The sequence below is a fragment of the Peromyscus leucopus genome, chromosome 7 (assembly GCF_004664715.2).
Source record: "Peromyscus leucopus breed LL Stock chromosome 7, UCI_PerLeu_2.1, whole genome shotgun sequence".
In the NCBI taxonomy this organism is placed as follows: domain Eukaryota; kingdom Metazoa; phylum Chordata; class Mammalia; order Rodentia; family Cricetidae; genus Peromyscus; species Peromyscus leucopus.
This window is the reverse complement of record NC_051069.1, coordinates 35,521,381-35,664,359: the sequence shown is the minus strand read 5'-3', so window position 1 is coordinate 35,664,359 and position 142,979 is coordinate 35,521,381. Positions and strand designations below refer to the sequence as shown.

The window sequence follows — 142,979 nt, the reverse complement described above, 5'->3', positions numbered from 1 at the left end:
TGTAAGTCTGAGGCTTCCATCAATTGGCCCACATCTAAAGGGAATCACCTTCATATGTATGAGGCCTTAATGATGTAAGATGATGGCCTTTATTTATCTTACAACACTTGAAATCTTAATATATAATGTTAATCCATCCTCTGTTCTGGGGTTCATTTCATTCAAGCAGGATCTATGGATCCCAGGCAACTGGAACACTCTGGGGAACAATGCTAGACTTATTTTAAGAACAGGCACTATTGCCAGTAGTGGAGTTATTTGTAAACCTTTCTCTAAGTCTTCCAAATCTGAGTCTGTGTGAAAGTAAAATTAGTATCTTCAGGATCATCATAGGCAGAGAGACATTCAGACAGAATGAATATACATCTACAGATAGTTTGTGGAGACTGCAAATGCAAAAAGTATACTTTGGTAGAAAGGGTAGAATTTCACCCCCCCCCAAAATGGCGTTGTGGCTATCCCTGTTTATATTCATCTTGATAGGGTGGGTTTTTCAGGCAATCAGTTGCCTGCCTCGCTAACATAACAATTTTGCCATGCATTGGCACATCAACACACTGGGCTAGAGTTGGATGTTAGGGAGTGAAGAAAGGACAGACACACAGACACATGTACAGAAAGACGGGGTCAGAGTGTAGGGTTGAGGTGTAAACTCTGATGCAGGGCATCTACTAACTCTAGCAACCTGAAATTTTGGTGTGTGTGTGTGTTAGGTACATCACAGGGGGAGTGACTGGCTGCTTGCTGGCAGGAAGTCTCCACAGGCAAGCAGTGTCAGGCCTAACCTTCCAGACCAGGAAGATGCAGCTGCTGGTTTTTGTACACACTGATCAGGCACCAGTAAACACTTGCACTTGAACAAGAAGAAGACTTTGCCGACTTCCAGCCTGGTCCACCTGGGAGAAAGGCTTTGCCCATTTCCCCTGGGCTGTGCCCTTGTCAATAATACACACTTGCTCAGGACTTCACTCCCTCAGGGCTTCTTCTGCTCCTACAAACAAGCCAGTGGCTCAAGGGGGAAGCCCTCGTCTTTGTGAGGCATTACTTGTAACACTGATCTTAAAAGGTCTTATAATAAAACATCCAGAGTCAGATAGTGGAGTGAAAGCTGAAAGATCAGAGAAGCAGAACAGCCAGCCCCTAGCTTACCTCTATGAAATCCTCAGCCTCAAGAGAGCAAGTTCCTGTTTCCTCACACCTTATGTACCTTTCTATGTCCTGCCATATTGCTTCCTGGGATTAAAGGCGTGTGTCACCACTGCCTGATTCTGTTTCTCTCATGTGTAGTCCAGCGTGACCTTGAACTCACAGAGATCCAGACAGATCTCTGCCTCCTGAGTGATAGGATTAAGGGGGTGTGCCACCACAGCCTGATAGCTATGTCTAATTTAGTGGCTGCCTCTGTCCGCTGATCCCCAGGTAAACTTTATTAGGGTTCACAGTATTTCACCACACTAATAATGTAAGATGGTGCGTTTTCTAGACCTAACAGTACAAGACATTGTCATAGACGGTGCTATTCCTCCCAGAATTCTCAGCTCATGTCATTCAGAGAGTCTCTGTTCACCATGGTTGTGCAATTGGAACGTTGTAGAGATATTACTGACCTTCCTTAGGAGTGGACACTGACTATGCGCTTAGGCAAACATAGGAATTATTTTAAAACTTTTGATTCTGTCTGTTCAACCCAGCCCTGTGTGAGAGGACACTGCTGTCATGTTACGAAGGATATATGCAAGAACAATCGCTTTAGAGACAGAGATGTAGGCCTTCTGTGGGACCGTGTAAGGTCTTTGGCAGAGCATCCTGCCAATAACTAACTTTCCTCAGCACTTCTATCCTGTGTCTTGTGTTCATTAAGTCACTCAGGAACAGCACAGATGTGTGTCCATTTTCAATTAAGATCTGCATTTCCTGTGCAGATTCAAAGAGACACAATGATGAGTAAATGAAAACAGCCAGTGCTGTTCTGTGAAAGGGAGAATGGGGGACTCCAACGTGTGGGTCCAGATTTGGAGGCTCCCCTCTGCTGTCATTAGCCAGATAAGAGGTTCTGTAGTCTGTGTAAATTTCTGGATTTCCAAAGCCTTTGTGAATGCATATGATAAGGTAGAGTTTCAGGTAATATGTTAAAGCATAGCCCAGGATGGGCATTGCTGCAGGAATCCTTTTCTCATCACTGTGGTGATGTCAAAAGCACATAGAAAGAACCAATGGTGATACAGAGTGTTGAGGCTCACAATTTGGGAAAAGGGAAAACCACACCCTATAACTACCATATCTCCCCTCACCCTATGGTAAGGCCATTTAGAGCTCTTATCTACTAAGACCCCAGTCAACATTAAGTTATTTTATTTACTTATTGATTGATTGATTGTATGTATAGTATTCTGTGTGCAAGTATGCCTGCAGGCCAGAAGAGGCCACCAGATCTCATTACAGATGGTTGTGAGCCACCATGTGGTTGCTGGGAATTGATCTCAGAACCTCTGTAAGAGCAGCTTGTGCTCTTAACCACTGAGCCATCTCTCCTGCCCCCAACACTAAGTTACTAATCTGGTTTCACTCATTCTATTGACCATAAATATTTCAGGGAATCTAGACTGTGTCTCCACAAAATACTTGCCCTTACTGATGGTCTGTCTCCATGTTGGCTGGTAAGGGAGAACATGGGGAACATGTGTACTCAGTGGATCCACACAGCCAGCATTGACAAGTCATCATTTCTAAGATGCCTTTTGTTCCCTGAGGCATATCTATGTGATTAGGCATTAGGTAAAGGGGGGCTTTGGTTAAGGGAATGTGGGACTATCTTGCTCTTGGGTACAGTATGAACAGAAAATTTTGTAGAGCAGAAACTGGACTCTGAGAAAGGAGCAAGAAAAGTTAAGTACATACTTTGAGCTAGAAAAGCCATTGCCCTCGTCTTAGGCATGTGTAGTCCAGGCAATATAGATAGCACTGAGGGCAGTAGTTATAAAGAAAGTGGTATGTACAGATGCAGTCCATTAACTCGGCAAAGCATCCAGATTTGTCCCAGCCTGTCAGTCAGGATTCAGGGCTTATGTGGGGTTTGTTGACTGAAGGGAATCTTTACTCTCAGTCATCACGTGACAAGTGTTTCAGAGTGACTTGGAGTCAGACTCCTGGTGAGGGCCTTCTCCTAGTGTGGTTGTCTGATCATTATAAATTTGTACTGAGAGAAGCCTAACATTGTAGTGATAAATTACTAGTCATTTGAACTAACCTGGTTCCTCATATTGCTTCTTCTAAAGGAAATGGTCTTTTATTTATTTATTTATTTAATTTATTTATTATTTTTTATTTTATTTATTTTTTGAGTCAGGGTTGGAAAAGTAGAATAGCGATCCTTGTTTCAGTTTCTTTGTTCTGTCAGATAATTCAGTCTGTAATCTTTTTTTTTTTTTTTTTTTTTTTTTGGTTTTTCGAGACAGGGTTTCTTTGCATAGCTTTGTGCCTTTCCTGGAGCTCACTTGGTAGCCCAGGCTGTCCTGGAACTCACAGAGATCTGCCTGGCTCTGCCTCCCTAGTGCTGGGATTAAAGGCTTGTGCCACCACCGCCCGGCTCGGTCTGTAATCTTAAAGTGATTATTACAGTGTCCTCAGACAATAACAGGAAGTAGAGATGGTCCCTTACCAGTGCCTCTGCTTGTTGGTGATCTTATATATTTTACACGGATTGTAAAACATCATGTTATGTGAGGAATGAAAAGTGGTGAAGCAAATAAAAAGGAAATTTAATATTTCAAAAGAAAGAAAGAAAGAGAAAGAAAAAGAAAAAGAAAGAAAGAGGAAAGAAAGAAAAAGAAAAGATGCAACCACTTCCCCTGACCTGGCAGTGTACATACACTATCTCTGAATCTGACTGTGGCCTCTTGCTGATTTTTCTGGCCTTTGGCAAACCCCACAGAGCTCCCTTTTTAGTGCTAGTGATTTTCTTTGGGGCTTGACATTCATTTACTTTTTTAGATTCCTCAGGCTTAATGGGAGTCCTTAGGAAGTTGTACTGTCAGGTTCAAGAACAGAGAAGTGAGGAACTGCACAGATTTCACTGTGTTTACATAGCTCTTAAGATAATTTGGATGCTGGCCATTCTGCACACTCAGTCAAATGCTCTTCTGTCAATACTGTCTCATCTACCTGGATTGAGATCTTACATGCACTGACCATGTTGGATGTGCTTTAAATGTTCACTGATGTCCTTGATCTTCCAGAAGTGACATTCTGAATTAAAACAATGTGCTTACAAATCAGCAATGAGATCAAATGTTTATCATAGAACAAAGACTAATTTTCCTTTTATTTTAATATTCACCTAACCTATTTTTGGTGTGATGCTTTCTAGTTTGTGCTACACAGAAAAAAATGGCTTTCACAAGTACCAAGGTTCCTGAACAGAGTGACATACCTCAAGAAAAGACCTTGCAAAAAGTCGAAAAGTCCTGTAGCACTTATGACGGTACTGTGGAAATTCAAGTGTGTGTTTTAGATTTAAGCAATTTGAATGTATTTGACCTGCCATGTATGTTGGTACACATGTTGCCTAGTACCAGTGGAGGCCAGAGAGGGCATTGGATCACCAAGAATTGGAATTACACATGGTTGTGAACCACTGTGTTGGTACTTGGAATCAAACCCTAGTCCTCTGGAAGAGCAGTGCTCTTAACCACTGAACCATCTCTCAAGTCCCTAGTTTGTTATTAACAGTAGCTGCAAATAAGATGGTATCTCCTCTGTAAAAAGAATGAACATATTTTGCAGTATTTTTTTTTTTTTTTTTTTTTTTTTTTTTGGTTTTTCGAGACAGGGTTTCTCTGTGTAGCTTTGCGCCTTTTCCTGGAACTCACTTGGTAGCCCAGGCTGGCCTCGAACTCACAGAGATCTGCCTGCCTCTGCCTCCCGAGTGCTGGGATTAAAGGCGTGCGCCACCACCGCCCGGCTTTTTTTTTTTTTTTTTCTTTTTTTTGGTTTTTTGAGACAGGCTTTCTTTGTGTAGCTTTGCGCCTTTCCTGGAACTCACTTGGTAGCCCAGGCTGGCCTCGAACTCACAGAGATCCGCCTGCCTCTGCCTCCCGAGTGCTGGGATTAAAGGCGTGCGCCACCACCGCCCGGCTGCAGTATTTTTAATATGTGAAGTGTTACTTTATCTCATGAGTAGAATGTCTATTGTGGTTCTCAGTGAGTGATGTGAACCAAAGAAATGCTGAGTTTGTTTTTGTTTGAGGTAGCAAGCTTCACCTACCTAGTCACCAAGGTATGAGTCATTCACTCACTCTCTCCACTTTCTTCCTTCCAGACATCGATGATATGGAGGAGTACAACAATGATGATGACTTTGGTAAGGAGAACAACCTTCAAAGTGATGCTCTTGGTTGTAGTAGGTAATGGTATTCCTGGCCACATCCACCTCTCCACTGACTTCCATGTATCAATGATAGTGATGAGGATGACTCTGAAGATGACTTGTGTAAGGAGAACAGCCTTCAAAGCAATGATGTTGTTGGTGGTAGGTCATTCCTGGTCAGATCCATCTCTCTACTGACTTTCATCCAGATTTCAATGGAATGGATGAGGACAACATTGATAATGACTTGGGTAGAAAACCAACCTGCAAATGCTGAACCTGTTAGTGGTAGGTAAAGGCATTCCTGGTCAGATCCAATGAACAATCTAGCAGCGATCAAGTTATTCCCTCTGCTTGGAAGGCAGGGGAAGAAAGTCCACTCAAGGGTCCTTCAGTGGACAGAAGTATCAGCCAGGGTCCATTCCCGAATCATCGTGTTTCAGCTCCTTTTCTCATTGCTATGATGAAATAAGTGACATGAAACAGGTTGATGGAGGAAGGGTTTATTGTGGCTTATTGTTAAAGTGGATCACTGCATCATGTTGGTGGAGATATGAAAGCTGGCAGGGAACTCAAAGGCTTGCAGAGTTGTAGCTCTCAGACAGCCACCCACAGCGTACAGGCCTGTCTTGGAGGCTCATGCCAGCTCCACTCCAAAAACACTGCCTTCCACATCCTGCCATCTCTAATATGCTGAGGTCTCCTAGTAACCGAGCCTGGACATCCACCAATGGCCTTGCCTAGCCTCTCTCTAGGGACTCTGGCCCTTCCACATGGTGGCAAGCCTCAGCTTCTTTCCGTGATCCCTCAGTCCTGTAGTTTTTCTTCCACCATAGCAAGTAGCACATAGGAGACTCTGACACATCACCAAGTTTGGGTGCCAGCTTGGGATACGGCCTGGCCCCGCTCTGAGCCAGAGCTTCTGTGTGCGGATGTGAAGGAAATAGTTCTAAGAAGAGCTTGTGTCTGTGATGCTGGTCCCCTAGTCATCTGATTTCCCAGTCCTGGATACCCAGTAGCCATTGTCCCAGTAAAGGACAGAAGGTTTCACTTCACAGATTCTTAACCCAAACTTCTCACAAGCAGTTCCCAAGAGACGTGGCTGCCCTCTCCCCCTCCACAAACCAAGACTCGCTTGTCTACCTTCCTTTCACCATTCTTGTTTTCCAAATTTCTACATGCAAGCTTATTCAGTTTTGAGCATTCAGTGGATCTTCTGTGTCAAAACACCACATTTCCATAATCCTCCCCCAAGCAACATGATCAGGTCCGTCACAGCAATAACCCATCTTTCTGGCACTGTTTTCTGTATTAGTTGTTTTGTTGTTACTATAATAAAACACCAGAATCACAATGGAAGAAAACAACTTTGGCTTCAGTTGCGGTGATACGGTGGATTTTGGCCAAGGCATGGAGTAGGTGATGTTGTCAGGCATGGAAGTGGTGCACATACATCCATACAGGCACTCATAGATAAACAAACAAACAAACAAACAAACAAACCCAACGTGTTTGATTCCCAGATTACATGAAGAGAGAAGAAATTCCACAAAGCTGTCCTCTGAACCCACACTGATGACATGGTATACACACACACACACACAATATTAGTACATAAAAATGATTTTGAAAATCATATGTGGTTAATGCATCTAGATAGATGCTGGCCTATGGGGTTAAAAGAGGTTTGACTGATATCTAGAAAGAAGTGCCAGTTGTCCTGACTTCAAAATGTTCTGAAGAAGTAAGAGAAAGCAGACATCTATTTTTTTTCTCTTTTGGTTTTTTTAAGACAGGGTTCTGTGTGGTCCCAGATTTGTCCCAGCCTGTCAGTCAGGATTCAGGGCTTATGCGGGGTTTGTTGACTGAAGGGAATCTTTACTCTCAGTCATCACGTGACAAGTGTTTCAGAGTGACTTGGAGTCAGACTCCTGGTGAGGGCCTTCTCCTAGTGTGGTTGTCTGATCATTATAAATTTGCACTGAGAGAAGCCTAACATTGTAGTGATAAATTACTAGTCATTTGAACTAACCTGGTTCCTCATATTGCTTCTTCTAGAGGAAATGGTCTTTTATTTGTTTATTTATTTATTTATTTATTTATTTAATTTATTTATTTATTATTTTTTATTTTATTTTTTCTTGAGTCAGGGTTGGAAAAGTAGAATACCGATCCTTGTTTCAGTTTCTTTGTTCTGTCAGATAATTCAGTCTGTAATCTTTTTTTTTTTTTTTTTTTTTTTTTTTTTGGTTTTTCGAGACAGGGTTTCTTTGCATAGCTTTGTGCCTTTCCTGGAGCTCACTTGGTAGCCCAGGCTGTCCTGGAACTCACAGAGATCTGCCTGGCTCTGCCTCCCTAGTGCTGGGATTAAAGGCGTGTGCCACCACCGCCCAGCTCGGTCTGTAATCTTAAGGTGACTATTACAGTGTCCTCAGACAATAACAGGAAGTAGAGATGGTCCCTTACCAGTGCCGCGCTTGTTGGTGATCTTACATATTTTACACGGATTGTAAAACATCATGTTATGTGAGGAATGAAACATGGTGAAGCAAATAAAAAGGAAATTTAATATTTCAAAAAAAGAAAGAAAGAGAAAGAAAAAGAAAGAAAGAAAAAGAAAAAGAAAGAGGAAAGAAAGAAAAAGAAAAGAAGCAACCACTTCCCCTGACCTGGCAGTGTACATACACTATCCCTGAATCTGACTGTGGCCTCTTGCTGATTTTTCTGGCCTTTGGCAAACCCCACAGAGCTCCCTTTTTAGTGCTAGTGATTTTCTTTGGGGCTTGACATTCATTTACTTTTTTAGATTCCTCAGGCTTAATGGGAGTCCTTAGGAAGTTGTACTGTCAGGTTCAAGAACAGAGAAGTGAGGAACTGCACAGATTTCACTGTGTTTACATAGCTCTTAAGATAATTTGGATGCTGGCCATTCTGCACACTCAGTCAAATGCTCTTCTGTCAATACTGTCTCATCTACCTGGATTGAGATCTTACATACACTGACCATGTTGGATGTGCTTTAAATGTTCACTGATGTCCTTGATCTTCCAGAAGTGACATTCTGAATTAAAACAATGTGCTTACAAATCAGCAATGAGATCAAATGTTTATCATAGAACAAAGACTAATTTTCCTTTTATTTTATGATTCACCTAACCTATTTTTGGTGTGATTCATTCGAGTCTGCTACACAGAAAAAAATGGTTTTCAGAAGTACCAAGTTTCCTGAACAGAGTGACATAACTCAAAAAAAGACCTTGCAAAAAGTTGAAAAGTCCTGTAGCACTTATGACGGTACTGTGGAAATTCAAGTGTGTGTTTTAGATTTAAGCAATTTGAATGTATTTGACCTGCCATGTATGTTGGTACACATGTTGCCTAGTACCAGTGGAAGCCAGAGAGGGCATTGGATCACCAAGAATTGGAATTACACATGGTTTTGAACCACTGTGTTGGTACTGGGAATCAAACCCTAGTCCTCTGGAAGAGCAGTGCTCTTAACCACTGAGCCATCTCTCAAGTCCCTAGTTTGTTATTAACAGTAGCTGCAAATAAGATGGTATCTCCTCTGTAAAAAGAATGAACATATTTTGCAGTATTTTTAATATGTGAAGTGTTACTTTATCTCATGAGTAGAATGTCTATTGTGGTTCTCAGTGAGTGATGTGAACCAAAGAAATGCTGAGTTTGTTTTTGTGTGAGGTAGCAAGCTTCACCTACTACAGTCACCAAGGTATGAGTCATTCACTCACTCTCTCCACTTTCTTCCTTCCAGACATCGATGATATGGAGGAGTACAACAATGAAGATGACTTTGGTAAGGAGAACAACCTTCAAAGTGATGCTCTTGGTAGTAGTAGGTAATGGTATTGCTGGCCACATCCACCTCTCCACTGACTTCCATGTATCAATGATAGTGATGAGGATGACTCTGAGGATGACTTGTGTAAGGAGAACAGCCTTCAAAGCAATGATGTTGTTGGTGGTAGGTCATTCCTGGTCAGATCCATCTCTCTACTGACTTTCATCCAGATTTCAATGGAATGGATGAGGACAACATTGATAATGACTTGGGTAGAAAGACCAACCTGCAAATGCTGAACCTGTTAGTGGTAGGTAAAGGCATTCCTGGTCAGATCCAATGAACAATCTAGCAGCGATCAAGTTATTCCTTCTGCTTGGAAGGCAGGGGAAGAAAGTCCACTCAAGGGTCCTTCAGTGGACAGAAGTATCAGCCAGGGTCCATTCCCGAATCATAGTGTTTCAGCTCCTTTTCTCATTGCTATGATGAAATAAGTGACATGAAACAGGTTGATGGAGGAAGGGTTTATTGTGGCTTATTGTTAAAGTGGATCACTGCATCATGTTGGTGGAGACATGGGAGCTGGCAGGGGAGGGAGGGCTGTAGATATAGGGGACAACAGTAACATCTTGTGGAATATTATTTTAGGGTGTGTTACTTTTGTTTATTCTCTGGAACACTTGTTTAATGATGCAAAGCTGGTTTGCATTCTTTTATGTTGCATTTATTTAACTCTGTGAGGTTGTGTTACTTTGTCTGTCTAAAACACCTGATGGTCTAATAAAGAGCTGAACAGCTAGGCAGCAGAGAGAAATGGGTGGGGCTGGCAGGCAGAGAGCATAAAAAGAAGAAATCTGGGAGAAAAAGAAGAAAGAGCAAGAACAAGGAGAGAAGGATGCAAAGGGCCAGCCCCCCAGCTGCACAACTAGCAACAGAGTAAGACAGACAGACAGACAGACAGACAGACAGAAAGAAAGAAAGAAAGAAAGAAAGAAGAAGAAGAAAGAAAAAGAACGAAAGAAAGAAAAAGAAATAGAAAAGTAGAAAAGCCCAGAGGCAAAAGATAGACTGTAGTTGACATATTGTGCACCCCAATAAACTTATCTGGGGGTCAGAAAACAGAACAGCCACTATATTAAACATAGGTTTAGGCAGTGGTAGCACAGGCCATTAATCCTAGCATTCTGGAGGCAGAGATCCGTTTGGATCTCTGTGAGTTCAAAGCCACACTGGAAACAGCCGGGCATGGTGATAGATGCCTTTAATCCTAGGAAGTGACGGCAGGAAGCATAAATATAAGGCATGAGGACCAGGAATTAGAGCTGGTTAAGCTTTTAGCTTTCAGCAGCAGTTCGACTGAGATCCATTCACATGAGGACTCAGAGGCTTTCAGTTTGAGGAAACAGGATCAGCTGAGAAATTGTCAAGGTGAGGTTGGATGTGGCTTGTTCTGCTTCTCTGATCTTTTCAGCATTCACCCCAATACCTGGCTCCCGGGTTTGTTTTTTATTAATAAGACCTTTTAAGATTCATGCTACAATAGACGGGTTAATTTAAGTTAAGAAAAACTGGTTATAAACAAGTCAAGCTAAGGCTAGTCATTTATAATTAAGAATACACCATTGTGTGTGATTTATTTGGGACCTGGGTGGTGGACCCCTCAAAAGAGCAAAAACCAACAACAACATTAACATTGCATTCACATCCAAAATCAGAAGGCAGAGAGTTAACTGAGGTGGGAATGGGGTCTTCCCAGAACCTCACTTCATCCAAGGATGCTCCACCTCTAAAGGATCCAAACCCTTCCCAAACAGCACCACCAGCTCCATACTACATGTTTAAACACACAAAGCTATGGGGGACATTTTACATTCAAACTAGAACACATAGTCATCAGTTTATGGTCTTGTATGAATTATCCACATCATGTCATGACTGTGAATTGTAAAAAAGAAGACTCACTTCTTCATTTATTCCTTCTATTTCATCTTCCTCAAAAGCATCTGAGTACAAAGACATTGCTGTGTTTCTGTTTATCCTTATTTAGTTCCTCAGACTGAATCCCATTTTCTCCTGTGTCCTTGACCTGACAGTTTTCAGTATTATGTATTTTAGTTATTTTCCATGTGCCACTTCTTACTGAAACAGAAGGCACATATATCACCCACGGTATAGGGAAATGCAGAGGGGAGGAACGTATATGGTATAGAAGATAGAGATGGAAGGAACATGTATCACATATGGTATAGAGGATGCAGACAGAAGGAACATATATCACATATGGTATAGAGGATGCAGACAGAAGGAACATATATCACATATGGTATAGAGGATGCAGATGGAAGGAACATGTATCACATATGGTATAGAGGATGCAGACGGAAGGAACATATATCACTTATGGTATAGAGGATGCAGATGGAAGGAACATATATCACTTATGGTATAGAGGATGCAGATAGAAGGAACATGTATCACTTATGGTATAGAGGATGCAGACGGAAGGAACATATATCACTTATGGTATAGAGGATGCAGATAGAAGGAACATGTATCACTTATGGTATAGAGGATGCAGATGGAAGGAACATGTATCACTTATGGTATAGAGGATGCAGATGGAAGGAACATGTATCACATATGGTATAGAGGATGCAGACGGAAGGAACATATATCACTTATGGTATAGAGGATGCAGATGGAAGGAACATATATCACTTATGGTATAGAGGATGCAGATAGAAGGAACATGTATCACTTATGGTATAGAGGATGCAGACGGAAGGAACATATATCACTTATGGTATAGAGGATGCAGATAGAAGGAACATGTATCACTTATGGTATAGAGGATGCAGATGGAAGGAACATGTATCACTTATGGTATAGAGGATGCAGATGGAAGGAACATATATCACTTATGGTATAGAGGATGCAGATAGAAGGAACATGTATCACTTATGGTATAGAGGATGCAGACGGAAGGAACATGTATCACTTATGGTATAGAGGATGCAGATGGAAAGAACATATATCACTTATGGTACGGCAGATGCAGAAAGGAGGAACATATATCACCTATGGTATAGGGAATGCAGACAGAAGGAACATGTATCACATTAACAAACTCCTGAGATTTATTGTGCATGTCTAATGACTTAGAAACTGAACATAAAAACTCCATTTGGTAAACCTGTCAGACTTTATGTCCTTTATGCCCCTTTTGAGGGCTGTGTTGGTAGCTCAGGAGATGTAGTGCTTACCTTGATAAACTGGCCTTTCCTATGAGTTGTCCAGTGGCTAAACATAGTAGCCCTCATATTTGTGAGGCATTAAGAATGTATGATGGTGGGGCTGGAGAGATGACTCAGAGGTTAAGAGCACTGCTTGCTCTTCCAAAGGTCCTGAGTTCAATTCCCAGCAACCACATGGTGGCTCACAACCATCTGTAATGAGATCTGGTGCCCTCTTCTGGCCTGTGGGGATACATGCAGACAGAACACTGTATACATAATAAATAAATCTTTAAAAAAAAAAAAAAGAATGTATGATGGTCAATTTTCTGTAGCCATAGTAGACCTTCAGTAGAATTTCAGTCTACTCAGTGTTTCTGAGTTCTCATTCAAACAGGATATAATAGCCATAGTTAGGAATTGACAACATTCTGGAGAATAATGGTGGCCTATGTTAGAAGTAGATTCTGAGGATGCACTCAGGCCAAATTAGGAACTATTTTAAAACCTTTTTATAACTCTGTCCAAGCCAAGTCCATGTGAAATTAAAAACGAACACTTTCACAAAAAGCATGGTTATGTTCCAGAAGAACAATTGCTTGAGAATGTGTTACCCGTGGGTTTATGTGTCTGTGAACCAACTAAGTTGTGAGGTCTGTGGCAGCACATTCTGCCAATAACTAACCTTCCTCAGCATTTACACCACATGCCTTGTGTTCATTGAGTCACTCAGGAACAGCACTACAATATGTCTTTAGTTATTCACATCCCCTGGGTGGAATCAAGGACACACAATGATGAATGGACCCAAACCTGTGTTGCTTTTAGGTGAGAGGGCTGAGAGGGGAATCCCACACAGAGTTCCAAATTCTGTGGCTCTAAATCTCACTATCTGTGCTCATTATTAGGATCTGGGATCATTAACCATCATACAAGAGGTTCTGTAGTCTGTGTAAATTTCTGGATTTCCAAATCCAATAAGAATGCATATGATAAGGTAGAGATTGAGGTAACATAGGCCAGGGTAGTCATTGCTGCAGGAATCCTGATCTCATCACTGTGGTGATGTCCAAAGCACATAGAAAGAACCAATGGTGATACAGTGTCAGGCTCACGATTTGGGAGAACCACACCCTGTGAGTACCAGATCACCCCTCACCCTGTCTTAGTGCATTTAGGAATGGGAAGATGCTTTAGTGATAGGTCAAGGCAGTGTAAGTGGCATCTAGAAGTTGTGAGGCTGTGTGAGCTGCACACCCTGGGGCAGAAATAGATAACTACTCAGAGTAGCACTCAGTATTTACCTAATGCCTCACTCTTGTGAAAATTCTCATTTGGAACTTTGTTTCCAAGCCACGGTGTTGAGCAGGGTCCAAATCACCATTCTTGCTCACCTTAATGTCAGTTTGCTGGTCTGAACCTGGACAGATACTTTATGCAGTGAATACAAATGATTTCATTATAAAGGAAAACCAGAAGGAGGAATAAATGATACATAGTAGTTGGTTTTTAAGTGTAATAAGTATTACCCACTCTCCAATAAGCTATCACTGTATCACAAAGAGTGAATACTTCAGTATGATTACATCATATGCTTGGTGGTATGTTCCTTTTTCTAAAACAGTGTATACTCTATCAAGATTTAAATTGTCTAGTGAAATGGCTTCCTTAGTAAATGTACTTGCCTTTTATAACTGGTGACATGAGTTAGGTTCCTGGAACCTCCATAAAGTTGAAAGGAGAGAACCATCTGCTCCAAGTTGTCTTCTGAACCCCACACATGTGCCATGGCATGTACTCTAACACATACTTCATGTACCTACACGGGTATAATGATAATTGTATTATTAATAATAATATAAAAGCAATTAAAAATAAAGGCATATTTGGTTAACAACACAATATATAGAATTTGATCTGCAGTGGAGAAAAGCAGTTTGACTGATGTTTAAAATAGTGCCAATTTTCCTGGTTTGAAAATGGCCCGAAGAAGTGATAGAAATCTCTTTTAATTATAATACTTATTTCAGTAATTTCCTGGTCTAAGAGAGATTGTTTCTGTAATTACTTTGAGTTATTTAGAGTAATCATATAATATTTTGCACTTTATAAGTATATGATGTTTTATAATATTTTTTACTATGTTAAGTGTACATTATGTAGTCATCAGTACAACTACAACCACAGGATTTTCAAATGTGTTTTAACACCCATTTAATCCTATTGAATGATATGAATCAAAGGAAAGCTGAGGTGGTCCTTTAGTGAAGCAGTGTGGCTTCCCCTGCTAGAGGCAATGATATGTGTGTAAGTTATTTTCTGTACTCACTTTATTCCATACACTACAGACTCAAAGAATGACGTGGTCAGCTTGGGAAATACAGGATACAGGAGTGGTAAATAATGCATCCCTGGTCAGATTCAATGGGAAAGGACCCGGGAGTGAAGAGTTTGCACCTCTGTTAGGGGCGGCAAAGGGCTGGGAGAGTCCGGTCAGTGGTTTTCAGGTGTGTGGAAGCAGTGCTCCGCCTGCGTCACTGGAGCAGAGGGCTGCGGTCCCACGCTCGTCTAGAGTGGCATTGCACATCCCATACTGTGTTGTCTAAGCATCAACACAGGATTTCTCTTTAATACTTTGTTCCTTGTCTTCCTTCAACACAGGAAGATAGTGTGTTCCAGGAAGAAAGTAACGCCTGTGTTATCTGCCCAAGATTTTAAAATAGTTTGTTATTATCTAAATGGTCAAACCCAGTCAAGTTTGCTTTCCTGTCTCCTGGTCCTCTCTGTTCTTGCATTTGTTAGAATTTTAGTTATTTATTACATGTTGTCTTTGGTGGAGAGTCTCATATAGAGAGAATATATTTTGACATTGGAGAAAAGACAATGAACATGCATCACTGAATGAAAAAAAAAAATCTGTGAAGCCCTAAAAACCATTTTGTATGTCTGATGGCATAGACATGGGATGCAAAAGCAAACCTCTGGATGTTCTTTTTCGCATCCAGAAGACAGGAGCTAGGAACGTGCTTGTGAGAATTGGAGTTCAGCTCTAAATTTTCACGTAAATCTAGTGAGCAGCAGTTTATAATACCAGACATCAGGAAGTGCAGAAGCCCCATGATTTTGACCTTTGAGAATGAGACCAGATCTCAAGGGTAGCAACTTTAGGGAGAGTAGCCAAAACCTCTGACTCCTCATCATAGGGCAACAAAAGGGTGTGTAGACTAAATGCTGTGAGAAATACTTGAGTACATTTTTGATGTTTCATTTTTTAAAATTTTATCTGTGTGTGTGTGTGTGTGTGTGTGTGTGTGTGTGTGTGTGTGTACCCCTGTGAGTGCATGCCACATGTGTGCGGTGCCTGTGGAGGTCAGAACTGTGTGTTGGATCCCATCCCTGGAGCTGAGATCACAGATGGTCGTGAAATGCCTGAAATGAGTGCTGAGACCTCAACTCAGGTCTAAACTGCTGAGCCATCTCTCTAGCCTCATAATTGGTCTTCTAAATTGTTGTATGTTGGTATTTCAAAACTCCATTGATAGTCTATGAACCAGAGGAAAACTGAAGTTGATCTTATGAGAGGCAGTATGGCTTCATCTGGCGAAGACAGGAATGTGGGAGCCAGCGTCTATTCTTCTTGACAAGTAGAGCAGTTATGGTACATTGGGATGTAAGGACCCTGAATAGGGAGGAGGAGAATGGGATAAAGTCAACACATCCCTGTGGGATGCAGTAAGGGACCAGGAGCAGCCAGGTCACCTTGTGCTTCAGAGGCTGAGGGAACAGAGAAGAGGCTGAGACGTGTGTGGGTAGAGATGCTTTTCCTTTCAATGCACTAGGGTGAGCAGCGCTGGCTGTGGATGCTGCCGTGCGTGCTGCAGGCTCCGCCATTCAAATGGATCTTTGCCAGAACATCTGCTCCCTCCTGTCTCCTTTGTGGTGCTCACTCTAGTCAACTGTGTCCATCAAAGTCTGGCATTGGGATGCTGACCTGTGATAGAGGGATCTACTTGGTGGGGCACAACTCTCTCATGGGCCCGTGGCACAAACCTGCAGACATGAGTCTTAGAGATTGGGTCCATCAGTGATAGAGAAGAACGTGTCTTTCTGGTCTGTGCATACATGTGCAACCACATGCAGGTTTCCTTCTGTCCTGTCAGTCACACTTTAAAGGGCCCACGTGCGGTGAGAACAGAGTGATTCTGCCTCTGCTCTGCTCACCGTGGAGCTGGGAGGTGAGCACAGAACTTACTTTCACCTCATTTTCAGCCTGTGCTCTTTACATGTGAGGTGCTATCGGGTACCAAGCAAGGGAAGTTAGAGCACTGCCTGTCCATCTGGGAGCCTCAGACCTAGTGAGTGATGAGGGATATGGGCTTTTGATCTGGTTTTGGCCTGCATTTCAAATATTCTTGCATGAGTACTCAAGATGCAGAGGGTGGGCCTTGCAGTGACGTCATAGCCTTTGCTCATCACTAGATGTGATGACCATATTCTCTCATTGTTCATGCATTGGGATTGTCCTGTGTGTCCTGCCTAGAGCATCAAGAGCCCACCTCCCTGGCTACATCCTTCAATCACACTTTCTCTGATTACCTCTTCTTACCCAGAGCCCACTCCCCTCCTCCTCCAGTTGCCCCAGGCCATTTTGGCACTGAGTTCTGTACCTGGCAGTCCATGGAGGCTTTGGGATCTTTTTCACCCTCTGCTTGCTCCTGACTTGTGTCCCTGGCCTCATTGCCCACATGACCTGACCTAAACCTCCATTGTTTCCCCAGCCTCAGAACTGAGTGTTTTATTAATAGCTCTTCATTTATCTGCTATGTCTCCATCCGAGTACCTTGTCCCTTTCTCATGAGTCCCTCACAAAGCTGCTCCCACAGACTTAAGCCCAGTGGTGAGAAGGAATAACTGAGCACTTCTTAGGAATATTCTTAGAAAGACAGTCATGTGAGACGTCTCTGCTTTGGTCCTTTTACTGGGGAGCAGATGTGAAGGTTGCTGGTGACAAGCAGGAGAATTGCCCCAAGAGGGAAGAGCTCAGTGCCCTAAGAAGTGTTGTTCCCAGCCTGAGACAAGACACAGAAAAAGAATCAAAAGCAGCAGAAACTTTCCCCAAACACAGGGCAGCAGGGATGGGACCTAGGGTGGTCACCTCACCTGGATCTGTCTGGGCAATACCAAACATTGTAAAAAAAAAAAAAAAAAAAAACTTGGTCAAAACCTCATCCATGTCTCCTGATGAAACTTATTCTGTTTCTAGATCCAGCTGAGCTGGAAACAGCCTCTGTCGGACCTCCACGGGCTGCATGGGAGGAATAAGAGGAATGAGCCATGAAAAAACATGCCTGAAGGAAGATCTGGAGGCCCTCTACCCTAGGCTCTGAGAAGGAAAAGAAAACATAGTCCTGCCCAACTCCACAACAAACTGATGGGGCAAAGACACAAACACACACAGACACAGACACACAAACACACACAGACACACACACAGACACACACACACACACACACACACACACACACACACACAGGACCGGGCAGAGTACCCCGGACACTGAGGAGTCAGTATGGTCCAGCGCATCAGCAGACAGCTGGATGAAGGTATACACACATACAGGCCCGGGGCAGAGTACCCCAGGCACTGAGGAGTTTGTATGGTGCTGCTCAGCACATGGACAGACAGCTGGGCAAAGATAAACATGCACACAGGCCTGGAGCAGAGTACCCCGGACACTAAGGAGTCAGTATGGTCCAGCGCATCAGCAGACAGCTGGATGAAGGGATACACACATACAGGCCCGGGGCAGAGTACCCCAGGCACTGAGGAGTTTGTATGGTGCTGCTCGGCACATGGACAGACAGCTGGGCAAAGATAAACATGCACACAGGCCTGAGGCAGAGTACCCCGGACACTGAGGAGTCAGTATGGTCCAACGCATCAGCAGACAGCTGGATGAAGGTATACACACATACAGGCCCGGGGCAGAGTACCCCAGGCACTGAGGAGTTTGTATGGTGCTGCTCGGCACATGGACAGACAGCTGGACAAAGATAAACATGCACACAGGCCTGGAGCAGAGTACCCCGGACACTGAGGAGTCAGTATGGTCCAGCGCATCAGCAGACAGCTGGATGAAGGTATACACACATACAGGCCCGGGGCAGAGTACCCCAGGCACTGAGGAGTTTGTATGGTGCTGCTCGGCACATGGACAGACAGCTGGACAAAGATAAACATGCACACAGGCCTGGAGCAGAGTACCCCGGACACTGAGGAGTCAGTATGGTCCAGCGCATCAGCAGACAGCTGGATGAAGGTATACACACATACAGGCCCGGGGCAGAGTACCCCAGGCACTGAGGAGTTTGTATGGTGCTGCTCGGCACATGGACAGACAGCTGGGCAAAGATAAACATGCACACAGGCCTGGGGCAGAGTACCCCGGACACTGAGGAGTCAGTATGGTCCAGCGCATCAGCAGACAGCTGGATGAAGGTATACACACATACAGGCCCGGGGCAGAGTACCCCTGGCACTGAGGAGTTTGTATGGTGCTGCTCAGCACATGGACAGACAGCTGGACAAAGATAAACATGCACACAGGCCTGGGGCAGAGTACCCCAGACACTGAGGAGTCAGTATGGTCCAGCGCATCAGCAGACAGCTGGATGAAGGTATACACACATACAGGCCCGGGGCAGAGTACCCCAGGCACTGAGGAGTTTGTATGGTGCTGCTCAGCACATGGACAGACAGCTGGGCAAAGATAAACATGCACACAGGCCTGGGGCAGAGTACCCCGGACACTGAGGAGTCAGTATGGTCCAGCGCATCAGCAGACAGCTGGATGAAGGTATACACACATACAGGCCCGGGGCAGAGTACCCCAGGCACTGAGGAGTTTGTATGGTGCTGCTCGGCACATGGACAGACAGCTGGGCAAAGATAAACATGCACACAGGCCTGGAGCAGAGTACCCTGGGCACTGAGGAGTCAATACGGTTCTGGCATGTGCTGAGAAATAAACCTGTATATTGTGGGAATATATATGGCTATGATTGGTTTAATAAACAAGCTGACTGACCAATAGCTGTACAGGAAAGTTAGGCAGGAAAGCCAAACTCAGAATGATGGGATGAAGAAGGGTGGCGTCGGAGAGAGCTGCTGCTAGATGCAGAGAAAGCAGGACATGTAAAAAATAAGGTAACAAGATACTAGGCAAAGCATAGATAAGAAATATTGGTTCATTTAAGAGTAAGAGTTAGCTTTTATCAAGCCTGAACTACTGGCCGAGTATTTGTAATCCATGTTAAGTTTCTGTGTTGAACATAATTGGAAAACGTACAGAACGTACAGAGATGGCCAGCCAAACTAGTGGAAACTCATGAACTGTGGACCAATAGCTGTGGAGCCCCCATGGGAGTGGACTAGGTCCTGTGGATAGGCAAGACAGTTGTTTAGCTTGAACTGTTTGGGGGGCCCCCAGGCAGTGAGATTGGAACTGTCCCTGGTGCATGAGCCAGGTTTTGGGAGCCCAGTGCCTATGGTGGGACACCTTGTGCAGCCTTGGTGCAGGGGTCAGGGGGAGGGGGCCTTGGACCTGCCACAACTGAATGTACCAGGCTCTGCTGGCTCCCCATGGGAGACCTTGCCTTGGAGGAGGTGGGAATGGGGGTGGGTTGGGGAGGAAGGCAGTGGGGCAGGAGGAAGGAAGAGAGAGAGATCTGTGGTTGGTATGTAAAATGAATAGAAAATTTCTTAATAAAAATAAAAAATTAAATTAAAAAAGTTTCTGTGTTAATTATTTGGGAACGTGGGGTAGGGGGATCTTCAGCTTACAAATGGTGCCCAATGTGGGGTGGGGCCTGAATTTCCTTGAGAAACCTGAGAGAGCTTGGAAAAGGATTCTAGGCGTACATGAATGGAATCAAACTCGGCTTCTTGGTAACCGTTTTTTCTTGAGTAAGCTCTGCTTTCTAGCAGTGAGCAGAGGCACAGCTCCTTTAAGAGATGGCTTCTTGACTTAGCATTAGCATCAAACACTGGGCATCTCACTACTTGGTGGCAGTGTGGACCCCAAAACTCCCCAGAGTTGGTGAGGTAACCATGGCTCCCACAGGTACCTCCACAGTAAGGCTAAGTTCTCAGGGAACCAAGTTGGGGAGGAGCCAGCCACCAGCACACCTTGATCAAAGTTCCACAACAGTTTGGATTTTGCTCATGCAGACAAAAAAAGGTTACAGATGCACAATAAGGACAGATTCAGACAAAGAGAGCCTCTAAAAGGGTCACACTGTCTTTTAAAATGTGCTCAGGAGTGAGAAGAGAAAATTATATAGTTTTAGAATAAAAAATATAGTTTTAAAGTACAATCCTTAAAAACGAAATATATATACATATATATTATATTATAAGCCACATAAAGATGAAAAAATACACAGAGTGTGGATACTGTATGTTGTGTTGTCTTTGAACCTTTTGACAGCTGAGAAAGGAGTGATATCTACTAAGACACCCTGGATTGTGAGGGCTGCTGGATTTTACCATGCTATATTTTTTTTAATTTACATACCAGCCACAATTGTCCCTCCCATCACTCCTCCTGCTCTCCCTGCCACCTCCCCACCCCCACTCCACCCCCATCCACTCCTCCAAAAGGGTAAGTCTACATGGGAAGTCTACAAAGCCTGGTACATTCAGCTGAGGCAGGACCAAGCCCCTCCCCGTTTCGTCAAGGATGAGCAAGGCATCCCAGCATAGGGAATGAGCTCCAAAAAGCCAACTCGTGCACCAGGGATAGATCCTGATCCCACTGCCCGGGCCCCTCAAACACACCAAGCTACACAACTGTCTTCTGTATGCAGCAGGTCCAGTTAGGTCCTATGCAGGGTCCACAGCTCTCCATCTAGAGTTCGTGAGTTCCCATGAGCCTGATTCAGTTGTCTCTGCAGACCTCCCCATCATGATCTTGACCCTCCTTACTCATACAATCCTTCCTTTCCAGCTGGATTCCTGGAGCTCAGCCTCGTGTTGGCTATGAATCTCTGTGTCTGCTTTCATCAGTTATTGGATGAAGGCTCAATGATGACAGTTGGGGTATTCACCATTATGATTACAGGAAGGCCAGTCCAGGCACCCTCTCCACTATTGCTAGTAGTCTTAGCTGGGATCATCCTTGTGGATTCCTGGAAATTTCCCTAGCACCAGATTTCTCCCTAATAGCTCCTTTTATCAAGATATCTCTTTCATTGCTTTTCCCCTCCATTCTTCCCCAAGATTAACCAGCCATTTCCTCATGTTCTCATGCCCCATCATGGGTGTACCACCCCCACCCCCAGTTTAACCTATTTACCCTTCTCAGCATGATCCATGTGTCCCTCTTAGGGTCCTCCTTGTTACCTAGTTTCTCTGGAGCTGTGGGTTGTAATCTGGTTACCCTTTGCTTTACATCTAGTTTCCACTTATGAGTAAGTACATATCTTGTTTGTCTTTCTTATCCTAGGTTATCTCAGGATGATATTCTCTAGTTCCATTCATTTACCTTCAAGTTTCATGATGCCATTATTTTTTACAGTTGAGTAATACCCCCATTATGTATATGTAACACATTTTTAAAATTTATTCTTTGGTAGAGAGGCATCTAGGTTGTTTCCAGGTTCTGGCTATTATGAATAATGCTGATATGAAATTGTTGAGCAAATGTCTTTGTGGTATGATTGAGTATCCCTTTGGTATATGCCCAAGAGTAGTATTGCTAGGTCCCGAGGCAAATTGATTTCCAATTTTCTGAAAAGTCACCATACTGATTTCCAAAATGTCTGTACAAATTTGCACTCATGCTGTGGTATGTCTTTCTATATGCTATGAATATGTGTTGCTTCCATTGGCTAATAAATAAAGCTGTTTGGGCCTATGGCAAGAAAACTTACAGCCAGGCAGGAAATCAGAGAGAGAGAAGAAAGGCAAAGTGAGGAAAGATGATCCCGCCACACAAGGAGGAAGACATGAAAGTACCAGTAAGCCTTGAAGCCACATGACAAGACATGGGTTGAATTAAGTTGAAAGAACTAGCTAATATAAATTAAAGCCATAGTCTGTACAGTTTGTAAATAATAGAAGCCTCTGTGTAATTACTTTTTAAGTGGTCCCGGGACTGCGGATGGGAGAGATTTGTCAAACCACGGGGCCAGGTGGGACCATGACCACCTACAAATGGCACCCAATACGGGGCAAGAGTTTCCACCTAAAACCTGAGAGAACTTAAAAGGAGATCCTAAATGGAGCTAAGAACAGTTTCCTAGTTTGTGTATCTCATTACTGGCAGTGGTACGGAGAGACGAGTCCCTTGGTCACGGCAGGCTTCAGCGGCTACACAGTGGGCTCCGGTGGCCTCTCATGGGCCACAATACAAAGAGGCTTCTCTCAGCTGCTGCCTGTGGGCTTGGGAGCACAGCCTCAGGCTTAAAAACACAGGCATATTGCTTAATACTGCTTCCTAGAATTGGGGGTGTGAATGTGACACCTTGGTACCCGAGGTACCCACGCCATGTTGAAAAGCCAAGCAGGGTGGAAGCAGCAGCCAGGGCTGCCGCCGCTTTCATCCTAGCCACGCAGCTTAGCAGGTTAAAATCTCTCCTGGTCAGAAAAGAATCACAGATACACAAGAAGACAGATTCAGATGGAATAAGTCTCTAAACGGTTTACAATGTATGTAAAAATGTGCGTAGGCTTAGAAGACAGAGGAAAATGAATATAGACAGTTATATAAAGAAATGAAATAGTTTTTAAAAATAAAGTCTTTAAAGAGACAATAAAAATAATATAAAAATAGCCATGTAAAGATGGAAATTACAGAGTCTGGATTATGTATATTATATTTTCTTTAAATTTTTGACTGTTAATGAGCTGACTGCAGAAAGACATTTGATTATAAAGGCTGTTAAGTTAAATATATATATATATATATATATATATATATATATATATATATATATATAAAGGTTATCTTGACTTCAAAATTTGGATCTAAGAATATGTTTCTTTGGAAAGGAGGCTCTGCTTTTGTGTCCACAGGAAGCAAGAGGATGCTTTTCAGCATCAAATGAGATGATCATGTGTTTTTTTTTTTTTAATGCCCAACCTTAGCTTGACTTGTTTCTAGCCAACTTTTTTTTCTTTTTATTTATTTATTTATTTTTACTAAGAGATTTTTCTATTTGTTTTACATATCAACCACGGATTCCCCTGTCCTCCCTCCTCCCACTCTCCAGCCTTCCCTCCCAACCCATCCCCAATTCTCACCTCCTACAAAGCAAGGTCTCCTCTGGGGAGTCAGCAGAGCCTGGTACATCCAGTTGAGGCAGGTCCAAGCCCCTCTTCCCTGCATCAAGGCTGAGCAAAGTGTCTCAGCATAGGCCCTAGGTTCTAAAAAGCCAGCTCATGCACTAGGGACAGGTCCTGGTCTCACTGCGTGGGGGCCCTCTAAACACTTCAAGCTAAACAACTGTCTCACTTATCCAGAGGGCCTAGTCCAGTCCCATGGGGGCTCCTCAGCTATTGGTTCACAGTTCATGTGTTTCCACTAGTTTGGCTAGTTGTCTTTTTCCAATCATGGTCTCGATATCTCTTGCTCATATAATCCCGCCTCTCCCTCTCCCTCTCCCCCTCCCTCTCCCCTCCCCCTCCCCCCCTCTTTCATTGATTGGACTCCTGGAGCGCTGCCTGGGGCTTGGCCATGTGCGGCGAGCTCCTCGGCCAGCGAGGAAAAACGACCACCATGCGAGGATCCGTCTCAGAACACACTTTATTGGAGCGCCTCTTGATTAAGGGAGAGCGGGAGGTGAGGGGCCCCGAGGACTAAACTGCAGCTGCTTATATAGGGAATCAGGCAAACGTGCCGTACTGTGATTGGGTCCCGCCAGAATGCTAGCACGGGGAGCCACGGGATAGGCTGAGGACATAAGGCCAATTACCATACTCGTGCATCATAGCCAAATATGGAGTTGTTTACAGCTAGGCTACCAGGAAGCCAGCGCCATCTTAGAATAGCGGCTCCCTACATCTCCCCCCTCTTTATTAATTAAGCCGCAGGAGAGAGTATAGGTCTGATTTCTGCAGCACAAGTATTTCATCCGATCAGGCCCCCACCTCATGATGTGTTGACCGATGGAGGATGAGTTAACTGTGCATAATTGCCTGCATACCTTCCCGTGTGCAATGGACTAACCAGTCCCAGGGGTGCAAAGGCTATGCGTGTGACAATGGTCCACATACCTTCCCAAGTGCAATGGACTAACCAGTCCTAAGGGTGCAAAGGCTATGTGACTCCATATGCAGTCAGACTTGGTCTCCTTGAAGGAAGGAAAATGTCCTACACTTCAAGTGCAGTGCATGAGCCTGGCATCCTGTGCTTAATTGTCCACACACCTTCCGGAGTGCAATGGACTAACCAGTCCTGGGGGTGCAAAGGCTGTGTGGATATTAGGTATCTGGGGGGAGGAGCCACACTCCAAAGCGGCCAATGCTTGAGTGATAATGTCCTTGTCCTTTTTGTACGTGCTCGCAAACGGCAGACCAACCACAGACAACACGCATCCTCCAAGGCAGCATGCCGAAATTAAATTCTATCTCCCTTAAACCATCCATACCCAGCCTTAGTCAGGGGGATACAATCCCCAGACTGATCTAACTGGAAACATAAAGATCCTCTCTCAGGAAAGATATGGTTTTCTCCTAAGGTCGCTTATACCATATCCAAATTCAACAAAAAGGAAGATTAATTGCACTATTGGGAGTAAAGTATCTGGGAAAGACTTTTGCGTTATGTTGTATCGGCATCGGCTTCGGGAACACAGACAGTATCCCCCATCTCTGTTCCATCATCCCTGGCTGTAGGCTCAGCAGAAGCATCAGCAGGCTCAACCACGGAGGCATCCTTGATGACTCGCGTCAATCGACTCGGTACCCAAATTGGATCCTCCTTGTCCTGTGGAAGAACACAAACAGCTCCCCTGGATCTCGATATTACGGGATCCGGTCCATGCCATTTGTTATTTAACACATCTTTCCACATCACTTTTTCCTCCTGACAAGGAGGTGCCACAGTGTGTCTGTCAGCCGCTGAATCGCCAGCATCATTCAAGATTAAAAAATTGAGAGTAAAGAGTGCGAGAGATATTTTCTCTCTGGGAGAAGCATGCTCTGCTATCCCCCCGTTTTTGTTTTTGAATCAGTTCTTTAATACTTCTGTTGGCTCTTTCAACAACGCCTTGGCCCTGAGGATTATAGGGCAGGCCTAACGTGTGCACTACTTGAAGTTGTGCACAGAAGGCATGGAATCCGCGAGATGTATACGCGGGGCCATTGTCTGTTTTCATACGCTGAGGCTTTCCCCAGGCTGCCCATGCTTCTAGGCAATGAGTCTTGACATGAGTTACCTTTTCTCCCGTTAAGGGTGTGGCACGAATGACTCCAGAATAAGTGTTAACGGATACATGAAGATATTTTAACCTTCTGAATTCAGGAATATGAGTAACATCCATTTGCCATAACGCATTCGGTTTGAGTCCTTTAGGATTCACACCCACATGAGGTGGATGAAGGAAAGTAACACAGGAAGAACAGGATTTTACAATATCTCTTGCCAGATGTCTGGGAATGGAAAATTTCTGTCTTAACGTGTTTGCTGGCACATGATAAAGTTTATGGAATTCTCTAGCAGACTCTACGGGATCCGTCACCACCAAGGCCAAGGACCGAGTAGCTCGATCAACCAGATCATTAGCCTGGGACATAGGCCCTGGGAGCAAGGTATGAGCTCGAATGTGCCCAATGAAGAATGGATGCTCCCTATGCAATATACAAGTCTGTATCTGGTGAAGGATGTTAGACACCGTGCTAGTATGCTTACCTCAAGGGAAGCAACTGCATTCACCACATACTGCGAGTCTGAAAACAAATTAAAAGGTTCTGGGAATCTATTAAAGACTTCCAAGACAGTCTGGCACTCAGTAATTTGCGGGGCATCAGGCCGAAAATGAAAAATAACAGGTTTTTGTCCTTGAACAACAAAAGCACCTTTACCAGTCTTAGATCCATCAGTAAATATTGTTAATGCAGAAATTATTGGCACCTTGGAGGTGATCTTTGGAAAATAAACTACATTATTATTAACAAAAGTAATCAACTCATGTTTTGGGAAATGGTTATCAATAACATTAGGGAAGGCACAAGTAAGTATTGCCCAATCATCTACTGTACCAGCCAAAATTTCCACTTGATCCTTCGTATAAGGAATAACTAATTTATCAGGCATTTTGGAAAAATGTGCTAAGCTATATTTCAGACCAGTCAATGCCTGAGTAGCAACCAAGGTAGGATAATGTTGGATAGTTTTTGCACCCAAGGAATTACCATGCAGCCACCATAAAGGGCCATCTTGCCACAGCACACCTGTAGGATAATTTTTTGTCTGTAATATACACAGAAGCAAAGGCTGAGCAGGGTCAAACCTGCGCAATTGAGCCTTCATCATAGCCTTCTCAATCTTTTCCAGAGCTGCCTTAGCCATGGGAGTTAATTCCCTTGGAGAATTTATATCTGGATTACCTTCTAAGACTGTATATAGTGGTAATAATTCTGATCGAGTGACATGTAAATATCCTCGAACCCAGTTAATATCTCCCAGCAGCTGCTGAAAATCATTAAGTGTCTTTAAGTGGCTGGTTCGAATAGAAACCTTTTGAGGTGCTATAGTCGAGGGATGAATAATTGCCCCCAGGAACTTTACCACTGTAGACTGCTGAATCTTATCTGGAGCTACAAACAGTCCCTTTTCCTCTAAGGCGGTAATGGTCATCTGAAACGCCTTTTCAAGAGTTTGTTGTGAGGAGGTGGCCAACAAAATGTCATCCATATAATGAATGATCCTCAGCATAGGAAACTGTTTCCTAATAGGTTGTAGGGCCATGTCAACATATAACTGACACATAGTGGGGCTATTAGCCATTCCCTGGGGGAGGACCCTCCATTGGTAACGCTCATCAGGTTGCTCATGGTTGGCAGATGGTAAGGTAAGTGCAAATCTCTCTCTATCATTAGGATGTAACGGAATAGAGAAGAAACAATCCTTGATATCTAATGCCATAATGGGCCATGCCCGGGGAAGAGCAGACAACAGAGGTAGTCCCCTCTGTATGGCTCCCATAACTTGCATTTGATTATTCACTGCTCTTAAATCATGTAGTAACCTCCACTTTCCTGATTTCTTCTTGATTACAAATATAGGAGTATTCCATGGGGATATAGAGGGCTCCACATGCCCTAATTGTAACTGTTCTAACACTAACTGTTTTACTGCTCCTAATTTTTTCTGTGATAAGGGCCACTGCTCTCTGACCCGAGGCACCAGACCCCTCAGTCTGACAGCCAGCCAGAAACATTCAAAGACTGGAAACGCGGACACTAGCTGTGTCCAGGTGTCTCTCCTGATAAAACGACAACTTTCACCTGTTTGCAGATACGAAGGTGTTGCCGGGGGTGGATGTGGTCCCGAAGGCGCCGTTGGTTCCACATTCACCCCAGCAGAAACATTATAAAGAGGGGGTCGCTGCCGCCCATATCTCTCTTTTTTATATTCAGTGGCAGCTTCCTCTAAATTTTCCTCCTCATCTGGATCCAATTCATTGTCAGCCTCTTTAGGCCTACTTAAGTTCTCCCCTTTAAAGTCTAATTCTGATAGACTATCCTGGTGCTTAATTAATGCCTTGTGTCCCTTTCTAATGATTTCCACATTGCGTCCTTCCTTAAGACATGCATGTAAAAAACAGCAAAGAAGAACAGCAATTGTCATAAGAATGAACACAAGAGCAAACACAAACAGATTAATCCCAGCAATCAGCATACCTGGAGAACTTACTGACGTCATCGCCGTTCCTGGCGAACTTACCGACGTCACCGTTCCTGGAGAACTTACCAACGTCACCGCTCCGTGTGTTGAGTTCTGAATCCTCTTCGACCCCTCACCTGGTGTCCGAAGTTTCCGTCCCGGGTTTCGGCACCAGTTGCGGCGAGCTCCTCGGCCAGCGAGGAAGAACGACCACCATGCGAGGATCCGTCTCAGAACACACTTTATTGGAGCGCCTCTTGATTAAGGGAGAGCGGGAGGTGAGGGGCCCCGAGGACTAAACTGCAGCTGCTTATATAGGGAATCAGGCAAACGTGCCGTACTGTGATTGGGTCCTGCCAGAATGCTAGCACGGGGAGCCACGGGATAGGCTGAGGACATAAGGCCAATTACCATACTCGTGCATCATAGCCAAATATGGAGTTGTTTACAGCTAGGCTACCAGGAAGCCAGCGCCATCTTAGAATAGCGGCTCCCTACAGCCATGGATCTCTGCATCTGCTTCCATCAATCACTGGATGAGGGTTCTATCATGACAGTTAGGGTGTTTGGCCATCTGATCACCAGAGTAGGTCAGCTCAGGCACCCTCTTGACCATTGCCAGTAGTCTATAGTGGGATCATCTTTGTGGATTCCTGCGGACCTCACTAGCACTCTGTTTCTTCCTATTCCCGTGGTATCTTCATTTATCATGGTATCTCTTTTTTTGTTCTCCCACTCTGTTCCTGACCCAGCTAGGACCTCCCACTCCCCTAAGCTCTCTTTCCCCCAACCCTTGCCCTCCATTACCCTGCTTTCAGTTTGTTTATATGGTTGATTACATTGACAGATTTTCATATGTTGAACCATCCCTTCATTTCTGGGATGAAGCCTACTTGATCATGGTGGACGATTTTTTTGATGTGTTCTTGGATTCAATTTGCCGATATTTTATTGAGTATTACTACATCAATGTTCATGAGGGAGATTGGTCTGTAATTCTCTTTCTTTGTTGCATCTTTGTGTGGCTTGAGTATCAGTGTAACTGTGGCCTCATAGAAGGAGTTTGGTAGTGTTCCTTCTGTCTCTATTGTTCAGAACAATTTCAGGAATATAGGTATTAGCTCTTCTTTAAAATTCTGGTAGAATTCTGTGCTGAAACCATCGGGCCCTGGGCGTTTTTTTTTTTTTTTTTTGGGGGGGGGGGAGACTTTCCTTAGGGTTTATAGCTCTATTTCAGTTGTTTGTCTGGTCTTGATTTAATTTTGGTATCTGTTACCTATCCAGAAAATTGTCCATTTCTTTTATATTTTCCAATTTTGTTGAGTACAGGTTTTTGAAGTATGACCTGATGATTCTCTGGATTTCCTCAGTGTCTGATGTTATGTTCCCCTTTTCATTTCTGATTTTGTAAGTTTGGATGCTCTCTCTCTGCCTTTTGGTTCATATGGATAAGGGTTTGTCTATCTTGCTGATTTTCTCGAAGACCAACTCTTTGTTTCATTGATTCTTTGTATTGTTCTCTTTGTTTCTATCTTATTGATTTCAGCCCTCAATTTGATTATTTCCTGGCATCTTCTTCCTGGGTAAGCTTGCCTCTTTTTGTTCTAGAGCTTTCAAGTGTGCTTTTAAGTTGCTAGTGTGAGATTGCTCCATTTTCTTCAATGTAGACACTTAGTGCTATGAACTTTCCTCTTAGCACTGCTTTCATAGTGTCCCATAAGTCTGAGTATGTTGTACATTCATTTTCATTAAATTCTAGGAAGTCTTTAATTTCTTTCTTTATTTCTGTCTTGACCCAGTGGCAATTCAGTTGAGCATTATTTAGTTTCCATGGATTTGTAGGCTTTCTGTAATTCGTGTTGTTGCTGCATTCTAACTTTAAGACATGGTGATATGATAAAATACAGAGGGTTATTCCAATTTTTTTGTATTTGTTGAGATTTCCTTTGTGACCAATATGTGCTTAGTTTTAGAGAAGATTCCATGAGATACTGAGAAGAAGGTATATTCTTTTGTGGGGGTGGAATGTTCTATAGATGTTTGTTAAGCCCATTTGAGTCATAGCATCTGTTAGTTCCCTTATTTCTCTGTTAAGTTTCTGTCTGGCAGACCTATCCATTGGTGAGAGTGGGGTGTTGAAGTCTCTCACTATTAGTGTGTGGGGTTTGATGTGTGGTTTAAGCTTTAGTAATGTTTCTTTTATCTATGTGTGTACCCTTGTATTTGGGGCATAAATGGTCAGAATTGAGACCTCATCTTGATAGATTTTTCCTGTGATGAATATGAAATGTCCTTCTCCATCTCTTTTGATTAATTTTAGTGTGAAGTCCATTTTGTTAGATATGAGGACAGCTACACCAGCTTGTTTCTTAGGTCTGTTTGATTGCAAAGTCTTTATTTTGAGGTAGTGTCTGCCTTTGAAGTTGAGGTGTGTTTCTTGTATGCAGCAGAAGGATGGATTATGTTTTCATATCTATCCTGTTAGCCTGTGTCTTTTTATAGGCAAATTGAGTCCATTGATATTAATGGATATTAATGACCAGTGATTGTTAATTCCTGTTATTTTTTGGTGGTATGTGTGTTTCCCTTCTTTGGGATTTGCTAGTGTGGGATTGTCTATTGCCTGTGTTTTCGTGGGTGCATCTAACTTCCTTGGCTTGGAGTTTTACTTCTAGTGCTTTCTTTGTACTGAATTTGTGGACAGGTGTTGTTTAAATCTGGTTTTGTCATAGCATAGAATATCTTGTTTACTCTGTCTATGGTGATTGAAAGTTTTTCTGATTATAGTAGTCTGGGAAGGTATCCATGGTCTTAGTGTCTGCATAACGTCTGTCTAGGACCTTCTGGCTTTCAGAGTCTCCATTGAGAAGCCAGGTGTTATTCTGATGGGTCTGCCTTTATATGTTACTTGGCCTTTTTCCTTTGCAACTCTTAATATTCTTTCTTTATTCTGTATGTTTAGTGTTTTGATTATTATGTGGCAAGGGCATTTTATTTTTTTGTCTAGTCTATTTGGTGTCCTGTAAGCTTCTTGTACCTTCATGGGCATGTCCTTCTTTAGGTTAAGAAAATTTTCTTCTATGATTTTGTTGAATATATTTTATGTGCCTTTGAGATGGAATTCTTCTCCTTCTTCTATCCCTATTATTCTTAGGTTTGGTCTCTTCATGTTGTACCAGATTTCCTGCATGTTTTGTGTTAAGAATTTGTTGGATTTAATATTTTCTTTGATCAATAAATTTATTTCATCTATTGTATCTTCAACACCTGAGATTCTCTCTTTCATCTCCTATATTCTGTTGGTTATGCTTGCATCTGTAGTTCCTGTTTGTTTACCCAGATTTTCCATTTCCAGAATTCCCTCAGTTTGTGTTTTCTTTATGGACTCTATTTCCATTTTTGAGTCTTGAACTGTTTCCTTCACCTATTTGATTGTTTTTTCTTGGCTTTCTTGAAGGGATTTATTGATTTCTTCCATTTTTTGTTTGTCTTTTCCTCCATTTCTTTAAGGGAATTTTTCATTTCCTCATTAAGGGCCTTTATCATCTTCATAAAGTTATTTTTAAGGTCATTTTCATCTGCTTCATCTGTGTTGGGATGTTCAGGTCTTGCTGTTTTAGAACCACTAGGTTCTGGTGGTAGTATATTGCTCTTTATGTTGCTGAATGTATTGTTGCACCGGTGTCTACCTGTCTCTTCCTCTAATCAGTACAGGTGGGGTCTGTGGCTCTGGGGGTTGCTGAGGCTTCTGTGGAAGGTTGGTGGGGGGCTGGGAGGATGCTGCTGCCAGGTTGCTTGGGGCTCTTCCTCCAATCAGTGTAGGTAGGGCCTGTGGCTCCAATGGTTGCTCTTCCACCAACATGGGACTGAGGTGGGTGGGAGAAGGGTGAGGGGTGTGCCCCTGCTAGGACCTAGACAGCTAGGCTGTCCAGCAGGTGCTAGGTCATTTACCTCTTCTGACACTCAGGTGCAGGTGGGGACCATGGCTCCCGTGGTCGCTGATGTGGTGGGGGATAGCTGGGGAGGCGGGTGCTGCTGCTGCGGAGTTGCTGAAACTGAGGTGGGAGGGGGAGGAGTCTGGGATGTGTCCCTGGGGGCTAGGACCTAGACGGTAGGGGTGTCCAGCCAGCATCTCAGACACTCACCTCTTCTGCCAATAAATACAGGTGGAAGCTGTGGTCAATGATACAGTGGGGGATGATTGGTGGGGGGGATGGGGATGCTGCTGCTTGGGTTGCTGGGAGTCTACCCTTCTTCTCCCTGTATCTCCATTTGGCTGTCCCTCCCAGCCTTATTCTGCCTGGCTATAGGCCAAAAGATGGGTTTCTCTGTGTAGCTTTGCGCCTTTCCTAGAACTCACTCTGTAGCCCAGGCTGGCCTCGAACTCACAGAGATCCGCCTGCCTCTGCCTCTCAAGTGCTGGAATTAAAGGCGTGAGCCACCACCACCCGGCAACAACTTTATTATCAACCAATGAGAGAAACACATATTCCCAGTGCACAGATGGACATGCCCCAGCAGACACATGTATACTTGCAAGCACTCATACATATACATAAAATCAAAGCAAATTAATATTGGTGAAATTATTAAGGCCACTTCATGTAGTTAAAAGGGAGATTTATTTAGTGGCATAACTTACAAATGAAGGGATAGGTAGGGTGCAGGGTCTGGGAAAGACGCAGTGCAGTCGGGCGGTGTTCTCTGGAGAACTCTGCTCAGTCTACCTCCAGCGTCCAGGGTCCAGGAACCAAGAGGGCTGGCGCATCCGGAGCTCGGGTCTTCAGGGTCCTCTCTTGGCCCTGCCTTGTAGGTGTGACAGTTACCTAAGTCTCAATGGGGGTTGGAACTTCCAGACCAAAGCTGGAATGGCTACCCACAACAAATTAATATTTAAAATCCAGGCAAACACTTGACATAGATTATGGAGGAAGTGATTGAAAGAATAAAGGGATGGTGCAAATTAACAGAAGTAGGTAGATAGTGTATATTATTTTATACTCTTCCATTTCATACACTACCTTACAAATAGATGTTTATCTACTGACAACTATCATTTGCATTCAATCTTACTTTTAGGATGCTCCTGCAAATTTTAATCTTGATACAGTTTTTTTCTTATTAGGTAAACCCAAAGGTATGGGAAGGAAGAGAAATAATACAGAAATAAGGAATAAGTTTATGGGAGGTGAGACCTCTCAGTCAGCTTTATCTAGAAAGGCTTCCTGAGTAAGTCAGAGTTGATTTGAGAATCATCCAGAATCAGGCAATAGGAGAAGGGAGGATTGTTAGCGGGCCTATATTAAGAGAAAAATAAAGCAGAAATTTAAAAACTCTTTGGAAACTCTGGTTTTTTATATGATTTAAGAATGACTCTCCCTTTCATGTATGCTAAATAATTTATATTACAAAAAAAAAAACAAAAAACAAAAAACAAAAAACATTGGGCTAGCAGGTCTGTGGTGGCACAGGTCTTTAATCCTAGCACTTTGGAAGCAGAGGCAGGTGGATCTATATGAGTTCGAGGCCAGCCTGGTCTACAGAGTGAGTACCAGGACAGCCAAGGCTACACAGAGAGACCTTGTCTCAAAAAACCAAAAAGAAGAAGGAGGAGGAAGAGAAGAAAGAAGAAGAAGGAGGAGGAGGAGGAGGAGGAGGAGGAGGAGGAGGAGGAGGAGGAGGAGGAAGAAGAAGAAGAAGAAGAAGAAGAAGAAGAAGAAGAAGAAGAAGAAGAAGAAGAAGAAGAAGAAGAAGAAGAAAAAGAAGAACTGGGCCCTCATATAATGTTTATTGTAAATTGTCCACTATTCTAGATTCTTCCTGTATTAAACCATTTAATTCTTTTTTTTTTTTTTTTTTGGTTTTTCGAGACAGGGTTTCTCTGTGTAGCTTTGCATCTTTCCTGGAACTCGCTTTGGAGACCAGGCTGGCCTCGAACTCACAGAGATCCACCTGCCTCTGCCTCCAGAGTGCTAGGATTAAAGACGTGCGCCACCACTGCCCGGCTAACCATTTAATTATTTTAATAATGCTGTGAGATTAGCCTCATTTCTTAGATGAAGAACTTGTTGCAGGTCAAAGAAGTGGAATTTGAAGCCAGGCATTCAGATTTTAGAATCCGTAGACTTACCCAAGATGACTGTGTCTTACTCTTAGGTAAATGGGAACCACTAATACACAAGAGGTAGAGCCAGGAAGACAAGGAGTCCTTGGCTATAGTAGAACTTGTCCAAATAAATAAATTCCGTAACTTCCTTAGACTTCCTTATTCTGCAAACTTAATAAACAATGGTGGCAGTATGTGTATATATGTGTGTATTTGAGACAAGGTCTTATTATGTAGTTCTGGCCTTGAACTCATGTAGAACAGGCTGGCCTTGAACTCACAGAACTCCATCTGCCTCTGCCTCCTGAGGCTATAGTGGCATTTTAATATGGCAGATGAAGGTAGTTATCTCTGACTTTATTATCAATTACATAATCCTTTGGCTTTCCAACAACTACCATAGCCATTCTGTAACTGTGGCTGACCTCAGCTTTTTCTTTTCCTTTCTAAAACCTAACATAAATTTGTTAGTTAAAAACACATCACACACACACAAAAGAAAAAAAATAAACCTACCACATAGTTTATTAATAATATCATTGGTCAGTTGCCTCATTACAAGTCTGCTTTAAAACAAAAGAAACCTGGAGACTTAAACGCTGTTTTTTGTTTTTGTTTTAGTTATCTTGTGTGGGGGCTGGGGAGAAGGGTCAGTAGTTACTCTGACAGGGGCTCACACCCACGTGATGACTCACAAAGTCCTGGAACCACAGTTCCAGGGGATCTATCTGATGTCCTTCTCTGCCCTGACTAGGACCAAGCCCCACAGGGTACACACACAGGCAGGCAAACATTTATACATATAAAACAAAAACAAACACATATTTAAAATGAATTGTGTGTGTATATGTGGGAACACTCTTGGCACGTCACCTGTGTGAAGGCCACAGGACAACAAATGGGAGTTGGTTATCTCCTTGCACCAGGTGGGTCCCCGGGGATGGAATTTAGGGCTTTGGGCTTAGCAGTAAATACCTTACCTTGCTGCGCTATCTATCCAGCCACTACAGAGGTTTTAAAGTTAACGATCCAAGATAAACATTAATTTAGATTAACAAAGTTAAGGTTTACAGGGTTTTTTGTTGTTGTTGTTTTCTTGAGACAGAGTTTCTCTGTGTAGCCCTGGCTGTCCTGGAACTCACTCTGTAGACCAGGCTGGCCTCGAACTCACAGGGATCCGCCTGCCTCTGCCTCCCAAGTGCTGGAATTAAAGACATGCACCACCACCGCCCAGCTAAGATTTCCAGTTTTAAGGAATATGGAATATGAAAATTGGCCGCTCCAGAAGCAGGTGGATTTGAGTTCGAGGCTAGGCTTGTCTTCAGAGCGAATTCCAGGAAAGCTAGAGCTACACAGAGAAATCCTGCGTTGAAAAACAAACCAAAAAACCCAAAAACATAAAAACAAAAAGGAATACAGATATACCTTACAGCTATGTGCTACTTCGGTGTTCAAGATTTTACAGAAATATTCAGGAGAGGCAGATGTGTGCTAACTTATCACCAGGCCAGAAAAGCTGTCACAACTGGCGGTGCTATTGATTTCCTTGTATTTGACCCTATGGAAAACTGGTAGGTTGTATACGACTTCCAGATCACAGAGGATTGAGATACTGGAGTAGCTATTCTGCTGGGCTCTGGAGCTCTTTCGCGCCCCCATTATAAATACTGTACAAAAGCAAGAAAGGCATGTAGTGACTCACTGGCTACACACACCTACTCCTAGTAACAAAACAGACCAGGCATGGAACCGAGGGCTTGTGGGTGTGGCTCAGTGGCAGGGTGTTTGCCCAGCAGAACACGTGAGTGGAATCAGTTACTATAGCAGATGAGTTTTTTGCGAAGCTTAGCGTACACACTCTAGCTCCTATCTGCTCTTAAAAAAGCCTCGTCCAGAACTGCTTTCTGCTTCCCGGACACACCCTCTGCAGGGTTCCCTAGTCTCCCGGCTGGACATCAGTCTCTGTACCTAAAGGCGGGCTTGGAGGGAGGATAGGCACGGGGAGGAGAGAGGAAAATAGAAATAAGTCAATTCGTCCTTAACTGGAGCCCTTCACGGGCCTCACCCTGCGGTGGGGGCCGAGATTGGAGAGGAAGTGGGGAGGCTCCAATCGGTCCTTCACTCCCGCGCCCTCATGCCCCCACCCTCCTCGGCTCGGGGCTCCGGCGCGCCGGGTCCCCGCCCGTCGCCTCCGGAGGGGAGCGGCCGGCACCAGCGCGCTCCGGAGCAACAGTGGAGATCCACCGGCGGCTCGAGCCCACCAGACAGGTCCACGGCGCCCTGAGCCTGCAGCGAGCCGCCCAGCCCCGAGCCAGGCCCCAGGGCAACCCCGGAGACCGCGGTGGCCGGATGCGCGGGCGCGTCACTTCCGGGCGGTGCAGCGGCGGCGGCTTGGAAGATGGCTGCGCCCTGTGGCTCGGAGCTGCCCGCCAACTCGCCGCTAAAAATCCCTAAGATGGAGGTGCTCTCCCCAGCTTCTCCCGGCGACCTGAGCGACGGGAACCCATCCCTGTCCGACCCTTCCACGCCGCGAGGAGCCTCCCCTCTCGGGCCGGGCAGCGCGGCGGGCTCGGGGACCGCGGCGTCCGGGGGTCTCGGGCTGGGGCTGGGGGGCCGCAGCGCTGCCTCGTCCTCGGTCTCCTTCTCGCCCGGCGGTGGCGGCGGCGGCGGTGGCGGTGGCGGGGCCGCGGCGGCCGCTGCCGCCGCCTGCCGGGGCATGTCGTGGACGCCGGCAGAGACTAACGCGCTCATCGCTGTGTGGGGCAACGAGCGGCTGGTGGAGGCGCGGTACCAGCAGCTGGAGGGAGCCGGCACGGTATTCGGCAGCAAGGCCCCCGGGCCGGCCATGTACGAGCGCGTGTCCCGGGCCCTGGCCGAGCTGGGCTACGAACGGACCCCGTCCCAGTGCCGGGAGCGCATCAAGGTAACCGGCCGCCCTGCCCGGGGCAGCGAACCAGAGGCGTTAGTAGGCGGGGGAAGCGGGCCTGGGGGCGGGGGCCGGGCCGAGCGCGGGGCTCCCCTCCCGGGCCCCGGGTGCCCCTCGCGTCTCCTCCGCCTCTTTCTTCTCTCGCTGGGAAGGGGCGCTTCTTTCCAGATGGCCGCCAGCCCGTAGGTTTCCTGAGTTTGAAGTTGGGCGTGTCTGCCGCCGCCCCTCTTTCTTGCCAATTGAGGATGTTCCTGCGCTCTGAAGTTTCTTATTGTGCGCGGGGCCGCACCGTCGCCGGTGCTGTCGCCCTTCCTGCTTTGTTCCCAGGTAGAGGGGCTCTTCAGGCTGAAGCTTTCCAGTTGGGATGGGGTTGAGGAAGGGCAGCAGGGGGCCGGATGAGCGTCCAGTGTAAGATTTTTCAGTAAGCGATGGAGTTTTAAGAAAGAACCTTGGGACGGCTGGCCTTTTGTGCCTGTCGCATTGCTTGTCACTTGAGGCGGTAAGGACTAGCAAGATTTGAGATGCTTTTGGAGACCTGGAAAGGCTTAGTGAAAGACAGGTCGTGTATTGTTATCGTGGAGGTAAAGGACACCTTGAACGTTAGTCTGGATGAGGGATGCATTGGAATTTGGATTGGCGATGTCTTTAAAGTAAGCTTGGCCGGAGGGCTTCTATTTCTGAGGATGCCCCTTCTTGACACCCAGTTTTTATACTGCTTTAGTTACGGTGCCCGATGCTGACAAGTAAAACAGGGTGCATCTGGCCATCCTTGTGCATCTGCATGTTTAAATGCGGAGGCTTAATGTGGGCTAAATTTTACCATCAGCCCGCGAGTATCACTTTGCTGTTTCTTTCTAATGATTTGTCTAGGCGTTCGTATCTGTCTTTGCAGACAAGGAGCTATATTTTAGGTTCTTTTCCTCATTCTAGAGTCTGCTAAAAGTTTTTTTCCCAGTTGTCATTGAAAACGTTTACAGTACTTAGTCATAGTGTTCATTTCTGATAGTGCAGGTACTTTTTCTGGGGAATGAAAAACCACCAAGAATAGTCATAGCTGAGAATAACCACATTAGCAAACAGCTGTAGAACCCAATAAGAACAGTTGTTAAGAGTAGGCACACTGAATCGAGGAGATTGTGCCAGAGTTCATGAAGTCTTGGCTTCTGTGTTGTTTACTTGAAGACATTGTTACTTAGAAAACTTGGTCTAGAATCAGCTGTTTCATTACTGCCAACTGTTCGCAGAATTTGGCACCCATTAGAAAGTTAAGTTAGATTATTTGATAATGTACATTGGAGGATTCTTACTGAACTCCGTTGTTAAACAAAGTCATTGAAATAATTGTAACGGTGAAAAACTGTTGTTCTTCGGATTTCATTCATTGCTCTCTGTTCAGGGTCATTCTTGTTAAGTTTGGGGCAGTTTCTTTGCACTGCTATCCACAGACTTTTCTGGAGTTCAGAGAGTGTCTTGGGCATTTGTAAACCATGCCTGTTTTCTTGATTTTTATTCATAGGACTTTCAAAGTGTACTATCAAAACCTTGCTGAATATAAATCTCTCCATAAAATTGTTTCTCAAACAACCAGGGAATATCTAGTTGGAATGCTTCATTGTCCAGTTATGAGAAGGAAATCTAAAGCAAAGAAAGGAGATTGAGCCTCTGAAGAATTTAGAGGATCAGTTTACCTGTTTTCAGACAGGTAAGACCAAGTTGACCTCCAACTTTGAGTGTTTTGAGATTCTGAGATGATGGTTCTCTGATACACTGCAGCAATTCACAGACAAGACGGGATGATACATGTTTTGTTTTGTAAAGTGCTTCGCTCTAAACAATGTGGGTCAAGGAACTCAGACTCTCTTGCTAATGTTGCCATTTCCTGCCAGAATTAAATATTCTTTAAGGACAAGCTCTGATCTGCCTTGTCCATCAGTGTACCACCACACAGTAAGCACTGAATACTTCGGTCACCAAATGAAGTTAGAAGGAATTTTGGAAGGTGTTCTTTTTTTTTTTTTTTTTTTTTTTGCTGTGATAAAACACTGTCCAAAACCAATGTGGGGAGGAAAGGGTTTATTTTTTAATTTGGCTTACAGGTTACAGTCTATTATTTAGGGAAGCCACATATCTTGGTTAAGTTTTTAATTGCTGTGAAGAGACACCATGACCAAGGTAATTTATTAAAGGCAGCATTTAATTGGGGGCTTGATTACAGTTTCAGAGGGTGAGTTTAGGGCAATCATGGTGGGAAGCAGGGCATCAGGCAGGCAGGCATGGGGCTGGAGCAGTAGCTAAGAGCTTATATCTGATCCTCAAGCAGAAGGCAGAGAGAAAGAAACTGGGCCTGGCTGGGCCTTTGAAACCTTAAAGCTCACCCCCAGGGACATACCTTAATCCTCCCTAAAACAGTTCCACCAACTAGGGACCAAACATTTAAATATATGAGCCTGTGGGGGCCATTTTCATTCAGATCACCACACAAGGGCAGAAGTTCAAGGAAGGAATCTGTAGGCAGGAACTGAAGCAGAGACCCCAGAGGAACACTGCTTCCTGGCTTGCTTCTCCTGGCTTGGTCAGCAACCCTTTTCTACTAGCCCAGGACACCCTCCCGGGGATGGCACCATATACAGTGGGCTGGGCCCTGCTTTATCAGTTAGCAATTGAGAAATGCCCTACAGACATGGCTACGACTAGTTTGACTGAGGCCTTTTTCCAACTGAGGTTCCTCCTTCTCAGGTATGTCTAGGTTTCCGTCAAGTTGATAAAAACTGATTGAATGGGTAAAAGTTTTTAGCATTGTTAGGAAAGTTAAACATAAAGATTTTGGAACCAAATTTGAAAAAATAGTGTATTAAAGCTAAGCTTTGAAGGGCTGAGGCGTTACAACTCTGTGGTAGAGTGCTTGCCTATTTTCCTACAAGGCCTTGCAGTCAATCCCCAGCACTGTGGACAAATAAAACAAACCAGTGAGAAACCCCCAAGCTTTGTCCCTTTAGAAAACTGTGTAAATGTGATCTAAGCACTGATGCAAATGTAGTCACTGAAATCATGTACTTATGAGAAAGCTGCCCGGGGAATGGAGATTGTACTTAGGAAAAATGCAGCCTTAAGGTCTCAGAGTCCTTGACCTGAAAACAAATCTTTGGGTTCCACTTTTTAGAACAGGTAATTTGGAAGCCTCTTGTCGCTGTTGTGTTGATGAGAAATGAAAGAGAAACGCAGGGGCTGGAGATAGGACTTGGCTTAAACATGCTTGCAGCACCCGAGTTGGTTCCTTAGCACTCATGGGGCAGCTTCCAACCACTTGTAATCTCACCTCCAGGGAATCGAACGCCCTCCTCTTCTGGCCTCCGTGGGCCCCCACACATACATGGAATGCTGGTACACACACACACACACACACACACACACACACATGCGTTCATGCACATAAATAAATCTGAAAAAAAAATCCTTTGTCTTTAGTTGTAGAAAATAAATGAAGAGAACCAGAAAGTTTGTTCTTTTTTTTTTTTTTTAAGATTTATTTATCTTTTTGTGGGGTGGGTGGGGTGGTTTTGAGACAGGGTTTCTCTGTGTAGCCTTGGCTTTCCTGGAATTTGCTCTGTAGACCAGGCTAGCTTTGAACTCAGAGATCCACTTGCCTCTGCCTCCCGAGTTCTGGGATTAAAGGTTTGCACCACCACCACCCAGCTATTTATTTTATCTTAAGTGAATGTTTTGCCTGCATGTGTGTGCGCTTGCCAAAGTTAGCTAGAGGGCATTGGATACCTGGAACTGGAGCTATGGATGGTTGTGAACTACCAAGTGGGTGGGTGCTGGGGACCAAACCCTGGGTTCTCAGCAAGAGCAAGTGCTCATTACCACTGAGCCATCTCTCCAGCCATCAAACCAGGAAGTCCTTATGATGCAGCTTATTTAAATGTAAGCTCAGGGGTAGGGTGTTAGAGGTGTTAGAGCTTGTGCTAGTTTGTGGAATTGCCCTGGGTTCCATTCTCAACAAAACTCCTTAACAGGATATAGGCAATACTGTAGTTACTGCCCAACCCACTGCTCCATTGCAGTGTTCTCTATAAATTATTAGAAGTACAAATTAACAAAAGCTTTAATAACAGGCTTGCATGAAGAAAGATACCATGTGAGTCAGTTATATTTCTTTTGTAATATATTTGAAATTGCTGTAAATACTCAGTTATGTAAAGTTAGAAAGGGGAGTTGAAAAGATGTCTCAGCGGTTGAGAAGAGAACTGCTCTTCTTCCACAGCATCTGGGGGTTGGTTCTCAGCATCCATATGTAGGTTCACAAACATCTCATTCCAGGGGATCTGATGTCCTCTTCTGACCTCCAGGGATACCAGCCACACAGTGATGCACAGACATACATGCAGACAAAATACCCATACATCTTAAATGGGGTGTGGGGTGTATTTAAAGATAGATACCAGTAAAATTTTTCAGTTTTTTGAGACAGAGTTTCATGTAGCCTAGGCTGTCTTTGAACTTGATATGTAGTTGAGGCTGGTCTTGAACTTCTGATTCTCCTGCTTCTACCTTGTGAGTGTTGGGATTATAGGACTGTGCCACCATGCCCATCTCTAGTAAATAGTTTCTTCTTGATTTGAAAAATCCCCCCCTTCCCCCCCCCTCTCTCGTTTCCTCTCCCTCTCCTTTTCTTTCTTGATTTTTCGAGACAGGGTCTCACTCTGTAGCCCTGGTTGTCCTGGAACTCACTCTGTAGACCAGGCTGGCCTCAAACTCACAGAGATCCACTTGCCTCTGCCTCCAGAGTCTGAGATCAAAGGTGTGCGACACCACTGCCTGGCCCCATTTAGATAATTTCTAACATGGAGCAGCCTTCCTCATAAGAAAGCATGGGAAGGCTGCCTCCTCTTGTAGCCCCTTGCCCAGTTACTTTCTTTAAGTGTATTACTTCTCTGGAGTGTGCTTGTTATTTATACAATGAAAGTGTTAAGATTATAAACATTAATAACTTGGATTCTGTTACTGAAGTTCAACTTTTTAATATTGTTCACGTGGCTATATTTTAATTGAAGGTCAGATATAAATATTGTTTAGAGTTGTAGAGTTTCATTTGATGGCTACCACGATGTTAGTATTTGTTCTGGTTTTCTTCTTTCTTCTTTTTTTGGACAAAATAGAAGTGTTTGAAATTGCTTTGCTACACAGATTGTTTATTCTGAAATTTTCTTGCATTTTGTTTGCCAGAAGAAAATGTGTTCGCTAACAATTCCAGCCTAGTTTTGGAGTCAGATAAACAAATATAGAGGGCTGTTTTTTTCTTTTTCTTTTTCTTTTGGTGTTGTTTTGTTTACCTTGTATGTTTTTTTTCCCTTTTTCTGTAAACTTTTTCTTTGTATATTCGTTCACCAAATGGACCTTGTTATGTGTGGGGCTGTCTGTTAGTCGTTAGGATACAAAAAGAACTGCTAAATACAGTTTCTGTAGTCTGAAGGGCTTTTACTCCAGCTGAAGCTTGTGTACACACACCGAAGAGTTAAGAAGATGTGTGAAGCACAAATGATGGTAGACAGAGTGGTACTTGATTAAATGACACAGGACTAAAGCAAACTGTAAGTGTGCTAACTTCAAAAGGGGAGCCATCTTCTCCATCCATTCTCAGTAGTTGAGAGATCTATCTTGACTTAGAATTCACGAAAGCATTCACTTCTGAGCCAGATGCCACATTCACACTTCAGTCAGTCAATCTGATGCACTGCAAACCTCATTCTCAAGTCCCATATTTTTGGATGTTCACCAAAAATGTGCCTCTTGAGAGTTGGCTTTATGTCTCTGAACAGATGTGTATGTCTAGCTTTGCCTGCAGTTGAAAGCCAAGGTGACTGTGTGTGTGTGTGTGTGTGACCTAACAAACTTAACTTTGCTGTATGTGTTCCTGGTTACCCATCACAGTAGTCTTCTGTCTAGCAAAGAAAACAGTTTTCTTGGGACACTGCTTAGATTTGTGCATTGAAAAACATTTTGTAGTGTAGCACCCAAATCACAATACAATGTATTATCTGTTTGTGAGAACCAATAGAGCCGAGATAACTTGGAGCCAAAAGAGGCCACTCTCTTTACAAGCATTTTAATGGACTACCCATCCCTGAGGACTTTCTGTGGTGTTTTTGACAAGACTTTTCTTCTTTGTATTGAAAGATCTCCAAGAAATGTTGTAAGCCACATCAATAGATCCAGTTAGATCTTTCTCTTAACATTTGTTACATATTCTGTTGTTCCTGTCTTACTGTCACGTGAAAGCTTGTTTATCACTTAAAAGTTTACTTGTTTGGGGTTGGGAGTGTGGCTCAGTGGTAGTGGTAGAACATTTATTTGCCAAGCATTGTAAGACCTTGGGTTGTATCCATAGCACTGTATGAAACTGTAACAGCCACCAAAACCTGTTTTCTTTGAGCAGAGTATGGTGGCTCATGCCTATAATTCCAGCACTTGGGAGGTTGAGCAGATTAAAGCCAGCCTGGCTATATAGAGAGGTCAAGGTCTTCCTGAGCTAAGTTATCAAAGCCCTGTCTGTCTCATGAATCTTATACTAGGGCTTTCAGCTTTAAAGAGATAAGACTAGCTCCCACTAGAACTGTGAATGAGTAGGATTCTTAGTTATATCCTGGCCTTTTTTTTTTTTTCATCTTTTATCTAATGAAGAGTAGAGTTAAATGTCTATATGGGTCTGGTGGCTTACATTTGTAGTTCCAGCACTCAGGAGGAGGCAGAGGCAGGAGGCTTGCAAATTCAAGGCTGGCATGAGCTTCTTGAACCGTGCCAAGCTAATCTGGGATACACAGCGTGACCCTGTGTTAGTTACTTTTTTCCATTGCTGGAACAAAAGATCTGAGAGAAGCAACTTGTGGAGGGAAGGGTTTATTTTGGTTGCCAGTTTGCACATGGAGTCCATCGTGGCAGGAGAGTCATGGCAGCAGGAATTAAGGCAGCTGTGCATGTGTTGTGTTCACAGAGAGGAAGCAGAGAGATGAGTGCTGCTGTGTAGCTTGCTGTCTGTTTTTTTTTTTTTTTATTCAGCCTGAGACCCCATTACATGGGGACGATGCCACCAGCATTCAGTTGGTTTCCTTCCTCAGACCTTTCTGAAAACATCTTCATAGATATATTCATAGTTGTGTTTCCATAAGTGAGTCCAAATTCAATCTTAACCATCACAAAAGCAAACAAACAAACAAAAACCAAGAAAAGTAAAGGGAGACATTTAAAAAGTGTATAGTTGTAACTAGGTATATAGCTGTGGTAGAAACACTTGCCCAGCATGGATGGATTCCTCCCCCAGGACAGCAGAGGGGGCATGGTGGAACAGCAGAATCCCAACACTTGAAAGATGGAGGCAGGAAGATTAGGACCTCAAGGTCATTTTTGGCTATATAGAGAGGCTGACCTGGGTTACATAAGATCGTATCTGAAAGCCCAAAAAAGGGAAAATATGAAACAAGCCCTGTAGAATAAACAATGTCATCCAATAAAACTTTCAGTGATGATGGAAATGTTTATGTCTGTTAGTTCAGCTTGATTGCTATCAGTTACATGTGACTACTGGCTCCTTGGAATGTGACTAGTGTGCCCAAGTAACTGGATTTTAAATTATTTTTTGTTTCCATTAAGTTACTTAACCACCACGGCCCAGCTCTAAAACACTCTTTAAAAGGATTCTCTTGGCCACATACAGAGCTCTAGGGGAAGGTCAAAATTCCTTTGACTTGTCATACCATTCTATTTCTCGTTAGGAGGAACCTTGAAATGGTACACTGTTCTATCTAGGTGGTGATTTTAGTTGAAGAACTAAAAGTATTCTAACCTACATTGACTAGGGCAGGTATTAAGTTCCTGGTTCTCTAGCACACAAAGTTCAGGAGGTCTTTATGTGGTAGGTGAAAAACCTCTTCACACCTGCATTACCTGTTACAGCAGACACTTACTTAACAGGTGCTGTTGAAAAATTGAAACGTTACCAGAGTGACTGCAGATGAGTTTGGAATTTACTTTAATATAAATGTGAATAGCCACATGTCTCAGGGCTGTTATATTGGCCAAGGCAACTTTGGAATTAGGGTGTGCAGGTTTTTCTGCTGTGTAGTCCCCAAGACTACATATACCCTCTAAAACATTTTTAGGCAGATAGTAAAAATTTAGACCAGGGGCTGGAGAAATGGCTCAGCAATTAGGAACATTTGTTTCTATTACAAAGGACCTTGGTTTGGTTCCCAGCAACCACATAGTGGCTCACAGCTATTCATACCTCCAGTTCTAAGAGATCTGTTACTCTCCTCACCTCCGTGGGCACCAGGTAAGAAGGTGGTGCACATAAATACATGTGGGTAACAATCATACACACAAGAAAATAAATCTAAAAAATTCTAAAATTTTATAGGGAATTACTAATACTTAAAATACTAAACATGGTTTGGGATGAGTAAGACAAAGATGGCTGTAAAATTTATGAATAATGTGCTCTGAAACTAAAGAATCCTTGTAATATTCTTGTGTTAGCAGATTTATGGAGTAGGAAATAGTCTAGTTACATTTGAAAGAGGCAATGTCTTGAACCCATTGTTGCTTTAGTTATTCTGAATCAGAGGCCAAACTTTATTCCTAAAATTAAACAGTGGGTTGATACTAATCTCCACGGTTTTCAGGTCCCTGATCAATCAGCAGAGGAAAGCCCTGGGTAGCTTTTGGATATCTTTCTTGCCTGAAAACAGTGGGACTCAATCCTTGAGATCCAGTGTTTAAGTAATAAGGTCTGAAATGAAGACCTTCATTTTTCATTATTTACCGTAAGTATTTGAGAAGTACAGTGGTTGGTGTGCCTTTACCTTACCGGAGTTCTACACTGAAGAACCAGTTACTGGGTAGTGAAGTTTGTGTGGTTGTGTTGGCATTGATGTGAAGCTGATGTGGGCTCTGCAGTTGTAGTGCCAAGCACATGGCATCCCAGGCTCTCGGCTTTCCCTGAAGGTAAAGTGGTGCTCACTTGGGCAGAAGGCAGTAGATAGAGTAGATGAGTAGTTGTGTGGTTCTCAGGAGTAATGTAGTCTGGATCCTTCTAAATAGTGAAATTGTTCCAACTTGTTGTTTTGTTTTGTTTTTGAGACAGATGTTCTCTGTGTAGCCTTGGCTGTCCTGGAACTTGGATTTGTAGACCAGGCTGGCCTTGAATTCAGAGATTCCCTGAACTCTGCTTCCTGAGTGCTGGGATTAAAGGCATGCTCTGCCACCGCCTGGCCGTATTAGAAAATTTTAAAGTGATTATTTAAAAAGCAGTGCCTTTTAATTAAAGAACAATTTGCTGTGTAGTACATGGCCTGTGGTGAAGGTGTGATTTAGGATCTGTGAATGATTGCTTCATAGTATCTTAAAGAAATATCTGAAAGAGTAAACTGGTAATTTCAGGATGGCATTTGAGTGAATGTGCCAATTCTAGGTAATTTTTTTGATGAGTTGCGTATTTTTTGTAGTATTGAACTGTACTTGTGTAAATATCTATAATTGCATTCCTTAAAATTGATTTTAGGAAAACCCAAAGTTGTACATCTTTATTTGACTACAACCCACAAGAAGAATATGTTTTACTCTGAGGACTAGTACTCACATTAATATAACGTGTACATATAATAGAAATAAGTTTCAAAAATAATTACGATAGCTTACACTATATAGTGCTATGATAAATGTAGCATTAAGCATGTACCACAGTATACTAAGTGCTTTACAGACGTTAACTTACTGATACTTTGTGCACTTTACTCCAGTAGGTTCTGTCCTATTTGAACATAGAGCAGCTTCGGAGCCTCTTTAATAACTATAGATATGGAGACACTAACAGAGATCGCCCTGCCCCTGCTGTGCCCTATTTGTTGCCCCCTGGCATCACACTGCTGCTCCTTCTGTCCTGTCTTTGCCGGTGTTGGTCCCCTGGTAACTCCACCTGAGGTACTGCTCATCATCCATTCCGTAGCGCAGTCTAGTGGTCTCCAAACATTGTACACTAAAAGTGATAGGAGGAAAATGAAAGGAAGGAGGACACTGGCAGCTCGGGGTCCTGCTGTCCCCACATGGAGTATACTCTGGAGATGGCAGAATAGAAGAGCTGGAGAGACAGGAAGGGAAGATTCACAGAGCCCCTTCCTCCGTGGTCCCACCCCCCAAGCTTTACATTGGGGAGAGAGGCCCGCCTGACTTCCTGTCTGTGTGTGCTTCTCATGAACCAGCCTGTTACATTAGCAATTCTGTGGGTATGGTTCTTTGCGCTCTTGCACTGCAATAGAACAGTGGTAGGTGTCAGCCTTTGCCTTGAGTCTGCAGCAGCAGCAGGGACCCATTCGCAGGGTCATGGAGTAGCCCAGAGATACTTGAGGCCCCCTTGATAAAGTTTGCTATAAGGTGACACTAGAGGGGCCAGAACACCACCTGTTACTCTGTGTCCACAGACTAACCCACCCCTTTCCCCAGACTGGCCTTCCTCACATGTCCCTTGCTTGAATCCATCCTTTTGGCTGAAGGCAGCCCCTGTTCAACCATCTTACCAGCCACCCTCTTGCAGCACTATGACCCCCTCCCCTTCCTGCTCCCCATTTACTCCCCTTTTTTGGTAGTGGGGCAAGATTTTGCCTTGTAGCTCAGACTGGCCTAGAACTCACTGTGTAGCTCAGTTTGGTATTGAACTCATGATCTTCCTCCTGCCCCAGCTTTCTATAATACTGGGACTATAACCTGGTACCAGTGTGCACTGTCTCTCTAGCTCTGATGTGGGCTGTTGTCATAAGGCCCTGAAATTGACTTCTCAACCCATCCTACAGTTTGATACAAGAGAACCGAGCTGAGCTGTAATCCCAGCATTTGGGAATAGAGGTGGGAAGATCACCCTGAGCTGTATGGCATGAGACCCTGTCTCGCCTTCTCCTTTACCCACTCCCTAACCTCCCCCCAAAAGACCTGGAGGATACAGAGGTGAAACCAACATTTTTCATTCTGCTCTTTTTGAAAATTTTATTACATTTATTTAGTGTGTATATGGTGTGTGTTCTTGGGTGTTCGAGTGCCATGACACATTTGCAAGTCAGCACAACAGCTTTTGGGAGATGATTCTCTCCTTTTACCAATGTGGATCCCAGAGATTGAACTCAGGTCGTCAGGCTTGGTGGCAAGCACCCTTACACACTGAGCTGTCTTGCCAGCCTTGTACTCTTGCTAACATTTTTTATTTTATATTTAAAATTGTTTATTGTGTATGTTTGGGCTTTTTGCCTGCATATGTGTCTGTGCATCACTTGTGCCTGGTGCCTACAGAGGCCAGACAAAGGTGTGTTTCAGGGATCAAACTTAGGTCAGCAGACCAAGTGCTTTTACCTGCCTGCTGATCCATCACCTTCGCACACTGTGCTCTTCTAGAGTTATTACAACATGGCATGAAGTCCCAGAGTCTCCAGTGGAACACTTGGTTGAGTGAAGGGCCAAGGAAAATAGTAGTAAGAAGAAAGGAGACTGGTGAGAAACTGGAGGTCAGGTGATATACCAGGGAAGTGGGGCTTTATCATCATGTAACAAAGCGTTTCCAGCCACCTACTGCTGTGGCCACCCTTCATTTTATAGCAGTCACTAGCAGCAGTGTGACTAGGAAGGCTAAGAGTGGAGGCATGGCGTTCACTTGGAAGTCATCCTCGCAGTGAGTTCGGCGGATGGGAGAGCAGAGGCAGTGGCAGCTTGGAAGCAGAGAGCAGCTTTCATACCTGGCTCAGTTGTGGAGGCATTTGTTGGATCTTCACTTGTTCTAGAACTGCCTGTCTACCTCTGCCAGTTCTTTGCTGTGGTCCCAGATGACCTTCGTGGGACTTTATGGCTAAGTTTTAGGCTTCATTACTCACAACCCAGGGAGACAGAAATAGAACACCATGTCAGGACAGCCCTGCCCTATGGCCTGGAAGATACATTCTTTTAGCCTCCAGTCTGTCTGGTGTGGACAGAAGGTAGATTATCTTACCCTTTTTTCTTTCTTTTAACATTGCCAGAGGGTAAGAACTAAATTCAGATCTAAGATTTCAGTTTAACAAATTGAAAGTATTTTGAGACATGATATTCTGGCAGGCCTAGTACTCCCTAGGTGGATTGGTTAGCCTCGAAGTTGCAGCAGTCTTCTGTCTCCACCTCTGGAATGCTCAGATTTAAGAGTGTGCCACCAGGTGGGGCTAGATTTCATGTGTTGATTGTCATACAAGTATTCTTTTATCCCTAGGTTGAGATACATTAGCACACCAGTTCTTGACTCGTGGGTCTCAACCCCTTGAGTTGAATGACCCTTTCACAGAGGTCACATATGAAATATCCTGCATATCAGGATATTTACGATTCATAATAGTAGCAAATTACAGTTATGAAGTACCAGTGAAAATTTTGTGGTTGGGGAACTGTTTTAAAGGGTCATAGCATTAGGAAGGTTGAGACCCGCTGCATTAACTGTATTTTTTAACCCTTGTGGGAAAGGCACGCCCTACCTTCCACCCCACCCCCATGCTATGGAAAGTCATGTTTAGAAAATGAAATAAAATGGGAAAGAACTCTGAGTTTCAAAAATAACTAACAAGTACTACTAGTGCTTTGGATATTTATTTATTTATTTGTGATTTTGAGGCAGAGTCTCACTATGTAGCTCTGGTTGTCTTGGAACTCTCTTCGTAGACCAGGCTGGCCTCAGACTCACAGAGATTCACCTGGTTCTCCCTCCTGAATGCTGGGATTCAAGACATGCACCACCAAACCTGGCAGTGCCTTAGATTTAGAAGAGTTTTTAGGGTTATGGGGATAATTTTATCACTGTAGGGGGGAACTTATGCACCATGTTCTATCTAGTCTGCAAACTTTTGCCTTTGCAGAAACTTCCATATTTAAAATGGATGCTTAATGAGCCAGTGCCTCTTATGAATATGCCACAATTATTTGGAGTTTGTAATCTGTGCTGAGCCTTTCCACTGTTTTGATACTAGGTGAAAGGTATCTGCACTTGGGAAAAGACATATATTTAAATCTTTGTAATTATCACCCATTTGTAGCTTAGAATCCTCGAGAGCCTGTGGAAATACTTTGTTTTTCTTGTCACTAACTGAGTGTTACCTTTTCACTTAGGATGTGCTATTTAAGCCTTGGGGAAATAATAAATCTGTATCTGTTCTCAGGTATTCTAGGAATAGCAGTCATCATTTCAGTTTTCTGTGTGTTCTCAGCTCTGTTAATGAATAACATAGTTTGCTCTAGCAAATAGTATTGATTCGGTGTAATTGATAGAGTAGACAGGAAGTTGTTTACTTCTGTGTTTTCTAGTTGTTGTTCCTCAGTCTGTGAGACTCCTTTATTGTAATACTCAAACTTCTGAAATTTATAGTACTTTTTCTCCTTAGGTGACTTCATTTATTCAAATGTGCCAATTATGTTTATAAGTGATGTTAATCAAACCAAAATAAAAGTTCATATCAATCAAAAACTGCTTTTTATTACTTATTTAATTTATAAGTATTTTTCTTTCCATGGAAAGATTGGTTTGTAATTTATAAAGAAGACTGTGTTAGGACAGCAGGGCAACCTTCTATGTTATATGTGGTATCTGAACTACTTAACACACAATCTTAAGGAATGTTTATTCACTCATCCATCAAAGATTTATGGAGCCATTTTCATATGCCAGGTATTGAAGACACCGTGAGTATATCAATGCAAATAATATTCTAGCTCAGGTTGTCTTTACTGTGTAACTGATGGCTGTGAACTTCTGTTTGGCCCACCTTCATCTCTCATATTCTGGGATTACAGGGTTTTTACCAACCTGGTTACAAAACTGATTTTAAAAAACAAAGCACAGATCCTATATTCTAATAGAAAATGATAATATTTATGTTCTTGCAGTGATGGGGGTTGAGCTTAAAGCCTTGCATCTGCTAGGTAGGCACTCTATCATGATGCCACATACTCTAGTCCTGAGAAAATAGGTTTATTTAAAATCGCTAATTCAAACGAAGTGGTTTACTCCTGTAATTCCAGCACCTGACAGTAGGAGGCAGAAGAGTTTGAGTCCAGCTTGGCTACATAGTAGAAACCTTGTTTCAAAAATAAGTAAGAACAATTAACACAGGAAGGACAGAAGCACCTCAGATAGGATATTTAGTGTGTTATTGGCCTTAGTTTGAACACCATACTTTTGAACTTTTGTCAGAGGAATAGGTCCATTGGCTTTTGTTTTGTTGAGAATGGTTTTCATGCTTTTTAAGTCTTTTTTAAAATATATATTTATTTTATGTATATGAGTGACTTGTCTTCATGCACACCAGAAGAGGGAATCGGATCCCATAACAGATGGTTGTGAGCCACCATGTGGGTGCTGGGAATTGAACTCAGGACCTCTGGAAGAGCAGCCAGTGCCCTTAACCTCTGGTCCATCTCTCCAGCCCCTGTGTTTTTCAATTCTTTCGCATTGTATGCATCCAGGTGACCCTGAGATTTGCCTCACTGAGCAGCAAAGTACTGTGTTACTGTTCTGCCAGTGACTGGTGCAGAGTACCCACATTCTCTTGAGGCAGGTTCCATGCAGTGTCCAGTCTAGAGCCAAGCCAGGCAATTCTCTTCCTCAAATTAGGAAACAGCAGGTGGGCTTTGAGAGGTCAAGGTTGTGCCCATTTTAGAACAAAATAAAATATTGTTTTCCCTTTATATAACAATGTATCCATACTACAAAACTAAGAAAAAAATAGAAGTTTTAGTTTCTTCACCATAGTATAGCCACACATTCCTAAAATATTCATTTTTCAACAAAATTGGTAAACCTTTTAATTTCAGTATATTTTCATGTGTCAAAAACAAGAATTTTGGGCTGGAGAGATGGCTCAGCAGTTAAGAGCACTGGCTAATCTTCCAGAGGACCTGGGTTCAATTCCCAGTACCCACATGGCAGCTCACACCTGTCTTCCAGTTACAGGGGCTCAGACACCATCACACATACATACATGCAAGGCAAAACACCAAGGCACACAAAATGAAAATAAATCATTAAAAATTAAAAAATAAAACCAAAACAAGACAGGAATGTGATGGCTTTATTCTATTAAACTCCAAGAAACTATATGGGCGATTCATGTACATTTAAATTTTTTTTTAATCTTTTGTTTTTCAAGACACAGGGTTTTCCTGTGTAGCTCTGGCTGTCCTGGAACTCACTCTGTAGACCACGCTGGCCACAAACTCACAGAGAGCCACCTGTCTCTGCCTTCCTAGTGCTGAGATTAAAAGTGTGCACCATCACCCAGCATCTCTTGATGTTGATTACTGTAGTAAGGTTCTTTTTGTGGTTGTGAAGGATGTTGAAATAGAGTCCTTTTATGTAGTCCTGGCTGGCCTTGAACTTGGGACCATTCTCCAAGTGCTGGGATCACTCCTGGTGGTGGGGTTCATTTGAAGGTACCATTCACACTTGATTCTTATAGTGTGCTTTGCTATAACACCTTCACTTCCCACTTTGCTGTACTCGAGTGTACCTTTGTTCATAAGCTCCTCAGTCTGCACACATTGCGGCTCTATCATTTTGTAACAGTTATAATAACTAATATGTGTTGAATCAAAGCAATTAGCTACATTGCTTTAAATGCTCTACTTCTCATTTAATGCTCACAACAAATCTGTGATGAAGTCCTATCTTCAGCTCCGCCGTACAGATGGAGAAATTAAGGCACAGAGATGAATTGGGCTAATGTCACAAAGCTAGCAGGTGGCAACAATGGAATAAGCAGTCTCACTCCAGACCCTGTGTTTATGACAACTTGATTTCCTCCTATAAATCACCAGCCCACTTTCTTTAAATTTGACAACTACAGTAATGTTTTTGGAGCATAAAGCATAAATGTAATACCCAAACCTTATAGTAGCATCCAGATGGACACACCACTGTGCTTACATATTTTTTCTTTTTTCTATCTCCTCCCACCCCCCAACAAAGCAGGGGTCCTCATTTAGCCCAGACTGGCCTCAAAGTCAGTATGTGGCTGAGGATGACCTTGAACTGCTGATTTTCCTGTCTCTTCTCTAGTGCTACAATTATAGGCATTTGTCACTACTTCTCATTTGAGTAGTGCTAGGGATCAGACCCAGGACTAGACTACATGCATGCTAAGTAAGCATTCTACCAACTTAGCAACCGAGCTACATCTCCAGCCCTCTTGGTATTTTTCCGTGTGTGTGTGTGTGTGTGTGTGTGTGTGTGTGTGTGTGTGTGTGTGTGTGTGTGTGTTTCTGAGATTAAACGCAGGTCCTTTTATATACTGGGCAAGTGCCTGTATTTCTCATTGAATTGATTTTCATCGTTCCGATTTATGGAATATTAGAGCTTGCTATATTCTTTCTTATTTTATGATGGTAAATCTTGTATCTCACTTGAAATTAAGTATTGATTCCAAATAAATGTTGTGTGGTTGATCAGGGAAATACAGTTGTTCTCCAGAGTCATTTGGGTTTGAACTCCTCAAGAATTCTTGTAAAATAAAAACTGGCACCACATCACTAGAGAATGTTTGAATCTAAGGCTGCTTTTTGGAAGTCTGTGTCATGGTTGGGCATTAAAGCCAACTCTTAAAGTGAAACCAATGAAGATTTAATGTGACAATATAATGTGCTTGCTACATTGAACATCCATCTACAGCAAGACATATATCAACTGCAGATATGTCCAAGACAGAGGCCTTAACTAAAGGGCATATTTCATCTATCCCATGAGAAGTGGAAGGCTTAATGAACCATTACATCCGAGTTTTCTCATCACTTATGTTTTAAATTATCAACATAAAAATAGATTTTATTATATGAATATTTTGCCTGCATATAAGCCTATCATATGCATGCAGTGCTAGAGGAGGCCAGAAGAGGGCATCAGATCCCCTGGAACTGGAGTTAAAGGCTGTTGTAAGCTGCCATGTGGTGCTGGGAATTGAACCTGGATCCTCTAGAAGAGTAGCCAGTGCTCTTAACTGCTAAGCCATCTTCCTAGGCTCCATAAGTTTTTTCTTCCTAGATCCATCCTTATTATCAATGCCATCATAACTTTGAGCTGTATCATATTCCTTCTTATGTGTCAAAGCTCATTGTAAACAAGTTTTGGGTTGCAAAAGAGGACTTACTCAACAACAAATACAAGTTCTGCTTGGAAGTTTTAAGGAAGAATTTAAAATGTGAAAATAAAATTAAAGTCTTTATTATAGAAGATTCATTGTCATTCATTCACATCTCAAGTCAACTCCTCTTAAATGAGGCGCTTGAATTATAGCAGAAGAAACATCTACAAGGTACCATTACTTTTTGACTGTTAAAACAAGTAAGTATGATGCTTACTTGCCAAAGGATGTTATAGATTATGGCCATTTCCTCATGCTTTTTATTATTTGCTGTATGAGTAAATGGTTGGAGACTTATCTCCTTAGCAATAAGAATGGAGATGAGATGAACTATAGTGTATACAAGTTGTGTTCCACACAATGGCATTTTTGTCGACAATGGAGATGCACACAGAGGCAGTCCCATTATAATGGAGCCAAAAATTTGTTGTCGTTTAGTCAAGTTGTTGTAGCTATCCTTATGTTCCATGACAAAACATGACTCAACATGTCGTGATACTGGTAGAATGAACCTACTCTTTTGCCAGTCAGTAAAAGTATAGACAGCCAAGCCGGGGCTTTCGTCTGCAATCTGAGCAACTGGAAGGCTCTCCTAGTTTGCTTTCTCTGTTTTTTGATAAACATGGCCAAAGCAATTGAGGAAGCAAGGGTTTAATTTATTGTTACAGCTTACAATCCATCATGAAGAGAAGTCAGGGCCTGGACTCATTTAGGAACCTGAAGACAAGACCTGAAGCAGCTTCCTGGCTTGCTCCCTCTGGCTGGTCAGTTTGCTTTATTATACCACCTGCCTGGGTGTGGCATTGACCATAGTGGGCTGGGCCCTCCCACATCAATCAAAGAAATGTCCCATAGACATGCCATAGGCCAATCTGAAAGAGACCTTTTTTTCAATTTAGGTTCCCGCTTGCCAGATGTCATTAGCTTCTGTCATGTTGACAAAAAAAAATTGGCTAGCAGGGGAGGCTGATGCAGGAGGATTTCTATGAGTTCTAGGGTACTCTGAGTTATAGAATGAGACTATCATATAAAACAGCAACAACAAAAAAGATATCATACAGTCTCACATCTAATTATGGATAGTACATAAGACTTGAAAATGATAGTGTGCTACTGGTGGTGTAGTTGTGTACTTTATAATCATTTTATAATGTATTAACTTAAAGTCATTACTGTAAGACTCACTACACTGGCTGCTCCTCATATACTAGTTAAGAGGCCATGTACAATGATAGACCCATGCCTATTAAGTTTGAGTAAGTACACTATAATTTCTGCTCGTGACAAAATGATCTAACAGTATATTTTCTTCTCTTTTTTTTTTTCCACCCTCAGACAGGGTCTTATGTAGCTCAGGCTGATTTGAAACTTCCTGTGTAACTGAAGATGGCTTGAGTGAGTGATGCTTCTGCCTCCACCTCCCAGGGCTAGAATTACAGGAGTGTACCCACCATGTCCTATGCTGATCATCTAAATTTCTTACAACTTTCTAAATAAGCTTAGGTTACCCCAAGGCAGAAACTTAGAGTAAACTTAGAACTTGCTCTTCTGTTAAATTTTCATAGAAATGGTAAAAGACCTCATGCAGTTTATAGTTTATACCATGTAAATACAAAAAAAAAAAAAAATCTTTACATTTTTAGAACTGGTTAAATCTTGATTTAATGTCTAGGCCTAGAAGTCTTTTTTTCTTTTTCCTTTTTTTTTTTTTAAATCTTCAAATTGTGTATGAGTGTGTTGCCTGCCTGTGTATCTGCAGCATATATGTGCTGGTTGCCCTCAGAGGTCAGAAGAGGACATCAGATCTTCTGGGACTAGAATTATAGTCAATGGAGAACCACCATGTGGGTGCTAGGAATTGAACTTGGGTCCTCTACAAGATCATTCAGTGCTTTTAACTACTGAGCCATCTCTCCAGCCATGGGGTAGATGTCTTGATGGGGGATTCTAGTAGCTTAAGTTTTTAGGTGAGCTCTTATGGATGTCAGGATTGATTTCATAAATACATAAACTTACTAGTGGAAATACTTATTATAGGTTGTCTTTGCATGTTAGATGGTAGTTTCCAGTAAGAAAACAAGTACAGTTGGCGGTGGTGACGCACACCTTTAATCCCAGCACTCGGGGCAGAGGTAGGCGGATCTCTGAGTTTGAGGCCAGCCTGGTCAACACAAGGTGTTCCAGGACAACCAGTGCTACACAGGGAAACTCTGTCTCGAAAGAAGGAAGAAAGAAAACAAGTTCAAAATGAGATAATCACGCGGACAGCATATGAAAGGGATTAAGTGGCCTACTATTCATGTTCATTTTTAAAAACTTTCTGGGTGTGCCCCACAGTGCTTGTGGATGTCAGAGGACAACTCTGCAGTTGGTTCTCTCTCCCCCTTTGTGTGGTTCTGGCCATGGAAGTCAGGTGGCCAGACCTCTTGAGCAAGCATCTTTACTTCATGAGCCTTCTCATTGATCCGGTGGTTTCACTTTTAAACTTGGAATGAGTAGAGCCCACTTTTGTGTTTCAGCAGCAAGATAATGTTACTACAATAAAAGCTGGTCAGGATTTTTATTGTTATTTGGGTTTTTGTTGTTAGAGGAGTGACATGATTATGGAATCATAATATAAAGTGTTTGTATGGAGCCTTATGTTTTAAATATTGTGTTATTGTTTACTTATGTGTATGTGTCTGAGGAGATCAGATGGGTGTCCGATCACTTGGAGCTGGAGTTACAGGTTATTGTGAGCTTCCTGATGTGGATGCTGAAAATCGAACTCAGGTCCTCCTCAGGAACCATATGTGTTCTTAACCCTTGAGCCATTTCTTCCGTCCCATGTGGAGACTTTAAAAAGGGGAGGAATGGGGCTGGAGAGATGGCTCAGTGGTTAAGAGCACTGGCAGCTCTTCCAGAGGACCCGAGTTCAATTCCCAGCAACCACATGGTGGCTCACAACCACCTGTAATGAGATCTGGTGCCCTCTTCTGGCTTGCAGGGACACATGCAGGCAGAATAGTATACATAATAAATAAAAATTTTTAAAAGGTGGGGGGGGAATGTTTCTCTCTGCTATGCTAGAAGTGCTTTTGTGAATGTGCCTCCAGCCTCGTTATCACCTATTAGTAAATTAGTGACAATTTTAATGTTATTGGAATACCACTTGGAGTCAGAGCCTCAAGTGTGAAGTGTTGAGAAAACAAACACTTGGGAAAAGATTCTGATGTAACAACTTTAGAGGGATGCTTTTCCCGGAGTACCATCCCGTATGGATATCACACCCTGTTCAACGTTCCCTTCCAAGTTAGGCTCCATTATAAGTGATTCCCTAGCATGCCCGGGAGTCCATTCCCAATCTAGCATATATAGCATTTGCCTAGCTTTTCCATAGTACTTGCCTGTTTTGTTGGAGTTCTTTAGTTTTGTTTTGAGATGGGGTCTTAGGTAGCCTAGACTGACTTTGTATTTCCAGAATGAATGAATTTTAAAATATTGCTTTTTGCCACTTCAGAGAAACGAATTGTTGCTTATCACAGGAAAAAAAAAAAAAGGCCTTAAAAAACAAACAAACAAGTAAAGTGAGATCTTTGTACATTCTTTTTGTTTTATTGTGGTAGGGTCTGGCTATTTAGCCCAGGATAGCCCAGAATTTTCTATCCTCCTGCCTCTACTTCTCTAGTGCTAAAATTACAAGTGTGCACCACCACATCTGGGATACTTTTTTTTTACTTAAATAATTGATTAAAATGAATTGAGAAACCAAACAATAAGATTTTTTTTTCTGAATCAGATACTGTTCTCCTTTGTTTTTATTTACTTATTTGTTTATTGTGAGCTTTACTAACATTCTTGGAAAACAAAACAAAACAGGAGATCTGGGTGCTATGTAGCATGTCTTTGGCTCCAGCTTATGAGAAGTTGAGGTGAGGAAATCTCTTGACTTTGAGTTTGGCATTGGCAACACAGTGAGACTGGCCCTGAGAAGATTGCACTCAGTTTACCATGTATGGCGGTGAAGCCCTCACCTGCCGGCGCTGGTTGTGCCAGTCTTTAGAATCTCTTCCGAAGCCTGTCGTACAAATGAAGTCTGCTTATCTTAGACTTCCTAATACCTACCATGGTCTTTATAGAAGAAAGCCTGTGTGCTGTAGCACAGCAGCTTTGAAGCAGAGGTCTATGGGCTCCTCAGAGATGGTGTGACATTGGTAATGTGAACATTTTCCTCAGGAGGGGATCCACAGCCCTGATAGGCTAGGACTCTCCTGGATGGAAAAAGGGAAAGCAAAGAGTTTAGAACAGAAGGTTTTTACTTGACAAAGCTTTCTCTTAACAATAGAATGGTGGGGGTGTGGGGTGGGGAATGACAAAACTTTCCTATATTTTTTTCTTAGTCTTATTTTTGTTTGTTTGTTTTTAAATGATTTAGTCAATTGGAAAGCCAGTTTGCTAGATATCAATGTACAGAAACCCAATCTGATAAATACTAAGATTTTTGCCCAAATGATTTTGTTTTAAGTACTTTCTACCCCCAAATTTGCAATTGTATGTCAAAAGATATAATTGCAAATTTATGCTTTTGTTTTGTATTGGTTTGATTTTTTTATTTTTCTTTTTTTATTTATTATTATTATTATTATTATTTTTTTTTTTTTTTTTTGAGACAGACCTCTCTATCTCTGGCTGTCTCGGAGCTCTGTGTAGACCAGGCTGGCCTAGAACTCACAAGAGATTCTCCAACCTCTGTCTCCCAATGGTGGTATTACAGGCATGTGCCAGCTACTGTTAGCTTGTTAGGCAAGCACTCTTTCAACTGAGTTACATCCCCAGCCCCCAGATGTTAGTGTGTGTGTGTGTGTGTGTGTGTGTGTGTGTGTGTGTGTGTGTGTGTCTGTGTGTCTGTGTTGCTTAAGATTGAACCCAAGGCCTTATACATGCTAGGCAAGTATTCCACTGAACCTTTTGAGTTTTTACTAAACTTTGTTTTTTGTTGCCTTAGTTAAGAGCCACTAGTAGTAATTATAATAGGAGTTTAAAGGAAATAAATCTATTTTACAGAGACTACTCATTTGTCTTAGTCAGAGGTATTAGTTTGGTGGGTTTGTTTCCAGAGACAATGTCTCCTTATATACCAGGCTGGCCTTGAACTTGCAGCAGCCTTTCTGCCTTGCATGCTGGGATTATAGATGTGAACTGCCATGCCCAGTTTGAAGTGTTATTTTGACACTTTTTATAAGAAAACCAGTTTTTGGAGATTCGTTTCCTGTGTAATTCCCCATCTCTTGGTGTATATGAGTTTTGAGGACTTGTCTTAAGCGCTTGAGTGAGAGGAGTTTTGGGTTTGTCATGTTCAGGTGGCTGCTGGGTATGTTCAGTGTGGCCATTGGACAACTGCATCTGAAAAGCCGTGCACTGCTGTTCTTTCTTTCACACCATTTCCTGCTGTTCTGACGGAGCTGTCCCCCCTCGGGTGTACTTGGTTTCACCTGACATCTTAGACAGTGAAGCCCGTGTTTTCTAAACAGCAGGTTTATACCGCCATTGTGACTGATTACTGCTTCTCCTCATCACATACTCTGTTCCACTTGCTCGCAGCTCTGTTAGAACAGTGGTTTTTGCATAGTGACTGTTTTATTAAATGAAGTGGGTTAAGTGTGGAGCCAGTAGCAGAATTCTTGGCCTATGCCTGAATGAGCTATTTAGTTTGCCTCCTGTATTCCCCAACCAGGGAGGAACTAGCTCTTCCCACTTCCTGAGTGCAAGAGCAGGATTAGAGGACACTGAAGTAAAAAACTCCGTCTCACCCTTAGTAACTTAATAATGCCAGGACAGGCTTTGAAGTCACTGGCCCTGCTTGTAGATCTTATTTTCCAAGCCTTTCGGTATTTGATTTGCCCTTTTCTGAACTCTACAATTTCCCTCTCTTGTAGCTGGTTCGATGCCCAGAACTGAACGCTGTGCTCCAGCTGTGGCCTCACCGGTGCTGAATAGAGAGGAAGAGCCACCTTCATAGCTTACATGTGATTCCTCTGCTTATACAACCCAATGCTGGATTTACTTACTTTGGCAAGATAGCTGCATTGTGCACTGTATTTAATGTTACGTGTACTGTAACCCTGGGTCTTTCTCTGCATTGCTGCCGTCAACCCCAACCCTGCCAATCTAAAACTCCTGCCTCTGTTTACCTGCCCTCCTCCTCGTAGACTCCCCGTGCATTCATCCACAATGAATGTCATCTTTTTATTCTCCAGTTTCCTTTTACTTTATCTTAAGCTCTGGCAAGACTTTCACTCTGTCCTATAAATTGTTGCTGTCAGCCAGCTTTTCACCCTGCTTCGGTAGTGGAGCACCCCTCAAGCCTTTTCTCTGGTCCTTGTCCGTTCGTAGTCCTGAAACCAAGCATTTGCTAAGGTGGATTGATAAGCATTCACCTGGAGTTTCTGAATCAGGTACTGGGAACAGCTCTGGTTTGGCCCCCTGAAGTTGTTACCCTGCTTAGTTCTGTCTAGATTTCCTTACCTCCTCATGACCTCTGTCTGGGTGGATAGTATAGTCTTACAGCCCCTCCACCAGAGAGAAGATGAAAACATGCAGTCAACTTACCAGAGAGATTTCTCACAGTAAGGAAGTTAACTATTGTCTTTTAGTAGAATAGCCTTTATTAGTTTTAAGTTTTTCTAATTAGAAATTAAATTGAGGTAAATGAAGAAAGTGAAGGAAGATTTTTTTTAAATGTTGAAGTAGGCCGTGGTTCACCAAGAAAGCCAAATGGTGTGTCTTGTTGGATTGGTGGCTGACTCAAATGGGAGCTGCAGCCTCATTTTCCTGGACTCTAGAGCATCATGATGCCTGATTTAGAGAACGTTTTTAGTTGGTTTATTTAGGATTGTTGATACAGCCGCCCAGTCTTTTAATTATATGCTTTGATTAAGCATTTAGAGGATAATGTATTGTATAATCTTTTCTGTGGGTGGTAAGAATTGGAAGATCTCCAAATGTCCTTTTTATCTATGTCTAAGCCCTCAAGTGAATCCCAGTGGGTCTTAGGGTAGCAGTTAAGCCGATGTTTGAGTCAGCCCCTCACCCCCACCATCTTAGTGGATGTGCTCTGTTTAAGCAGACTGTTCTTGAGTTTGGGGTATTTATTAGACCTACAAGGTACTGTTTACATGTATTTGTATTTTGAAGGAGAGGAAGTTGATTTGGAAATTTTTTTAATGTCATTTCAGTATATCAGATTATTATGGTTTTAGACATTACCAAACACCTGGTAGATATCAGCACACTGTAAACATGTGTTACAGGTGTATACTGCAACTAAGAGGTGTGTAGAGCTGTCAGAGATGGCTGATTTCAGTATTCACAATTACACAACCAAAGGAAATGATAAGCTCAACTTGGTGGGCTTTGAAGAATGTCGTTTCTCTGGTTCCTCCCCATGTATATTATCACAATTTGCTAAATTTATTTTTGATCAAGAGAATAAATGCTTGCAAATATAGGAAGGAATGGGTAGACTTGCTTGTGCCCATGTCACCTCCTCACAAGTGTGGCATCTTCTCACAAGTGTGGCACCTTTCTTGAAAGGAAACGTTAGCTTTGTTCCTTGGCTTCTGGAGTAACCCAGTGACAGCCAGTCAACTGGACTTTGGTGTTCCAAATGCTGTTCTGTAGGCAGCCAGTAAGCAGTGAGAAGGGTCGGCTTTCCATCTCCATTTATGGTCTCAGAAGGGGAAAGGGACAGGACTGGGACTCTATTTACAGTCCTTAGGAATCAAGTGGAGTGGTTGGGGTGTTCTTGGAGGCAGAAACTAGACATTGTAAGATAAAAATAAATTGTCAGGGGTTGTTTGTGATTCAAATTCCAATCTCTGAGGAGGCAGAGGGTGCTGGGAAAGGGGAGTATATGCAGGGTCAAGTGAGATTTGCAGCGCTTCTCTCCGTTGGGAGATTTGACCATGACACACATTTTCCAAGTTTATGTTTCTGGATTGTTCTAGAAAGTTTTGTCCTATGGGGTCATGATTCTCTGTTGCAAAAAGAAAGCTGAGAGGATTTTTAAAGGGTTTATGGGAAGCCTCGGTTCTGTAAGGTATTATCATTTGAGGTGGTGGGAGAGATGCTGTGAAAGTGAGATGCTTGTTTGGGGGTTCAAGGCTCCAGGGAGGGTGACTATGTCTGAGGGAGATGATCATGTCTCATGCTTTTATTATTCTTTTTGCCTGTTTGGATTTCTGGCCTCAAGGAACAGAGTTAAAGAGTCTTTGAGGGAGTGTCTGCAGATTGTCAGCTGTGGTTTAAAGGTACTCCACTCATGGAGAGCCCTAAAGACTCAGACCTGTTTTCGTTTGGTGAGATAGATCATGTATTAGCTTATGGAAGGCAACTTCTCCTTTAGGAGAATCTTACAGACTTGATAATATCTAGTTATCGATAAACTAGTTTTAACAGTTAAGTTAGAAAATATTTAGGAGCCACCATGGAAAGGGGATTTTGTCTCTCAAGAAAATTCTGAGTGGAACCCCATAAAGTAGAAGAGTCATTAGAAGGAGGGAAGGGCGGCAGAGTCAGTAGAGCCTGAATTGATTTATCTTTTGATGGGTCAAGTAAGAGCATAAGGTGTGTACCATTAAATATGGGAAACTGGGCTAGTCTGAAATATGTAATAGAAACAAGACCACAAAAAAACGAGAGTGAACAGGCAGCAATGTTCCCCAGTTTTTGTCCTTGAACTTGCATGATGGTATTTATTTGTTGTGTGTCAAGCGACAGAAAGAGTGAGGTAACTCCCCTCACCTCCGAAGAGAGACTGTTTGGCCTTGTTTGTTGGTTTGTTTAGCTGGCAGTTTCAGTTGGTAGACTAGTAAAATGTAGGAATTAATGTACTACTTCTTGGTCATTGTGTTTGAGACTGGAGACTTAGGACATTATTGATTTGATTTCTGCTTAAATTGTAGAAGTTTTTACCATGACAGAGTGAGTTAGTGAGGACCACAGACGCTGTAGAGACCTGTTTTGTTAGCTACGTTGTCTAGGCAACTGTTTTCCCCTGTACTCCTTAACCAAGGGTAAGGAAGGTGTTCTTCACTTGGGGAATTCTTCTTTCTGTCCTCTTTCCCTCACGTCTTCCAAATTCTGGGCACCACAGCTCTCTCCTGGGGCAGGTGTGCATCCTATTGGCTGGCTGGTATTTCTTTTTTTTCTCCCCCTTACCCTTTTTAAATGGGGGAGGGGGCATAAAATATGTGTATGGGTACATGCAATAATGTTGTAATGTTTCTTGTTGTTTTAATTGATAATTGCAAAATAATTGTTTGAATTATAACATGTTTGAGTAAATGCTAAATTAGTATTTTTCTAATATAATAATGAATTTGAAATCTAGCATTCCTGTAACAATGTGTCTTTGTTTGTCTGTCTGTGTCTGTCTGATAGTAATTAATATCTGTGGTCCGTATCTGGAGGAGGAAGTACAGCTTTAAAGGAATAACAAAAGACTTTGTGTCTTAGACCCTTCGCAGGTGTTACAGTCGGGTGAAAGAACATGGTGTTGGGAAAAGAAAGAGCAGTTACACATTTGAACAGTTGGAACAGGTGTTTGGTCAGGGAGGATGGGATGCTCAGCCCTGCCAGCCTGTACTTATTAACAGTAGTGGCTTGTACCAGGAGCTGGAGTCAGATGGCAGCACTATGGAGGACTATTCACAGGAGGACTGGGGAAACCACAGTCAGGATCTCCATGGCTACCCAACAGATCAGGAATTGGGTAAGAACACCAATGCATGTGCTGTGTGTGTGTGTGTGTATACCTGGTATGTGTACTGGTATCTCCTTGCTTATAGTGTTGTCAGCACAAGGCATATTGCTAAACTATTTGAGCCAATGTGGGTATCCTTGGCTTAGCATCGAACTGCCAAGTAGTGCTTGGTATTGGTTACTTGGTGGTTTGGGTACCACTCAGCTCCCTGAAGATAGGAGAATTCCTAATCTGAGTCATACAAGGAGGTTCACTGACAGAGTCTTCTGCAACTCAAAATATCCTGCTCTTTGTAGCTCTAAGATTTCTGCCAAGAGCACTAACTCTTGGTCCAGCTCCTGTAAATCGACATTTGAGTGGCCGCATTGAGAGGATACATGTAGATTTTGTTTGTTGCATCTCTTTATGTCAAGTATTCCCATTTCGACTCTTACTTGGGAAGTACTGGTCCGGTTTTAGCTGTAGCCCGTGTGCATCAGCAGCAAGTTGTGTGATAAGTAAGTCAGGAGTAAATGGCCTCCCCTTGTGCTGTGCTCAGATGACTTCTGAGAAAGTGCAGGCCGGATTGACTGTGTACATTTGTTTCCCTTCCTTAAGGAAAAATTATAGAAATCTTGCCCAGTGACAGAGAAATAAAGAAAAGGGGCAGACTGTTAGCTTATTTTCTATTAATACTACTATAACTTCTCCCAAATATGGGAAGGGAAAAAGAAAGAGGCTTTCCAATTGTCAAGATTATCAGCCATATGTAAGAAAATGAAGATTGGAAGAATAAGAATAGATGCTAAATGATCTTGCCGTTCCATCTCACAAGAAGAATAAGGCCTAGACTGCTGCAGTGTCTCATGACCCTGTTTGCTGTGAAGAGTTAAATCACCCAGACCTTGAGAAAAAATAACATGCAGAATATGCTGATCCTCGTATTTGGGAGAGTAATTACTTACACTGTAAAACCTACGTAGAAAAGCCTAAATAGAGCAGAATCGTTTTCATTCTTGTTCTTTTAAAATCATGCTTGCAGTGAAATTAAGCTTTAAGCTCCTCGCCTGAAATCCACTGGTGACCTTGAAGAATTTTATACTTGGAGAGCCTGGTTTCTGATCTTGCATATAAATGTTCGCATCTCATTATATAAAGTTATATTTTTAAGTCTGGTAGAGGGCAGTATATAGAGCTATTTATCCACATAAATGTATGCCACCACTTACAGAAATATGTTTCAAAATTCTTTGTTTTTCAGATGAAATGCCAGTTTCAAAGAGAACGTTAAAAATAAAACAAGAGTCTTCTGAAGAAGCACAGTAAGTAGATGTTTTGTTTTTTGTACCAGTGTGTCTTAAGTTTAGTGACCTGGGAGGATCATGGGTACCTAGGCATGCTGTAGAAACTCCAGCCTTACCACCATGGAAGCATGTCTGCTCATTCTTCTTTCTACCACTGGGGACCTGAAATGCCTAATTTTATGCTCAGGAAGAAGAAAAAAAAATGTTACATGAAAATATGTGTTTCCCTGTATGGACGTGCTTGCTAAGAGATAAGATGAGCCACAAGGACTTGAGTTTAAATGGCACTGGGTGGAACAGTAGAAAGCCAAAGGAGCATTTAAATTCTTTATAATATTGAGAATCAGAAATTAAGATCTTAGATGACTGACCTACTTATGCGTGTAGAAAACAGCTCCTGGAGGAAGGACTGAGGAGGTCCAGGATGGAGCCCCTCACTGGCCCAACTGTTGTTCTTACCCCTGAGAGTTTAATACCATCTGTTACATTCACAGTTTTTAATGGCTTCAAGTGAGTTCCTTACCGAAGCCATTCAAAAGAAAAGCTAAAGTCTGGGGCTAAGTGAAGAGCACTGCTCACTCATCTTCTGGTAACCATGAACTCGTAGTACCCATGCCTTGTGTGTTGCATTCCACATGTTTGATCTTGACGTTTGAGAGACAGGAAGAGACAAGCTGCCACTTGTCACTAGCCTTAAATCCTGGCACTTTTTTGGCATTGGATCTTCAGAAACCAGGAAGTAGGCAGTTCTCAGGGACTACTCAAATAACTATGGTGCCAAATTGCTCCAAGCTTCTGAAATACCCTCGTACTGAGGCCAGTGGGACTCTTTGGTATGCTGTGTCCTCTGCTGCTCTTTTTCTGGGTGCCAGCTCAACTAGGAGTGCGAGGTTCTGAAAGAGCTTCCAGTAGGCCAGTTACTTCTCAGTTTAATACTTCTTAAATTCCTTGCAGTGTCTAACTAGTGCTCATAATGTGAAGGGTTGGATAAAATAAAAATAACCTGGATCTGGGCCATGGGATGGGTTTTGTTCTCTCCCTCTCAGCATCTGTGGGGTTAGTTAACTAACTGATCCATGCTTCACAAAAAATATTCACCTAGTCATTCCACTAACTTTTTTTTTTGTAAATATCTGCTGTATGCAAAGGATTATGATATTTCAGTGAACAAAATGAACAAAAATCTCTGCCCTCAACTCCATCTCCTAAATGTAGTCCTGCCTGAGGTCATTAAGGGCTGGAGAGATGGCTTAGTGGTTAAGAGCACCTCCTGTAAAAGCCTGAGGATGGCAGTTCAGATCCCAGCACCTGTGTAAGAAAGCTGGGCATGGTCGTGTTCTCACCTGTAAAGCTAGCACTGAGGGAGAGAGAGCCAGGGCAATCTCTGGGGTTGGCGGCTGCCTCCCTACTCAAGAAATTAATGCTCCAGCTTCAGTGGGAGACACCGCCTCAAAGGAGTACAGCTGACAATGGCAGAGGAGGACATTCACGTCCTCTTCTGGCTTCTGTACATGCATACACACACACAGGTGTGCACAGAAGGATACTCACGTCCTCTTCTGGCTTCTGTACATGCACACACACACAGGTGTGCACAGGAGGATACTCACGTCCTCTTCTGGCTTCTGTACATGCACACACACACAGGTGTGCACAGGAGGATACTCACGTCCTCTCTGGCTTCTGTACATGCACACACACACAGGTGTGCACAGGAGGATACTCACGTCCTCTTCTGGCTTCTGTACATGCACACACACACAGGTGTGCACAGGAGGATACTCACGTCCTCTCTGGCTTCTGTACATGCACACACACACAGGTGTGCACAGGAGGATACTCATGTCCTCTTCTGGCTTCTGTACATGCATACACAGGTGTGCACACAACAAACACACATTCACACATACAAAACTTTAAGAGAAGGAAATTTTAAAACAATTTGATGGCTGTGAAAGATAATTTTCTTTTCAAGTGTTGTCCCAGGTACATATCTGCCTCACAAAGCATCACAATCAAATAGTGTAAGTGATCGAGTGAGTACCTTCATGTTTCCTGAGGAGAGAAATAGTTCCCAGGAATCCAGTGCTTTCATGTAGGTGCCTGCTTGGTCACTGTGGAAGAAGATTCTAAGCCAGACTCATGGGTGAAGGATAAACTTAGGGCACTCTTAGGTCCCAAGAAGCAGCTGAAAACACAGTGTTAGCTTTTTGCATTTTGCAAAGATAGGCCAATGAGATAAGAGGACACACAGAATGGCTCTGTGAGGCCTCTCCAGACTGTTCAGAGCTCTCTAGAAGAGACAAGATTTTAAAAGGAAAGTCTGGAGGACTGGGGCTCTCTTTTGAAGATGCTGTTAGCAGAGGACTGGAGAGAAGCTTGGTGATTGAGTGCTTGGTGCTCTTGTAGAGGCCTCAAGCTGAGGTGCCAGCATTACTGTCCAGAGGCTCACAGCTGCCTCTAACTGCTAGGCCTCCACCAGCACTATGTACACTCACTGCCTCCCCATCTCAGATAGTAATAACAAAAATACCCTTAGCAAATCCCCTGTTCTTGATTGTGGGTGTGGAATGAGCACTTTAATAGATTAAACTTATAATTAATTTTTGAAAATGTAGTAACTTGATTGCCAAATTAATATCTAATAAGCCAGTCTTACCATATCAAAGTTTAGCCATACTTAAACATTTTAAAAAATATTTATTTTATTTTATGTGCACATTTGCCTGTGTGAGAGTGTCAGATCCCTTAGCACTGGAGTTACAGACAGTTGTAAGCTGCCATATGAGTGCTGGGAATTGAACCCAGATCCTCTAGAAGAGCAGCAGCTAGTGTTCTTAACCACTGAGCTATCTCTCCAGACTCCCCCCCCCCCTCTCCTTTTTTTTGAGACAGGGTTTCTATATAGCCCTGACTATTCTGGAACTCACCATGTGACCAGGCTGGCCTTGAACTCAAAGAGATCTACCTGTCCCAGTCTCCCAAATTCTGCGATTAAAGGTGTGCACCACTATTCCTATCGAGAAATAACTTATAATTGCATTTATGTAAATTACATGAAGTATCAGTCAGTACATTAGTTAAGCAGCCTATGGAACAAGAATTTCATAGCATGTTTTATCTTGATCTGCTAATTATGCAAGTCATAACTGAGACATTTCTGTAATTTCACCTTTAATGTTTTAACTTAAATCTGAGAGTAGTAATGAGTTCATACTAATTCATTTAATTGGAAATGGCATATTGCTCTTGTAATAGGTCCTTAGTCATAACCACTGAATTATTTTCCTCCAGCACCTGTATAAAAATTACTGGACTGTCATAAATCCCATGTTAGAAAGTAAGGTGTTATTTGAGGCAGCACTGGGGCTCTGTTAAAGTAGCCTTTGCTTTTTGGCACTTTGGTCTGAAGGCTATAATTAGGGTTATCATAGCCACTTAAAAAAATCCGTGATCTGCTGGGCAGTAGTAGCATATGCCTTTAATCCCAGCACTCAGGAGGCAGAGGTGGGCCAGGTAGATCTCTGAGTTTGAGGTCTACAGAGTGAGTTCCAGGACACCCAGAGCTACACAGAGAAACCCTGATCTCAAAAATCAAAAACCAAACCAAAACAAAAAACCTTCATGATCCTGAGTGGGTCAGTGGCGGCATTTGATCAAGCCTGAAAGCCTGACTCCAGTCCCCAGAATGCATGGAGAAGTAGGAGAGGAACTACTACAAAGTTTTCTCCTGACCTCCACACAAGTGACGTGGCACATACCTACACACAATAATTATTTCTCTGAAAGCTCATGGTTCCTGGAAGCTTAAGTATTTTATATTTATTAAATTTTATAGAGTGAGACCATGAAAAGCAGTTTGTTTTTAATTCTAGGGACTTGATGGAATATTTCTGACATTTAATGCAGTGATCTTCCAGTGTGAAAGGAAGCCTTTCTGAAGTGCTTAAATGTAACATTTTACTCTTGTTGGCTGTATTTTAAGTTATAGTGGTTCCCATAGTGAACGGTCTAGGCATTGAACATTTCTATCATAAAAAATTCTGTTAGATGTTGCTGCCGATTAATTAATTTGACTGTTAATTTCTCTTTCTAGGAAACGAGACACCATGCAGAATATTGTACAGATTTTGGAGTCAGTGCAGTTGAAATGGGAACTGTTTCAGAGCTGGACAGACTTTTCAAGACTCCATCTTTCCAATAAACTGGCCATTTTTGGAATTGGCTATAACACCCGCTGGAAAGAAGATATCCGTTACCATTATGCTGAGATCAGCTCACAGGTGCCCCTTGGCAAGCGTCTTCGGGAGTACTTCAACTCTGAGAAGCCTGAGGGACGGATAATTATGACCCGAGTGCAAAAAATGAACTGGAAGAACGTGTACTACAAATTTTTAGAGATCACCATTAGTGAAGCTAGATGCCTAGAGCTGCACATGGAAATTGACTGGATACCCATTGCCCACTCCAAGCCAACTGGTGGGAATGTTGTTCAGTATTTACTGCCAGGAGGGATTCCTAAAAGTCCAGGTCTTTATGCCATTGGCTATGAAGAATGTATTGAGAGGCCTCTCTCACCAGATGTGGAGCGCCAGGCCCTGGACCCAGGAAAGGAGGGCCGGGTTGGCCTGGAAACCCTCTCTGCACAAGCCTCATTACAGGTGGAAATAGAGCCCACCCGGATCGTCTACTGCTACCTCGGTATTGCTGAGGTCAGGACTCTGCAGCAGTGCTTGTTTTTACATTTTCAAGCAAATACCAAAACCTTCAGTAAAGATTGGGTTGGTATTAATGGGTTTTTGTCTCAGAACTGTATTGTGGATCCTGGGATTTCCCCCAAATCCATCTATATCAAATTTGTAGAAGTTGAGAGGGATTTTCTTTCCGCAGGCTCATTAGTTGAGTGCCTGGAAAAAGCCATCGGATACCCCTTAAAATTTAACAACTGAATGTCATCCTTCATAAGGATTTGGGCGTGTGCATTCTTCTCCCTTCTTCCCGTTACCCAGACTACCCCGCATCCAGATGCTGCCATCAGACTCTTCATGGGAACTCTTTCCACGATGAGACCAATGCAACCTCTAAGGAATCATAGTAGACTCTGGGCAGAAAAAGCAGACCTCACCTGAAATGCTCATTTTGAGTAAGCAGGTCTTGCATGGTGGGTCAGTTCTTTTTTAAAAAAAGAAAACATCAATTTTTAAATGGATTTTAGAGCCCTGATATAAACAAATATAGGTACATTCCATATTGGACAAAACTTATACTTTGAGTTTCATATGAAATTGAAAATTGTATTTTTTTCACAATGTTTCATTTTTACACATCTCTATAAGTATTATTTACAACCTTGAATAAATAAGCAATAGATAATGGCAAGTAAATCTTGAGCCACAGCAAATAAGGCTGTTTTTCAATATTACCTTTAGCTACTATTGTATATAATTTAGAGTTTCATTTTTTTCACCAACCAAGTGTTTTGCTATTTCCAATCAGTGTTGCCTGCAAAGACTTTTGTTTATGTGATGTACAACTTTTATGGTTGTGTTACCATTTAAATTAAAAAAAAAAAAAAAAAAAGAATTCCTGACCTTTTGGGTGTGTTAGTTGAGCTTTTTTGTACCAGAGTGTGGCTGCATTGATTGTGGGGAGTATGTCCAGCTTTGCTTGAACAAACCCAGGCAGGGATGTGGCCCAGAGCTAGTGCTCATCTAGAATGCACAAGACCCTGGGTTCAGACCCCAGTACTGGAAAGAAAAGAGTGACCAAACCAATCAAAAAATGCTGTTTTCTCTCTGTATTAACAATGGCCATAGTCATTTTTTGTCAGAGTTCCAGAGGTCATTAGGAACAACACTGTCTCTTACTAGAAAATGACTGCAGTGATATTCCTTCTGACTTAGGAGTATACATTTACAGGGCACTTTGACTCCTCGTCTCTTTCACTTAGTAATTGGCTAAGTCTCCTAAGTGCTGAAAGGACTTGCTGCCATCTTGCTTTGTCTAAAAAAAGAAGTGAGGAGCCAGTAGAAACACAATCCTAATGCCTTTGGAAAGCGATCCATGAGAGAAGAAATGGGAAGGTGTCAGTCCATTAGGCAACGATGCATGCACAGACCTTACCCAAGACTTCAGTGGGTCAGGCAGCACTCCACCTGGAGGCTGGCACGCTTGGCGGAGAAGGGTCTCTAGTAGTCAACGGTCACTTGTTCTCCTGGCAGGAACTTGCTAGTTTGGTATTTGTCTTTAATAGTTCCTCAACATCTCTCAGGCATTCTGCTTTAAATGGGCAGCAAATCCAGATGAGAACTCTTAAGTCCCTGATTTTCTTTATTTTTTTTCTTTATTAAGAAAGTTTTTATTCATTTTACATACAAACCACAGATCCCCCTCTCATCCCTCCTCTCATTCCCCCCTCAGCTTTCTCCCCCAACCCACCCTCCGATCCCCTCCTCCAAAAAGGTAAGACCTCCCATGGGGAGTCAGCAAAGCCTGGTACATTCAGTTGAGGCAAGTCCAAGCCCCTCCCCCCCCTACATCTAGGCTGCCAAAGCATCCCACCATAATGGGTTCCAAAAAGCCAGCTCATTCACCAGGGATAGATCCTGATTCCACTGTCAGGGGCCCCTTAAACAGACCAAGCTACACAACTGTCTTCGCTTATGCAGAGGGCCTAGTCCAGTCCCATGCAGGCTCCACAGCTGTTGGTCTAGAGTTCATGAGTTCCCACAAGCTTGGTTTAGTTGTCTCTATAGATTTCCCCATCATGCTCTTGATGCCCCTTGCTCATAGAATGCCTCTTCCCTCTCTTTGATTGGACTCCTGGAGCTTGGTGTGGTGCTTGGCTGTGGATCTCTGCATCTGCTTCTACCAGTAATAGATGAAGGCTCTATGATGACAGGGTATTCAATCTGATCACCAGGGTAGGCCAGTTCAGGCACCTATTGCTAGTAGTCTAAGCTGGGGTCAGCCTTGTGTATTCCTGGGAACTTCCCTAACCAGGTTTCTCCCTAACCTCATGATGTCTCCCTAAGTCTCTGATACTCTATACAGTTGAAATTAAAATCACAAGCCAGGTGGTGGCGGTGGTGGTGCACACCTTTAGTCCCAGCACCCAGGAGGCAGAGGCAGGAGGATCTCTATGTTCTAGGATAGCCTGTTCCACAGAGTGATTTCCAGGACAGCCAGGGCTAAACAGAGAAGCCTTGTCTTGAAAAACCAGAGGTAAAATAAAATTGCATATTTAAATTATTTCCCACAACTCACAAAGTGAAGTCAAATCAGTGACTTTGCCCCCTTTTTATTTTGACACCATTTGTCTAATTGATACTTACATGTTTTTCTAGTGATCTAGGGCACTTTTAACCACTGGGATGGTTTACTTGAGTCTAGGCTTATGGAGTTACCTTTTTTTCTGATGTAAGCTGCTAAAAATAGGTGCCACTCAGGGAGAGTATAAATATCCTGAGACTCAGTGCAGCGTCGGCTTAGTGTGCAGCGTGTGTGTAGAGGCCTTGGGAAATTCTTGTGAGTTTAAGCTTTGGTTCTAAGGCTAAGGTGTGTGGATGATCAGACAGCAGTAATCTCATAATTACCAGTGCCAAGCCAGAGGAACAAGCATCACCAGGAATACTACGTGGCCCCTCCAATACAGCCACTGACCAATCTGGAACTAACCTTAATACTGAATTTATCTATCTCTATCCCTTCCTTGGCTAGTAGTTACTAGATGGGGCAGAATGTTTTAGGAACATTTGGTGAGGACTTAGCCTACTTGTGTATTACTGGGAGTGTGGCATTGTTAGACTCCTGTGATCAAGATGGAGAGCAAAGATGAAATGAAGCTTGAGTTTCCATTTGGCTTGAAATGGTTCAAAGGTCAGGGAAGTGGACAAAATTGAGCATTGGGAATTGGAGGCTTGTCAGGACAGTAATTTACTGATAGGAGTATCCTATCTGTTTGACCAAAGCAGTTTAGAAAAGATAACAGGTGGACTGAGAGATGACTCAGTGGTTAAGAACACTGACTGCCCTTCCAGAAGACCTGGGTTCAATTCCCAGCACCCACATGGCAGCTCACAACTGTCTGGAACTCCAGTTCCAGGGGACCTGACACTCATATCAAAACACCAATATACATAAAATAAAAATAAATTCTAGGGGGAAAAATGATAACAGGTTGTCTGGTAACTAAACATTGCTAAAAATAAGTGGACTAATTGAGGCCTTAAGTATGCTTTTTATCTGATCCAGGAGAGATGGAGGCCCTTTAGTCAAATGTTTTTCAAAGACTTTCAGAATTCTTTTTTTTTAATTTAATTTTTTTTTACATGTATGAGTGTTTTGCTTGCATCTATGTATATGTACCACATGTGTGCTTGGAGGTCAGAAGAGAGCATCAGATCCCCTAATATTGGAGTTCTGGATGGTTGTAAACCATGTGGATGCTGGGAATCAAACCTTTGGCCTCTGCCCAGTCTGTCTCTCCAGCCCAGTTTATAAATTCTTTGGAAGGTCTGAGAAGTGTGGTTGAAGGAAAAGTATGAAGTTGTGAACTAGGCTTGCACACATCAAATGTTTATGTAAGCAGTTCATAACACAGGTGTGTTTTGACATCGACTTTTACACGACAGAGCTGTCTACCCTAAAAACGTGAGCCAGAGCTTGTGGGGTGTAGTAGAGCTTCCTTGCTCACATCTTGACTTCATCAGGGTCAGAAGTGGTTGGAATAGGAGGCAGTGAGGAAAATTCCTTTTGGTAAAAGCCGGAGGAGACTGCATCTGTGTCACATGGATACAGTCACTCCCCTCAGACCCTTGTGATGTCCCTTACCCGAGGTAAGCTATTTGGCAAGCAGCTTTTGGACTGGGATGGGCACACCTGAGTCATCAGATGCGTCACTGTTGCTGGGCTAGACCCAAGGCTTTGTACTCCCTTTTCCTGGGAAGAGTTATTTAGAGTGACAACTCTGGTCCAGAAACAAATGAGGACTTTTGCAAGAGGAACTTTATGGGCCTGGAGAGATGGCTCAGAGGCTAAGAGCACTTGCTGCTCTTCCAGAGCACAGGGGTTTGATTCTGAACACTCAGAATGGCAGCTTAAAACAGACTACAACTTCAGTTCCAGGAGGTGCAACACCCTCTTCTGGCCTCTACAGGCACTGGACACGTGGTGTGCAGGCAAAATGCTCAAACATGTTTTTTTTTTAAATGCTTATATTATTCTGAAATCTAGAAAAATTTGAGTTTGATAGACGAGGAAAACCAAGGCAGCCCACCCCCTAGCACCACCTCTCCGATAGTCCCAAAGTTTGAAGGTCTCTGCACGTGGCCGAGCTGCCAAGAGGTAGATTCCAGAGATGTCAGGAGCAGTCTAGTGTTTGTGCAGGCATTTCGTAGAGCCACTGCATGACGGGTATTTGAAGAGGAGCCAGGCTGGCTGCACTGGAGGAAAACGTTACCGGGTTTCTACAGGTAGGAAAAGCCGTTGCACAATGCTGGAGCGGGTGGAGTGTGTGCTGCTGAGGAGGCCCGGCTCGCGTCTTCTACCGGACAGTCTGTGCCTCAGAAGAGGCCACGCCAGGCATCCGTGGTTATGCCTCTGCTCCCCGTAACTTTGTTCAGTGGTGAAGCTCTGCCCGAACGGTTTGGAGCATCTTTTCCAGTTACTTCTTGGCTGTTGGGCAAAGGCAAGAACCGGTGCGTCAGAGGTGCAGCTTCGGCCGTCAGAGGGCGCAAAGGTGCCTCCACCGAATGGCGTGGGGAGGGGTGTGGGGTTGAAATTAAATTCATAGAGGAAAGATCTAGTCCTGGGAATTAAAGGATCAGAGCCAGCCTAAGCTGTTCACTGCAAGGATGAGCAGGAGCGAAGACACCAGCGGCTGTACAGAAGGGAAGGAAATTTATACACGCCCCCCCCTTTGCAGTTGCCCCCCCCACCCAGTCAGCATTAAGCCTATGGGCAGCTCATGGATGAGGAGCTGGGGACAGTCGCCTCAGGGTTAGGGTTAGGGTTAGGGTTCCCGCTCAGTTTTCTTGTACCAGTCTTCCCTGTTTGCAGCAATAAGGCAAAGGGCCAGGCCTCGGGGCTCAGTTTCTGGAGCCCTGGAGAACCCGCCCCTCTCTCGCCCTAGGAGAAGGAAGGCCTGTGGTTTGTCAGGCTATGTTGGACTTCCTCGCCCGGAAGCATCAAGCCTGAGCCGGGCTGAGAGGGGGCTAGGCGAAAGTTCGAATCCCCAACTCGGCAGCTGCACCTGGCCCACCTGACCTAGCACTCCATACACCGCAAGGCTCCCTTCTTCCTCCGAGAAGGCCGCCCTGCTTAGGCTGAGGACGCGGCACTCCAGGCTTTTAGTGTCAGGCGAGGGTGGCTCCTAGACTTAGGTTAGTCCCGCATGCCTCCTTTGTCACCTCTACGCCGGACACCTGCGCGGAAGGTGTGTATGACTCCCAGGGCTGGCTCATGGGGTACCACGACCTCGCCAACCCCAGTTTGAAGAGTAAACTAGGGTAGAGGCAGCGGGATCCGGCTCTCGGAGCCCGGAGAGAGCTCTCCTCCCCCGCTGCGGGTCACTAGCGCGCCGCGCCCGTCAGGACGGTGACCTCTCCACCCCTTTGAATGCCCCGCCCCCTGCCCAGTTGGTCCCCACCCCACCTCTCCATCCGCACACTCGCAGACTTGGGCTGGAGCCACCCTTGCCAGCAGCCCGGTTCCTGTGCACATTGGAGTTGCCGCCGCCGCTCACCATAGCACCTGTAGGCAGTGTGTGCCCCCAACTGTCCTGAGTACTCTGGGCCAAGGAGGGCCATGATCATTCCGGCTGGAACCCCCGAGACCAGCTTGCTGCGGGTTTTGTTCCTGGGACTGAGCACCCTCGGTGAGTCAAACCCCGGGCCTGGAGGGTCTTTGATCAGATAGATCCGATCCTAGGGAGGACTTTGGGGGAGTAATTGTGACGGGACTTATGCTTGACATTCTTGTCTTTCTTCATCACCCTCCACTTCAGGGTGTCCATGGTTGGTGCTGTGTCTTCTCCCTTCTATGGCCAGAACAGCTCCCAACTTTGGTGTCGGGTGTGGTGTTGGGGAGGGCGATAGGGGCCTCTCCAGGCAAGACCCCTGGGATGAGTTATGGGAGTTAGTCTCCTCACCACCCCCACTCATCACAGCTGGATAAGCTGAGGCACTAGATGAAACAGTGACTAAAGAGCTTAAAGACTTAATTCCAGCCCTCCCCCCACACCACACACACACACACACACACACACACACACACACACACACACACGAGCTGATACGAAAGATCCCCGGGGGAATATCTGGTCCGCAGCCTTGACGCAAGTACTTCAAGTCAGTACTTCACGTCACAGCATTTCCCCCACCAGTTCCCTTCTTCCCCTCCTGCTTCCTGCCCTGGAAATCAAAGGAGATGCCCCCAAAGCCTGACCATGAGGTCATTAGGACACAGGAAATTCGGAAAGAGGTCAAATTCTGAGACTAGTCACACAGCACATTCTCAGGTCTACCATCATCCTTATCTTTTCTCAGATCTGAAGGACCAAGGAAAACAGGGAGGGGGTGCTGAAGTGTCCAAGAGGAAGGAAATCTCCTGAAGCAAGTGCTTGGGAGAGCTCCCCAGGACTTCTAGCCGGAGTTGACGGTGACCCAGAGCTTTATCTGGAGAGAAAAGACCCAGTAGAAATGAAGTCCATTGTTAGCTATCCCCTGGGCCGTTTTGCTATCTGGGTTTGACATCTTCTGCTTTAACTCATTTCTCAGGCTACAGGATGCCAGAGCGAGCAAGCCCTAAAGAAGGTTGAGTAAAATTCAGTCCCATTGATGGTGATCTCTTTGCTCCTGCCCCCAGTCTCTTTCAGTTTGTGTGCTAGTAGTGTGGAGGGCATGAAATCTTAAGGTCTCCAGATACGAGTCTCATGAGCTTCCGCCCCCCCTAGCCGGTCCAAAGCTTCGAGAGCTTCCTGCTCCTTCAGCTTCTCCACTCTACTTTTGCATCTTCAACCTCGGCTTCTGTTTCTTTTCTACATTCTTCCTCAACTTGGCCCTTCTGTGTTGGAAGGGGCAGTGTCAGTCCCGAAGCAAGGGAGGAAAAACCTACATTGGCTGCCTGGGCATCACAGGCATCCTCTGTAGGTCACCCGTGGTCCCCTCCTTTTTTTTTTTTTCTTTCAGCCTTGCATCTAGTTTGTCATATCAAAGACCCAGAGCCTAAGTTGTTGCTGTTGGCATGAAGGTTGCCCTTGTTGGCCTCTGGAGGGTTAAATTTGTGCTCGCTGCTCCTGGGGAAGGCACAAGGCAACCCAGGCCCTCCTGCTCCAAGTGCTCTTTCATGGCTCAGAGCTGCCCCTGGAGCGTGAGAAGCCCACAAGGGGAGTTTCTCAGAGAAAGAGGGAAACTAAAAATAGTAGCCCTGGGGAGCAGGGCCCATTCGCTCTGCTTAGGCCCTTCGCCTGTTCTCTCTGGTCTCTCAGATCCGGCCAAATGATGCTATTCTTGAGCTGCTCCAGAGGTCTTCATTGGAACCCAGCTACTCCCCATTTTTCTCCTGTGGCACTCAGTTACCAAAAGGCCTGACCAAGTAGGGGTCTTCGGCTCCAAGTGACGCCAGAGCAGAAGGCTGGGAAGTCTTAGGACCTCTTGCACGCCTAGTTTCTCACTGAAGGAATAAGTGTGTCTATCGCTGCATCTCACTCCCGCCCCCCATCCCCCGCCCCTCACTTTGCAAACTACAAATGCAAAACCAGGAGGAGGTGGATAGGGCACCCTTGGCGAGCGATGCTGGGCGCAGACAGTTCCCCGTCTTAACTAGCCTTACGGCGAATGTTTCTGAGAAGGCTGGCACGAGCGGCCGCCGCCTGGTGTCTCCAGGTGCGCCTGTAGGCGGAGTCCCCGGGGGAAGTGGAGCTTCTCAAGGCGGGGTTGTTTTCGCCTGCTGAGCCTCCGGTCTAGCGGCCCCGGCTTCATTGTCTTCTGCCTTATCGGCAGGCGCAAGTTTCCTGCTCCTACCACAGGGACCCGCCAGGAAATGTCAGGGGTGGGGGATGCCACGAAGGACAAGGAATAGGGGTGGGGTCCCGAGTTAAGACGAGGTCGGGAAGCGATGGGGGAGGCGCGCATCCTGGCTCGGTGGGCTCTGGGTCTCCCCGGCCTTCCTCCCGGCTCTGCCAACACAGACCGCCTGCGGCCTCTAAGCTCTTGCTGCCTGCTCACCTTCCCCAAGGTGGCAGCTAGTCCTGAGTGCCCAGTGCTGTGATCCGGGAAGAGCAGGGCCCAGGACCAGGGCCGTCAGCGTCCCCAGGCTCGGTTCTGTACTTCCCCAAAGTTATTTCCCAAAAGGCTTTAGCACTCCACGCCCGCTCCATTCTCCAAAGGGCGAAAAGCAAGTGATCTGAGCACTGTAGTGGCAACAGTGTTCCCCTCACTGAAGTTGACACCCCTGTCCACCCGAATGCAGGACGCAGGATGCACGTCCGGCAAGCTTTGTACTTGTGAGAAGATTGTCCTCACCTTCCTCCCTGAAACTCCCTGCAACCCAGCGGCACTCGTTTTGATAGCCAGGAACCCAAAAGTGTTCTTGAGGATTTGGCTGGGTCTCAGTCGTGCGGTTTCTCAGGGGAGCAGACTCAGTGGGACAGAGCCGAGGCCTGGGATTCCCCTAGTCTCCCGCACGAAGCTGGGAAGCACAGTACTAGCACTCGCACGCCGGTGTTCAGACGCAGCTGTGGGTTTAATGAGTAACTGATCAGCCTACCCCCTCGATCTGTCATCCATCCGGGTGTGAGGAGTCCGGGTGACCTGGACCGGCACCCCCATTCTCCCTTGCCTTTCACCAAAGAGATTGGAAGAGCAAGTGTATAACGTGGGGGTGTGGATCAAATGCAGGTCTGCTTTCCTTTCTGAAATCGCCCTTCCTCGACGTGGAATCTGCTCAGATTCTGTACCTCTGGATTAGTATGAATACATAACATTGTGGCCCCACCCCCACTCTAGACGCAAGACTTCAGAGTGAGGAGGAGCAGGACCTTTGGAAAGAGGTCTCCTGTCACTCCTCCAGGCTTTGTCCTTCCTCGAGGGACATTATCCCCCCCACCCCCACCCCTCAAGGGACAGACGTTGTACAGGGCCCTTGGGCTGACTAGGGAACTAGCCCTGGGAGGTCACATCTCCTTGCTCTGTTTTCAGCTTCCTTCTCACTGGCTCAGCTGGAGCTGCACGTGCCCACCGGCCTCAACAAATTGGAGGCGGTAGAGGGAGAGGACGTGGTGCTGCCCGCCTGGTACACGATGACACGGGAGGAGTCTTCATCCCACCCCTGGGAGGTGCCCATCCTGATTTGGTTCTTGGAACAAGAAGGGAAGGAACTGAACCAGGTGAGGGGAAAATCTTAGCCAATGACAACCTAGGGGTGTGTAGGACTGAGCTCGAAGAAAATGAGGGTGCAGGACGACAGCCTAGGAAAGAGCAAGTGGCTTCACAGTATCAGGGTTGGCGCTTATTATAAAATCCAGTGAGCAAAACCTGGTCAAAGCACAGCAGGTGTGTGGGTGGGGTGGGGGGTGGGGGTGTAGGGCTGAGGATAGAGGAAACACCTGGTGAGTAAAACACAACCTTTTTCTTCTTGGAGACCTGGTCTCACCCTATATACCCATCTGGCCTCAAAACTCACAGAGGCCCGCCTGCCTCTGCCTTCTGAACACTGAGATTAAAGGCAGGGGCACCATGGCCTGCATCATCAGTTTTAAAAGCTCCACATGTGCTGTGTGTAGGCATTTTCTGAGCTTGAGATGTTGTCAAGTACAGGTCACATCTCTTCCTGGATCCACTTGCCTTCCAGCCCCCTCTTCCCCCATCATCATCATCATCATCATCAGCTTGTGTATGTATGGGCTTGTATGTGCCATGGTGCTAGTACAGAGGTCAAAGAACAACTTTCAGGAATCAGCATTTTCCTTCTGTCTTTATATGCGTTCCAGGGATTGAACTCAGATCATCAGGCTTGGTGGCAAATGCTTTTATCCAGTGAGCCATCTTGCCAACCCCACGTTGCCCCTAAACTCTTTATATCTGTGAAGGCAGATCTCCTAGAGATCTCCCTGCTTCTGCCTTCCTGTGTGCTGGGATTAAAGGTGTGTGCCACCATGCCTGGTCTTGTTTTGTTTGAGACAGAGTCTCATAGTTTATTCTGGCCTTAAACTTATGATTCTCTTGCCTCCACCTCCCAAGGGCTGGAATTATGCAATGCTGGGTGTGGACCTAGGGATTCCTGCACACACGCGTGAGGCAGGCACTTTACCAATTTACCTTTTCGTTCAATCCCCCACTGACACTTTTTTTTGCACATATGCATGTCTATATGTGTGTGTGTGCATGTGTTGATGTCTGTACGTGTGTGTACATGTGCACATGCATGTAAAAGCCAGAAGTCAAGCTTGGGTGTTATTCTTCAGGCACTATCTATCTTGTTTTTGAGAGAGGGCCTCACACTAGGCTTGGAGTGCACCCAGTGGGCTAGTCCGAGAGACCGCTTGTTTGCAGCTTTCCAGATTTGGGGTTATAAGTGCTCTACCTTGCTAGGGTTTTTTGGTTGTTTTGATTTTTTTTTTTTTTTAAAGAGCTTCATACTTGCTGGATAAGCACATTCAGAGACTTGAGTTATCTCTCCCAGCCATACCCTGCCCTCCGCCCCCAACACATACACAGGCTTCATCTGTGTAGCCCTGGCTGTCCTGGAATTCCCTATGTAGACCAGGCTGGCCTCAGACTCAGAGATCCACCTGCCTCTGTCTCTTGAGTGCTGGGATTAAAGGCAAACGCCATTACCGCCTGGCCAGCCATACCTTTTTACATTAAGAAATAAAAATCTTTTCTCTTTTTTAAAAGATGTGCCCTTTAATGGTAGAACGTTTCCATCTTACAATCTACAATCTAAGTTTCTTCCATATATACACTTCCTCTTGCATTTCCCCTTCTTCTCCCACTACGTATTCACCTAAAAAGCCACCATAAAAGCTGAGAGATGGTCCACATGGGAAAGGAGAACGGCCAGGCATTGTGAGCGGGTAGGTAGGAAGATGGGTAAATGAAAAGTGGTTCAGGTCAGAAGGCTGGGTGCAAGTGAGGAGGCTGAGAAGAAGTCCATTTTGGAGGAGGGGCACAGGCTGAGCCTGTGTGTGAACAGATGCTTCAAAGACTAGTAACGGATATCCTGTCCCCACTAGGTGCTGTCCTATATCAATGGAATTTTGACAAAAAAACCTCGACTATCCCTTGTCCACTCTATCTCCACACGGAACGTGTCTCTGAGGCTGGAGGCTGTCCAGGAGGAAGACTCTGGAACCTACCTCTGCTCTGTCAATGTACAGGACAGTGAAAGCACAGGCCTGGGTCACAGCAGCAAAAGCCTAGAACTCAAAGTGCTGGGTGAGTAGAGAGGGTACCTCTCCGGATCCCTTCCCACCCTGGCGCAGGGAGGTCAGGTGGGTCTCCCTCTCCAGCGGCCAAGTAGAAGACCTGGGGATGAAGTGTGGAATGACAAAAGAGAGTGGGGGAGGGGAACGTGTGGGTCCTTCGGGTCTGGATTTTAACCCCTCTTCCCTTCTCCAGTCCCTCCAGCTCCTCCATCCTGTAGTTTCCAGGGTGTACCCTATGTGGGGACCAATGTGACCCTGAACTGCAAGTCCCCAAGGAGTAAGCCTACTGCGCAATACCAATGGGAGAAGCTGGCCCCATCCCCCCAGGTCTTCTTTGGACCAGCCTCAGGTAAGGGAATTTCTGGAGGTCACTGACCCGGTGACTGAAGATGGGGAAGGATGGGAGGTGTTCCACAGACTGGGGTGACAAGGGTAGGCATGACAGAACGGGACAGGAGGAAGACGTGGAAAGAGGGCGAGAAGGATGTCCTATTAGGTGGAGGTGCTGTATGCTCGATGCTCCCACGAACTTCCAAGTACACTGTTACTGTGGTCTGGAGCTAAACTGCCGGCTTCACATTCCAGTCCTGCCACTCAATAACTGTGACTGTGCTCCCATCCCCCATTTCTAAACTGAGATTTATACACACCAACGATGGAAAATATCTCTGTGTGTGTGTGTGTGTGTGTGTGTGTGTGTGTGTGTGTGTGTGTGTGTGAATGATGGGTGTGTGAGCATGTGTGCCATGGCATGTGCTTGAGGACAATTTCGTGGAGTTGGTTCTCTCTTTCCACTTTTGTGTGGGTTTCAAGGATTGAACTTAGGTGGCCAGGCTTGTGTGGCAAGTGTCTTTACTCACTGAATCATCTCACTGGCCCCAAAATATTACTTTAAAGTGTCAGTGGGGGAATAGGAAGAAATACGTAAGCATAGCAGTGTTAACAACTGCTGGGTGTAGGTGTGGGTATAAATATTTTTACTTCTCCCCTTTTCTACTTTCCACTGGACCTATTTATTTTATTTTATTGGTGCTATGGATGGAACCCAGGATCTTTCACACACTGAACATTGATTTTACTACTGAACTAAACCCCTGGGGCCCATTTGACTTTCTTCCTCAAATATAAGTTGAGCACATGTGTGGAGGCTGGCTCTCAACCACGGGTGTCATTCTCGGGAGCTATCTGCTCTAGTGTATGAGACAGCGTCTCTCACTGGGATCTATGGTTACGGAGTTGGCTGGCATGGCTGGCCACCACTTTAACTGAACTATTTCCTCAGCCCCTCATTTGAGCATTTTAAGAATTATATAAGAATTTTAAAAGGGCACCGTGAATAGGTTTTTTTGTGACTGTTTGATAAACTAGTACACGTAAAGAGCCCAGGCTGGGCTTCAGCACAGAGTCAACAGCCAAAGGATCAGAACGACAAATCTTTATAATCTTCTCAACCCCACCAGGTAAAGAGCATTGTCCCCACTTCAGAGATGAAGAAGTGGGGACCCACAAGGGTCACATGAGGTGTTTGAGACCCCAGTTTTTTTAGTTCCTACTCAAATGTTCCTTCTGTTCCCTCCTCTCTTCACATTGCCTTTCAGAAACAAATGTCAAAATGATGCTTTGATTTTCTGTGTGGCACTTCCTTCTAGACATCAGTTGGAATTACTGAGGAATGGAAATGGAGCAGGCATTGAGCTAGCCTCTCTGCAGAGCCCAGAGTGCTGCCACAATGCTTCCTGCTCATAAGGCCATGGATAAGCAGTGACTTTCAGAGACTAGAAGAGGGCATTCCAGAAGTAGGGCATGGTATATGTTTTCTTAATGGAAAAGCTGGCTCCTCGACTGATAGCTAAATTGCATCCGTAGATGCTGTCCGTGGATCCTTAAAGCTCACCAATGTTTCCACTTCCATGTCTGGCGTCTATGTCTGCAAGGCTCAAAACAGAGTGGGCTTTAGCCGGTGCAACGTGACCCTGGAAGTGATGACAGGTCAGTGAGGGGTAAGTGTGGTGAAGAAGTACGATCAGTGGATGGCTTTACAGGAGAGGAAGACGCCTGTCTGATGAGGCTTCTCATTGAATCATGACTGGGAATTGGACATGGTCAAAGGCTGGGACAAATGTTTGGTTACTGTCCAGCCATTTTCTACTTGACCGTCCTCTACCCCCATCCTAACAGAGAAAAGAGGGGAATGTAATGAGTAGTGGGACTTGAGGGGATGAGGGGAATGTAATGGTGATAGCTGAGTAGTGGGACTTGAGGGGATAAGGAAGAAGTAAGTGTCCCCTCCTCTGACACTAAGGATTTTTCAGGATCTAAGGCTGCTATGGTCACTGGAGCAGTTGTGGGCACTCTGCTTGGGTTGGTGCTGCTGGCTGGACTGGTCTTGTTATACCAACGCCGGAGCAAGACCCTGGAGGAGCTGGCCAATGATATCAAGTAGGTGTCCCTGATCTTTGAGGAGGCGGGAACTCTTGTGACTCTTCTCTGGAGTCTGGGAATTCAGGCCTCTCCCATTTTTAACGGGAAGATGGATGGTAGCCGTCACATTCCTAAGAGAAGATTTAAAGGAAGAGAGCAAGGGATTTGATGTGTGTGGAGGGGCAGTAAGACAGACATGTAGGACTTCTTTTCCCTTTTCTCCTTTTGGCTTCTGATGTGTGACTTATTTGATGACCAGGGAAGATGCTGTTGCTCCCCGGACTTTGCCTTGGACCAAAGGCTCAGACACAATCTCCAAAAATGGGACGCTTTCCTCCGTCACCTCAGCACGGGCTCTCCGGCCACCCAAGGCTGCTCCTCCAAGACCTGGCACATTTACTCCCACACCCAGTGTCTCTAGCCAAGCCCTGTCCTCACCAAGACTGCCCAGGACAGACGGGCCCCCACCTCAGGCTGTATCTCTGAGCCCAGGTGGGGTTTCTTCTTCTGCTCTGAGCCGTATGGGCGCCGTGCCTGTGATGGTGCCTGCTCAGAGTCAGGCTGGGTCTCTCGTGTGATGGCCCAGGCACTCATTGACTAAATCTGGTAACTCACCTCCCTGTAAAGGTCACCTGTGGTACAGAGGAATGAATCTTGGGGGCATAGCCACACTCTAGACCTCCAGTCCTCTGCCCCTACCTCCTTTTATTGTTGGAAAACTAAAGTCGGGGTCGAAGGAGAAACAAAGGAAATGGACCTGAGAAGTGGGGGTGGGGGTGAGGGGTGGGGGTGAGAGTAGGGTGGGATGGGGTTCCATGGGGGAGGGGCGCTCCACCTCTTCCCTGCTTCTCTCTGTGAAGCCAGATGAACGCTGCTAAGACTGGCTACCCTCCAAGGGCTTTGGAGGAGACCGCCATTAGTGAAGCCGCTGGCTCTGGGATGCTGTCCTTTGCTACCCACTCTAGCTCCCTGTATTAATATAACCTGTCCTACTGGCTTGGCTGGGTTTTGTTGGAGCGGGGGATAAGGAAGACATTTTTTTTTTTTAAACTAACTTGAAATCGGTGTTTTTGTTTTTATTTTGCAAATTTCAATAAAGATACTTCGCATTTTCACGAACTAGTAATCCAATCACTTTCGCTAACCCGGGCTTCACAGAAACTGAGTTGCGGGAGGCTATGAAGTCGATCCTGCCTCCTCAGGTTGTGCATCCAGAAGCCTTACTACAACTGCAGGGAATACTGCCTTATGGTTCTTCTAGAGTCTGCAGAGGGGCCATTCACGGTCACATGCAAAGGGAAGGTGCCAAGAACCCGGGGCTGCAGAGCTCCTCACCTCACCTGAACAAGGAGGTGACAGTGCTGGGGTACTTGCTGCTGGTGCCCCGGGCTTGGGTCTCCATACCGCACCCTGCATTGCTTTTCCTCTCCAGGGTGAGGTTCCCCTGTGTTCTCTTTCCCATGCCTCTGCATCCTTAACAAACACGCCTTCCGACTCTCCGGGTAGCAGTCCCCTTTGAGAGCTGAGAAAAGACTTAGGGTGTGGTACAGGTTGATGTCCTAATACCACCCTGTTCTTTCCTACCCAGAGTGGGGTCTTCGGACCTCAGTTTCTCTGTCCCCGGGGTTCTCCAATGGAGAAGTGGGTGTAGTTCCCCTGGAGAGACTCTTATTTACCCCAGCAAGTGGTGGGAAGAGAATGTCTGAAGAGTCCAGGACAGCTTACTCCCAGGGATGGATGCTCACTGTCTTTGGCCCCCAAGGTGACAGCATCGGCCAGTGGGTATCAGAATGCCTTCTCTCCTGACAAAGACACTTCCTTGCGGAGTTCCAGTTCTGAATCCTTGTCTTTAGGGTGCCCTCCCCAAGCTCAGCTCCTTCTCCAGGGCCTGAAAGCTTCAGAAATTAGGGGGGAAATTAGGGAGGAAGAAGTATCCCATAATCAGGCCTGGAGGAGGGAGGAGCATTTCCCTTACCTGAGGGTGCCCGCCTCTGCCCTTGTTTGCTCAGAGATAGGCAGTCTCTCTCCTGCCCAGCACAAGGCGGCTGCCCTTCGGGTTTTCCTAGACCCTCACGTCCTCCAGACTTACCGACGACAGCACCAGGAGACATGGCTTGGGCCCTGGCGGGGGCTTTCCTCTGCGGACCCTTGCTGGGCTTCCTGTGCCTGAGCGGTGAGGAGAGGCGGGGAGGGCCGAACCCAGGCAAGGGCGAGCTGGGGGGAGGGCTGGGCTTCCCTGGCCGGCTCAGTCCATTAGGCCAGGAGCCATTGTGCCAGGCTGGGAAGGAGCCACTGAAGGCGGGGAGGAAGGAGCAGAGAGGCAAGCTGGCCAGCTAATGTGTTCAGCCTCTCTCACCATCTAAGGATTTACCACTGCAGGGCCTTTTCTTGTTTCCTTTTCTGTCAATACATCCTCATACGTGGCCCAGTCTTGAACCTTTTACCCACAAAAACCGGGCTGGGCCGTGGGCTCCTCCCTCCCGGAAACCTCAAGTTTCAGGAGAGAGGGGGTTGAATTGAAGGAGCGGGGTTGCGCCCTGGCAAGGGAAGTCCCAGCCTCTAACAACCACGGTAGTGTAGGATAGACCCTCCAGATCAGTGGGCTTGGGGTCCTCAGTCCCAGGGCTAGCCGTGGAGGTGACTGTGCCCGCTGAGCCACTGAGCATGCCAATGGGCAAGACAGCCGAGCTGAGCTGCAGTTACAGGACGTCGGTGGGAGACAGCTTCGCCTTGGAGTGGAGCTTTGTCCAGCCTGGGAGGCCCATCTCCACATCTCTTCCAGTGAGTTGAGAGCAGATGTGCCTGCTGGGGTTGGCCGGGGACAGAGGAGTCACCCAGGATGAAGGGTGGGCAGGGCGTTTGCCTCCTGGAGCTTCAGCTAGTTTGGCCCTACATTCTCCCTTCCTTTCCCACAGCTCCTGTGTCCAACTTCCCTAAACAAATGTAACCCGATTCAGTTATTACGTTCACTGAACCTTAGGTGTTGTGATTGATAGTATAGCGCTATCTATCTATTTATCCATATATAGTATATATTCTGCTGCTAGGCAGAAAGGGGGACATGACTGCCTTGGGCCTCTTCTCAGATTCTGTACTTCACCAATGACCATCTGTATCCCACCGGCTCCAAAGCAGATCGGGCCAGCCTTCTCCACAACCCCCCCACAGGAGGAGTGGCTACCCTGAAACTGACTGACCTCCGCCCCTCAGACACTGGAACCTACCTCTGCAACGTTAACAACCCACCAGACTTCTACACCAATGGGTTGGGGTTAATCAACCTTACTGTGCTGGGTAAGGCATGCTGGGGATGCACCAGCCGCTCTCCCACCCTGTAAGTGTGCACTGACCCTGCCCAAACCCCTCCGTCCTGATTTGCAGTCCAGGTACACAGATGCATTTGGGAGCCTCAAGAAAAAACAACCCCCTCCAAAGACTTTTAATCTAGATGGTCATACTAAAACTCCACCCCACAGTATCTCCCTTAGGGCCTAGCATCGATGTGTCAGACAGAGACACAGAGACAGAGACAGACAGAGAAAGAGAGAGACAGAAAGAGAGAAAAACAGAGACAGAGAGAAAGAGGGAGAAACAGAACGAACCATAGAAGCGGCAGGGAGCTGAGTCATGTTCCACTGGCTCCATCACTCATCCAGGAACTTCCTATTGGTAACTCAGGTTTGCATTCTGCCCCTCCCAATGTCAGTGACAAAGAAGGGAAGGGCCGAGAGGAACAAAGCCTCCATAATTGAGTAGTACCACATTGTGTTCTCCATAAATCACAGCCTGTTCGAAGCGGAGCAATAAGAAGTTTTGAAAGCAGACAGGGGTGTTTATGAAAAAGAGAAGGCCTAAGATCTGCTGTGTGTCCTGTATATTCAAATATCTGAAGGGCCTTCAGGTGGAGGGGAAATTGTAATTTCTCTTTATGGGGCCCCGGTGGTGAGAACTGAAACCAATCAGTGTATATTATATTATCAACATGTCTGGGCTCAGCATGAGGAAGCCTTTTCTAAGACTCAGAATTCCCAGTCGTGGAAATCACTTCCGAGGCATGGACCATGATTTGGCAGAGATGTTCAAACAGGAAACGCTGGACTCAACAGGTCTGGGGTTAGAGGATCACCGAGGGTCTTCTGTGGTTTTTGCAGTGCCCCCCAGTCACCCACTATGCAGCCGCAGTGGGCAAACCTCTGTGGGAGGCTCCGCTGCCCTGAGATGCAGCTCCTCTGAGGGAGCGCCCAAGCCAGTGTACAACTGGGTACGTCTCGGATCTTTTCCTACACCTCCTCCTGGCAGCATGGTTCAAGGTAAGAGCGCAGGCCATTGGGAAGATGGGATTGGAGACCTAAGATCCGATCTCTAAAGCCCATGCCCCACATGAGTTCTTGACTAAGGCCCTTTTCCTCCTCCTTCCTTCTATTGATGCCTTCCTGTCTGTCTTCCTGTTGGTGCTTGGGAAATAATTCTAAATGTCCTGATAGCCCGGAAGAGAGTAGAGGGCAGGGAACAGTCTTAACTGTTCCTGCCTGTCCACTCATTGGAGATTTCTTAAGGCTCACAAATTGCTTCCAAACCTCCTAGAGAGGAAAGCAGAGAGTAGCATGGACTGGCTCAAACATTTGATAGATCTCTTTGGAGCCTTAGCTTCCTTTTGTTGGTTCCAGATGCCCTGTTTTGTTCTGTAGCTACCATCTCAGTAAAGTCCTTTATCCAGCAAGTCTCCTCCCCCAGATCATTTCCTGATGTGTTCTCGGCCTTGTGAGGCAGTAGAGTTCAGAAAAGTAGTTAGGTCAGCTTAGATCTATTCTGGAGGATGGATGTTTAGTTATTAAGACCTTTGCTGCCATCCAGGATCTGAGCTTATCCAGTAAGCACCCCACCTTCCGTTATCACCTTCCTGTGCACGTCATTCCTCCTCCCCTGAGAAGGCAGCTGTGTGGGGTGGCGAGGGAGCAGAAGTTGCGATGGCTTTGGAGTTCCTCCCTGGGTCTTCTCAAATTACTCCCTTTCTGAGCCAGGATTCCCACCAATAAGTGGGGTTAGACCTTTCTTGGTAGATTGTTTTAAGGACTAAATGCATGGAGCTTTTGTGGTAGCAGTATGGGCTCCCTGTGAGTTGAATGCATGGTAGCATACTTCCTTCTCACTCTCTAGATGAAGTGTCTGGCCAGCTCACTCTCACCAACCTCTCCCTGACCTCCTCTGGCACCTACCGTTGTGTGGCCAGCAACCAGATGGGCAGTGCCTCCTGCGAGCTGAACCTCTCAGTGACTGGTAGGGGGATGCTGGATAGAGCCTGCGCCAAAGGCTTGCCTTGGGGCAGACTACATGACGTTGTCTGAGGGTGGGCCAAAAACTTCTGCAACTCTGCGGGTCCTGTCTCCCTAGACTCATCGGAAGGCCGAGTGGCCGGAACTCTGATTGGGGTGCTCCTGGGTGTGCTGCTGCTGTCAGTGGCTGCATTCTGCCTAATCAGGTTCCAGAAAGAGAGGAAAAAGGAACCCAAGGAGACATATGGGGGAAGTGACCTTCGGTGAGCAGGGGGGATGGGGGCAGTGCCGAGGGGAACAAAAAGATCTTGGGCTCAAAGTGGATGTCCTCAGCCTTCAAGCGGGTGTCATTAGAAGTGTTGAGGGGCGGAAGTTACTGCCAGCTCTGGCAGAGGATGGAGGGATTGGTTCACAAGCTAGGCTAGGAATGGCTCAGTTGGCAGGACTGCCCTGATCCTCCTCTTCACAACGAACATGTGTTTTCTTTCTGTCCCGTTCTTTTTGTTTTGTTTGTTTTCAAGGCAGAATTTCTCTGTGTAGCCCTGGTTGTCCTGGAACTCACTCTGTAGACCAGGCTGGCCTCAAACTCACAGAGATCTGCCTGCTTCTGCCTCTCAAGTGCTGGGATTAAAGGCTGGTGCCACCATCGATAGCTTCTTTCTGTTCCTAGTATGTATATATACATACGTACACATATGCATATATATGTACACACCTCACTTAATGCATTTATGTGTATATATATAGAGGTACTGGGGGAAGGTGGATGGTGGATGGCAAGAGTTGCATTTGTCTTGAGATTAGTTATTCTGGGTAGGGCAAACACAAAAGGCCAAAGCTCTCTTTGTTATATACACTTGGCACTTTAGCTGCAAGGCATGGAGTCAGAACAGGGATTGGTGTGGCATTTCTCTTTCTGTAGACAGGGTCTCACTAGGTAGCCTTGGCTGGCCTAGACCTCTCTGTGTAGATTAGGCTGGCCTTAAACTCACAGAGATCCTCATATTTCTGCTCCCAAGTACTAGGATTAAAGGTGCGCACCACCATACCTGATGTGTATGCATGTGCACAATTGTACATGTGTGTGCGTGTGTTCGTGCAGGTAAGTGCGTGAGTGTGTGGCCAGAAGATAGCCTGGCCTTTCTAGGAAGGCTGTCCACTTTATTTCTGTTTATTTTAATTTATTGTGTGTTCATTTGTACCTGTGTGGAGGGGTATATGTGTTCTGTCCCCCATGTGGAATTCAGAGGACAACTTTTTGGAGTCATTTCTCCTTGGTTGGGAGCTGACCAAGTAAGCTAGATGGCAAGTGAGCCCCCGAAACCCATCTGCCTCCACCTTTGCAGTTGTGGGGTGACAAGCTTGCATCTGACTTCTTTTACAAGGATTCTGGGGTAAGGTAAGGTCTTCTTGACTCAAAATGAAACACTTGACTCACTGAGCCATCACCTCGACTCTCCGGACAGGTCTTAAAGTGTGGCCTTCAGATGACCTAGAGAAATCCACCAGGAACTTTTTTATATACTCAGACTCAGGCCATTTCCTGTGCCTCCTAAGGCAAAGTGTATGTGTGTGTCAGGGGACACTGGGCCTGTTCTCTCTTGATTTTAAACAAAGCTCTATAGATGATTCTCAGGACAGCAAAATTTAAATGTTCCTGCGTTAGAGGATCACGGTTGCCTGAAGGATGTTTCTAGCCTCTGTATGACTTTGCTTGTATCCTTCAGGGAGGATGCCACGGCTCCTGGGGTTTCTGACCAAGCCTCTGTGAGGGCCGATTCCAGCAAAGGGCTCCTGGAGAAGTCCCCATCCACCAGCACCGTGACGACCAAGTCCAAACTCTCTATGGTTGTCTGACTTCTGATCCCTGAAGGGGTGGTGAGGGGGGGATGTTAATAATTAAAGCCGTTGGGTACCATGTTACCTCCTTTTTCTTTTTCCTGGCGTGGTGAATTCCTCGTGACCCAAAGAACACTACCAGTGAAGGGAAGGAATAGATTTGAAATCCCAGAGATGATGCGGCAAGCAGAGAGTTCGGCTGGGTCAAAAGGATAGGTTTCAACCCAGGTGTCTTTGCACAGCTCCCACCCTTCAATTCCATTTGTTTGGACTCCCATTAGCGGCTTCGTGCAAACCCCGCCCCCCTCACTTCCCATCCCCTCCCGCCTCCCACCCTGCACCCTCCGAACACTTGGACATTCCTCTTTATTGTTCACATTCCAACCCAGTATGGTAACATGCACACGCAGAGATTAAAAACCTTCCAGCCACAACCCCAGGAGCCCAGCGGGGGAGGGGCTATCTGGAGGCAGGGCCGCGGAAGACTCCTCCTACCGAGCCTCCAGGCGCTCAGGAGGCTTTTGCATAAACAAAGGAGAGCGGGAGGGGCTGCTCTCAGGGTGCGCTGGGAAGGAAAAGGGGGTGACAGGCAGGTGTGGGATAGGACTTCTCTTCCCATCAGAGCAAGGGGCATCATCAGACACCATGAAAATCCTCTTCTTCTTTTTCCTAGCCCCAGGTTTAAGGAGTTGAGGCTAGGCTGGGGTGGAAACGGCACAAAGACGCGGGGCGCCCCCTTTCGTTGCCCACAGAACGAAAGGACTTGGTTGCTTTTCTTCTTTTTTTTTTTTTTTTTTTGAGAGTACTTGGGCGACGCATCGGGCGCCCTCTGCAGTATGCGCAGCGAAGCGCACCGAGGCTGCGGAGGCAGAGCTGCATGCTGGGCGCAGGGACAGGTGGGCGTGAAGCAAAAGGACAATTTTGCGAATATGGGGTTTGGGACGAGGGTAGGGAGAAAAGGCGAAAGGGGGCCACGTTAGACTGGAGAGCTAACTAAAAGGGTACGGACTTGGCGACGCCGCTACGAAGCCAGCCTGGGAGAGGGAGTCTCTAGGACGCGGCGGGGCGGGGGTGGGGGATGGGGGAGGGCTCCTGAAGCTGGCTGGTTGGTGGGAAGGAGGGGATCACAAACACAGTAGGTAAGTCTTGTCACTGCGAAGGGGACGCGGCATCCATCTGTCCTCTGGAACTGAGGAGAGAGAAGGTCTGAGGATCTGCCCTCTACTAGCGCGATCTCCCCCCCCTCCCTTTCAGGGAGTGTCACCCAGACACCCCACCCCTGCTCACTGAGCTGAAATAAGCCCCAGGGCAGGTATGTGAGCGAGCTTCTCCCTGTGCTTAGGGCCCTCGGCTGCGCTTGTGCAGCCAAATGAGGGTGACTGACTGCGTGTCTGTGTTGGTTCAAATGTGTCCCTGCCGCAGCCTCAGGCGTCTCGACATACCAGGGGTTCCAAAAAGTTATGTTCCTTGGCAGGGAGGGGTTGGGGCAAGCAGAGAGAAGGACTGGGCAACTGGGTCATTTCTCCCACCCAGCATCCTCTCCTACACACTGGTGCAGCTTTGGAGTCGTATTAGTTACCTTCTAAAAACGTTCAGTTCTTCGGTCCAAGGTGAGGCAGAAGAGAGAGAGGGAGAAACAGGTGAACTCTTGGCACATCAGCATCCTTAGCCTTCTGCCATCCACCAGTCTCGGTATTGTAGGTTCCCACCCTTAACTCCCTCCGCCTTCTTCTCCACTTCCCAGCCCAACTTTAAACTTCCCCAGCTTTTCCCGAGCAGGCCCGGAAAATGAGAGCCTCCGGCCTGCCAAGCTCTCCAGCCAGCCTCACCTGGCTTAGTCTCCGCTGGGGCCGCCGCCCGCGCCTCCCCGGGCGCCCCCAGCTCCGCCTGCTCCCCCGGGGCCCGGTCCCTTCCGGCCGCACTCTCCGCTCTTTATCTTCTTCCTCGCCATGTGGCCCCGGAAACTCGCCTGGATTTTGGCTGCAGCGGCGTTGGCTCCCGGATCATCCAGCGGGATGTCTAGAATATCGTCGTCTGGCTTGGAGCAGGCGCTCTCCTGAGGACGGGGCAGGGGTTCTTATGGCTGATAAGGCCCAGACTACGAGGGGATGGGGTAAAACTAATGCCCTGAAGGGTTGAGGGGACCTCGAGGGCGGTGGGAGAAGCAGAGTGGGGAAGCCTCGAGGGGCGAGGGGCAGGCGAAGCTCAGCAGTCACCAAGAAGGTTCTGGGCCAGGCGGACACAGAAAGAAGTGCATGGGAGGATGGAGAAAGTCAGCTAGCCCTGCGGAAAGCAGCCTTTAGTTTCAGGAGGCTGCGTTGCTGAATGAAAGGTCTGGAAAAGCGGAGAAAAAGCAGCCGGCACTCCTGAAATTGACCACCCTTTGCTCGGAGCTGCCTCCGGCTCAGAAGGGCCCTTCTGTGTACAGGATCCCCCAGGGAGCGGACACAAGTATCCGCTAAGGAGCCATTTTTTCCCCTGGAGTAGTACTGCACCAGCGCTCAAGACTGGAATTTCGAGAGAAGATAGGGCCACTGCTCCTTGATTCAGCCAGGGGCCCGGATTCTGTGTTCACACTGGGCTCGCCATGTCCTGCTGTGCTCCAAGTTGGGCTCAAACACCAAAAAGAGGTTTAACAACAATAACAGGAAAAGAAACACAAGGCAAGAAAGCCCTTTCATCAGGGTCCTCCTGAGAAGAAAGGAGTTAGGCCAACGGCTACATTTAAGCCCTTACCTTGTTCCAGGTGCAACAGCTCTGTTTTCCGGGCATCTTAATCCTTTCTCAACAATAAAGCTGCGACACTTTCCCACTCTTACTTGAGTTTACCATGATAAAATTCATGAGTAGAATGTCAAAAGCAAAACAAAACAAAAAACCTACCTAGGGTCCCAGACAATTATCAGTAGCTGGTAGATTTGAACCTTGTATGTCAAGTTCTAGGGTTTATCTTAATGCCAAAGAAAGGAAATGCAACCAGCTGACCAGCTTAGCTTACTCTTTGCTGTAACTGTGTGGTTTGGGGAAGTTATCTGAGCTTTCCAGGCCTTAACTCTTCTGTTTGAGAAAATCAGGATGATAACATTTACCTCTATGGGTTCTGGAGAAGAGTAAATCGCATGGTATCCAGAAAGTTTCTGGCATAATCTAGTTGATCAGCAAACAGTAGCTATGTGATGATTGTCTTGTAAAACAATAAGGTGATGTAAAATGATGGACTATGTAAGCCCAAAGTGGTCCTATAACAACAACCTTGCACAGATTTTCCTAATATGTCAGGTGCCATACGATAGCTTGGCCAATGATAGGTCATATATATGATGGCAGCCCCACACGATCGTATCAAAGTGATGCCAAAGCCATCTTAGTTTTATAAATATACCCTGTAATGTTTGCACCATTGTGAAGTTGTCTAATGACGCATTTCTCAGAACATATCCCATCATTAAGGAATGTGTGATATAATTAAAGCCCTCTCTATGCCCCAACGTCCCTTTCCTTCCCTGTCTTTTCCTTCCTCTCACTCCTACTGTTTCTCAGAGAGCTGTGGATCAAATCTAAGACCTTGTGCATGATAGGCAAATGATTACCATTTAGCTACATCCCTACAGAAGGTGACTTGTGTTCTAGGCAAGCTTTGAACCCACAATCTTACTGCCTCTACCTACAGGGTGCTGTGGGCATGTTTTCATGTCCAATGTCTGTTCCTCTGTCACCCTGCTCTAGGTAAGAATGGAAAGGATTAAAACCAGACATGGTGGTAGATGCCTGTACTCTCAGTACTACGGAGCTATGAAGCCCAACGAAGGAAGATCAAGAATTTGAGGCCACCCTGGGCTGCAGGAGATCCTTTCTCAAGACAAAACAAGGATAAAGGAAGGATGAGGAAATTGATAATATCAATTTCAAGGCTTAACACTTGCAGCATCAGTAATGACTGGGAGGGATGTTGCTATGATGTCAGAAGGGCATTTTCTCTTCATCTGCCTCCTATGGCTTCTGAGGTTTTGTCTTTGTTTCTTGATGAATAGTGCTCACTGTTTTCACTGTCTCTCTCTTCTCATATTGGGGTGCCAAGACCTCATACTGTAAGTTAGTTTTCCTTCTGCCTCATCCTGGTCATCAGCTATTTAATTGTCAGAAATGAGCAGGGTATGAGTGAGGATTCAGTGTCCTCTATCCTTGACAGGTTTGCCTTAGGGACATTTTATTTATTTATTTATTTATTTATTTATTTATTTATTTATTTGCTTACTTTTTGAGACAAGGACTCCTCATGTATTGGGCAATGTGCAACTTGCTGGGTTGGCCAGGCTAGTCTTGAACTTCCCACAGTTCTCCTGCCTCTGCCTCTTGAGTGTTGGGAATACAGGTGTGAACCACCATACCCAGCCTGTAAGCATAGCTTTCTACTCCAGAAGCCCAAGCCCAAGTTTACAAACGACTCCCCCCTCATCATGTTTCCCCAGCTGTCCTCATTTCCTGGGCCTCAGAGTTCCTTAATTTGTGCTCAAGATGTTTTTCAATCGATTTAAACACAGTTTCAAGGAGTTGCCAAGAGGCTGGTATGAGTGCGGATGTATGGGCCTAAAACATCCTTTGTCTTTTTGTCATTCTTAGCTCTAGGGCTCTCCTGACATCTTATTCTTCACGTAAAATCCAAATCAACTCCTTTGGGTTTTCTGATTCTCTGAGTGCAAGTCTTTCTTGGAATAGTCTCAGGAAATAGAAAGGCATCTTGAAAGAGGACAGCAAGCAGAAAAGACCTATTCCAGATCCCCTCTCCTTGGTCTTGGCAGCTTGTAGAGGCTGCGGACCTGTGGGGTTGAGTGCCCAAGGAGTATTTTCTGATCATCACCAACCGCAGATGCTCCTGAATCAAAACCTGGAAAAAGAAGCAAAGCCACCCGCACAGGGCCTAGCATAAGGCTACGCTGCTCCTCCTTGAGTCTGCTCCTTGGCCCTCTGGCTGGTTCCTTGGGGCAGGAGGCTCCTGGCTGCCCATTGGTAGAACTGGAGGTAAGGAACCCGGGATCCGCTCACTGGTCTTGGTGCTTGGTCTGTGCTGATTGATGTTAGTCTGTGCTGAGGGGGCTCTGAATGACTGGGGACATCTGGGGGTGGAGGAATGCACTGCCAAAAGAGGAGGAGCCATGGATGGGTACATCACTTTGCCTCTGCGACTCTCATTTTCTTCATTGCCAAGTAGAGCTGAGCTCAGGTGACTAGTATCCTTCAGCTCCCCATATCTGAACAGCTATAAGAACTATGCCTGTCTGCTGACTGTTATATGTCAGACCGTGTGCTAAGCACTTGGCACATTTTATCCTATGTAATCCCCATTTTAGAAGTGAAGAAACAACCTCAGAGGCATTTTATAACTCCCCCAGGTTGCACAGCAAACAAATAGTGAATTGATCTGGTTCAGAAGCTTGTGCTGTTATCCCCTGCATCGGGGCAGGCAGCTACTTCTATGCTCTTAACTGGTAGAGAGTCAATTAGACTACAAAAAAAAGTAGAGGGTGAGATATCAAAACAGATTTCTTTCCCCTTTCCTACTAAATGAAGGCAGGAAAGTAACGTATGTTGGCTGTGTCAATCAGCCACTGGAACATTGAATAATAGCTCTTTAAAAAACATTCCCTGAAAAAAAGAACACAGATCTGTTTTCTTCTTCCTTATTTCTGTCGAAGCTTGCTTACCAAAGGGGGGAAAAACCAAGTAAGGAAAGACTAGGTTCTTTCCAAACATCGGATGGGTTGGTGGTGGAGGAGAGCCCCGGGGTAAAAGCTAAAGAGGCACACTGCTCTCTCTCCGGCATAGGAGAGGAAGAGGCCTGGTAGCAGCCTCATCTTTCCCCAGCCCTCGCCCTTCTTGCCCCCTTTCCTTCTTCCTGCCTCCCTCCACCACCACAGGCTGAGACTGACGCTGACCACTGTCTGGCCCTTTGGTTCAGTGGACTTGGGACACGGAAACGGAAGACTCTGTGTCAGGGTCCATTGGAGGAGGTGCCCTAGGGTGTTCACTAACTCTGGTAGCCCTACTAGGTGGATAGTCCCTCTTCTTAGGGGATACCGATGTCAGTCATGTCAACCACACCCTCAGTTATTGACTACCAGCATCAGGTATCTGTTCTGTGGCTATCTGCTAGCCTTGTACCAATCAATGGCTTCCTGGGTGCTCACTGTTAAGCGGCCATGCATCAGTGGCTTCCTGGATACTCACAAGCACTAGCCAGGACAGACAGGGCTTGTAGGTCGGAGTCCCACATCTCACCCTCGTCACCCTGCAGATCCCTTCCCAGGCTTCCCAGAGTCTTCACTCACTCTTGTCTTCCCACTGACCCTGTCTCCTGATCCCTTTCCCCATCCTCCTTGCCTTCTCATCCCATTCTTCCTTGCTCAGCAGTCCCCTCCCCCCATTGGCTCGCGTCTCATAACCTGCCATCGGTTTATTTTCTTGACTTAATGATGCACTGCTGGGGATGAGTAGCTCTTCCTCAAGCGAGACTGAAGACCTGCCTTTCTCCTTTCACCGCCCAGAAGTGGTTCCTGGGCTGGGTGTGTAGCTCAGAGGCAGAGTGTATAGTTAGCACCCAGAAGACCCAGAGTTCAATTCCCAGCACCAAAAATAAGTAAGGAAGTAAAATAAATAAATAAATAAATAAATAAATAAATAAATAAATAAATAAGAAAACAAACTGTTCTCTGGAGAATAACAAACAGCTTCCCTAGAACTGTCTGTCAGTTTTCTTCAGGGGCTGGGACGATATGTGATTGGCATGCTTCTTTTTCATAGTTTTTCTGGTCTATCCATTTACGGCTATGAGCATTTACAGTAATGGAAAAGCAATATACTTCAAAGAGGGATTAGAGGGCAGCCTTTTGAGGGGACAGGGCTCCACATTTGCCAGCGATGCCTACCTGGGAAAAATCACATCTCTAAACCTCCGTTTGTATAACTGCAAAAGACCTGCCTCATGGAACCGGCACACTGGCAGCTGTTACTGATTCTAACAAGAGTCAACATTTCAACCATGGCTTGCCCCTACGTTCTCGCTGCCTTTTGGCACTCAGACATCAGAAAGTCTCACCCCTTAAAGAAATGGGCTAATCCTTCCTTCCAAACTCATTCATTCATTCATTTATTTGCACACTGTGGATGAAAGGTGGGGTGCCCTCGTTAAGTACCCTCTGGAATCTTTAGCCAGGCAGACAGAAGGAGTTTGGAGTCGTCTTTCTCCGCAGATAGGGGCTAAGAATAAGCAAACACGTTTCATATAGGTCTGGCCACTCTACTCTTTTAGCCAGCTAAGGAGCCAGGTCCTGTGCCGGACCTTTTACAAGTGCATTTAACAGGATCTGCTTTGGCGTTAGGCACTTGCAGGATCCAGTTTCCGTGTGGGCGCTGACACAGACACTTCCTCCCCTCGCCAGCAGGGCTCTGTCACGGTCACTCACCCAGCACCTTCTAAAAGAGAAGGCGTTGGGGGCCGGGCCAGCTCCTCCCCAGAACCACACTGACTAGGCTCTTTGCTGCCCATCACCACCAAGACCAGGTGGATTCTCCCCGCCTTAGCCATATAGGGGCCAGATGATCGTGAGAGGGTCGTGAAGATCTTGCCACGGTCCACGACGGCAGCAGTGGGATAGGAAACGGTATGGGGCCAAAAAATACCAAGGGAAAGGACTTGCACACAAGCAACAGTTTCCAGTGTCTCCCTGGGGGAAGTTCCACCTGTCGTCTAACCTGCAGCTTCCCAGCAGGAAAGCTCTGCTCAGCTGCGAGCCAACCTAGACTGCCTGGCCCCTGGGCGCTCAGACGCCCCCGCGAGCTGGGGAGCATTTTTCCCTGGGGCTTGGCTCAGATCAGGCAGGCGCCTTCCACCACCCGATACAATATCTCAGCACCCTCCTTCCCCACATGGCTCCTAAGTCCTCCGCACCCACTTCCATCCCCCACTCATCCTCCAGGGGTTCTCGGGCGCCCCTTGCCCCAGACCAAGCTGAGTTCGAGCACAGACTTACCGTGCAGCAGTCCATGCTGGTGTTGAGGGTCCTTGGCTGGGATGGAGCCTGGCGCAGAGCTGGGGGTGGGTCTGTACGATACTGGGTGGCAGCTCAGGGGCTGTCCGGCACTCCCCGACCAGATCAGAACCCCTGCAGAACCAACCTCTCTCCTCTTGGGTCCGGTCTCCCGCGCTCTGCAACTCTTGCGAATGTAACCTGAGCCCTGCGGCCTCGAAGCCAATCAGGAGGCACTTTTAGCAGGGTGGGCGGGGAGAGCTGGAGCGAGGACCACTCCCTCTCTCGGCTCTCTCCGCCCTGCTCGCTTTGGTGCCCCAACCCCTCCGCCTACACACTTCCATCCATTCCTCCTACACACCCCATCTCCCAAATTCAATCCCTCTGCTCTAAACCACAGACTGCCAGGCAGATGTATGTCGGAGTAGGCACAAGGCCCCCAACATCCAGGGCACAAACACACATCTGGGCGCAGCACGCCTTACCGCCCATAGATAGAAAACCACGCACCCCACCCACCTTCCTACACTTTCACAGCCCAGAGTTCTAAACATCGCTCCCTCTATCTCCCCACTCTGCAAAGAAAAGCTCCAGAAACTGGAAGGAAACTGCCCTTACCACTCTAGCTACGGAGAAAGCTGTTGATACACAGCCTGCAAGATGGGTACATAGCGATGCAGACGCGACAAGTCTCAGGCATCCATATATACTCCCGGGTTCGGTGAAGTGTGCCTATCTTCCCACATACAGACACCGCAGACACAATAGGCAAAAACAACCACACGGGCCTTGTACACACACCCTATGAGGCACAGGTAAATTGCAAACTTCCTGTTTTGGGATTGGGCGCTAGCACACGAACAAAAAATGCTTGCATTCTCGCTACTGGCAATATCTGCATTAAATACTTAATAAAATACTTAAATAAAAAATTCCTTTTTAAAAATTTTATTTAAAACATTGTGTTAGCATATATTGATTCTACACAATAAATGATTTTATTATCACCTTTTCATACATGTACATAATGTATTTAAATAATTTTCACCTGGTTACCCTCTTTTCCCCCCTCCCTATAATCCCCATCCTTTCCCCAAGTATCCCTTTTACTACCATGTTTTTTGAGGGGAGGAACCCATTGAATTTTATTAGGGTTGTTTGCAGGAGCATGGGTAAAGGTTTGTTTACAGGAGTGTAGGTAGGCATCTTATTAGTGACTCATCACTGAAGAAAATGTCCCTCCCTACCTCACCAACCATTAGCTGCATATAAATCTTCAGGGGGGAGATGGGACCTCATGAGCCCCGCCCCTTTCCATGACAGAGTGTTGATGGCCCAATCTCGTCTAAATCTTGTTCAGGTAACCAAGCTGCTGTGGGATCAAGAGTGCAGCAGCCAAGTCGATCGATCCTGCAAGTCAGACTTCCATACCTCATCGCCTTTCTTCCGGTTCTTACATTCTTTCCACCGCTTTTCCCACGATGTTTTCTGGGCCTTGGAAGGGTCAATATGTATATCCATTCAATGGCTGGGCATTCAATAGCCATTTATTCTCAGTACTTTGGCTAGTTATAAGTGTCTGCAGTCGTCACTGACCAAGTATCTATTTTGTATCTATCCATGGATCTGGGATCTGTCTGTCTACCCATCGATCTGTCCTTCCACCCATCTGCACCAAATGAAATCGCTTGTGCCCAGCACCTATTTTGAATGTACTTATGTGCTGGTACAGACTTAGCACATCCACCCATCCCACTCTGCACACTAGACTTCCTAACCTTTTGATTCACTGCCTCAAAATAAGTCAAAAGTTGGCCACCCTCACACTTGCTGTCAACTCGAGTAGCGTGGGGGTTATCACTAGTATTGGCCCCTTGAGTCCATGCTGGAGAAGGATGTGGGTTGGGGAGAGGCTGGGAAGCAGAGATGTGGAAGGGACATCTAGGGCAGGCAACTTGCTCTTTTTGCTGTCACTTAACTTCCCAGGCTGTCCAGGTGGTATAGCTGATTGTGTCATGTTATGCAGGCGGTTGGGACACCACTGAGAAAACTCAAGTCCTGCTCAGCTGAGGTCTCTAAGGCTACAGGGAAGGAAGGCTACTGCTTAAAGCAGAGAGGAAGAAATGCCCTGTGGCTCTGAGCAGGACAGGGCACCCCAGACAGCAGAGGTACAATGGATCTGCTGTCACAGGCCAGTCCAAGCAATGGGACTGCTGAATGTCCATTTCACTGAGTACTTGGGCCATGGCTTTCCTTGCTAAAGGGAGAATGAGTGGGAGGGATATACCAGTGTCCACTCAGGTTGGGGACAGGATTAGCCAGCTTGGGGCTCCAAGCTGAGCTGGAGGCTGGCTGGGATTCCAGAGTTGGGGTGTAGGGGTGTCTCTCCCAGCATGTTTGGGACCCACCCACCCCTGTAACAGCAAATCTGTTCCCCAATCTGTCTCTGGCACATCTCTACTCCCCCCACCTCCACCAAATGGCAGGATGTCCTAGGAACTCAGGTCCTTGCCTAAATGACAAACACATCTGGAGCCCCTAGTTCTGCCAGCTTCCTCTGTGCTTTTACTCCAGAATCCAGGGGGGGGGGGGAGGAAAGGGGAAACTGAGGGGCAGAGAGGATATCAGGTCTGGACTCTGCTTTTCCCAAATTAGAGCTGAGGAATCTGGGATTTGGTGAGTTTGCAGTAAAGTCTCCCGAGTTGCTAGGCAACATCGCTCTGCAGGCTGTGCTGCCTCTGGGCCCTTCTTCCTGCTGGTCAGAACTGAAAGGAGGGGTATCTTTATCCCCCTCTTCCAACTCCCACACAGCACCTCCCTCCCTTCCTCCTGCAAGACACCTTTGTGTGGGGTGAGGGTGTCTGAACACTGGCAGACCCATGGCATACCAGATACGGCAACTGTCAGCTCCATCCACGAAACAACCATTTCAGTAACAGCCCACTTGAAGTGCCCACACAGAACTGGCCTCAGTGCTTGGCCTGGGGGATGGGCAGACTTCAAGGTGAGGAAAGACAGACAGAGAGGAAGGCAGAGCCCAGAATGAGAAGACAGACACACTCACAATTCAAACACACAGAGGCAAGTGACATATATATGCAGCCTCAAAGGCACGCAACACTGGCCGCTTATACATCTTCAGAAACACCTCGAGCAGGTTGTCACACTGTGACTTCCACCGCTTCATCCTGTTGGACTCCCTCACTGCCTTGGGGCACACACATTGAGGCTGGTGGGAAGCCCCTCTTCTGGACCGGGAGCCTGAACTTGGTCAGCCAGGTGAGCTGATGGGACTGTTGCCTGTGAATTTCTAGGTGAGCTTGGAGAAGGGACAGGTGCAGTCTGGGGCCCTTGAGTGTGACTGCGTGAATCTGGCCTTTGGCAAAGGGGTGTCAGGTCATGCTTCCCACCATTGCCTGCTTCACCTCAGGGCCTGGTGCCCGAGGTCGAGTTTTAGAGAACTACTTATGAGCTAATTTGGCTTAGGCCATATACTTCTTAACTCTTCTAGTTTCAACTCCCCTGCCCATTGGCCAGCTCCCACAGCTGCTGAGGGAAAGGATTGCATACCTGGAAAGAAGAGTTCCAGATAAGGCCAGGGTAGGGAGGGAGCCAGGGCATGTTACTGCCCTGGGCTGGAGCCAGCAGGGATTGCAGAGGTAAAGATTAGAAGGTAAGGCAGGTAGAAGAGATGGTTGGCCCAGTGAGAGGCTAAAAGATAAATTAGTGTAGAGCTTCTGCGGTCCAATACATATCCTTCTTGGGACAGGCGGAGAGGGTTTTGGAGAGGATTGATCCTAGTAAGCAGAGGGGAGAAAAAAAAAAAAAAAGCTGAGGTGTCACGTGACAATCTATTTGCCAATACTTGTAGCTTCCCCTCCTGGGAGTGGGCCCTCTCTGAACATAACATCCCCGCTCAAGCCCACAGAGAGACTCCATAATAAGAAGGGGTGGGAAAACTGGAGGCTTGTGCCTTCGGCAGAGCTGCGCTGGGTCTTCTAAGGTCAGGGTTTTACCCATTTGAGTGGAGGGAGTGGGGGTAGCAGCAGGAAATTCAGTTTTCTCTGCAAATATTTCAGCTTTTGCTGTAGCCGTATTTTTAGCAACCTGGTTGGCAGAGGAGGAGCCCGGGTACATTTTTAAAGGGGCCTGTGCCAGACTGGAGGGCTCTTTCCACCCTTAGCCCCCATGTCAGAAAAGAGGGGGAGAAAGAGGGCGCATGGTGGAAGGGATGCGCTCACACTTCAAACCCAGGGTGGCTGGACGCAGGTGACCACCAAGTCATCTTTGTTAGCACTCATCGTTCGTCACCAGCAGCCTTGCTGTCCACAACATCATCAGGAAGAGTAAATGTTTCCAGAACTTGCGCTGTGAATAATGCTATAGGGACACCGTCGAGAACTGTATAATATGTAGTTCACCCTCCGCGCCTACGGGGTTGAAGGTATGGACTCGGCAAACTGCAGGCTGAAAATATTCAGGAAAAATAAACCCATCTATACCGTTCAGACTTCCTTTCTTGTCATCATTCCATAATACAGTATAAGAGTCATTTGCATAGCATTTACATTGAATTAAGTCTTATGCATAAGCTAGAGAAAGTTTAAAATACACAGAAGGATCTGCATAGGTTACATGCATACATGCCACTTTAAATGATTTTTAAAAATTTTTTTATGTGTGTATGTATATGTCTCTGTGTGGGTATGTGCAAGTGAATGCAGGTGCCCACGGAGACCAGAAGAGGGCGTTAGGTCCCCCTGCAGCTGGAGTTACAGGCAACTGTGAGTCAGTCACCTGACAGGAGTGCTGGGCACCAAACTTAGGTTCTCTGTAAAAGCAGTCCATGCTCTTAATGGCTGAGCCATCTTTCCAGTCCCAAATATGTCATTTTGTATTAGAGACTTGAGCCTCTAGGAGTCCCCCAGTGAATATTCAGGACAGACTCAGACAGAAAAAGAACCAACAACGATGAGTGAATACTAAGCTAAATCCAAATAGTGTGTTCAAAGGACTTCCGTGGTGTCATTCAATGTGGCACTATTAAGAACAGACTAGCATTTTAACCCCCTTTTCTGGGGCCAAGACAATGTGAAATGCCCTGTTATTTGTGTGGTATCGGGTCTCCAGTGTGATACAGAACTGGGGCTGCAGCACATTGGTTTTCTTCCCAAAAGCACCTCATGGGATTGGGGAAAAGGTGCTGGGCATGCAAACATGAGGACCTGTTTGGATACCAGCCTTCCTGTAAAACCCGGGTGCCGGGGAGGGGAAGAAATGGATATTTGTCTAGATCTCATTATCCAATTAGCCTGCCTAATCAGTGAGCTCCAGGTTTAGTGACAGACCCTGTCTCAAAAACAAGTTAGAGAGTTATTGAGGAAGACACATAATGTTAAGTCTCTACAAGCACGCAACTCTCTCACGGGCATGCATACCTTCCCCCACCCCCAACCTCTCACATCCTATTGGGCTTGGTATGGTGAGTTGTATTTGATTAAAAAATGAGTCATATCCACTTCTCTCTTACTTCTCACGCATAAAAAGGTAATAAATGATAGACCCTGAGTGAATGACACAGATCGTAACTAGTATGGGAGCTGAGAACGTGGATGATCACAAAGACTTTCTGAAGGAGGCTGGCCTGAGGCAAGCTTTGGACTCAAGAACGTGAAGAGAGAGGGTTGAGAGAGGGCAGAGGACATTGAAGGTGGGGGCAAGCGTGGTGAGCCACAACATCCATTTCATGTCACTGAACTCATGGCATCTCTGCCCCTGGTTGGAGGAACCCAGGTGATGGAAGACTTGATCTCCTTCCCTACACTCAGGGTTTTGATGTTTGACGTTCAGTGTCTCAGTGCCATTTATGGGGACATGCTGAGCGTGTCTGGGTCCCGAGGAGCATACCAAATGGTGCTCAGCCTCATTGTTCTTTAGAGATCGCCTCTTCCCTCCCTTCCTTTTGCTTCCTGCTTAGTTCATGAGTAAAAGCTTCTGCTGGCTGACCAGTGTGTGTGTGCCTGCTGGGCTAACACATCTTCCTGGAACATTTGCCCAACACGAGCATTTTAATAGCTAATATTATTTGAATAGTAAACTCCAGAACAAACCTAAAAATAACCTCGTCAGTCAGAGGTCTAGACACATGTCTGTTGTAACTGATTTTATTTTATTTTTTTAAAGACAGAGTCTCATGTATGTAGACTTGGCTGGCCTCAAACTTGCTATATATAGCCAAGGATCTCAAACTGCTCTGCTTCTGCCTTCACCTTTGGAATGCTGGGTTTACAGGTGTGTGCTACCACACCTGGTTTATGTGGTACTGCAGATGGAACCCACGGATTTGTGCTTGCTAGGAAAGCACGCTGTCTACTGAGCTGCATCCATAGCAGCATTTTAATTGAAATTAAAACTTCTACAGAGAGACTTAATGAGTTATAATTTTTATATTATCCCATAGTCCATTTAAGGACCCTGGCTCCTTTGGTCGGTCACTTAGGTAAAACACAACAAAAAATTATTGGTTTGAGCAGCAGTGAGTCTACTTGTCCAAATGAGGGTTCTGACCACTCTGCTGTTGCTGTCTCCCTCAGGGCAGCCTGGGGGCAACTCATCCAGGATGAGGATCCTCTGAAAATCACCTAGAATGACCATCTCCTGACCTGTGTGTGTGTGTGTGTGTGTGTGTGGTCAGTGTCGCAGCCCTGTGCTTCACCATGGTGATGGCCCCCTGAAAGCTTGGAGGGGCTGTTCTGATCATATGCTTTGGTGTATGGATATGTGGTTCACTGGTCAGCTAGAATTTATTGCCTTGTACTAATACTTTAAAAATGCCTTTTGATTTTACTTATACAAAAGCTAGTCACACAGTATATAATGATCTCCACTGTGCCCATCATTCATAACCAGTATTCTTCAACTCATCACCAAACTTTCAATTTATGTCTCATAATTTTTCATTATTATTTTATCCATGAATACTCAACTATGTATGTCTGAAATATAAGGCCTCTTTAGTACTTATTTTAAAAACATGATCATTATACTGATTTCTACAAGGAAACAGGTGAAATTCTTGGGACCCAGTGTAACATGGTAACATTTCCCAAGAGAGTGACACGTTAATATACACCACACAGACACCAATAACTGTGTGTGCGTTGAGTTAATTTGATTGTGGTAATCATTTTATAATGTATATGTCTTAATTAGGGTTATTATTGCTATGATGAAACACCATGACCAAAAGCAAGTCCAGGAAGAAAGAGTTTATTTGGCTTGCACTTCCACATCATAGCCCATCATTGAGGGAAGTCAGGGCAGGAACTCAAAGGGCAGGAACCTGGAGGCAGGGGCTGATGCAGAGGCCATAAAGAGTACTGCTTACTGACTTGCTCTCTATGGCTTGCTCAGCCTGCTTTCTTATAGAAACCAGTGCGTTCATCCCAGGGGTGGCCCCACCTACAGTGAGCTGAGCCCTCCCACATCCATCACTAATGAAGAAAATGCCCTATAGGCTTGTCTACAGCCTGATCTTACGGTGACATTTTCTCAATTGAGGTTCCCTCCTCTCAGATGACTGTAGCTAGTGTTAAGTTGACATAAAACTAGCCAACACAGTACACCTATTCCAAATCATCACATTGTATACTTGAATATATACAAATTTTCATTTGTCAATTATACTATTAGGGAAAACATAAAATGTAAAACAATAAGGAAAAATTAGAACTTTTTAGACTAATTAGAAAAATTAGATCAAACACTGATCATTGTAGCTCTAGTACACTATGGTATATAGTAGCACTCAATAAATACTTTTCAAATAATTGAATTAGTAAAGGGTGAAATTAATGAATATATGTCAAAAGGAATGAAGATTTAGATTACTGACCATTGCAGTAATCAGACATAACATTCCTGGAAGTGGGACATGGTTCTGTTTGAGGCTCAGTACCTCTTCAACAAGAACACTTGCTGCTCTTGCAGAGGACCCAAATTCAGTTCCCAGTACTCACATGGCGGCTTTCAACCATCTATAACTCCAGTTCTAAGGGATCTGATGCCCTCTTCTGGCATCTGGTGGCACTACACACATATTGTACATACACATGTGTGCAGGTAAACCACTCTATACATAAAACAAACAAACAAACAAATTAATATTTTTAAAAGATGAAGTAAGAGCCAGGTGGTGGTGGGGCACACCTTTAATCCCAGCACTCAGGAGTCAGAGGCAGGTGATCTCTGAGTTTCAGGCCAGCCTAGTCTACAGAACGAGTTCCAGTACAGCCAAGGCTACACAGAGAAACCCTGTCTCGAAAATCAATCAATCAAACAAACAAACAAAGTAATAAGAAGGCAAGCTTTTCTGAAGGAGACAGATTTTCGTGGCTCTGAAATCTGGTGTCAGGTTTCCATTCTGATGAGCTGAGACATGGAGATATCCTCATTGAGGTGGCTGCTTCATGGGAGCATGGCAGATAAAGAATGTCAGAGCCTGAAAACCAGGAAGAAGCCATGTTTGTACCTTTGACTTGGCTTAATGCTATTTTTATATCAGTTTTAATATTCCTTTATTTGGCTTGGTTAAGCATTCCAACATCATCTCACCTATGCCCAGGGATGTTCAAGGTAAACCTGTGTCCTAGGTATTGGATAAGAGAGGCCAAGGTGAGGCAGCCAGTTTGGTAGCAGTGACCCTAAGCAGGTCCCACAAGAGAAACTTGCCTCAGAGTTTGAAGTCTTAGAGCTCTCTCATTCAGAGAGTCTCTTTCTAGGGATAATCTCAGGAAGTCTTATTTTTATTTTTAAAAAGTCAGGCTATTTCCCTCATGGGCTAGTGAGATGTTATCGACCCCACATTTCTTGAATAGGTTCATATGTTAATGAGTGTCTAGTTTGCTCTCTGTTGCTATGATAAACACCACCACCAAAAGGCAATTTGGGAAGGAAGGAGCTTATTTCATCTCGTGGTTTACTGTTCATCATCAAGGGAAGTTGGGGAAGGAGCTCAAAGCAGAAACCTAGAGGCAGGAACTGAAGCAGAACCCGGAGGGGATGCCGCTTACTGGCTTGCTCCCCGTGGCTTGCTCAGGCTGCTTTCCTATAGAACCCAGGACTGCCTGCCTGAGGATGGCACCACCCACAGTGGACGTGGCCCTCCCACATCAATAATTAATCAAGAGACTTCCCCAGAGACGTGCCCGCAGGCCAATCTGATGGAGGTAATTCCTCATTCAGTTGAGGTTTCCTCTTCCTAGGTGACTTTAGTTTGTGTCGAGTGGATAAAAAACCAAGCATTGCCATGGCTTCTGCCTACTGGGACAAGTGAGTATCCTGTTTGGGTGAATAAAGACTAAGGTGTGGCTGCTGATTATACGGCGTTAAGGGCCTAACACATACCAACCACATCTTCAAACCTACAAAAATCATATCCTGCTGGAATTTCACAGGTGCTTCTTTCTCACAGTAAACCCGTTAGTGTAGAGACATCTCTTACCTTGAACTTCAGGAGGAAGGGCACGTTAACAGAACTGTTTGCATCAGCTACCATGCAACATGGTCATGAGAGAGGTGAACAATCAGCACTCAGTCATTGCAGCTTCCTTGTGGGTGCTACCCGGGATGAAAGGCATTTCACACTACCTTGGGGTGGGATCATGTTAGCAATTTGGTTATTTGGGCCAATGTATTTCCATATGTAAAAATAAGAATACTTTTATCTAGATAACACGCCCTTTCTGCAGAATCTTGGGAAGTGAATTTGTTTTCTTGATTTCTATTTTGTGTAAATTTTGGTCAGACTAGAGCCCTGAAAAAAAAAAAATAAGAGATGATTAAACTTAAGCTTTTGTTATTCAGCAGTTCATGTGGAACAGTGAAGTGTATGCGTTCATGTTGTTTGGGCTGATGTATTTGTGTTATTTTTTGCTCTGCCTTCACTGGGTTGTGTGTTGGAGTGGGGTGAGTGGGAGGAGAGCCGAACATGACTTGTTTCTGGATTGGATTGTTAGTGGGAATGTTCCTGCCGCTTCGAGAGAAGACACGCTAGGCAAAACCATGCTTCCTTCTGACCCTGCGGCATCAGGAAATTTCACAGTCCTTTAGTCTCGGGACAGACTGGGTTTACACAGTCTTATATCGTATGTGCTCTTCCAAAGAGAAAGAGTGCCGAGTGTGATCCTTAAAAAAAAAAGACACAACACGTCCTGGGTCCCTTGGGTAGAAGGCACGGGTGTAGCCCTGAGAGATTACAATATGCCAAGAGTGTGTCAGGTCACGACAGTGCACCCATTGTTTTGACAGGATGCAGGTTAGTTACTTCTAGGGATTTTTTGATGACAGTCTCTGACAATTCCGGGGACAACTAGCAATTCAGACAGAAGAGTTCATGCAGCCTCAAGCAGCTTTGCTCTCTGAATTGGTTGTTTTAGTTTAGTTTTGCTTGGCCGAAGGAACCATTATAGCACTTGAGGGGACCACGCACAGTTTCTGCGGTCACACTCAAAGCCTGGTCCGCCAGTGTCTCATTATTCCTACAGCATCTGTAACCTTTCCCGGTTGTTTCGTGTCTGGGGCACAAGCTTGCCACCATTAGAATTACCAGCAATTAAGGTGTCCCTTAAGAGAAAGATGAGGACGAGATGGCTCTGAGCATTTTATCTCTAGCCAAATAACAGGTCTGTCTGCTACTTCTTTAAAAGTGAAGCCTTTTAAGGTTAGCTCTGGAAGGGAGCAGATTTCAGGCAAAGGGATGTTCGTGCCGAGCTACTTGTTCATCTAACCTTTACAGTTCCTCAGGCAATGAGAGTACTTCATGATCCACATACAGCTACCAATCTAGCTATCCCAATATTCAGAAGGGGCAATTAAACTCCCCAATGATGAAGATTCGTTACCCATTTTCCAGCAAATGTGGGCTTGTTTCCTTTGAAACTACTAGGTAGGTCTGGCTTGTACTGGTGAGCTGAGACCTCTGGGACACTGGGAAGGGGAGTGTGGTTCTTTTTGTTTCTCTCTTGTTCATTATTATTATTAGCACCATCATTATTGTTATTCACCTAGCATTCACCCTGCACACATGCATGTGCACATGGGGTTCTGAGTTTATCTTAAGTTAAAGCATAGATTGTGTAAGTGTGGAAGGCCTCAAACCATTTTTTTGGGAGCACCTTGTGTGTCAAATATTTATTATGAGCATTTACTTTATCTCTTTAAAATTACTTTATTTATTATATTAATAATTAGTTAATTAATTTTTTGTGACAGGGCTTCTCTGTGTAATAGCCCTATTCTGGAACTTGTAGACCAGGCTGGCTTTGAACTCACAGAGATCTGCCTGCATTATTATGAGCATGTATTAGATTCTATCTGTTTTATACTGAGTGCACCCATGCTGTGTCCATCAAGGCCCTTTTGGGTAGAAGGGCTAGAAATCCAAATTACCTTAGCATAAGCATCCATTTACTGGAAGGGCCCAGGTTGAGTTTCATGAGCAAACCAACCACCATGAGGTAAAATGACCCGTTTTACCACATGCTTCTACCGTGAAGTATGGTGTCACCAGCAGACTAAAGCAACAAGACCAAGCAAGCATGAGCTGGAGCCTCTGAAGCTATGAGCCAGAAACCTTTCTTCCTTGTAATTGACTCTTTCAGCTGATTGTCATAATAATGTACATCAGGTCATGTCATGCTCAAGATAATCCAATGAAGCAAATATATTCATAGGTAAGGACCCCAAGGGGAAAGAACGGCTAAGTAGATTGAGCAAGGGCATACAGGTGATGAGCAGAAAACCTAGAGTTCCCTTTAATTCCAGCCACTACACCATTTGGTCATCTCTACTGCCTTGACAATTTCTCCTCAATCTGTATATCATAGTGTCAGAAATCCATTTGCACATCAGGAAATTTTCAACCCCTTGCTCTCTTCTAGGAGAGGCCACCTTGGCATCACAGGCCCTTTGAAGCGTGTGCTTACTTCTAGAGCAGTGGTTCTCAACCTGTGGGTCTCAATCCCTTGGGAGTGCAGCTCAGATATCCTGCATATCATATATTTACATTATGATGCGTGGCAGTAGCAAAATTACAGTTATGAGGAAGCAACAAAAATAATGTTATAGTTGGGGGCCACCATAACATGAGGAACTGTATTAAAGGGTGGCAGTATTAGGAAGGGTGAGAACCACTGCCCTAGAGTAACTAGCCTAAACCAAACCAGGCATTTATTAGGATGCTTAGCTGGGCTGAACCAAGGCTCAGAATGATGTTGGGTCTTTTATTTTTCTCCCCATCTTTCAGCAAGGGTTTCCTCAGAGGCTTTCTGCTGGCTATCCCCTTAGATAGGTCTGGTATAAGAAATACAGTTGGTGACATTCTAAACCTTTAAAAGAAAAGAGATCATCTTTCTGTGTATTGCTACATTTTGTGGAAGGGCTCTAAGGACTCCTTGGGCATTTGCCCACCATGTCAGTCGGCTGTCCTTTACTATGACAAAGTCCTGAGACAATCAGCCGTAAGGAGGAATGGTTTTTAGCAACTCATAGCTTCCGAGGTTTCAGTCCACGTCTGCTCCGTCTTGTTGCTTTGGGTCTGTGGTGGGGCAGTACACTGTGGTGGCAGTTGTGTGGTATAAGAGCCTGTTCACCTCATGGGGCAAGGAAACAGAGAGAGGAAGGAGTCAGGTTCCTGATAACCCCTTCAAGAGGGTGCTTCCAAGGGACCTGACTTCCTCCCATGAGGAAGAAACTATTGAACTCTCAAAAATGCCCCTGGCTGGAGATGGAACCTTGAACGCACATGGGGCTTTGGAGAGCATTCAGGATACAAACTACAACACCCACCATACTGACAAACACTCCAGGACTGTGTGGAGCCAGGGAGATGGTGGGCCAACCCTGGAAAGGATGGGCAGTTAAAACCATTTCCATCAATTTCTAGCAAGGTGAAATCATTAGGACCCCGAGCCACAGGGCCGGAGGGCGTATCTTTGCTTCTTAGTAGCCCCTGGCACCTCATTGGTAACAGTGCTTGCTCATTGGACCTCTTTTCTTCTACACAGGGGCTGTCAATGCCTGCAGAGCCAGAATTTGGCCTTTCATTTCGACACCCCAGCATTTAGCTTAGTGCCTGACATATGGTAGGAGTTCAAGAAATATTTACTGAATGAATATTATATACTGCTGTGGTTTATATAGTTTACAATGCAGTAGTTAAAATTATAAGCATTCTCCAAAGGTCTGTCTAGTGTGTGCCACAATAATAAAAACTGGAACTCAAAAGCGTCTGTATAATTTATCGGTAAGTTATAAGTACTTTGCCAAAAATTTTTTTGTGTGCACCTCATTTCAAATCAGACATCATGAAAATTTATGTGCCACATGTTATAAGCCTTGCACTCAGCTGGGTGCAGAGGAGGTGAGGGAGGCTGCAGGAATAGAGGGGAGGTGCAGCCTATGTGGAGCCTCTGATCTTGTGGAGAGACAGGATAACCTCGGCAATTAGCGAACCTCTCCAGGACGACCTGTAATAAGTTTCTCCATTTAAGCTCTGGTGCTTGCTGGGGAGAAGTCTAGGGTCTCTTCAGGTTCCCAGGAGGAACTTGGGGACATATTCAAGGCATGGTTAGAGGAGCAATAAGAGCTGGGAGAAAAAAAAAGTGACATGTGGAAAGGTTAAAGACTTTGGATGACTCAGGTTGGAGAAGAGAAGGCTGAGAGGAAACTGAATCATTTTCTTCAAGACAAAGAAGGGCTCTGGCTGGGGGATGATGGCCAGCTGTCCTCTGTTGCCTCTGCATGCGGAGCAAAGGGAACTGGGCTTAGACCGGAGGCAGGGCTAAGATTAGAGAGCAGGAAGAACTTGGCAGTGAAGGATGTTGTATAACCTACTTTTTGAGACAACTTGAGGACTGAAGAGACTCCCACACTCCTGGTCTGGGCCCAGTGGACAAGTACGCGGGGCTGATCCGGCTGGCTGGTTGCAAACGGAGGAGGAGGTGGTCCTGTGGCTGCCTCTCTGTGTCCTCGATTTCCCGTTGGAAGTTAAGTTCCCAAATTTTGGAGCTGGCAAGGCGGCACCTCCCCCACCCACCACACACTCACTGCACCAGTGTTCCTGGGCTGGGTAATAATGCCTGTCATTTCCTCTCCCGGGGGAGTGGGGCTGCAACCGCCCTGACAGCCCCGAGGGATTGAAGGCAACTAAAAATAGTGCATTAAATATAATCTGTTGAGGGGCACATTTGCATTGCTTTTCTTCCCCCTTGCCTATCTCTCCATCCTTATCGGTGTGCCAGGCCTGGGTCTAGCTCTGGGCATTGAGAGACAGGTTCTGGGTACCAGCTGTTCTCACTGAGTGGTAGAAGGATTGGCACTCTTCGAGATCTGGGGGAGTCATCCGCCAAAAGTATAGTGGGGGTTCTCAGGGTGCTCCTGGCACGCCTCTCCATTCCCCCCTGGGCCTCTGGGTCCTTCAGAACCCTTCCATTCGAGATGGAAGTGGGGGAGGCAGTGTTGACAAGGAGAGCCAGCCAGGGCTTTGTTCTCCCATCAGCCACTTCCGTCTGCTACACAATCTCTCTGAGGTTAAATATTAATTAAGAGCAGAATGACAGTGAGAACTGAACAGTGTCACTTTCTGTCCCAACATAAATGCTAATTTCCTTACAGGTATAAAGTAACTCTGGGGTGGGATTGGCACCTAGCTGGAGAAGGAAAGGAAGCAGGAGATGGATGGTGAGGGTTGGGGGTCGTCATAACTACTAAGAGGGTTGTGAGGCAGGGAAGATCTGGGTGCTGGCATTTGAGAGGAAGGCCTGGGGTTGGCTGATCACAGAGGACATGGTTCCACTGAAGTTCTAGGCTCTCTCCTAACAACAGCGATCTGAGAAGTCAGGATAGTAGTGGTTCCTTTCACTTCTATTAGACAGAGTTCTTTGTGTTCTTTACACACATCTCTTATGATTCAAAAAATAATTATAACATACACCCAGGCTTGATGCCTCAGGCCTGCAATCCAACCACTTGGGAGGCTGAAGCAAGGGGGTTCTATAGGTTCAAGGCTGCCTTGGTTAGCTTTGGGAGATTTGTATCAAAATAAAAAGTTGAAAAAGGGCAGTGGATATAACGCGGCGGTAAAGTACTTGCTTAGCATGCAAGAGGCCGTAGGTTAATACCCAGATAGCAAAACCCACCACCAACAGAACAATGAACAAAGCAACAGGAATGTAACAAACTATATAAATGGTCATTATTTGACACTGAGTCTCCTCTTGCAGTAGATCAGGAATGCCAGTGTACCCAGGAGAGTCCTGTGACTAAGAGACTATCTTGGCAAAGTCCGGGCACATTCCTGTAACCTGTGTGTTCTGGAGTAAAGAGAGGCTCTGAGCCTGAACTTTATGTATTCGCTTTGATGGTTTATCAGACTCTGGAAACGGCTTTCGAAACTGCGCAAGTGCACATAGGCAGGTTGGAGACAGAGTTGCCGGTTTCTAGCGGGGGCTACTAGATCTACAGTATCATTCTCATCGTGTGCTATTTATCGGTTGAGGCACCCAGTGCTTAAGACGTCTGCTACAGCCCTTGCTGAACGACTGCATTCTAGGCGGGAAGAGGAAAAAAGAGATGAGTCAGAGAAACAGGTAAACGGGTTAATGAGTTTCCCTGGAAATTCCCTTCTAACTTACCGGTGGAAGTAAGAGAAACCTGCCAGAGAGACTGGAAAATATAGTCTTCTCGCTGACTACATGTAGCTCTACATAAAACCAGTGTTTTTGTTACTGAAGAGCAAAGAGGAGCAAATGGAAGATGGACCAGAAGTTTCTGCTATTCTCTGCCTCAGAAAAGACAAGAACAGTTGATGCTGGGAAGAGAGATGTTAGGAAGATTCCCAATCCTCAGACAACACCAACCGGAAGGGAGGTGCTTGGCCTTGAAATGGCTGCTTTGGTTTGAGTCTCCTCAGCCTCTCCTAAGCTCACAATCGGGCTTCTGAAGCTGGTTGTTCTAACTGAGGCTGGCAGGGCTCGGTCATTTGAAAGGGGGCTTACAAAGGAGATGCTTATCTTACTCAGCTATGGACTCTGGAAACTACAGCATCAATCTGCCGGGCCAGATGTGCCCCCTGATGAATAGTGGCATGATTGTTGTGGGGGTATTAAAAAAAAAACTGCTTTTTTTTTTTTTTTTAAAGATCTGAGACCTCCTCCACAAAAGGGAACTTATACCTGTTACTTTAAATCTGTTCAAAAGCTCAGGGCTGAGGAGGTCCTAGGTCCTAGCAGGCAACCCATGATTGTTGTTTTGCTCCATGGACATGATATCAAATCACTTTCCAAATATTTTCATTTGTACCTATAGATCAGTGCTGCCGTCTGCCTTGGCCAGAGTAGCGTCTGACTGAAGTGAGCAATGGTTAACCGATTTTTTACTCATAACCGATAGAAGCCCTGAGAATAAAGTGACTGTTGAGCCGTCAGTCCTAAATAGGACATCTATATAAGCCCAAACCCAGAGCCTCAGGGATCATCACAAAGCGGGTGGGAATCGGGTAAGTGCTAGGGGATGTAGAAGAGTGCTGTGAAAACCGTCCTCTGGACATGACATGGCCACAGGACTCACGAACTCACAGCAGCTGTGACTACCTGTGCAAGATCTGTACCAGATGGAAGCTGTGAACATTCCATCATGAATATGAGAGGAGCTCACGGGGCCCTACCTTCAGTTGAGGAGCCCTTCTTGGATGCTGAGGGAGGGCAAGTCATTTTCTGTGTAGGTGCAGTTATTAGTAAATTACCCATGCTTTAGCAAATAAAACCTCGCTCACGCTCACGAAAGCAACCCTAATCAATCTCAGTGGGTCACACACGAAAAAGAACAACAGGAAAGGGCCATGCAGATAGGAGAAGGACGTGTTGGGAAGAGGAAGGGGTTCAGTGGGAGTGGGGGAAGGATGGAAGAATATAATGGGGAGCTTGAAAGTGAACAGAATACATTAGACATGTATGAAAACTGTCAAATAATAATGGCGATAATAACGATAAGAATAAAAGAGGCGCTTGTTTCACTGAGGAGCATAGCTTGGCCAGGGAGCTTTGTGGTGTGTGTCTAGGAATGGCTGTGCTTGGTCCCTGATAATTATCACCATCCTAGCAGCACTTTGCTCCCTACATCTGGAACAGATGGACAAAGGAAGAGAAGACATTTCTCTCTCCTTGAAAAAGCTACAATCGGGAAAGATGTAGGAGGGCGAATTGAAAGTCTGTCTGCTTAGGACCACAGGGAGTGGGTGTACTCAGTTCAGGTTATTTCTCTTAGTTCTTTGCACCTTGGCACAAGCTGATCTGTCTGACATCAGTGGACATCTGTAGTGGACTCTCAACCCTTCTCCAAGGGTCTGCTCTAAGAAGCCATCCTTAATTACCCTCCCTTCCCCTCTCTATCCCGACCCTATCCTAGGAGCCCTCTTGCAGCTCTCTGTCTCATATCTTCATTACCATATTCATCATGTTGTTTAAAGTCTCTGCCTTCATAGGGATAGAGCTCTCTAGTGGTAGAGAAGGTTTCATGGCATATACTTCTTAGTGGGGCTCAGTATGTGCCTGGTGGGGAATAGATAAAGTTTTTTGTTTATTTGTTTTTCATTTACATTTTTTATTTGTTTGGTTTTTTGAGACAGGGTTTCTCCGTGTAGCCCTGGCTGTCCTGGAACTCACTCTGTAGACCAGGATGGCCTCAAACTTGGAGATCCTCTAGCCTCTGTCTCCTAAGTATTGGGATTAAAGGTGTGAGCCACCATCATCCGGCTTATTTATTTTTTAATGAAAATAGATTATTTTCTCACATAATATCCTAATTGTAGTTTCCCCTGCCTCTACGTCCCCAGTTCCTCCCCACCTCTCTTTCCACCCAGATCCACTCCATTTCTGTTTCTCACTAGAAATGAACAAGCTTCTAAAAGATAATATTAAAAGATAACACAATAAAATATAGTAAGATGGCTGGGCAGTGGTGGTGCCTGTAATCCCAGCACTTGGGAGGCAGAACTCTGTAAGTTCGAGGCCAGCCTGGTCTGCCAAGAGAGTCTCAGGACAGCCAGGGCTGTTACACAGAGAAACCCTGTCTTGAAAAACCAAATAAAACAAAAAAAACCATGATAAAACAAAAAACTATCACATTGAAATTTAAAGGGTATTAAGGAGCAGCTACTATGAGCAAAACATTACAGAAGCAAGAAAGGAGCTAGCATTAAAAATGATGTAGACATCAGCTTCTAGAAGCACAGACACAGAAGACTCAACTATTGGTCTCGTGAAAAGGCAGTGGTATAAGGGTCTGGGATTTTAGAAGAGAAGGTAGCCTAGGAAGGTAACACAGGTTTCTGTGATGACTCGCAGGAAAAGTCACACATGTATCTGGGAGACCTGGGAGGGAACGAACCAGTGCAAAGGAGAAAGTGGCAGCGCGTCTAGACGTCAGGTGTTTGGGGTCTCGAAGTGTTTCTATGTGGTTGATTTTTTTTTTTTTTAAGAAAAGGAAACTGGTGCTGTATGTGTTAGGTTGATTTTGAGGTTTGCCCTTTGCCTTTCCTGGAAGAATACTGTGCTGTCATGTTCCTGTCTGGCTGAAAGGTGCTGGTGAAGGTCTCAGAACTGGTCTGTGGTGCTGTTAGGGAAAAAAAGAGGAGGCAAGAAGCTGGCTGGGTTGGGATCTGGCATGGTTATCGCTTCGATCCGCGTATTTGGGAGGACCTTGGGGAGGAGGGCTCTCATTAGGTTCTCCCCTCACCCTTTCTTTTTCTGTCTCTCTTAAAATACCCCGTGTTCTTGCAGCAGTGTGGCTGCTAATCTAAAATAAAAACAGCAGGAAATGTAAATGGTCAGGTTCTCCTAGCAACAGGAGCCGGCCCACGCAGGGCGTGTAGAGCAGAGCAAAACTGTCCTGTGGCTGAGACGCGGGTGGCTGGGGTGAGGAGGAAGTCTCCTCTTCCAGCTGCCCTCCTCTAACTTCTGGGAGGGACTGATTAAGTAGGCAGCCACCTGCTGGGCAGAGGAAACCTATAAACTGGATTGTCAGAGGACCAAGTGTGGAGAGAAGGTGCAGGATGAACAGCCGGGGTCAGAGAGCCATGCCCTAGTGTGACACCCTTCCCTAGTGGGGTGGCTGGAGCCAAATCTCTCAGAGAACCTGCTGCAAGAGGGATAACTCAGTGAGGGGCTAGACAGCTGCTGGGAAGGGCCTTGGGTTTGTGAGCACGCTTACGTGGTTCATGGCGACCAACCCATGGAACTTCGTCATTTCCAAAGTTAGGAAAAGAAAGAAGATGCCAGGTAGTTCGGGTTCCTAAGTACAGAGATCAACACCGGGAAGTTGCAGAGACAGACTCTCTAAGACATCTGGTTTAATCCCTTGCTCTGAAGGAAGAAACTGAGGTCAAGGGAGGTAAGTGAATTTCCCAGGACACAGAAGTAATTAGTAGCGGAGGAGGAATTGGAAAACAGGGTTCCAGACTGAGACATTTCATCTGAAGTAGAAGCTGCTGACATCCCTCCTCTGCTCACAGCTTGATAATTAGAAGCCATGATAACCTTGCTGGGCCCCTGGGTGTGGGGGGGAACCCAGTCATCTTAGGCACTTCCAAAAAGGCTGAAGACATTTGAGTGAGAAACTAGGGGTGGCCACGAGCCCAGAGAGGTGCCATGTAAAAGCGAGAAAAAAGGCACAAGCTGGGGCTGACAGCAAGAATACCAGGCGTTGTTCTTGGCACACCTTGGTGGGGTGGGGTAGGGATGGGGTCTTTCCTGGAGAAAAGGAAGGAAGAACACTTCTTTGACTGGGAGACTGGAGAAGGTGACTACTACTTGTTCAAGAGGACTAACCCAAATGGACTGGAGACAAAACCTTGGAGAAGATTCTGGCTCCTGGAATCCCAGAGAGGTCTGCGTACCTTAGATGGTGTGGATCCCTGTTACATAAGCAATTCCTTCATTACTCACACCCTGGCTTGCTTCTGCAATACTCCTACAGCATCTCACCTAGAAAACACCAGGGAGAAAAGGGTTTAGTTCCAGCTGGATACTGGAGACTTGGGTACACGGTTGCTCCTACGGGTCCCAGGGGTAGAGAAAAACAAAGGCGTCCGGAAGACTCGTGTATCCAGAGCTTGATTTCAGAGCTGCTGGCCTATAACACTGACCTACATGTGATCTCTCTATGCGCATCTGCGTGCTTCACTTCCCCACGGACATCCCCACAGCACCCCAGAGTGTCTGTCTTCAACTCTTGTTTTCCTTTGCTGCCCTCCCCATCCTGGTCAACGTCCCAAATGGAGGTGAGCAGCTGAGGACTAGAAGGATCATGGAGTTTTAGTGTCTGTAATTTTAGGTTATCAACTATGTGATCGTTGACAGCTTCCCTAGCTCCCGAGTATCGACTTCTTCAACTGTAAAATGAGGGCAATGAGTCTATTTCAAAGAACTATGTGAAAAACTGGTATAGCCAGACATACAATAGGCACTCAAAAGTATTGCTTGCTACACTTCTTACTTGTGGTTGCAGTTGCTCAGAGACCAGGTGGGAGATTCAACTGCTATTGCCAAGACAGGGAATGCTATTTTCCAGGTAGCCCAAGATGGAGCTGTGATTACAATTCTTTCTCACACAGAAATGGCTTTGCTCTTATAATTGGCGGAATCAGCTTTCATGGGTTGATCTGGGCATGTCATTTCTCTGTCTTGTTTTTCGTCATTGTATCCCCCAGTACAGCAAGCATACAGTAGACATTTGCCGAAGCTGTCTACACATCAAGAGATACATCAAACTATGGATAGCCAATTGACAAAAGAATATTGAAGGCAATGAGTGGATGGTTGGTCTGTTTTAGGGTTCTCTCTGAGGCTGGGTCTAGGAAGACAGCCTATCAAGCGGTAACCCTACTGTGGACAGCTCCTCCACTCAATGAAGACAACAGGGTTGCAAGGACTCTTGTAAGTAGATTTTGAAGAGGTAGGGGAGAGAGAGAGAGAGAGAGAGAGAGAGAGAGAGAGAGAGAGAGAGAGAGAGAGAGAGAGAGAGAGTCTGTTTGTGTCTCTCTCTGTGTATGTCTGTGTGTTCCAGCAGCACAGATGAAGACACATTTCACCAAAGTCTCTTCCAAGGAATTTGTTCTTTTCTCTTAGTTATGACTCCAGACCCCCCTCCACCTCAGTCTGCCTGACTGTCTCTCCCTCTCATACACAGAGCTGTGAGTTTGGATTTTGATCCTGCCATTTTAACTCTAGTTCTTATTACTGTGAGTAGTGCTGGCTTGTTCATTGTTTCCTTGATGATGGAGTTGTAAAAAATAAAAATAAAAAATCAGTATCCCATTGCTGAGATGGTGGCTCCTGCATTTAAAGGGGCTCTGCACTGGACCTCTGGGGAATCCCAGAGACAACCTACCATTGTGCTCAGCAGGTGAGGTCCCCAGAGAATCACAGTCCACCCCTCCTGGGAAGTATTCACCTGCTGAGCTCACCACATCTCCTGGAGTGCCCAAAGCACCGGAGTTTAGATTCCTTTCCCTTTCCCCCCTGCACAAACTCATTCTACTCATTGATCAGAGATTATCATCGCAGACTTCCACAGTGAGAAACATGGTGTTTGACTTTTCCTTTCTGAAATAAAGGTCCCGGCTCCCAGGAATGAAGCTGCCTGATATCATTATCTGTGAAACTGGTGGAAAGTAAGAGAGTCGTATTTCTCTTCATGGGTGGGAAATCAGGTCAGGCTCTGCCAAGGTATAGCAAACTCCCTCAGGCTGTAGAGAACATGTTCTGGTGTCTGCCCAGAAAAACTATAGAGGAAAACTGTGGCTGCCTACTACTGAGTATCAGGGGAAAAGCAGAGATATTTTTAACATACGGAATATCAGTGAACAGAATGCTAAGGAACTAGGAAACTTATTCCAATAAATACGAAGCATATGCTCTGCTCAAAGCAAACCCAGCTTTTGCTATATACAAATTTCACAAAGGAAAAATATGTCGGAAATTGCATTATCTGATGGAAAGTGGGCTACTATACCACTGAACTGCAGGAGTCCTGGAAGATGGAGTGGGTAAGTGGCTAAGTGGGCCAGGGTGCTGGAGTCCTTAGCCATCTTGTCTGGGAAGTCTGGGATAGTTGTGGGCCCTCTGGCACAGAAGACACCCACTCCAACACCCTCGTTTGTGATGACAGGGGACTCCAGCAGCCATCAGAGCGTCATCTCTAGCTTCTCTACTCTGAATTGTCAGGCATGCAAAATGCCTGTCTTGGTGGCAGAGATCCCCAGGTTTAGAAAAAAGCAAAACAAAACATAACACTTTGGATTTTATGTGACAGGTTCTTCTTCTTGCAACTAAGGAAGGCAATTTGCATTCATCTCATTAGTGAGGCTCTAGTAATTGGGGGATATTAATTTTATTGCTAACCCTGACAAATATTTTACTCTCTCCTGTAGTGGGTAATTGCATCCCCAACAGCTTCTTCTTTGTGCTGCCAGATGGAAAGGATGTGTGTTTGCCATTTTCATTAATACAATTAGTACCTCAGCATCTCCTCTGCCCCCACTCTAGCTGCGCTCTGCCTGGGTCCTGGAGGAGGGAGAGGAGGAGGAGAGAGAGAGGAGGAGGAGGCGGCCAGCCTGCCTCGGACTTAGGTGCTGGGGAGGCTGTGCCCAGGGGTTGGCAGAGAGCTGCTGAGAACCGCTGTTGAGAGCCAGCAAACCAGCGCCTGGAGGCTGCCAAGCGCTAAACCACAACAATAACACCAGCTCCGCCACCACTGACAACTGTGTGCTTAGGGAGCAACAACTCATTATGCTGCCTAGAACTCCCCGGGGCGTCATCACAGTCCCTTCAGAAGGGCGTGCACTCGCGTGTGGGTGCCTCTGACACCTTGGCTCCGGGACTGCCTGACAGTTGATGCCCCTGCTGCAGCTGGCCTCTGCTCGCGCTCTGCACTCTTTTCTGTCCATGCAGCAGCTCTGCAAGGAGGGCCTGGGAACATGGTTGCCTGCTCCCCCTCCTTTGGGAGATGGTGCAAACACCATGCTTTTGCTGCCTGGGCCTGCACATCGCGACCAGATCACAGTCTTTCCTGCTCTCCCACTCCAAAGACTGCTCACTGTTCCGAAGATGTCCTGTGCTCTTTGCTTCTCAGCCACTGCACACTCAGCTGGTCAGACATTCACTGTTAATGCATTTCTTGGTGAGATGGAGATGGTGGTTGAAGCCATAGGGTACATGGACTTCAACCGGTGTGTCAAGCCACAGGATGCCAAATGAAAAGGCCAGTGCCATGTGTAGATCAGCCTACCTCCAGTTGTTGGCCAGGGGTATCCTGGAGACCCCACCTACCCAATAATACATTGTTATTGCTTTTGGTTGTCCACTTGAGCGTGATGGTAAAAGCTCTTGCTACTGAAGACGCCACAAAACATAGCCAGAGGACTATAGTAAGCTTTGTTGTCAGCTGCCAGGTTACAAATAACAACACGGAAACTTGTCCCACTAGCTCTTATAACTTAAATTAATCCATTTATATTAATCTACATTTTGCCTCATGGCTTTTTACCTTTCTTTCATTCTGTATGTCCAATTCTCCCCATGTCTTACTGGCTCTCCTCTATGCCTCAATTATCTTCTCCTACTTCCTTTCTCTGCCTGGAAATCCTGCCTATACCTCCTGCCTAGCTATTGGCTGCTCAGCTGTTTATTAAACCAATCACAACAATATATCTTCACACAGTGTACAGATATTCCACAACACAGGACAGCGAGAAATCAAGTGGCTACTGACCAGGAAACTTCCTCTCTGAAGCAGCTTTGCAGGCTGTGGGAGTATAAAAGTTACATAAAATCTTACCCAGCTGTGAATTATAATGGCAAGCATGGCAAGATATGCTCCTGGGTGCAGCTGTGGCCTGCCTGCTATGGGGCTAACCAACTGCTCTGTGATTGGATTTAAGGCCTGCTCTTCAGGAGGAAATGTGTGCCTGGTACTGTAAATCCACCTAGGAATCCATGGCTGTAAAACTATTACTATTATCTGGCTGAATGGATGTAGTATGAAACTACCATCCACACTTGCATCTCTGTATCAATGGACTGATGACTGCAGTTTCTTTGTGCAATGAATGGGCCATTAGTGCAAAAACTTACAACTGTTCAAAATGTAGAGAATAAATGTCTGTGGAGTGCTCAGGCACAAATGAGACCTCTAACTCACCCCTTCTCCTCCCACAGCCCAGAGACCACTGTGAAAGAGGAGGCAGGAAGATTGTAGGGAGGAATAGAGTGAAACGATGCCTTTTGGACATGACAGGGCCTGCTCCACTCCTGAACTCACAGTAGTTGTAGATGTCTATACCAGACCTGCTCAGAATCAAGCCGGTCAATATTCTAGCATGGAGAGGGGAAGAACTGACAAGCCCCGTCCTCAGCGGAGCTGCTACTAACAGTTGAAGGCTTCTGGGAGACAGACAGTAAATTTGATTTAATGGTGCGGTCTCTGATAGGTCAGCCATGTTCCAGTGTGGCCCTACATTCATGGGTATATGAGTAACACAAATTGGAATCAGTGGGGTACTAAAAAAAAAGAAGAAGGAGGAGGAGGAGGAGGAGGAGAAGAAGAAGAAGAAATGCAGGGGCAGGAGGTAGGGGTAACGTGTTTGAGTGGAGGTGTTTCCAGGAGAGGATGAATATGATCAAATGCATTGTATGCATGTACGAAATTCTCAAAAACATTTAAAAAGATTCATAAATATGTATTTACTTTGAAAGCCAGAAAAATAAAAACAAAAAGATTTCTAAGAAAGCACATCAATAATCCACTGGCTGTTAGCTAGTGCTGCCCATGGCTGTCACTGACACACTGGAGACTGATGGCTTAGATGACGACTGTTCATGTCTCCCCAGTTCTGGAGGCTGAGAGACCAAGATCTAGGTGCTGGCTAATCCAGTGTCTCTGGAGAGGGCTGTCTTCCTGGTCTACAGACAACGGTCTTCTCTGTGTGCCCTCCCATGGTGGTGAGGGAAGACATCGGGGAAAGCAGTTCTATTTGTTTTTGTTTTTCTTTTGAGTCAAAGTCTCACTATGAAGCCCACATGGGCCTGAAACTCACTCCATAGCCCAGGTTGGCCTTAAACTTGTGAGTGATCCTCCTGCTTCTGCTTCCAGTGTTGGGACCATAGGCATGGGCCACCAGGCCTCTCTTCTGAAAAGGTCACTCATCTCACCAGGAGGGAATCACCCCCAAGGCTGAACTGCCTCTAAAGACTCCATGTTAAAATGCCATCTCATGGGGAATAGGCTCCAGTCATGAGGACAAACACAGGTGTTCCCACCTGCTCACAAGTGTCAGGAAGGTGTGTGCGTGGCACCACTTACCTTCAACCTGGCCAGAGCCAGACGTCGGGCATCTGTCCCTCCCCTCTCTCTGGCCTCTCAGTGCCGATTTGGGGCCCAGAGAGATGGCTCAGCAGTTAAGAGAACTGGCTGCTTCTCCAGAGGACCCAGGTTTGATTCCCAGCACCTACAAGCTGGCTCACAACCGTCTGTAGCTCCAATTCCAGGGGATCCATCTGACCCCCTCTTCTGGCCTCTGTGTGGACACACATATACACAGGCATGTATATACTCATATATATATACATGCATAAAATAAATAGACAAATAAATAAATATTAAAAGAAAAAGATTCTCAGAAGCTAGCTCTAGATATCCAAGTCATCTTCCTATAAAGAAGTCTGTCTTTCAGGGAACTGTAGTTGTTTTAGAGTAGGAAATGTTTTTTAAAAGTGTTAGTTTTAAACTGGCGGTGGTGGTGCATGCCTTTAATCCCAGTGCCTGGGAGGCAGAAACAGGCAGATCTCTGAGTTAGACACCAGCCTGGTCTATAGAGTTTTCAGAACAAAGAGTGAAAGCAAATTTTCACATGTGACACAGGTCACAGTGCTTCTAAAGTACGCATAGAGCGAGTTCCAGGACAGCCAGGGCTACACAGTGAAACCCTGTCTCAAAAACCCAAAAGGAAAGCCAAACCAAATTACAAAAAAACCCCAAAATACTAGTTTTAAATGTTGTCATCATAAATGTTGAGTGTTTGAGATCAATGTCTATCCTGATTTAAACCTTATACTATGATTACATATATTGAAAAATTACATGGTAGCCCATAAATATGTACAATTCTGTGCTTCTGGGGATAATTAAAAACAAATTAAATAGGCATTATGGCTCACATCTAAAATCCTAGCAGTTAGGAGGCTGAGGCATGAGAGTTGGATCCTTTGGAAATGGAGTTAGAGATAGTTGTGAGCTGCCATCTCTCCAGCCCCCAGGAATCTGTTTTTAAGAAGGATACTTGGATTAGTTAACCAAGTTGGCATTTCAGGTTTTATTATTATTCTTTCTTTCTTTCTTTCTTTCTTTCTTTCTTTCTTTCTTTCTTTCTTTCTTTCTTTCTTTCTTTCTTTCTTTCTTTCTTTCTTTCTTCCTTCCTTCCTTCCTTCCTTCCTTCCTTCCTTCCTTCCTTCCTTCCTGTCTGTCTTTCTTTTTCTTTTCTTTTCTTATTTTAAAGCATGTTCTTTTTCCCCCTTTTACTAAAAAAGATTTTTTTCCTTGCACAATATATCCTGATTATTGTTTGCACTCCCTGTACTCCTCTCCACTTCTCCTATCCAGACCAACTTCCTTCCTGTCTCTAACTAGAAAACAAACAGGCTTCTAAGGGATAATAATAAAATAAAATACAGTAAGATAAAACAAAAGCTAACACATCAGAATTGAACAAAAACCAACCGAACAAACAGAAAAAAAGAACCCAAGAGAAGGCACAAGAAGCAGAGACCCACTTGTGTGGTGATATTGTGTTCCCCAATATATTGTGTATCCTAATAAACTTATCTAGGGGTCACAGAACAGAACAGCCACAATATTAAACATACAGGTTAGGCAATGGTAGCACACACACCTTTAATCCTAGCATTCTGGAGGCAGAGATCCATCTGGATCTCTGTGAGTTCAAAGCCATACTGGAAACAGCCAGGCATGGTGACACACGCCTTTAATCCCAGGAAGTGAGGGCAGAAAGCAGAAAGGTATAAAAGGCATGAAAACCAGGAACTAGAGTCTGTTAAGCTTTCAGGCTTTTGAGCAGCAGTTCAGCTGAGATCCATTCAGATGAGGACACAGAGGCTTCCAGTTTGAGGAAACAGGATCAGCTGAGGAATTGGCAAGGCGAGGTGGCTGTGACTGGTTCTGTCTCTCTGATCTTTCAACATTCACCTGAATACCTGGCTCCGGGTTTGTTTTTATTAATAAGATCTTTTAAGATTCATGCTACACACTTGTTTGCACACTCAGAAATCCTATAAAAATACTAAACTGGAGCTGGTGCAGATTGGTGTAGGGCCTATGCATGCTACCTCAGTCTCTGTGAGTTCATATGAACTTTTTTTTTTTAAGGGCCTTATTTTCCTGGTGTCTTTCATCCCCTCTGGCTCTTTCACTCTACCTCTTCTTTTCTAGGGTTCCATGAGCTCTGAGGGGAGGGATTTTATGGAGATATCCCACTTAGGGCTGAGTGTTCCAAGGTCTCTTACTCTTTTCATGTCTGTCTGTCTGTGGGTCTCTGTATTAGCTGCAGGAGGAAGCTTCTCTGATGACGGCTGATCAAGGCCCTGATCTATGAGTCTAGCAGAAGGTCATTAGGAGTCATTTTATTGCTATTTTTTGTTTGTTTGTTTTGAAAAGCAGAGTATTTGGTCTTACCTGGGGGTCCCTGGGCTATCTCTCTAGTCTCTGGTTCTTGGTCACCCAAGCAGTGTCAGGTATGGGTTCTATCTTGTACAACGGGCCTTAAGTCTAATCAGATATTGGATGGTTAATCCCACAAGTCTTGTGCCACCATTGCCCTGTGATACCTTAAAAGCAGGACACCATTGTAATCAAAGTGTTTGTGGCTGGACTGGTGTTTACGTTTCTCTTTTGGTAGCATCCAGAGCACCTTCCTGCACCGAAGATGCTAGAACGTAGGCGCGAAGGCTCTGTGCAGGCACCAACTTCACTTCTCCATGTTTCATGAGTTGTGTAGGTGTTTTCTTTAGCAATGGGCTCTTGCTGTCAGTTTGTGGAGAGCAACTTATAGTCTTGGCAAAAGGCTAGAGATTGTTTGGGGGTTCTCATGGGATCCCTTTGGCCAACAACTCAATTAGATGTAACCCAGTCCTGGGACTGAAAGCTTCATTTGGTGACAGGAGATGCATAGTCAGGACTGTTTCTCCCATTATTTGGTTATTTCATTTAGATCGCCTTTCTATGCCTAAAGGAAGATTCTACTGTATTAAGTTTCAGTGCCACCCCTCGAATGGTCATTAATTTGAGCTGTCTCTCCCAGTATTCCTTCCCTTGTTCCCCTCTCCCCTTCCCTTCCCCATTTGATCCTTCTGTTCCAGACCTCCATCCATCCATAACTATCTATTCTCTTCCCCTTTCCTAATGAGATCTCTCTGTCACCCCTAGTCCCTTACTGTGTGCCTAACCTCTGGTGGTTCTACAGATTGTAGCTTCTCAATGACTTAACAGCTAATATTCACATACAAGTGAATACATATCATATTTGTCTTTCTGGGTCTGGAATATCTGATTCAGGATGATTTATTTTAGTTTTGTCCACTTGCCTATGAATTTTATAATCTCATTAAAAAAAATAGATGAGTAATACTCCATTGTATAAACGTATTACATTTTCTTTATCCATTTTTCTGTTACGGGGCATCTAGGTTGTTTCCAGTTTCTGGCTGTTATGAATGTAAGAGTAATGAACATGGTTGAACAAGTGTCTCTTGGGTAGAATGAAGCATCCTTTGGGTATATGCCCAAGAATGGTATAGCTGGATCTTGAGGTACATTGATTTCCATCTTCCTGAAGCACTGCCACACTGATTTCTACAGTGGCTGGACAAGTTTTCATTCTCATCAGCAATGGATGAGTGTTCCCCTTACTCCACATCCTCACCAGCATGAGCTGTCACTTGTTTTATTGATCTTAGTCACTCTAACAGGTGTCAGATAAAATCTCAAAGTAGTTTTAATTTGCATTTTCCAGATGCCTAAGGATATTGAACATTTCTCTAAGTGTTTCTCAGCTATTTGAAATTCCTCTATTGAGAATTCTGTTTAGATATATATACCCCCAATTTAAAATTGGGTTACTTGTTTTCTGGATATCTAGTTTTTTGGTTTCTTTATATATTTTGGATATCAGCCCTCTATTGAATTTGTAGTTGGTAAGAAAATCCCTTCTCATTCTGAAGGCTGCCACTTTGTCTGAATGACAGGAACAGAAGCTTTTCAGTTTCATGAGGTCCCATTTATTAATTGTTGATCTTAGTGCCTGCGCTAATGGTGTTCTGTTCAGAAAGTTTTTTCCTGTGCCAGTGAGTTCAAGGCTATTCCTCACTCTCTCTTCTATCTTGTTCCGTGCATCTGGCTTTATGCTGAGGTCCTTGGTCCATTTGGAGTTAGTTTGTACAGTGTGTTAAGTGTGGATCTCTCTGAATTCTTCTACATGCAGTTGCCCAGTTTGACCAGCACCATTTATTGAAGATGCTGTCTTCTTTCCAGTGTGTATTTTTGGCTTCTGTTTAAAAAACCAGGTATCCATACGTACGTGGACTTAGGTCTGGGCCTTTAGTTTGATTCCGTTGATCAATATGACTGTCTTTGCGCCAAAATCATGCTACTTTCATTTACTATAGTTTTGTAGTTCAACTTGAAATTGGAGAATGGTGATAGTTCTAGCAGTTCTTGTATTATTTAGGATAGTTTTAGCTACTCTGGCTTTTTTTCTTTTCTTTCCTTTTCTTTTCTTTGTGTGTGTGTGTGTGTGTGTGTGTGTGTGTGTGTGTGTGTGTGTATGTTTGTGTGTTTCTATATGAAGCTGAAATTTATTCTTTCAAGATCTGTGAAGAATTGGATTGGAATTTTAATAGGGATTGTATTGAATTTGTAGATTGCTTTTGGTAGGATGGCCAAGTTTACTATGGGAGATCTTTCCATCTTCTGACACCTTTATCAATTTCTTCCTGCAGTGACTTGAAGTTTTTATCACACAAGATTTTCACTTGCTTGATTAGAGTTATACCAAGATATTGTATATTATTTGAGGCTATTGTGAAAGGTGTTGTTTTCCTGGGTTCTTTCTCAGTCCATTTGTCGTTTGTGTATAAAGAAGGCTGTGTGTGTGTGTGTATGTGTGTGTGTGTGTGTGTGTGTGTGTGTGTGTGTGTGTGAAAGAGAGAGAGAGAGAGAGAGAGAGAGAGAGAGAGAGAGAGAGAGAGAGAATTAATTTGTATCCAGCCATTTTGCTGAAAGTTTTTATCAGCTGTAGGAGTTTCAGTTAATTTCTTAATGTCCTTGGTCCTCTGAGGAGAACATGACTAGCCAGCCATGGATCAATGCACATATGGTGTATCTAGTTTTCCTTTATAATGTCCTTTAGCATTTTAACTACTTACCCATGTCTGCTATGTTCCAGGAAAGTTCTGCTGTCTCTGTCACTTTTGGACGGCTTAGCTGACTCCATGCTAGTTCCTCGGATCATGTGAGTAAACCCCAATTTCCCATCGTGCATCCACTTCAGCACGCTCCTCCTAATCAAATCTTGTTATATTCCTCTTGGCCTAACAACTCTAAACCTCCCTGGGACACATGATCCCCAGACTCCCGGTTTAAGGTTTTGAACTTCTGCTACTCTCTAGGGAGAAACTCCAGATCCTCTTGGGTTTTACATTTTTATCATCTGGACTGTGTTGGCATTTAGTTCTCCTTGTGGAAGACCCTGGAAATAGATATTTAGGAAAATCACATTTCATTGTATAGTACCTTTCCAAGGTATGGTCTTCAGATTTTTTTTTTTTTTTTTAAATTCATTACAAATGAGCAGCTGTAAACCTCCTGTTGGAGGTGGAGGGTGATTTTCAGCTCAGATTCTGGTCTCACTTGTATCTGTATGAATCTCTCCAACATCTCAAGGTCTCCTTATTTTCCCTTTAGTACAGTTAGCTTATTGTGGGAGACTGAGGCTGGAGACTTGGAGGTATTTTCCCTCCCACGGTGAGGATCTAATCTTCCACATGCTAGCCAAGTGCCTTATCATGTAATTGTCATACTGTTAGCAGAATTATTAGGCCCAAGCCTAAGTCTGTCAGATTTTATAAATAAGCCAGGTTTGGCCCTCTGTTCTCAATAGATCAACACAGAGAAAAGAAATCGAGAAAAGCAGAAAAAGGAAACATGGAAAGAGGGGCAAAGATGGCCGGCAGCCCTCCTAGTCTGTCTTTAAGGCCCTGACATGAGGTTCAGGAGTGGAGTCAAGGTGTGAACAGCTCAGTAGCCCCAGCCAAGGTACGCCCGAACAGTTTAGTCTGTTTCCTTCTAGCAGACAATTTCTTCTTCTGGCTGCCATTCGGCTTCAGTCTTCTCCTAGGATGAGATTCCTGGGGAGACTGTAATTTCTCAGGGATATTGTTTTTGTAGTCTGAATGCCAAAGTGAGGGACACAAGATTCTTTCTTCTAGACTGGTTTTACCACCAGCTTTCCAGATTTCAGTACTTAACTGATTTTTTTTTAATATATTTTTGTTTTTTTAACCCTGCAACTATTAAAACAGTTTTCAGTCTTGGTCCTCATTTCTATCAGTTCAATGACCAAAGGAGATGGACTCTTTTAAAGATGCCATAGAAACCTCTGACTTTCCATCAGATTCTGAGGTGGGTATTCAAGTCACTTGATGTGTTTTTCCCCTTTGTTTATCATCCTTAGAGCCATCAGAAGCCATCAGCTGACTATAGTCTCTACGATCACTACTGTCACCATGGCAACTAAGTACCATCGTCACTTGATTTCCTCTGCCCTCCACCTGAATTTACTTGGCGCTGTCACCAGGGAGAGAGAGGCCGTCACTGTTATTTCGCTGAATACCTTGGGTTGCCAGTGTTCTGCTTTCTCCTGGTGAGGAGGGTGGTGGTGTGCTTCTCAACTACATGGGAGCAACGAAATATCAGACTACTATTTTGAGAGTGTGTTTTCTTGAGCCTCTCCTGGTACCTATCCCCACATCTATCTGCAGCCAGGAAGGCAACATATGGCACACTCAAATGGGGGTAATTGAGATGGATTTAATAAAGGAAATATTTATAAAGATGTAAGCAGGAGTGGCAGATTGAGTAATGGACTTTATTCTTTTTAAAGATTGATTTTATATGTACAGGTGTTTTTGCTGGTATGTATGTATGTATGTATGTATGTATGTATGTATTGTATTGTGTGCATGTACCTGCTGCCCTTGGAGGCCAGAAGAGGACATCCTATCTGGAACTGAAGTAATAGACAGTTATAAGCCACCATGTAGGGAAAACTTGGGTCCCTTGTAAATGTTCTTAATCACTAAGCCTTCTCTCCAATCCCAACTTAATTAAAATATTTTCATTCTCTCTCTCTCTCTCTCTCTCTCTCTCTCTTTCTCTCTCTCTCTCTCTGTGTGTGTGTGTGTACACGTGTGTATGAGAGTGCCTGTGGAGACCAGAAGAGGGCATTGGATTCCCTAGAGTTGGAGTTACAGATGATTGTAAGCTGCCTGATGTGGATGCTGGGAACCAAATTGGTCCTCTAAAAGAATAGCAAGCTCTCTTAATTGTTGAGCATCTCTCTCTAGTCCCAGAGCAATGGACTTTAATTCTTCAGCTCTATCTCATCCATACCCTCTCGGGTCCTCAGTGTGGGTAGGAGCTAAATTGGCCATAGGAGGCCAATAGCAAGCAGGTGGTGAAATGTGAGGTCATGCTATTTCTAATTTTAGGCCTAACAGATACCACAGGAAGACAATTCCTGTTCTTATTAGAATGTGAAATGTTCTGCATAGGCTCTTGTTTTGAATAGTTGTTCCTCAGCTGGTGGTCCTATTTTGGAAGGTTGTGGAACCCTTAGGAAGTGGGGCCAAGCTGGTGAAGTAGGTCACTGGGGCGGGCCTCTGAAAGTTATAGACCAGTCCCTGATTCTGACTGCTCTACCGTAAATGAGGAGCCTTTGACCCCACTCCCACGGCCATGAACTCTTCCATGCTTCTCTGCTCTGAAGTACTGAAATCTGAAACTGAGCTAAAACAAACACTTCCATAAGTTTGTTCTGTATCAAGTAAATTGATCACAGGGATGAGAAAGAAAACTAATATTGCCCCTGCTTTATGATGGTTTGCCTTAGAAATCTTCAGCTGTATGATGGTGTGGAAGTGATACAGATTCAGCAGAAATTCCTATTTGCCCAGGCTAGCTCTTTGTGATACAACACAACAGTCACAGCTTCCAGTTGGTAACATGATTGATTGTAGGTGATCAGCAACTAAGTCTCTGTAGCATATTGTGTTGCTTACATTTTAATTTTTTTATAATAGCAATTTGTGTAAGATATCCAACCTTTGATTGCAGAACAGGTTTTATGCTGATGATTTGTCCAACTTCAGGCTAATATGAATGTTCTGAGCACATTTAAGGTAGTTGAGTTGTACTGTGGTATCAGGGTCATTCCATTTTTGATATTTTCAACTTTGGTGGGTCTATTGGATGTAACCCATTGTAAGTTGAGGAACATCTGTGTTTGTTTGTACTTATGAGACTGTCACAGCCACTAGAGAAATATGGCTGCTAAGGAGAATGAAAGACACAGGAATAGAGTAGCTGCAACCACACATTATGTACAGTGTGAAACTCTGTTGTTCTAGGTGCTTAAGCTTGAAGTAATGATGTCTAGCTGAGCTCATCTGACTCAAGCAAGTTCTAGTGGGCCTGGACCTGGAGATTATAGAAACACACAGTGGCTTTGCCGCATGGTGTCACAGTAACCTGGTGCACCAGAGTAAACAAAGGGATGAGACAGATGGTACAGACGGAGCCTAAACAATTGAGAGGAAGAAGTTACTAGGACCTAGTGAGAGTAGTTATGGGAAAGGATACTTGGCTAGAGCTGTGACCTTTGGTGATGGATCCATGGAAACCAGAGTGGTAGCCAAGGGGAATAACCAGCATCACCTTTCTGTCTTCTGCTCTCCAAGGACTCCATTAGTACAGCTCACTTCTTCATAGCAACTGAAGCAGGATGAAGATTTGGACAGGAAAATAGAAAATGTTGGATGTACTTTGCATTGCTGAAAATGTCTGTTTTACTCTTATGATTATGTGATAGTTTGATGGGTACAGGATTTTTGGCTAGGGATGATTCCTTGCGGAAATGTGAAGGAGTTTCCAGTAGACTAGTGAGAGATTGGCAGGTCTTCAGCACTTTTTCTTTTCTTTTTTTCCAAGACAGGGTTTCTCTGTATCGCCCTGGCTGTCTTGGAACTCAGAGATCGGCTTGCCTGTGCCTCTGCCTCCCAAGTGCTGGAATTCAAGGTGTGCACAGCCACCACATGTCTTCTTCAGCACTCTTAACTTTTGTGTGTGAACCATTCATTGTTTTCCATCCCTGGAAACTAGTGGGATTTTCCTTTTGCCTCAATCCGATTTTTACCAATTTATAGCATGTTCCTTCCAGTGGATCTGCCTTTATCCATTATTCTAGACAATTTATAGAGTCTTTCCACTTGGCAACTACTTCTTGAATTATTCATTAAAAGAATCACACTTCTCTTTGTTGTGTATGTGTGTTATCTGGTGTGTGCACACCAGGACATGCATGCGGAGGTCCAAGGACCACATTTGAGGGTCAGCTCTCTCCTTCCACCACATGGGTCACAGGGATTGAACTCAGGTCGTCAGGCTTTGTGGCAAGCGCCTTTACCCACTGAGCCATCTCAGCAGCCCTCCATAATTTAATCCTCTCCTGTTTCTCTGTTCTTTTTAAAAATTTTCTTTTTCATTTTTAAAAATTTAGGGATTTGTTTTTATTAAGTGTGTGTGTGTGTGTGTGTGTGTGTGTGTGTATGTGTGTGTGTAGTATGTAGCATGTGAATAGAGGTGTCCATGGAGGCCAGACGTGTTGGATCCCCCTGAAGCTAGAGTTCCAGGTGGTAGCAGGCCCCCTGATGTGACTGCTGGGAACTGAACTAGAGTCTCCTGGAAAAGCATCAGGACACTCCTGGCCACTGAACCGTCTCTCACCCCCTTTCATTTCTCTGTTTTCTTCTTCTCCTCTCCCTTCTTCCCTCCCCTTGTTCCCTTTTCTTCCTCGTTTTTCTCTCTCACTTCTTCATCCTCCTCCTTCCTCACCACTGGAAACAGGGTCTTTTGTTACCCAGTCGGATGCAAAACTTCTGGGGTCAAATGGTCCTCCTGGGGAAGCTTCTTTCAAGATGATTGGTCTGTGCGTTGAGAGCCAAGATAGCTTCTGGAAAAGTGTGCAGGAAAAGGGTCAGCAAAGGAAAAGAGCCAAAGAAGAGGGTGCCTTGGTTCAAGGGAGGTGCCAGCCTGCTTGGTTCAAATACGCTCACTATGTGAGAACCACAAAGAGGGAGCCTGGGCTGCTGGATCCCCTGGGTTCATGGCATAAGGGGTGAAAAACCAAGAAAAACAAGCAAGCAAGCAAAAAAAACCCTAAAAACCATTGGGTTGCAAAAATAACTTCCCCTCACCCACCCTCATTTTCTGTATTAGAAGCTACCTGGTCCTTGGCTGTTTAGTAGTGATTTTATTCAACATTGCAGAACCAGAAAGCCAACTGCATCATGGTCTTGGTCATGTGAGCTTCTAACAGTCAGAACTGAAATCTAGCTGATTTGAGGGCATAGTAGCTGAGATCACCTAATGCCACTTAGCCTTAGGAAAGGATCTTGTAATATTGATTTTTACGTGTGTGTGTGTGTGTGTGTGTGTGTGTGTGTGTGTGTGTGTGTGGTATGTACCTATAGGTACCTGTGGGGCCTAGAAAAGGGCATTGGATCTCCTGGAGCTGGAATTACAGATGGTTGTGAGAGACTTAAGGTGGGTGCTGGGAACCAAACTCTGGTCCTCCACAAGAAGAGTAAACACTCTTTCACCTCTGCTCCATCTCTCCAGCCCCAAGGACACTGTACTTTCTCCTCTCTGGAGGAAAGGAGTCGGGAAGCCTCTCTACTCACAGCATAGTGTGCTCTTGGCTGAGTTCACTCTCTCTGGGTGTGGTGGTCTGAATGAAAATGGCCCCCATAGGCTCATAGGGAATGGCATTATTTGAAAGGATTAGGACCTGTGGCCTTGTGGGAGGAAGTGTGTCACTGGGGTGGGCTTTGTGGTTTCAGATGCCCAAGTCAGGCTCTGTGTCTCTCTCTTCCTGCTCCCTGCAGATTGGGATGTAGAACTCTTCAGTTACTCTCCAGCACCACGTCTGCCTGCACGCTGCCATGCTTCCTGCCATGAGGATAATGGACTAAACCACTGAAGCATAAGCCAGCCCCAATGAAATGTTTCCCTTTATAAGAGTTGCTGGAGTTGGCCAGGCAGTAGTGGCGCACAACTTTAATCCCAGCACTTGGGAGGCAGAGGCAGGTGGATCTCTGTGATTTCAAGGTCAGCCTGGGCTATGGATCGAGTTCCAGGACACCCAGGACTGTTACACAGAGAAACTCTATCTAAAAAAAAAAAGTTGCTGTGGTCATGGTGTCTCTTAACAGCAATAGAAAACCCAATTAAGACACTGGACATGGCATTCCTGTCTTTATAAGGTCTGCATTTCCCAGTTTAGAGATAATGCTACTCTTGGGACTATAAACCTCAGCTGTCTGTCAGGGCAAGGAATGAACACAGGAAAGAGTCAAAAGACATAACTGACTTTCCAACAGGCTTGACTGTCCTTTCTTTTTTTAAAAATGCTCATCCCCTTACCCTGTCTTTTACTTCCAGTTCTGACACTTGACACCAACTAATCCTTTATCTTGTGAATTTTGTGGCACAAACTGTTTCTCAGACTTCCTCACTGAGACTTTGGGGTTCAGGGGTCCCTGTTCTGCTAGGTAAATCTGGTTTCTAGGTTTCATAGAGTCTTGGTGTTGTTCTCTCTCTGTTGTCCAAACCAGGCTTAGCTCTTAAAATAATGACGTTTCTGGAGGACAAAGAATGTGGGGCACGTGCTCAACTTTCTATCTCAATCCACAAGTCTCTAAGTAAAACACGATGTGGTGTTTTGTATCAATCACAGTCTTATTGGGACTCAGAAACCACTATACTTTATAGAATTGAATGTTAAGAATTATTAATCAGGTGCACAGAAGTTACCACATGACTGAGAATGTTGCAGAGACAATAGCTGTTATAGAAACAGACACAGCCAGAAGCAACTACTTGCCAATTCTTGGTCTAAAAGGACCAAGAAAAGTTGGAATTACTAAAACTTGCTTAGGAAAGGGGTCTCCTGGAGCTGGAACTTGGACATGTGAGGATTCTGGTGGGTGGCGGAGTGCTGCAAACTGGCCGTGCATGCTTCTGGACTGGGCTGCTGCTCTGGGGACAGGAAGAAGCACTGTTGGCAGCACTGTCAGGTACAGGGAGTGGACAGGAAGCAGGCAGGAGGTGCATCGTCCTCCTGTGGCCTTGAAGTCTCTTCTGAAGGCCAGCCTTTTCTTGTGGTCAGAGCCTAAAGAGGTGCAGCTGGCGAAGGAGATATGTGGTGTGCAGAGATCAGCCCTGCATCACAGAGGCAGTCACAGTGGCCTTGGAACCGAGAGGACAGCTCACTAACTGTCCCCTCAGCTTACTAATCCGATACTCAGGATTTTCATGCATTTTGCCTTCCTATAATTAAAGCCAATCCTCATTCCTTCCCTGTCCCTGGCTCCCTGCAAAAAAGGAGATGCAAAGCCCAATGACCTTTGTACTCACATAGGGGAATGAAGTCTCACGATCTATTTATTACTGGGAAATACTGATGACATGTCAAATCCAGTTGGAGCTCCATCTAAACATTTTGTTTCTAAACATCTTTTTGGCCAGGGAGATGGCTCAGTAGGTAAGAGCACTTGCCACCAAACCTAATGACTCGAGTTCACTGTCTGGAACCCCATACTGTGGATGGGGAAAACTGACTGCTGCAAGTTGTCCTCTGACCTCCACTCAGCAGTGTGAAGCACACACACACACACACACACACACACACACACACACACACAGAGCTTTTTAAAATGTGAAAAAAAGTTTGTTTTAGTCACTTCTTTATTGCTGTGACAAAACACCATGACCAAGGCAACTGAATTTGGGTTCCAGATGGTTAGAATCCATGACCATCATGGTGGGGAACATGGCAGCAGGCGGGCAGACATGGTGCTGGAGCAGTAGCTGAGAGCTTACATCTTGATCCACAAGTGTGCAGCAGAGAGTGCTACCTCGGAATGGTGTGGGCTTTTGAAACCTCAAAGCCCATTCCCAGTGACACACCCCCTCCAACAAGGCCACACTTCCTAATCCTTCCCAAACATTTCCATCAACTGGGGACAAAACACTCAAATATAAGAGCCTATGCAGGCCATTCTCTTCAACCCACAACAGAGCTACAGGCTGTCTTTTGCATTGTTCCCTCCTCAGCTGGTTCAGTTTAGGATAGGGAAGGGAGGTGTTCTGTTGGTGTGGCAGTTTGAATAAGAAAGATCCCCATAGGCTCATATTTTGGACTGCTTAGTCACCAGAAAGTGGCACTATTTGAGGAGGATTAGGAGGTGTGGCCTTGTTGGAGGAAGTGTGTTAATGGGGGTGAGTTTTGAGGTTTCATAAGCCCGTGCCAGGCCCAGTCTTTCTGCTTGTGGATCAGGATGTCTTTCAGCTACTTTTCCAGCACTACACCTACCTGCCACCATGCATTCTGCCACGATGATAATGGACTAAGCCTCTGAACCTACCAGCAAATCCCCAATAAAAGGCTTCCTTTTGTAAGAGTTGCCTTGGTCATGGTGTTGGTGTCTTCATAGTAATAGAATGGTGACTAACACAGTTGGCTTTCTTAAAGCCCCATAGTATGCTCATCATAAATTTTATCACAAGTGTGGCAACTCTCATTTCTAAGAGCAGTATAAATGGGTTCTGGTTCATGACATCCATTTAGGGGAAATTAAAAAATTTTGCCAGGCTGTACACAAAAATTTGTATCACACCTCTCTATTGTAGGATAATCTTTTTGTGCACTGGGAAAATGTGTCTCTGCTGAGGCACTTTCTGATTGGTTTAATAAAGAGCTGAACAGCCAATGGCTAGGCAGGAGAAGATAGGCGGGACTTCTGGGAAAAGATAGGAACTCTGGGAAGAAGAAAGGTGGGAACTACCAACAAGATGTGGAGCAGGTTGGATGTACAGTATGGAGGAGAGGTAACGAGCCACGTGGCAGAATGTAGATTAATACAAATGGTTAATTTAAGTTTTAAGAGCTTGGAAAAGTTGGAAAAAAGCCTAAGCTAAGGCTAAGCTTTCATACTTAATAAGAAATCTCGCCGGGCGGTGGTGGCACACGCCTTTAATCCCAGCACTCGGGAGGCAGAGCCAGGCGGATCTCTGTGAGTTCGAGGCCAGCCTGGTCTCCAAAGTGAGTTCCAGGAAAGGCGCAAAGCTACACAGAGAAACCCTGTCTCGAAAAACAAAACAAAACAAAACAAAACAAGAAATCTCTGTGTCATTATTTGGGAGTTGGTGGTCCAAAGGAAGTCCAGCTACACCTCTCTTTTCCCTTCCCCCTTCCTGCCTTTCTCTCTTCCTTGGAAGCATAGTTTATCAAGTATACTACAAGGGAGTTGTGGTCTGTGTTTTTAATAGTGAGTGTCTTTCCTTTTAAAAAGCTTATTTTTATGTGTATGAATCTTTTGTTTGCCTGTATGTATGTCCACCATATTCATGCCCGATGTCCACAGAAGCTAGAAGAGTCTATCAGGGGCCCTCAAAATGGAGTTAGAGATGGTTGTGAGCTGCCATATGGGTGCTGGGAGCCAAACCTGGGTCCTTTGCAAGAACACGAAGTTCTTTTAACCACTGAGCCACCCCAAGATTGTGTTTCATTTACATTCATTTACATGAATAGCTTCATTTGGCCTTGAACTTATTATATTACCAAGGATGACTTTTAACTCCTGATCATCCTGCCTTACCCTCCAGAGTCTGGATTACAGGCATGCCTCACTATACCTGGCTTGAACTGATATTTTCTTTGTTAGGGAGCCTTAGCATCATTTTTCCATATGCTCACTAGAGTTAGGTTTTTCTTTTTCTGTTCTTTCATTTTGCCCGGTTTTCTATTTTTTTCTTCTTATTGACTTGTAAGCATGCTTACAGTTTCTTTTTCCTGAAACATATTTGAAGTATATAAATAAGAACGGAAGTTATAATAATTCATGTTGCCACTACCCAGCCTCATTATCACTCAACACCATTTTAGTTAATCAGGTTGTCCTCCAATTCACAATCTGCCTGCCTCAACCTTTGTGAGTGCTGGAAATACTGGCGTATGCCACTGTAACCAGCGTTTCTTCCTTCCTTCCTTCCTTCCTTCCTTCCTTCCTTCCTTCCTTCCTTCCTTCCTTTCTTTCTTTCTTTCTTTCCTTAGAAATAAAACAGGGGCTAGAGAGGTAACTCAGCCTGTAAGAGCTAGTACTTCTCTTGCTGAAGGCCAGAGGTGGGTTCCCAGCTCTCACTTTGGGTGTCTCACAACTGTCTATAGCTCCACATCCAGGGTGATCTGATGGATGCCTCTAGCCTCTGTAGGTACCTACACTCATGTGCACATATCCCTCACCCATACATACACAAAATTAAAAATAACAAACCTTAAAAAAAAAGAGAAACAAAACACTCCATATATGTGCTTCTGTGGCCTGCCGCCATCCTGATTTCTCTTGTTTCTCTGCTACCATAATCAGAACTGCCAGTTTAGTATTCACTCTTCCCATGTATACTGAGTAGGAGTTTGTATTCCGTACACTAGTTTGTGTGTGTGTGTGTGTGTGTGTGTGTGTGTGTGTGAATTTTATGCAGTTTAAATGGAAAATATCTTTTCTCATTTTTTTTTTAACCTTATTTGTGGTGTTTTCTTTTTTTAACATATGAAAGTCAAATTTTAATGTGGTCACATTTATCAAATGTTTCTCTATGGCTTGTGCTTTTTTCTGTCCCCTTCAGGCCTGCCTCTGTTCTCTGTGCTCTTTTTGTGAATGTGTGTCTCATTTTTTAGGGAATGTCGAATTTCCCTTGAGGAAAAGTCCCGACTTAATGTATTTCATCCAGCCTCTACAGACTTCAGCCCAGTGCTCCCCAGGTGGTAGATCCAGGCGGGCTATGGCTGGCTGTGCTTCTGTGCGCATCCAGATCTGGCTGCTGCCTTTAGCTGATAGTTCATATCTGTGCACTTTTCCCTTTCCTTTCTTATCTTCAGCTTTCCTTTCTATTCCTCTCCCTAGGACTTACATAGCACAGGAGTTTTCAGTCTGTTATACATTACTGAAAATGATTAAAAATGAAGAAGTTTGTGCACACAAGTCAAAGGCCAAGGATTGTAGCTTTTCTTCAGTATGTTGTTGACATAATCACTAAGCAAACAGACATGGTGTGTTTCTTTTGTCCCTACTTCCTGCTCAGTCAGTTTTATCCAAAATCTTGTTCTCGCTTGGAACTACATGACATTTTTTAATACTTAGTTCAGGGGTTTTCCATCTTTAAACTGTAGACATTTGGCCTGGATAATTTTGTTTATGGTGGTGGTGCATCTAACCTGTGTGTTGCACAATGCGTAGAAAGCATGTTGGGCTTTTACCTACAGATATTTAGAACCCTCTTCCTCCCTGCCGTGAGCTGTTACAACAGAAAATGTCTCCAGACATTGACTATGTCTCTTGAGGTAGGAAATCAACCCTTGTTGGCCCTGACTATCTTATTTCATTTTCTTTCTTTCTTTTTTTTTTCTTAGAACATCTGATATGGGCTAATAAAAAGAGTATATTTAGCTCATAGTTCTGAAGTCTGGCATCAAGTGGCACAAAGGAGAAAAGAAGGACCCTGACCTCATGGACTTGTTAATTCTAATTGTTTCCTAAAGATTTTATATTCAAATACTATGATCCAATTAGGGACCCAATCTATCAAAAGGGTTGAGTACAATTCAGTCTATAACATTACTACTATTTGGAATTTTGGAATTCTAATGACTAATCAACCAACCATTCATCTAACCAACCAACCAAACCAACCAACCAACCAACCAACTAACCAACCACAGACTGACCAAGCATAGCCCAACCAAACACAGCCCAGCTGACCAACCACAGCCCAACCCACCACAGCCCAACCAACCACAGACCAACTAACTACAGACAAATCAACCACAGACCAACCAACCACAAACCAACTAACCACAGACCAACCAACCACACCCCACATTTATTCTCTCCCAAAATAAGGGAATAATTTCATGGAGAAAAAAAAAACTTAAAAAATATATATGCTACAACTCAAGTTGATTTGATAGAAATTAATGGGTTAACTTAGAGAAATTAAGCAGCAGAACCTTATTCAGTTTGCTTTAGGACAAAAAAAGTGCATGCTATAATATGAACAGAGGCAGAATGGCAGTGGCAGTTTAGGAGCTTATCCTGGTTAATTTCTGAGTCAGAGAGACACTGATTGACCAAGCCCCTTATCACACTACAAAAGAACAGCCCCACCCCGGTATTTTGGATTTTATTTATTGGAAAGGATTGATCGATGACCATAATGGCAACTCCATTTGCATTTGTCCAGGTACATTGCCAGTAATATTTAATGAAAAATTGATGTTGACAAACTTTGAACTTATCTTCCTACAGAGCACACTGTGTGTGTGTGTCTTAGCTACGGTTCTATTGCTGTGAAGACACACCATGACCATAGCAACTCTCATAAAGGAAAACATTTAATTGGGGCTGGTTTACAGTTTAGAGATTCAGTAACTTTTCATCATGGTGGGAAGCATGGCAGCATGCAGGCAGACATGGTACTGGAGAGAAAGCTGAGAATTCTATCTCTGGATCCATAGGCAGCAGGAAGAGAGTGTGACACTGGGCCTGGCTTCAGCACTTGAAACCTCAAAGGCCAACTCCAGTGACACACTTCCTCCAGCAAGGCCTCACTTCCTCCAACAAGGCCTCACTTCCTCCAACAAGGCCTCACTTCCTCCAACAAGGCCACAACTTCCAACAGTACCACTCCCTACAACATATGGGTGCCATTTCCATTCAAACCACCACAATGTTTCTAACTATTTTAAGTTCCTCCCCTTTACGTGATTTTTCATTTTCGTCTAACTCCAAACGCAACTCTAACGAGTACCATTAGCAGCACAATTTATGCGGCAGGTGTCTTACTGTCATCTCTGCCACTGTGATAAAATACTGACAAAAAGTAACTTAGGGAAGAGAGGGCTTATTTTAACTCACAGTCCACCACAGCAGGGAAGTCAAGGTGGCAGA

General features: G+C 45.0%; 4 protein-coding genes across 17 annotated transcripts; 3 read left to right on the top strand and 1 right to left on the bottom strand.

Annotated features, from left to right (window-relative positions):
* The first annotated feature begins 36,109 nt into the window (after positions 1-36,109).
* Positions 36,110-71,122, top strand: Msantd2 (Myb/SANT DNA binding domain containing 2). 13 transcript variants are annotated; one of them, XM_028859463.2, is made up of 5 exons: positions 36,759-37,319; positions 60,421-60,510; positions 64,001-64,256; positions 65,488-65,548; positions 69,627-71,122. In XM_028859463.2, exons 3-5 carry the CDS (start codon positions 64,181-64,183, stop codon positions 70,477-70,479), a joined length of 990 nt encoding a protein of 329 aa, XP_028715296.1. In that variant the 5' UTR covers positions 36,759-37,319; positions 60,421-60,510; positions 64,001-64,180; the 3' UTR covers positions 70,480-71,122. The 13 variants fall into 13 exon arrangements, 10 of the variants coding, with proteins under 10 accessions (XP_028715304.1, XP_028715301.1, XP_028715302.1 ...); XM_028859467.2 differs by lacking the exon at positions 36,759-37,319 and adding an exon at positions 38,912-39,024 and having other exon boundaries at positions 64,157-64,256; XM_028859462.2 differs by lacking the exon at positions 60,421-60,510 and having other exon boundaries at positions 36,166-37,319; positions 64,157-64,256.
* Positions 71,123-76,168: 5,046 nt separating this feature from the next.
* Positions 76,169-85,160, top strand: Esam (endothelial cell adhesion molecule). Its single transcript, XM_028859478.2, has 7 exons — positions 76,169-76,406; positions 79,729-79,916; positions 81,765-81,966; positions 82,150-82,305; positions 83,823-83,945; positions 84,269-84,395; positions 84,637-85,160. The coding sequence occupies exons 1-7, from the start codon at positions 76,337-76,339 to the stop codon at positions 84,953-84,955; spliced, it is 1,185 nt and encodes a 394-aa protein (XP_028715311.1). The 5' UTR covers positions 76,169-76,336; the 3' UTR covers positions 84,956-85,160.
* Positions 85,161-86,270: 1,110 nt separating this feature from the next.
* On the top strand, positions 86,271-91,573 carry Vsig2 (V-set and immunoglobulin domain containing 2). The gene is made up of 7 exons (XM_037207603.1): positions 86,271-86,550; positions 86,995-87,158; positions 87,464-87,671; positions 88,529-88,687; positions 89,535-89,654; positions 89,769-89,913; positions 91,378-91,573. The coding sequence occupies exons 1-7, from the start codon at positions 86,487-86,489 to the stop codon at positions 91,505-91,507; spliced, it is 990 nt and encodes a 329-aa protein (XP_037063498.1). The 5' UTR covers positions 86,271-86,486; the 3' UTR covers positions 91,508-91,573.
* Positions 91,574-91,836: 263 nt separating this feature from the next.
* Positions 91,837-99,755, bottom strand: Nrgn (neurogranin). Of its 2 annotated transcripts, XM_028859477.2 has the most exons (4): positions 99,517-99,752; positions 93,319-93,545; positions 93,069-93,087; positions 91,837-92,678 (listed from the first exon to the last, which is right to left on the bottom strand). In XM_028859477.2, the coding sequence occupies exons 1-2, from the start codon at positions 99,529-99,531 to the stop codon at positions 93,324-93,326; spliced, it is 237 nt and encodes a 78-aa protein (XP_028715310.1). In that variant the 5' UTR covers positions 99,532-99,752; the 3' UTR covers positions 91,837-92,678; positions 93,069-93,087; positions 93,319-93,323. The 2 variants fall into 2 exon arrangements, with proteins under 2 accessions (XP_028715310.1, XP_037063499.1); XM_037207604.1 differs by lacking the exon at positions 93,069-93,087 and having other exon boundaries at positions 99,517-99,755.
* Positions 99,756-142,979: the final 43,224 nt, after the last annotated feature.

Coding starts and splice junctions, on each gene's coding strand:
- Msantd2 (XM_028859461.2), top strand. CDS start 36,795: ATGGCTGCGCCCTGTGGCTCGGAGCTGCCCGCCAACTCGCCGCTAAAA. Junction 37,320..64,000: donor AGTGCCGGGAGCGCATCAAG/GTAACCGGCCGC, acceptor TTTGTGTCTTAG/ACCCTTCGCAGGTGTTACAG. Junction 64,257..65,487: donor CCCAACAGATCAGGAATTGG/GTAAGAACACCA, acceptor TTTGTTTTTCAG/ATGAAATGCCAGTTTCAAAG.
- Esam (XM_028859478.2), top strand. CDS start 76,337: ATGATCATTCCGGCTGGAACCCCCGAGACCAGCTTGCTGCGGGTTTTG. Junction 76,407..79,728: donor CCTGGGACTGAGCACCCTCG/GTGAGTCAAACC, acceptor CTCTGTTTTCAG/CTTCCTTCTCACTGGCTCAG. Junction 82,306..83,822: donor CTTCTTTGGACCAGCCTCAG/GTAAGGGAATTT, acceptor TTGCATCCGTAG/ATGCTGTCCGTGGATCCTTA.
- Vsig2 (XM_037207603.1), top strand. CDS start 86,487: ATGGCTTGGGCCCTGGCGGGGGCTTTCCTCTGCGGACCCTTGCTGGGC. Junction 87,159..87,463: donor CCATCTCCACATCTCTTCCA/GTGAGTTGAGAG, acceptor GCCTCTTCTCAG/ATTCTGTACTTCACCAATGA. Junction 89,655..89,768: donor GCTGAACCTCTCAGTGACTG/GTAGGGGGATGC, acceptor CTGTCTCCCTAG/ACTCATCGGAAGGCCGAGTG.